The following is a 132,090-nucleotide window of genomic DNA, read 5'->3' as shown; positions in this document are numbered from 1 at the left end:
CTCAGTTTTTCAGAGTCCATCATCTCTCATGGTTCGTCTAGTCTTCAACATTCTTGGTTAAAAGATACAAAGGGGCAACTTGGTACTGTGACAGTTTTTGCCTCTGCTGATACCAAGCAAGATTCTCAGTCCTTTCAGCTGCTGGCATGCCAGTAAAATACACATGCATTTTCTCTGCATGTTATATATAATCCAGATATGTTATACACTCTTTTCGATAACTCTCAGAGTAATAAATGTGCAAGAGCTGTTCTCTGGTCAAACAGAGAAAGTCTAAATCCCCCAGAGGAAATCTGACAAGCATTGCGATCTATTCTGACATTGTCCATTAGTGTTTCTATTTCCTTCAGTTCTATGTGCCTTGGTCTTGCAATTGTTCTAGCCAAAGAGATGCAGAAGGGCAGGATTCAGATGCTGGCATACAATGGACAGAGTGATGCACTGCTTTTCTATTTTTTTTTTTTTTAATATAGAAGATTACTTTGTTTCCGTTTATGGCATACCAGGGAAGAGAAATTTGTGGTTTATCTATTTTAGTAGCAAACTGTATAAGATCAAGGTGCTAGGAAACCTCAGTGAGGGAGAACTAAGGGGTCAATCTCCTGCCTACATTCGCATGGGGCTTCTCGGACATATAGAAGGCACATGTGCCGTGAGCCCCGCTAGCCCACTTAGTGACGCCAACCTTGAACCAAAGCTTAACGTTCCTTGCACACCACTGTTTTGGGGCCAGCCTGCGTGCTATGTGAGCACGGCTGCTTTGGCACCACAGGGTGCGTCTCTCAGGTGGTCTTCACAGTACCAACCCGACTGACCCTCACTGTATGGTTTTAAATCCGCCGGCTCTTACCTCTGTGACTTTCTTTCGATCAACCGTGAAGTGATCGCAGGAGTTGATGAGACTTAAAAGAGCAACAGCATCACATTCCTTGGGGCTGGTCTTGTCTGCCAGTCCTCGGGGCATGAAGGCCTATGGTAGGGGACGCACAAGGGACACCTGAGTCTCCTCCAACCCTAGGAGCTAGAGGGGCAGGTGTTATTTGCTCACTTCCCAAATGATGACTGAAATTCTCTTACTGAGGTTTCGAGGTCGAGCCTTGTGAGTCCAAAACGTAAGTTCGGGAACCGGTGTCAGAGCTAAGCCTTGGCCAAGGGTGGTAACCGAAGGGCTGCTCTGCCTGTCCCCTCTGCTATCGGAAATACTTAAACACTCAACAGAACTGGTTTCTTGTCCTTTCCTAATGGTGTAGAAGCAGGCTGCATGGGTAGGAAGCACTGACGTTTCAGTGGCTGAGTTGTGGAGAAGATTTGAAATTTAAAAATAATAGTTACTTCCAAATGGGCACTTTAAAGATGACTGAAGCAAGGGACGCCTGGGTGGCTCAGTCGTTGAGCGTCTACCTTCGGCTCAGGTCATGATCCCAGGGTCCCGGGATGGAGCCCAACGTCGGGCTCCCTGCTCCACAGGGAGCCTGCTTCTCCCTCTGCCTCTGCTGCTCCCCCTGCTTGTGCATTCTCAAATAAATAAAATCTTTTTTATTTTTTATTTTTGTAAAACATTTATTTATTTATTTGTCAGAGAGAGAGAGAGAGAGAGCACAAGCAGGGGGAGCAGTAGAGGGAGAGGGAGAAGCAGGCTCTCCACTGAGCAGGGAGCCCCATGCGGGACTCGATCCCAGGACCCTGGGATCATGACCTGAGCCGAAGGCAGACGCTTAACGACTGAGCCACCCAGGCGTTCCAATAAATAAAATCTTTTTTAAAAAAATAAAGATGACTTGAGCAAGTTCGTGTGGTAGCATAAAGAGCCTGGGCTTTGCAGTGTGACACAGCTGGGTTCAAATCCCAGGTCTGCCACTTGCCAACTGTGTGACTCTGGGCAAGTTACTTACCCTCAGATTCCTCATCAGTAAGGAGGGGATAAGTGTCCTCATCCGCCTCGAAGGACATCGTGAGAATTAAATGAGTTAATGCAGGGGATGCACTTGCACGGTGCCTGGCACATGGTAAACCAATTAGGCCGTAAATGTTGGCAATTATTATGTTGATGGTGCAAGGCGAGCATGACCTCCCCAGGAGTTACAGATGAATCCTAGGGTTTGAGATGCTCGATATATCAGAAGGGCCTTGTTCTAGCATGATCTTGCCTTTTGTAGGATTTTAAGGCACGGACACCCAAAATGGTGTCACCGCAAGGCTTGGGTATATTTCTTTCCTGAAATAGTCCCAAATTTACACCTGAATGCAAAAACTTTACCAAGCTCAGAAGCTCACCAGTACATTCCTGCCAAGGGACTAGAAAAGATGACATATGAAGATTGCTTGCAGTAAGAATTCTAAAGAGACCTGTTCCCTTGAAAAGGAACACATCTCAGCAGGCAAGCAACCACAATGCTCCCTACAGTCCTGCTTGTAACGGTATTCCAAAAAGGGCTGTGGTCAGGGCTCACACACCCCAAGGAGAGTCAGGGCTACGTTCCTCACAGTGGTGGAATCCTCTGCTGGAGCCTCCCATAATTAAGAACTTTGGAGGGGTGCCTGGGTGGCTCAGTTGGTTGGGCGTCTGCCTTCGGCTCAGGTCATGATCTCAGGGTCCTCAGATCGAGTCCCATGTCGGGCTCCCTGCTCAGCGGGGAGCCTGCTTCTCCCTCTCCCTCTGCCCCGCCCCCTCGTGCTCTCTCGTGCACTCTCTCTCAAATAAATAAAATCTTAAAAAAAAAAGAACTTTGTATGCATGAATGGCCCATATCAGAAGGCACAGTAGCCAGTACCATCACTCTTTCCATGTCTTAACAGCCACTGACATGCTGAGCCTCTGAAAGTCTATGATGCATGCTATGATTTTTAAAAAAAATTTTATTTACTTATTTATTTAGAGAGAGCACACCAGCACGGGGAGGGGCAGAAGGAAAGGGAGAGAGAGAATTCCAAGCAGACTCAGCACTGAGCACAGAGCCCGACGTGGGGCTCAAACCCATGACCCCGAGATCATGACCTGAGCCAAAATCAAGAGTCGGAGGCCCAACCGATTGAGCCACCCAGGCGCCCATGGATGCTATGATGTTAACACAGAAGTTAACTCCTGTATCACAGCCAAACTAGTGCAACAAAACTGAAGGAAAAAAAAATTTACTTCAGCTCCTGCTGGGAGGATGATCCCAAAGTTAGAGGGGTCTTAGGTGCCTCAAAACCAGGCATAGTTTTTCTTTTCCATGGCAAGGTGTGTCCTGCACCTGGCCTTTTCTCACTAATATAGACCTGTTTTTTCCACATTCACATTTCATTCTCGCAATTATTCCCTTTCTTCCGAACTAGAAGCCGACAGGGAGGCTCTGCTGCCTCCTTGCCACCGAAAGGAGTTTCTTAAAATGGTATCACATGCCACTGTGTTCCAGATGTCAAACGCACAGCGGTGGGAAATGCGTGTTACTGCGTCCCATTACCCTCTCCTGTCTCTTCAGTGAGTAGATGAGGTTGCAGAAACAAACGGGTCGGATCACGCTGGGCCTTACTGGCCCTGGAAAGGAGTTTGGAGTTTATTCTAAGGACATCAGAGGGCACTTGGGTGGCTCAGTCCTTAAGCGTCTGCCTTCGGCTCAGGTGGTCCTGGGATCAAGCCCCACATCAGGCTCCCTGCTCTGTGGAAAGCCTGCTTCTCCCTCTCCCACTCCCCCTGCTTGTGTTCCCTCTCTCTTTGTGTCTCTGTCAAATAAATAAATAAAATCTTAAGAAAAAAAATTTTTTAAAAGGGACATCAGGAAGCCAGCCAAGGGTTTTATGCAAGGGAAGCTAATTTAAAACTAAATCTAATTCCCCCTTGAAGACCACACATCCTGCTGTGTGGAGAACTGACCAGAAGCAACCAGAGGCAACCAGAGCAGCGGCAGAGGTGGCCGGGTGGGAGGCTGTCGCCAGAGGCCAAGCAGGAGTCAGAGAGAACCCAGGCAGGAGTCAGAGAGAAGGAATCCAAAACTAGTTTGCAGGTGTAAACAAGGGGGCGGTGAGCGGGGAAAGATGAAGCGAGGGTGGTTGTAGGTTGTGGCTGCTGGGGCACGGCCGTGGGTTTGGGGAGTAGAGATGACGAATCCTGCTTGAAAAATAAACTCAGAAGTGCCCAGGCGGGAATAAGGAAAGGGGTGGAGCACGCAGCTGGAGAGGGGCACCTGGAGCTCAGAAGAGAGGGCAGGGCTGGAGGGACAAATTGGGGAGCCATCAGCATGAGTGTAGTATTTAACGGTGAATTCCAAGGGCCGGGGCAGTGTGGCCAGAGCAGAAGAGGGGGACAGAAGAGGCCTGAGAAAGGCCAGCCGAGGACGGGAAGGAGGCTGAGGAGGAGGAGCCCGTGTGGGGATAATGATGTCACAAAGCCACGGGTGTTTCAAGAAGAGGGGCCAGTCACGCCAAATGCCTGAGAGGAAGGAAGGGGAGGCTGGAGAACTGAAGGTCACGCATGCCCAACACAAAGACGCGGTGGGCTGGCAGGGGCAGAAGCCAGGCTGGAATGGGTTGAAGAGTCACCGGCAGCTGAGGAAGAGGGAGCAGGCATAAAACCCTTTCTGAGAAGCTCCACTGGGTATGGGTATGGGAGGCAGATACAGAAATGGGGAGAGAGCTGGAGGGAATGGCTCAAGGGAAGCTTTCCTTTCTGTTTAAATTTTATTTTCCAAATATTTATTCAAGGTTTTTTTTTTAAACGGCTTTATTGAGATATAATCTACATACCATATAATTCACCCCTTTGAAGCATACAGTTTTTTTTTGAGATTTTATTTGAGAGAGAGAGAGAGAGAGAGAGCGCGCGCACGTGCGCATGAGCAGGGGGAGGGGCAGAGGGAGAAGCAGACTCCCTGCTGAGCAGGGAGCCCCATGTGGGACTCGATCCCAGGACCCTGGGATTATGACCTGAGCCGGAGGCAGACGCTTAACTGACTGAGCCACCCAGGCGCCCCTGAAGCATACAGTTCTTTGGGACAAAGCGAATGGATCTTGAGGGCACTGTGTTCAGTGAAACAAGTCAAACAGAGAAAGACAAATACTGTATGATCTCACTTCTCTGTGGAATCTAAAACAAAATGAAACAAAACCCCAAGCTCATAGATACTAAGAATAGATCAGTGGTTGTGAGAGGTGGGGGGTGGGCAAAATGGGTGAAGGGGGTCGAAAGGTACAAACTTCCAATTATAAAATATGTAAGTCCTGGGGATGTAATGTACAGCACAGTGACTACAGTTAATAATACTGGATTGCATATTTGAAAGCTGCTGAAACAGATCTTAAAAATTCTCATCACAAGAAAAAAACCTTTTTATAACTATGTATAGTGATGTGGCATCATTTCTCAACATATACTCATATCAAACCTTTATGATGTACATCTAAAACTGATACAATGTTATATGTCAGTTATACCTCAATAAAAAAAAATGTACAGTTCAGTGGTTTTGAGTATATTCACAGGGTTGTGCCACCATCACCAGTCGATTTTAGAACATGTTCATCACCCCAAAAAGAAGCCCTCTACCTCCATTAGTTATTATCTCCCTCTTACCCCCAGGCCCTGGCAACCACTCATCTCTGTCTCTATAGATCTGCCCATTCTGGATATTTCATAGAAATGGAATCATATATGACTGGCTTCTTTCACTTAGCATAATGTTTTCAAGATTCATCCAATGTCCTAGCATGTATTAGTACTTCATTCCCTTTTTTTTTTTTTTTAAAGATTTTATTTGAGAGCGAGCATAGGCAGGGAGAGGGGCAGAGGGAGAAGCCAACTCCTGCTGAGCAGGGAGCCTGATATGGGGGCTTGATCCCAGGACCCTGAGATCATGACCTGAGACGAAGGCAGCCGCTTCACCGACTGAGCCACCCAAGTGCCCTTTTTTTTTTTTTTTTAAGATTTTTATTTATTTTAGAGGGGGGCAGAGGGAGAGGGATAGAGAATCCCAGGCAGACTCCCTGCTGGGCTCAGAGCCCCATGCAGGGCTCGATCCCAGCACTCTGAGACCACCACCTGAGCTGAAATCAAGAGTCAGATGCCCAACCGACTGAGCCACCCAGGCTCCCCAGTTCATTCCTTCTCATGGCTAAATGACATCTCATTGTATGGACAGGCCACATTTTGCTCATCCATTCATCGGCTGATGGACATTTATGTTTGCACCTTTTGGCTGTCATGAATAGTGCTGCTATGAACACTCATACAGCACAGGTTCTTGTGCGGATGTGTATTTTCATTTCATTGGGTATAAACCTAGAAGTGGAACTGCTAGGTCATATAGTAACCCTCTGTTTAATCTTGTCTTTAAAAAAAAAAAAACTGAATAAACCAAGGCGATATTAAAGCTACCTGTATGGTGATGGGAATAAGCCGCGAGGGAGACAGAGTGGATACCTGAGGCCTGAAAGTCTGTAGGCAGGTGGGAGGGGATATGGTCCGACCTACAAGTGGAGGGCCAAGGTGGTAAGAAGAGAGACACCCTTCCTCCTCTGTGGCAGAAGGAAGAAGATGGTGCACGTGGAGGTAAGTTCGCAGGTCTGGTAAAAAGATGAGGAAGCATGTATGTGGGGGCATGCATCAACTGCAGGGAAAATGCACAGTCAGCAGCTGGGAGTGAGGGTGGAGGAATCGGAGCTTGGCGAGGGAAAGACAGCAATAGCTGTCCCCAGGAACAGGAGCCCTCTACAGAGCCGCGGCCAGACCACTGGGGCACAGGATCAAGAACTAAAAGTGAAACCGGTCAGTTCCCTCGTGAGATTCGTCCCCTGAGCACAAGTAGGTGATGGTGTCATCAGGGCTGCCGTTGGGCTGTGCAAGTTCAGAGAAAGGAGGAAAAAAAGGAGGATGTGGTTGGAGAACATAAACACCAGGGTTGGACTAGAAGGTCTGTGGGTGACAGCAGCAAAAAGGGGCATGGGCAGGGGACATGGGCTTCAAGAGAATTCTAAGGGTATGAAAGCAGCAACGAAGACCAAACAGGTGAGGGACAGTCACAGTAAAGGGCAGAATTTTAAGTTTCTTTCTTTTGTAGGTAAAAGTAAGAGTTGGCAATTCTATGGTCGCAACAACAACAAAAATTGGGATGAGGGTGTAGATGCGGTGGGTTTATGGGTCCACGATAGCCACAAGTCTGTGGCCACTGATCAAGTCCAACTTCCTCATTTTTGAGGTTTAGGGAACAGAGGCTCGCCTAAGGTCACACAACAGCAGCAGAGCTGGGACTCTGATCCCTGCTTCCAAGGCACCAACCCTGTGCCTGTTGCTAATCAGCATGTAGACGGACTACGAAAGTTAATGTGTGTTAGGAGGTGACTTTGCCTTGCCCTACCCCTTAATGGGCTTCTGGAAGACATTAAAAAAAAAAAAAAAAAAAACCCCAAATGGCCCAGCTGGCAAGTCAGAGTGGCAAGATCTAAAAGCCTTCTATCTGGCTGCCCACTCCACCCGACCATCCCAAAGTTTTATTCCTTACCTGGCCACTTAAAGTCCTTTCTGTTTTAGCCCTAACTTCCCTTGGCTTCCTCTGCCATCCTGATGGCACCCTACAGCCAAAATGAGCTACTCAGGGAGCCTACACTCAAAAACGCCTTATGTGTTTCTCCCTCTGGGCCTGTGCTCACGATGCTCGCTCTACATCTTGGGTCAGCGTCTCTTGTTGAAATCTTTGCTACAGCTGTCCAAGCAGGGATAGCAAACTTAAATGCCTTGTTAGAAGAAAGGTAGACGCAAGCTTCTACTTCGCTAAGCTAGATCAGATCCAGACAGCAGCTCTGAACCGCCTGGACACTAGACCCTAGATCAAACACCCATTCCTCTCTTTCTATCTTTGCACCTGTTTCTGGGGCCCTGGGCTCCATGTGACCTGGTGGGTCACCTCCTACCCTCCTGAGCAGGTGCTTACCTTGGCCACCTCCCAGGCGTCGACGGGCCAGCGGCCCGGCCGGCAGTTTCCCCAGTGGACGTCTCCATTCCTGTTGGTGTGGTGTTTCAAAATCTCCCGTTTCCACTCTGCGCAAACCTGACACTGAGGCTGAAACTACAGGGGGCGGGGGTGAGAAGGGGCCCGGGAGGGAGGGGCGGCGTCTTGGGCAAGTGAGCCCGGGGCGTTGCGGTCCGCCCCGCCCCAGGAAGGGCTCGGGACCCTACGCTCGGGGACCGGGACGGGGGACGCGGGGGCCAGGGGCTCACCTGGCGGGCGCGCGGGTTACACCGAGAGCCGCTGCGGCAGGCGGCGCGGGGGCCCAGGCTGGGGGCGGCGGCGAGCAGGCCGCGGTGGAAGGCGAGCACCTCGCGGGCGACGAAGCCCTGCAGGCAGCCGCGCAGCAGCAGCAGGCAGTGGCCCGCCTTCACCCAGTTCTTGTACTCCGCGCAGTTGAGGCGCGCGGCCAGTTCTGACAGCACCATGTCCCGCTCGGGCCCGGGAGGGTACTGAACCACGGTCGAGGGTCGGGGCGAGCGGCAGTGCGCAAGCGCGGGCGTCTGGTCGGTGCCGCCGGCCCCGCCCGGAGCCCGCCCCTACGTGCCGGGCGAAGGGCAGGGCCAGAGCTCCCCGCGCGGCGCCCTGGATCCCGGGGCGGAGCCTTCCGGCTTCAAGGGTACGCCGGCCCCCCCCCCCCCCCGTGTGAGGTGACAGCGGATGTGTAATTCCTTTACCCCATGCTTGCCCAGAGAGCTTGTACCTGAAACTCTTAACGCCCTCTTGTCTCTTCCCCCAAACTGAGACCCTGCCAGCCCCCGATTCGACTCCCTCTCCTGATGTTTGTGCTCTTTTACTGTAAAAATACAGAAGATGCTCAACGCACTTTTTGAATTACGTTATGTTCCTTGCATTATACAATTCCATAAAGTTTATTTTGTCCCTAAGCCCAACAGATTGGCTGTAGCAAGTAAGGGCATTAGTGCAGTGTGACCGCTGGCTACCTGCAGCACGCATCTACCATGCGTCTGCAGTGCCAAGGTGACACAAAGCTCAAAAACATCCGCCATTGGGCCATCTAGCAGAAGCAAATAGGACGACGCATCCCCTGGATTCTGTGGAGGGCTGCACCGCCCGGAGCCGGATAAGGGCTTCTTCCACTATGGTACCGAAGAATCCAGCTTAGACGATTATTTAATACTCTCGGTTATAATTAGTGCTTCTTACATAAGGCAGTCTTAGTTAACTTCCAAGTTAAGTGCCATGAGGATCAGAAGGCAATGGACTGTCAACTCCGTATGACAAGAGGTCCTCTCAGTTTTAGTTGCGTTTTAGTGAGCTTCTTGAGCTTGGAAGTGTTAAAATTGTGTGTAGTCAAAGGGCTCTGGGGGAAGAGTCTAAACAAAACTTTTCCCTGACTTCGTGGTTAAGAGCAAAGTGGCACAAGTGTGTAGGAGCTCTAGCTCTGAATTTAAAAAGCCCCCTTTTAACTGTTTGATCTTAAGCAAACTTAATTTTGGTATCAGCAAAATACTTCATTTCTCTGGGCCTCAACTTACTCATCTGTAGGAGGAGGATAATAATACCTACCCCACTGAGTTGTTGTGAGGATAAAATACACACTGAAATACTTAGGACAGTGCCTGGCAATAGTAAGCTCTCAGTAAATATTAGCTATTATTTTTACATTGATCTAAACGCGCCCTTCCATCAATCAGTCATATTCCTGGGCAAGGTATCTGAACAAATCACTGGCCACTTGGAAGTCTCCTGGGGTTGTGCAGCAGCATGCTGGCTGACCTCTGCTGCTTTTTTCTTAATAACCTCAATACTAAATCCACCCTAAGTAAATTTCCAAATCATTTCCTTGGACATACTGTCCACTCCCATCAAACCAAATGAAAAAGGAACTCCCCCAAGAAATAATGAAATATACATTAACAGTTTTCCTTTCTGTCCCTTAAGTTTCCTGATAAGTTCTCTTAAAATTTTCTGTATATTGATTTTATACCAAGAACTTGGATAATAAATATTAAAGTAAAATATAATGGGTAGTTCTTTGTGGGAAAAATCATGAAAGAAAGGAACTTTTTTTAATGTAGAAATTGGATTCTGAATTTAGAGTAGCAAAATTTTACTTTTTGAAGTTACCGAATTAATAATGGTCCAAATGACTAACAAACGGTTAGTATCCTGTGGCTGAATGAGTTATTGTATTAACTGCAACACAGTTATTAGTGGTATTTAAATTCAAATCATGTATATTTTAGTTTCTGCTTGCACTAGCTCAGAGTTAACTTTCAAACATAAGGTTCAGCCCCTGCTATTAATAACTTGATATGTTCTATTGAATTTTTCGGTTTCTTCCTAATTCTGAAAGTACTTCTATACATTCTGAAATGGCATTTCAGCAAATGAAAAAAAGAAGTTGGCAAATCAGGACCAATTTCTTCTTTCAAGATCAAACTAATGCTAAACCAGACTACTATCCAAAACATCTCCATGCAAATTAACTAGAGAGAGTTGGTAGTTCTCTGAAACTTGTATAAATTTTATTACCGAAATTACTAAAATCACATTGAAAACACCTTAAAAGACCCCAACCACCTATCAGAAAAAAAATCACTATGGGCATCCAGTCCCTTTGATTGAACCTGGGTAACAAAAGAGGCAAAAGACATGGTTTATGCTGAAACCTAAGATTTGAATGCTAGTGTTTTCAAGCTTTAATAAAGTATATACCAATTCCAAGTACCAAACATATCAAAATTCATATTCATGGGTTTATTCTTAAGCATCGAAAGCAAATTCTGCTCACTGAATCCTATTTTGATTTGCACGAGGCATTCAGAGATAAGTTATAATCAGGAAAAAAGTAACCACTGAATGCATCGTGTTTTAAAAAATACAATTAACGTTTCAAAACCACACTTAAAAAGGAGAATACCCAAAAAGTTTACTCTTTTCATAAAATTTGAGACAGTATTATCCTGCAGATAAAAATACATTTCTTGTATATACATGTAGATTTCTACATGAAAGAAAGGACTCAGCTCCCGATAGAAAAGGGCTGACCCTTGATATAAAGACATGTTAGATTGCCAAACTGATGTGATTCCCATTGTAAGGAGAACCGAAAACCGAAGGATAAAGGTAAGTTAAAGGAAGGATAAAGTCCAGTCACCTGCTCCTGAACAGCGGTAGAGCTGGGCGAGAAGCAGGGGATAACAGTAGAAATAAGACACCAAAGAAAGGCAAAGAAGGCCTCGACTCTGACCAGAAGTGAATGGAGAATCAAGCGAAGTTGAGAATAGATATGACATAGCTGCAGTGAGATGCTTGAAATTAGAATTTGGTAGTTGATAGTTAACAGAAGCTCAAATCACCTTAAAGTGGACTTAGAGTGTCTACAGTTTACTGGAGAGCCAATATTCCAGTGACCAGATAACTCAGTACAGTATTATCATATAAAAAACTTTCCCAAATAACATTAGGTCACCAGAAGACCTTTGCTTTTGATCACATTCTCTGAAGCTTAAAAAAGTCCCTGACTCACTGGGAGAGACAGCACGGTGCTCCAAAAAGAAACTCTGCTGAGATGTGTCAGTTACCAGAAACTCCACTTGACCCTGGACGGGCACTGGATCTTGGATTCTTCAAAGTGAGGGCACTGTAACCAGGTTTCTTCCAAGCAAAACATTTTACCGTTTTGTTGACAATGAATTAAGGTGGGATTGTTTAGAACAACCCCAAGTGTGGTGGGGAAGGCAAGGGGGGAGAAGTTAAGCAAGATAAAGAAATGTCACAGAAATTTCATGCAAGGGTGGAACACTCAAGTTCTAGGTTTCCTAATTCATGCTGTATGCAGAAGTATCCTGTAAACTAAATTTGCCTAACAGAAAAGTTTCCATATCTTCAACAGATGAGAATGATTGCAGTATTTGGGATCCTTGATCAATATGAACTACTCATTGTCTCTTCTCAAAGACGGGTTCACCTTCTTTTTTACCCAAATCCTACACTAAAAGACAACTACGGTGCTAAACATTCACCACCAGTCAAGTTAGGAATGTTCGAAGAAAATAAATTAAACTTGAAACAAAGAAGATGTTTTTGGCCAAATTTCAGACATGTATCATTAGAAATTAATTATTGGCCCCACCAGGTGAAAGATGAAGGGAGGCCAGGAGAAGTCTATAGAGCTGATATACACACAAGTGAGTGTCACTGTTTTTTGTTTTTGTTTTTTTTTTAAACCTAGTTTTATTAAATATTGCTTCTTTGGGATGTGTTTATAACAACTCCCAGAACATTTCATGTAAGGATTCAAAGCGGGCATATTAAAATACAGCTTCAATATAAAGTTTATCACAGTTTTACAGTATTCAAAAATGACAGACCTGCCTTAAAAAACAAAACAAAAACCAAAAAAAGGACTATTACACCCAAAACATAAGAAAACAATTAAATAAACAAGTTTGGCATTTCCATAACTTTATAGTATAAAACAATATTAAATCTATTACTGGCAAGCGGACACCAATGTTTTCCTAGTTTGAAATGTGTCCCGTTTAAACACACTATACAAGTTCACTATACAAAAAAGACTGATGGTCTTTTTGATGAAAGAAGTGCACCCTGAAAATTTTTGCCAGTTTAGAATATTTAGCTCTTAAAGTCAAAAAGTCCTTTTTTAAACTGAAGGCTAAATTCAGATTTTTTTTTTTTTTTTTTTTTTTTTTTTTGCTGTTTTGTCTCATTTGTCAGCCTTCCTGGTTTAAAAACAATAGTGTCTATGGACGCCCACCAGGGGGCAGTGTAAGATTAGCCATTAAATCACGAACAGCTGCAAATATTGTGCATTCACCTGCAACAGAGAAAAATGGTCATTAGCTATTCGCAATACAGGAAAGATGCTGTCAACACACCGGTGGGGGTAGGGATAATTAAATCTAAAATCAGCAAGAACTTCAAGGGTCAAAATAAAAGACTAAACTTTAACTGCACAGGTTATAGGGGATTAAGCGTTGGTGTTAAGTGTCAAATACTTGGTTTTGTTTGCTTTTCTTCTCATGGGGAAATTCTGGGTAAGTCCCAGTTAGGTTTGAATTTAAGGAGATATGCCTTGAGTTTCTCCACTGAAACACTGGAGCATTGAATAAGCCTTTAAAGTTGGGTTTCAAGAGTACTGCCAGTTTATGTATTTTGAATCTAATGAAAAGATCTAGTTTAGATTTATGCATCCGTTACAACATCAATGATGTCCTTCTAATGTTGCTTTAAAAGCCAGACAAAAATGTCTATGATTGCACTGTCCAATAGAACCTTCTGTGCTGATGGAAATATTCTATATGTGCACTGTGGCTCCTGAGTACCTGTCATGTAGCTAGTGTGCCTGAGGAACCGAATTTTAGTTAATTTTAACTAGCTTGAATTTAAATAGCCACATGAGGCTAGTGACAGTTATACTGGGCAGTGCACTTCTATGACATATATCGGAGTTTTCTCAAATGTAAAGGAAATGATCAACTTCTCGAGTTCAACATGAATATCAATTAATAAAGAGAGTGACTTTTCTTAAAAGCACTTCACTGGGAGGGGAGGAAGTGATGGGTTCGGGGCGGGGGGCGGTGAAGTATGGCACACCGACAATCCAAAAACAAGACTTGTTTGGGGGTGGGGGCTAATGACTCATCCTTTCAATTTCCCCTTTGCTCAAAGAACCCAGAGACCCTGCCTCGTACTTCTTGTGAACATTACATAGACTTAAATATAATAAACCCAAACCAGCTGTAAATAATATAAATCAAAAGCTGGGTCCCTTTCCTGGTACGTGGCCTAATGCTACGGTGGCCGCGAACGAGAGAACGGGAGGCCTCGAGGGAAGAATGGCCTTCTGGCCAAGGGCGGGATGTGCAGTGACCCTGTGCAAGCTACTGCAAGCTTCCCTCCAACCGGTACAGAAAAAAAAAAAATGAAACCCCAGGTTTGCCCAGTCTAAGGTAGACATAAAAAAAAAAAAAAAAAGACTAAAAAAAGGAAAGAAAAAGAAAAACACTCCCAAAACATCCCAACAATTTCTCAAATAAAAGGAAAAGTTATATCCTCCTTTTTCCTTTTTAAAAACACATTTTGATTACTGACAGATAGAAAAACGTGTTTGATCCCAAGAGGATCAAAACATTCTTTCCTTTTAATTGTAAATTCCACAAGACATAATGATAATCATCTGCTTGTGAAGGAATGGTCTTATCATCAAAGTTCTACTGGACTGCTACTTTGAAAATTATTTTAGCTTTAAACTTCGATTCTGAAGGACCTATTTTTAGCTGAAAGAAGAGATAAGTCAAAGGATGAAAGCAGAAAACTGTAAGAAGTGGAAGAAGTCTTACAACAAAAGAAGCGTACCCTTCTCTACTGCCCGGTGCATTCCTTGTAAACTCTATGTGAGTGAAAACTTGCCTATGTATATACAATATGGAGAAATAAACAGTGAGAAATATAATTTCTCCCATGATTCCTGTTTCTAGTAAAATTTTAACACTGTGGTACCTAAAAAATGTTTCAGAGAACAACTTTCCCTCATTTAAAAACATAATTCTGTTATCATACTACTCTAAGCAGAAAGCTATAGAGGACTTCCTTAATAGTAGAAATAAGCAAATTTTAATTTAAATTTAATTTCCTTAAAATTAGCAACAAGCAAAATGGAAGAAAAGTTCTCTTTGCTGAGCTTTAGGTTTTGTGACAAAACATTCAAAACTGCCAGGAGTTGTGTGTTCCGTGTAGGCTACCACAGTATGGAAGGGACCTGGTTTACCTGCCAGAAACATTCAGAGTTCCTTGAAAATGTTGTTTGAGAGCTTCATTGTGCACTTGGTGAAAAGGTTCACTTGCACCCGCCTGACACTTATATAAGAAGCCCAAAAAGCAGTGATGCCATTTGTATCAGCTTTTATTCTTCACAAAACATTTAGAAGATACAGAACTTTGAATGATAATATTCTATTCATGATTGAACCATGAAATATGAGAAACCGACATGCATTTCAACTGGTGATGTACAGAGTGGCAGGTATCGATGGTAGGGCAGGAATTCACAGCCATGAAAAAGTCTATCATCCTAACCTACGGCTCTGTGGCAATGTGTGCTAGAAATACAAGCTTCTGGCATTAGCAACTGGGTCAGTCCCAATAGTAAATCACTAACAAAAATGAGGTCCAGGCAGCAGAGACATGGACAAAAATGAAGAACCAGTGAGAAAGGAAGAAAGCGACAGGCAGACATTAAGAGGGCCACAGCAATCAGCGCTCTGTTACTAGGACGGGGGGGGGGGGGAGCGGGGTAAGGAGGGAGCAGAGGGAAGAAGGAGGAATCTCTCAAAAGAACTTTTATAACATATACGCAATAAAATATTATCTACTGGTCATGTACCTTGTCGTGGTGGGTTCATCTCTGCAAACCTCTTCAGAATGTTGCTGACCATCATGGGAGCAGCAACAGAAGAGTTCTGCTGTCTGGGAATGTCTGCCTGTTGGGTTGTACCTGAAGCCATGTCATAAATGATTGGAACTATAATACTAACAGGTTCTTGGGGAGGGACCGATGTTTTCTGAGTTAGTTGAAGCTGAAGACACACAACACATACAAAGAGAATAAAAACGTAATAAGAAAATAAAACATTTGCCTACATTTATCAAAGGTACTATTATTTACTCTATCAGATTAAGATACCTCGGGCATAAGAAAACTAGAGATGACAAGAAAAGTGACAAACAACTGAACATTATGGTTAACGATGCAACCGTGCCACACAATTATCTAGTTCAATACATTTCTGTTATTACTAAAGGAACCGGGAGTACATCACGTCTAAACTGACAATTAAGGAATCTGAGCCTGTGTCTGGCAGTGACGGTTAACTCTGTAGTAATCCAAAAGTTGTTCTATTATCCTTGCATGCTTTTTCCTCAGGGGCCTTGTGCAAGCGTATGCATGCGCGCGCACACCCCCCGCCACGCGCACGCGCGCTGGGTGGTACTTACAAAAAATAGCATTTTGGATTTCAGCACCACAGCAGGTGTTCCTGGGGGTGCAATCGGCGGTGCGCTGGGAGGGATCGTCAGGCAAAACTGGACATTCCATTTTAGCTGTGTTGCCTGGTCAGGAAACTGTTCGTGAAATCATGATAAAGTCATATAAACATTTAAAATTACATTCTAGTAGAGGAGTAGATTCTGAAAGGTCAAAATCTTATTTTATACAATCTATTATTTTTTTCTAAGATTTTATTTATTTGTCAGAGAGAGACAGAGAGCACAAGCAGGAGGACTGGCAGGCAGAGGGAGAAGCAGGCTCCCTGCTGGGCGGGGAGCCCAAGGTGGGACTCGATCCCAGGACCCTGGGATCATGACGTGAGCTGAAGGCAGCTGCTTAACCAACTGAGCCACCCAGGTGTCCCTATACAATCCATTATTAACAGAACATAAAGATGACAGCCTGCATTATCTCAAAGAAAGTGCATACATGACGTTCCTACATGAAAAGTCCACTCCAGACCTATGTGACATGTTCCCCTTTCCTTCCCTCCCACTCCATTAATTCCCAAGGCCTATGGATTCTGCTTCCCTGCTGTCTCTGACATCTGTTCCCACCTCTCTATTTTCACAGATGCCACCAAGCTCCAGGATTCATGACTTCTCTTGTGGCCCCTAACAGTCTCTTCCAGTGGCTGCCTCTCCCGGTTCCTCCATCTACCACTGCCAGGAGAATGTCCTCGAGCACAGTTCTAATCGAGCTCACAAATGTTTAGTGATGTGCAGTGACACATGCTGTTCCCTTCCCTTACCCCGCCAGGACCAAGACCTGGCATTCAAGGCCCTTCTTAACTGGTGCCAACCTAGACTTCCCAGTCTCACTCCCAGCTCCTTCCCTAAAACATACTTGTCAAACTATGTTAATAATTTCAAACTGTATTCTCTGGTATTTTGTTTTGTTTTTAAAAGATGTATTTATTTAGTTTAGAGAAAGAGTGCACGTGAGCAGGGGGAAGGGCAGAGAGAGAATCCCGAAGCAGACTCCCTGTTGAGTGCAGAGCCCAACACAGGGCTCGATCCCAGGACCCTGAGATGGTGACCTGAGCCGAAATCAAGAGCCAGCCATTTAACCGACTGAGCCACCCAGGCGCCCCCCAACTGGTGCTTTTTTTTAGCCACATGAATACTTACTCCTTCAAAAACTCAAATGGATATCTTTTTACTATAAGTACTGTTTCCTCTAGGTTACCAGAGCAGAAAGAAGCCAATGTTGAGACTATTAGCAAAGGAACACTGCCGTCCCCGGTATTAACAGTAAAACACCGACTGGAAAAAGGAGTGAGGTATTTTGAATTACCCCAAACAATACTAAAAACATTTGAACCCAAGTCCTGTAAGCTTGGAAAAATATAATCAGCCACCACCTGGATTCCATACTGTATACTTTCACAGGAAAGAGGAGGAATTCACCTCCCCTGGGAGGACGGATTTTTTTGATAAATGACATTAGGGCAATTGGGGGGCATGTGAAAAAGCTAGATCCACACCTCACATTTGACACCAAGGTATATTTTAAGTGGATCAAAAATTTAAATAAGTAATTTAAAAAATGAATCCATAACAGTATTAAAAGAAGCCATGGGAGCATCATTTCAGTATCCAGGAGCAGGAAGAGTGAATTAAATGTATTTGCTTTTATAAGAGGTAAGCCACTGGTAACTCGGGTTGCCTGTAGGGGAGGGAAACTAGGCAGCTGGACAGGGATAGATGGGAAATTTCCCCCTGTATCACATCTTGATCTCAAGTCAAAAGATACAGGAGGACTGTGTTACCTATTCAAAGATAAATAAAATCTTAAAAAATAAGAGTGTAAGAGAAAAACGGAAGTACATAAATAGGTGAAAACCAATAAATACTGCTCCCACCAACTCCAACCTCTTCAGAGACCTTGCTATATACAGAAGTATGCATTTCACTGTAACTTACCAGCTCTAGCTTCATAATATGCACACAGTCCCTGAGGATGTGTGTAGGAGCTCCTAACAGCTTGGTGAAGGCTATTAAAGTATTGGCTTTAAACGGCGGTCCTGCAACCTACGGGGATGAATAAAGCAAGTTACTCCGCATTCTACTTTGACTCTTCTCTTTTGTTGACTGTATAGGCATACCTTGGAGATGGGAGTTCAGTTCCAGCCCACCGCAATGAAGCAAATATCGCATGAAGTTTTCTAGCTCCCCACTCCCCAGTACATATAAAAGTTATGTTTATTTACACCATACTGTAGTCTAGTAAGTGTGCAATGGTATTATGCCTAAAAAAATGTATCTATCTTAAAGAATACTTTATTGCTAAAAAATGCTAACCACCACCTGAGCTTTTAGTCACAATCATAGAGCACCGTCATAACGAAAAAGTTTGAAATATTGTGGGAAGTACCAAAATGTGACAAGGAGACATGAAGTGAGAAAATGCTGGTGGGAAAACGGCCCTGCCAGACTCGCTCCATGCATGGTTGCCACAAACCTTCAGTTTGTAAAAAAATACAGTATCTGTGAAGCAATAAAACGAGGCATGCCTGTATTAAAACTATGCAATAAGAAACACATACTCTTGTTTCAAAGAATTTCTCCAAAACTTGAAGTTCATCGGGTTTCCACTGTCCTGCATTTTCAGGTGTCACTTTTAGCTGAAGTGTTTGGTTGGTTTTGGGACTAAGGGCTACTCTGCATTTCAGGGCATCAGTTTTAAACATGATCACTCCAGGTTCGTTGGAATTTATCAGCTGCAGCTGTAAAACATGAAGGATGCACCAAGTTAGACAAGTAAGACAGAGGAAATGGAAATGTTGCTCAGAGAACTGTTTCAGAGGGAAAACCACTAAAAGGTGATACCCGTTCCCAAACAAAAATATCTAGGCACTGAGCACCATGAACTGCTAACATCCCAAAGAAGGAACTATACATTAGGTGCCTCTCAATGGAAGAAGAGAACACAACCTATGGAATATTCTCGTAAAGTAACAACAAACTTGAGCTGGAATTCGGTAGTTAGATCTGCAGGGTGGACCAATATTATAGAAATGTGAGGGTCACAAGAACATGTTAAATAATTCCAAAGGGACGCAATCAGCAAAATCCAGACTGTGAGAAACTCGACAAGACAACGGATATAGTTGCTTCAACAATAAAAGGGACTTAAAGGCTTGTCTGGGTTCTGCTTTAGACTGTAAAAACCGTGACAACTTGGGAAATCTGGACACCAACTAGCTATCTGATGATAAAGAAATTGTCTTCATGGATGAAACGATGTCTGGGATTTGCTGTCAAACCACCTGGGGAAGGAGCTATAGAATAAACATGACTGACAGGGAGGGGTTCACTGCTGGAAGGTAGGTGATGAGAACACAGAAGTTCATTATACCCTCTTATACTATTATACTCTCAACTTTTATATATGATTAAAATTTTCCACAAGAAGTTTTTAAAAAAGGGCACAGTAGAAGAAAAGAATAAAGAGTACCATTACAAAATGTTGGATCTGGATTGGGACCTTACACTGGCCCAGGGGTTGGTAAATTTTTCTGTAAAGTAATGGAGAATAAATATTTTAGGCTACACGGTCTCTGTCGCAACTACTCAATGATGCCATCGATGTTGAAAGCTGCCATCGACAATACATAAATTAATGGGTGTGACTACGTTCCAGTAAAACTTTATTCACAAACAAGTGGTGCGTAGGACTTGCCCTCCCCACCCCCCACTACAGGGCCAGTAGTTATTGACCTCTGCGCTCTATCGTAACATACTGATTATGCAGATGAACAAAATGAGGTTCAAAGAGCTGAAAACTTACATGGCTTGTAAGTGGCAGAGGGAGGGTAGATCACAGGTCTCATAATAATCATTTTATAAAATGCTAATTTATTCAACTTATGTTAAAACCTCTATTATTTTCAAATCTGAATATAAAGGTTGCAAAATAGCTTGGTGCCATCCATGGAGTAGATATTTCAAACATTCACCATTCTACCTCATTAACACATACATATATCAAGAGTTATAAATAACTAACAGGTACTGAATAATACCAAGACATTATGCTAAGGGCTTTATATGAAGTATCTCGAATTCCCACAATTGTTATGAGTTAGGTAAATACTATTATCTACCATTATCAAAAAGGTAAAGGGATTTGCCTAAGCTTGTACTAGCTGGTGGCATGGTCTGGGTACAAACCCACAGAGTCGGACTCTGGAGCTGGGGCTATCAACTCTGAACTATCTCCTGAGGGTATCACCACAGGACACAAGTCTTTTTCTGACTTTTTCTAAATCAGTTCAGTTGTTCATGAATTTAAAGAGTTTTCAACCTTGTGATCATAAATAATTTTATTTCAATGGAGAATCCGATTCAAAGTCAGCCTGCCTGCAAGGGGATTCCAGAAGGCCCATAGTTGCTTGTACGCTACTCTCTGCAAAGGCAGATCCTGGGAGCATTTGTCCCATGGCACTGTGGGGACCCTGTGGGACCTATCTCTGGGCCCCTTAGCCATAGCACAGCAAACCATAAAACGCAGGAACATGTTAACCTAAGAATGGAAAAGAAAACAGTGGAGTCCGTTTTTAATGCCAGAGCAGGGTGGAAAGCACAGTTCCAGCGAGCTAGTTAAAGGAAGTGAGGGAACATCATTTTAGTTCAGATGCTGTTCTGTGGGGCAACTTATCAGCACCCGCCTTCAACAACCACCACTGAGGAGTTCACTAGGTACCCATACCGTTTCTTGTTGAATAATTCTTTGAAGGTGCCGTCTCATGATGACCGATCCAAGGAATCTCTCAAGCGGAGAACAAAGATAACTACCTGCCAGGCCAGGCACAAGGCCTGGTGTTGGAGAGGGCAGCAGTAAAATGTTCAAGGCACTGTGAGTGAGGATGGTAGGTATGGAGGCTGCCCAGGAGCGCTGAGGTAGTTTACGAGGTGGAGGCATGTTTGTTGGCAAAGTTTGGGAACCTTTTGGGAAGGAAAACATGTCATTTCAGTATCAAATACACACGGTCCCACTGTCCTGTTTTGCTTTTATTATAAATCTTTGATACTCTAAAGCAATCCATACTGTTTTCGTTACTCCTTGTGGCATAACAATCATATGTTAGCTTCCTGTTAGCAAAATGGCCAGGGTTCTTCTCCCTGTAGCTAGGTTCCTTACAAAGTGACTTTGGAGCAAGCCCTTATAGAGGGACAAGTCTATTTCTCTTCCTGGGATCTGGGCTGGCCCTGTGACTTGCTGTGACTTAAAGAATGCAGTGGAAGGGACATGGTATCGGCTGCAAACTTAGGATTTCACTCACGTTCCTGAAACCCCATCCAGCCACCAGGTGATCAAGCCTGTGATCAAGTATGAGACCACATGGAGCAGAGGAAGCCACACCGGCTGGGGCCATTTTAGACCAGCCAGGCTCCAGCGCACACAGGAGCTGACCACAGACACATGAGTGAGCAAAGCAGAGCCTAGAAAAATCACCCAGCTTGGCTTAGCCCAAATCGCCGTCCTATAGAATGGTGAGCTAATAATAAGATTGCTCTTCTAAGTCATTAAACGTTACCTGGCAAAGCTAACTAACATATGTGCACAATTCTGTTCTGTGTTAATTTGTACAACTTTGTCAGTTAACTTTAGGCGTCCCTCAAGGTCTAGTTTTGCAGCTAAGTTAGTACACATAACAAAGGTACTGGGGCTCACCTCACAAGACTTCTGGAGGAGACATTTCCCTTTCTTACATTTTGCTTTAACTGTGCAAATTAACTATCGTTAACCAATTTACTAAATGGATTAAAGTTTAAGTTCTTAAGGATCCCCATTTAACAAGTAGGTCACAACTTCAAATGTGAGGATGGAAAAAAAAACAGGTCATCTGGAGGTTAGACTAAAACCAACACAAAAATGGTGATGACGCTCACTTGTTCCAGCTCGAGGGGAATGAGAAGCATCTGGAACTGGAGAATGTAGTGATGGATTGGCTGGTGACATTCCAGGCATGCGTGTTGCTGGTGAGGGGCCGGACACTTGAGGAGACCCTGGCCAGTTCCCGGCTCGTCCACTTGGTGACACCATAGTGTACGGAGAACTAGGGTCCAGGGTTCCTGTAAACAAGTGAACAGATAGTTTTCAAAACCTGTATTTTAATAACTGAAAAGTACTTGATAGTGCTGAAATGCCCGACACTTTACAAGGCGATCATTTTATTTTTCTTTTCGCTATTTCACTCAAGTATGATGCTTCTTCATATGGCACATCTGAATGTCTCTTTTGTATAGTTTACCTACTTTTTAACATGATACAAAATTAGAAAAATACAGAATGAGAAAGGATAAAATTTACCTTCACACAAGCTTCAACATGTGCAATGTGTTAACAATCTACTTTACACTATGCAACAACCTACTATTTTCAAAACCCATTTGCAAACGTCTTTGAAAATGTTAAGCAAAAAAATCTCAAAGCTCACTTCAGGGCAGAAATCTTGTATTTTTCAAGTAACCCTGACAAATTATGTTTTTCATTCTACTCAAGGTTGAGGAGAGGGAAATTTTCCCTCTTCTTTCTTTAGTAAAGGCTACACTGACTGAGAAATGAACCAAGAATCAAGTTTTGAAAGCAGCAGCTTCCAGGGGCGCCTGGGTGGCTAATTCGTTAAGTGTCTGCCTTCAGCTCAAGTCATGATCCCAGGGTCCTGGGATCGAGCCCTACATCAGGCTCCCTGCTCTGCGGGAAGTCTGCTTCTCCCTCTCCCACTCACCCTGCTTGTGTTCCTTCTCTCACTGTGTCTATGTCAAACAAATAAAATCTTAAAAAAAAAAAAAAAGCAGCAACTTCCTGAACAATTTGATATTTAAATGTCATTCCACAGTTACCCTTAACGTATTATTTATACGCCTCTGTAACCAAAGGATACTGAGAAAATATTTTTACCATATATCAGAGAGTAAATGATCCTAACTTAAAAGTCTTATAAATTGGTAAGAAAAAACACAGGAACACATAGGCAGGCATAAAATAAGAAATACCAAAGACCCATGAGAGAAAAAAGGTTTAACTTCATTAATAATCAAAGAAATGCACATTAAACAAAAAGATACCATTTTTCACCTATCAAAATGACCAAGTTTTCTGAAAGTCGTAATACCCTATGTTGGCAATGATGCAGGAAAACAGACATTCTTGTTCGATGCTAGAGGAAATTGGTACAGCCTTTCAGGTGAGCAATTTGCAATATGTTTCGAAAGCTTTAGAATTTCTCAAACCCTTTGAGACAGCAATTCCATGTCTAGGAACTTACCTAAGGGAATAATCATGTGAGCAGAGATGATACCATCTTCAGTTGTTAAAACAAAAAAAATGGAAACATTCTAAACATATAATAGAAGGGCAGTTAAATTATGTTATGTCAAGACAAGGGAATACTATGAAGCCATTTAGTATGACGATGTAGAGTTTTTACTGATAGAAATGTCCCTACAAATATTAATAATAGACAAAACCACAGACGCTACACAGCTGTAAAAACTGAGGAAGTCCTTTATGCTGTGATTTGGCACGGCATTCAGGAAAAATAGATGAAAAAAGTAAGGCACTGAAGTATGTGTAAAAGGAGTGAGAACACTTACAGGCATCTGCTTGTGTATGCAGACAACATCTCTGCAAGGACACATAAGAAATTAACAAGACTGAATGCCTCTGGGAAGAGGAATTGGGTGGTTGGTGGCATCAAAACACTCCCCTGGCTATCTCTTCTATTCTTCAGTTGAACCAATTCAAAATAAAATTTTTGAGTTAAAAAGCTAAAAAATTCAAGTCTCAAAACTACATATGGTACAGTCCCAATTGTGGGGGGAGGTGTTTGAGAGGAGAGACAAGCAGACAGGTGGAGAGCAACAGAGAGGCGAGCAGGCAGGCGAGCAGGGCGTGCGTGATGGGAAGAGCAAGGCAGAAGCGAGGGGGGAGGGGGAGAGAGTCCAAAGCAGACGGACTAACTGGTAGATCTCTGCGTGGTGGGATGAGGACAAATTCATTTTCTTTGGCGAGTTCCCCAATGAACAAAGTGCTAATTTTGCAATACGAAAAGAATTTATTTACCAGAAAACTACTTCCACATCAAATTCTTATGCTATCGCGGTTTCCATGTATGGACTCACCATGTGGACTAGCAAAACTGGCCCCTGGTCCTATTGAGATTCCATGCGAGGATGGGGGAGGAGTTGGAACAAATGACGCTGGTGAAGGGGCCCTCAGAGCCCCACTGGGGGAGCTGGCAGCATGCAGATTTCCTAATAAAGGAAAATAATTACAGATGATCTTGCAGGACACATAGCATGTCCTGGCCAAGAACCTCAAGTTAAGACTCTCTCTACAGATTAAATAAGTAGTAAAGCTCCCTTAAATAGCACAGAGAAAATCTGAAATGATTTTGTTACTGAAAAAGAGAGAGAGATCAATTCCATGGGGCCCAACTTCTAGCTCTTATATTGACCTGAGTTTAAAAAAAAAAAAAAATCCAGTGTACTTTTGTGTTCGCTCATTCACTCTTTCAGCAAGTGGGCATGAATGTTAATTTCATGCCAAGCAATGCTGTAGGCACTGGGGATGCAGCAGTTGACAAGAGACAAAAATTCCTGCCCTTGCGGAGGTTTCTATTCTAGTAGAATGAGAAAGACAACAAATGTATGTCAGGTAGTGATAAGTGCTATGGAGAAAACCAGGGCAAGGAAAGGGGGCAATATCATGTAATGGCAGAGGTGGGTGCCATTCTTTCTGTAAGGCAACCCCAGAAGACCGCTCTAAGAAGGGGGCATATGGGTAAGTGAAGGGTAAGGCATGAAGATACCCAGGGGGTAAGAGATTCCAGGCCAAAAGAAGAGCTAATGCAAAGGCCCCAAAGGCAGCAGCAAAAATAACGGGAAGGGGGCCAGTGTGGCTGGATCAGTGGGAGCCACGGGGAAGTGGGAGGCAATGAGGAGAGAGAGGTGGCGGTGGGGATCCAGATCACATGGGGACTCAGAGGCCACTCTAAGGACTTAGGGTTTACCCTGAATGAGATGGGAAACCACTGCAAAGTTTGGAGTGAAGGAGTCATAAACTAGCCTGTGTTCTGGAAGGATCACCCTAACCATTGTGTAAAAAACAGACTATAGGGCAAGGGCAGGGAAACCAGTTAGAGGCAACAGTAATAATCCAAGTGAGAGATGGTTAATGGCTTGGGTGAGGGTGGAGGCTGAGGAGGGTTAGAGTCTGGATAAATTCTCAGTACAGAGTGGACAGTATCTGGGACTGACTGAAGTGGGTGTGAAAGAAAGAGGAGTCCAGCAGGACTCTAACAGCTCTGGCCAAGCGGCAGGCAGGAAGGGGCTGCCGTTTCCGGAGTTGGGGTGGCAGGGGGCAGGGTGCGGGGGGGGCAGGTGTTAGGAGTTGAGTCTCAGCCATTGTCTACCCATCTAACAAGGGCATGCCGACTAGACATCTGGAAAACACAGGACTCGAGTTCAGGGGAGAGGTCTAGATGGCAGATATTAAAAAACGGAGAGCAGTGAGCTTAAAGATGGGATTTAGCCACAGGACTAGTTTCAATTGAGGATCAGGAAAGGGGGAACCATGCTCCCCAAACTATGAATAAATGCGACACAGAGACACTTGCTACATTACCATCACTATCCTCAGTATTCACATGTTTCAAATTCTCTACTACCATCTAAGAGAATTTCATATTCTCTACATTCTATACCTAATGCAGTGCCTTACATGCAGTATGTTCATCAACTCGATAAACCTTTGAGTGTCATGTTTAGATATTCAGCTGTGGGTTTGCTGTGGGGATTAAATGGATAAAGTGCTCAGAACACGGCTTGGCACACAGCAAGCACTATATACCTGTCTGCTACTATAATTATTTCAAAATCAGTATTTCTACTTCCTTCTACATAAAACCTCACTCATATCCTAGAGACACATGCCCCTTGGGTTCTCGGCCCACATCTCCTGTTTTGCTCCTTGCTCCCTAAGCAGCTCCTTCTCAGGCTCCTACACCTGGGAAGCAGCTGCTGGTACTCCGCAGGGGCTGAGCTCACCCACCCAGCCCAGCCTTCAGTGACCTTCAGTGACATGACAATAACTTCCAAATCTTCATCTGTGGTTCCACCATCTCTGCTGAGCAGGTAAGGGGTCATGTACTCAAGGAATCTGATACCCATCTTCCTTGCTAGACGATACGCTTGAGAGCAGGACTGGTATCTGGCTTGCTGCTGCATCCCCAGCGCCATGGAGCATCTGGCCCCGGGCAAGAACTTAAGCAATACCAGCAAATTGTTCATTAAAAGTAAAAATTAGGCATCCTCAAGCAATTTTATAGTGCACTTCATGGGGCTGCCTACAGAGTCATTTTGTTTGGACAAGCAGGCTCTGCACTGGCCCACTCTGCGGGGCAGAGCACCTTTTATATATACCAGGGCTCGGCAAACTTGTTTTGTAAGGGGTCGTCCTAGCAGAAGAGCAGTCCCTGACACTGCATGAATGGGTGTGGCTGGGTTCCCCCAAAACTACAGAAACAGGTGATGGGCAGGATCGTGTTGTGATCAGCTCTCCTTGGAGCTGTGCCACGAGCCTGGCTCTGGGTGACAAAACCTCCACTTAATTCAAACCTTTCAACGTGTTCCCGAGTCATGAACGCAGCTTTCACAACCCTGCCATAAGGAACGAATGGCAGATACCTAGCCACAGATAAAGGAGTGGTCTCTGAAGGAAGGGCTACATGTGTGGTGCTTGGGTGTGTCCGTGTATGTTCCGGATGTCAGAGTTGAATACAACAAAAGAGTAAGTAATATCTTACCTGGAGACTGTGTGTGCATCATAGAGGGAGACTGATTAACTGTGCTGTGGTAAGATGTAGGGGGTGAAGTAAGGGGATAAGCACCTGACGATCCCGGCTGTTTGGGAAATGGCTGAAAAGAAAAAAAGTACATGTTGGTCAAACGGGCCACGCGCGTATAGTATATAGTACGTACAGCTGAAGAGTTAACCTTTACACAGTTCACTGGTTACCAACAGGAAACACAAGATGCGAAAATGTGCAAAATACACATCAGTAACACAAGTTTTTAAAGACTCCCCGACTTTCAAAATGTTTAAAAAACAGCAAGAACTCACTCCTGACCTTGTAATACCATTGCTTTTAACCCTCAAGATGTTTTTTGCTTATTTTATCTACCATATCACTGATTTATCTGTATTGTTTCTCTCCCATTTCCCGGATTCTAAGATTCTCTCCCCACCCCTTTAATATTTCTGAAGTCAAGGTGTATCTTTCGATTCCTGGCATGGCACAGTTTAACTGGCAATTCATAAAAAGTAGTGCATCTTACACTTGGCAGAGTTTTTAAAGGCAACGAAATACAGTCGTTTAACCTGACCTCTCCTCACCTTTACCTTCATCTCCAGCAATGAAAAACCTAGGACAATGAAATCCTTCCTAGTTTTTCAGTTGAGGTACAAATCACATATAGTAAAGGACACAAATCTTAGAAAATGTCCAGTCTGATGAATTTTCAGAAATGTCACCACCACAGAGATCGAGACCCTGAAGAACACTACCAGTGCCCCTCAGCCACCTTCCAAGGCTTTATCACTTCCCCAAAGGTAAGCACTATTCGGATCTCTGTCACTCAAGCTTGATTTTGCCAGTTTTCATATTTCATATAAATACTGCATGTACTTCTGAGTGTCTGGCTTCTTTTGTTCAACATCACGTCAGTGAGATTCACCATGTAGTAGTTTGTTTTTTCATTTCTATAAAGTATTCTATTGTATACTGAATAGACCCAGTTTATTCACTCATTCTGTTGCTCGATACTTGGGTTAGTTTACACTTTTTACATAAATAACGTTCCTATGAACATTCTTGTGTTTTTTGGATGCAGTTCTGTTGTACATATACCTAAGAGTAGAATTATTAAATCACAGGTATGCCTAATGTTCAGATTTAGTGCTCTGGAATACTGCTAAACACCACTGCATGGTTGTTATACCGTTTTACGCACCCTCCAGTAGTAAATGAGTTTCAGTTGCCGCTAATACCAAATGTTGCCAAGAATGAGCAATTTTCTTCTTAAAGCCCTTTTTGTGGGTTTTGAGTATTATCTCATTGTGGTTTTAAGTTGTATTTCTGTGATGCCACATGATGTTGAACACCCTTTCTGTGCTTACCAGCCGTTTGGATATCATCCTCTTTCGTGATCCACATGGCTAATCATCTCACATCACTTTAAATGCACGAGTCTGAGGTTAATGCTACTTCTGGTACTGTTTACTTGCCATCACTAGAAGCCTCCTTCTCTCCCTGTCACTATTTTTTCATATGGACTTCTCGGACACCTTGGGCCCACCAAGGACCTCCTTGCCTTTCAACAAAGACACTCAGACACCTGAAGAACCCATTAAGTGACGCGAACGTGATACCATTTGGAATTTCAGCAAGACATCACCTGTTGCTGGGGTGGTGGCTGGAGCTGTGAGATTAAAGAATCCATCATATCTCCTCCTATGGGAGAAGGGGGATTATCGTCCTCGTTTACAGACCTTCTTCGAGCATCCTGATTGCTATCAACAAACATATTCAGGAATGTCTATGGATAGAAACAGGTAGAATTCAGATTATTTTACTTAACTTTAGTAAGATATTTTTAATCATTTAGACTATTTTAAGAAAAACAAATATACTATACCCATCTCTAAAATAGAAGTTTGGTACACAGCCACTATTATGAGGACAACCTGGAAGATATATGGATAATTTTGAAGGGGGGGAAACTGAGGAAACTGGTTAACTGCAACAACAGAAACAAAATCTAAGTTAAAAATCCTGTCCATTAAGAAGTATTGTGCAAGTACAAAGTTGAAGAGAGAAGTACACCCTGGTACTCCTCACACCAGGTCAAAGTATTTTCTTATTAACTTCTGAACCAGAAATGCAGGAAACAAAAGGAAAGTTGTATGTTGGCCATCTAAGTAATTTCAGTGACTTGGGAAATTTCCTATTGGGTGAGAGTCGTCATTTTGTAAGCTAGAAAATACGACAGAGGAAAACTGAATGCAGAAACTAAGCCATCTTTCCTCTTTTTATCTTACATGACTGAAATCTTAAACCACCAAGAGTGGGACAATCTCGTTTTATGGGATAGGTCATCAAAAATTAAGCAAGGCTACCAGAGTTTGTGTCTCAAGCATTCTCTTCCTTTTAATACTCTCCACCTTCCCCATCCTCAAAAACAGAGATCAAAAGCTTACCAGGATCACTAGAAAGCTTTTAAAAGTACACTGCCTGATTTCTAATAAAAGATGATGGATTCACAACACACATTTTATCCTTCCCCAATACCCCACTGAAACTCCTAAAAAAATTTTTTTAAAGCAATAAGTTACAAATACAGAAAGAATGGGAGAAGAAAAAAATAGCAATGAATTCTGGAGGCTGCGGAGCAGATGGCTGAGTGGTAAGTGAACTATCCAATGTGAGGAAGTTGTATCCTAAAGCTAGCACTGGGGAAAGCCAAGAAGCAAAGCTATTTCCGTCCAGATCCTCAAGACACGTAGGAACTGGCAGCACTAGACACCTCTGGAAGTGGGGATGAAAGTGGGATTAAAAATAGGACTGGTCAAAAGTCTCTTTAAGAGACACTGAAAGCCTCCCAGAGCCTCTGTCACTCTCACTGAGTGAGGTTGACTTCTACCACTCTGGTGGAGGGTCTTTGACTAGGGGGACTCTAGCATTGATCGAGAGGAATGCCGTATTAAAAATGAAGATTATGGGGCACCTGGCTGGTTCAGTCAGAAGAGCATGCGACTCTTGATCTCGGGGTTGTGAGCTCGAGCCCCACGTTGGGTGCAGAGATTACTTTAAAAAAAAAAAAAAGAAGAAGATTAAAGTTTACATACTGAATGGTGAAAATAGTAGTTTCCTTCTCTTATTTGATTTGCCAAAAATTGGGGGCCAGATGCACACCATCTATGCAGAGACTTGAATACTCCTCTCTTGGTACTTTACCAGCCCAACAAAAAGACCTAAATCTACTGACACTGGGAGTTACCCAAAGAAATGGCCCGAGCAGATCATCCTGCAATGAAGACCACAGTCAGCAAGTCTCACCTTCTAGTAAGAGCTGCGAGTTAAGAATCACTAACATGAAAGAGATCAAAACAAAAAAAAAAGCAAGGTGCGTGAAATGGAGATTATGTAGGAAGAAAAAAGGGGTAAGAGAAGACAGCCATATACAACAAAGATGTCATAAAATGAACACTTAGAAACAAAAGAGAGCTCCTGGAAATTTTTTTAAAGATGGCAAAAAAAATTATCAAAAATACAAAGACTGAAAGGAAAAAAATGAGGAAATCTCCCAGATACAAAGAGATAAAAACAGAAAAGATAAGAAAATCAGAGGATAAGTCCAGGATACCAAGCCTCAGAACAGTAGTGGTACCAGAAAGAGCTGAGAGAGAAAACAAAGAATCAAGAAATAACACAAGGCAATTCCCAGAGCCAAAGGATGTAGTTTCCAGCGTGAAAGAACCTACGAACCTACTTAGTTACATAAGGTTCAAGAACTAGAATGAGATTAAACAACTCAACGGTCACAGTGGAAGTTAGAAGACAATGGAGCAATGTCTTCAAAACTCTTACAGAAAACGACTGTAATCTTGAATTCTACACCTAGCCATTCTCTCAATTAGATGAGGTAAACTAAAGATGGTTTTAGGCACACAAAAGTCTCAAAATAATCTCCCACATACCTTCTCCCAGGAAACTACATAGAGGTATGCTACCAAAACAATGGAGTAAACCAAGAAAAAGACCTGCAGTCCACGCCACAGGGCATGCCACGCGAGAGAGAAGCCAAGGACTCTCCCTCTTCCCATCCTTCTACAGATTCCTAAATCAACACAAGACAAAGGGCATGGGGCACTGCCATTCCAGATTGGAGGTCAGACGGTTGTAGAAGAGATTTCTTCAAGATGAAACCAGTGAGGTTTCTGAGATGTGAACGCACAGAGGGGAGATTTTATATACATAGGGGAGATACTTTAAGGTTGAGTTAGTGGTAAGTATACAAAAAGTTAATCAAAAAAAGTAAATTAACTCCCAGAAAAACAAAATGTTGAACAAGAAAGGAAAAATAATTATAGTAAGCTTGGTGTACAGTGTTTACATATTTATAATAATGAGAATACCGAAAAATCATCTGATCAAAATTGCTGCCTAACCATACTGTAAGGATAGCAGGAAAGGTATACTAGGAGCAGCCTGGGAGGATGAAGAGGCATATAAGAATTAAAAAAGAATTAAACCCTCATCTTCCATTGTGAGGATCAGATAATGCCCTCAACTAAGAAGTCCACAAACAGCAATGTAAGCATGTTATTTAGAGATAAAGATGTAAATACCAAGAGAATCACCACCTAAGAGTTGAAAACAGAGCAGGAAAAGGGCAAGACTGGGTTGCAAGCAACTAATTTTCAAAACAAGCCTTTGGAACTATTTGACTCTAAACTATAAGCACATACAATTGAGCTATTATACAAGAATCTGCAGGGATTGTGGCCCAGGACCCTACATTTTAAAAAAACTTCATGGCTGAACTGATGAATCAAACTTTCTCAATAATCGATGAGAAAGACATTGTTGAAGTTCCTTAAAGTTCCAACTAGTAAACAGGACTCTCTTCGGTATCATTCACCATATGCATTACAAGGAAAGGAGATTTCATCATCTCATACACATAGGCACAGCGCTTTATTAAGAACTTCCTGTTCCTTTGGAAGGACGCTGCGGAGGTGATAAACTAACACAGCTGCTTATTAAACAGAAATTTGTTGCTTTTCCCCATTATTTCCCCCTTTTAAAGGAACTGTTTTAGAGACATTTATGTTTATTTATGCTAGAATACTAAAGTTGGTTACCTTTAGTCCGGGTGCAGGATAAAAACCTTCCACTAACTTGCTATTATCAAAAAGACTATAGGCACCATCCCGAATCGCCACCACGCCTCGGCTCCGGCAGTAAATGTCGATGCAGTACATGTTCCTAAAGGCCAGTCTGATGTGGGTGGACGACTGCGGCAGGATGGAGAAGCACTGGTAAGCAGTGTTGGTCCTCTGGGTCAAGCCCAACATCGGCACAGTGGGGAGTTTGTTGATGGCATTTAACGGAGCCTGAGTATCAAAGAGTACCTAAAAGGAACACACACAGTGAGAGCCAGCCGGTTTCCGTACAAATGCTGAAGTCTCAGAATCTTCCATGTCTAACAGTCATAAATGAGCCAAGGTCTTCCTGGCATATTCCATGTACCTTTCCCTTGAAGAGAATGCAAACTACATCACTGCATCCACTTTGAATCAAAGAAAATTCTCCAAGAAGACTGCGAGACATAAAACACAAAACATGCACCCTTGTCACTGAAGACAAGCCCACATGATTTTTAATTTTACATGAGACACTAACACTGATGGAGTCATATTTTTACACAGAAAATAAACTTAATTACCTGTAATAACTGAACCACATTTGGTGTTTTGTTGAACATTTCCTGAAGCTGATGGAGAATGGTATTGTGACAGTTACTGCAACCTGAGTTTGGGCCAACAGTGCCCAAAGAAATGTGAAATTTTTGATGTATGGAATTCCACTGGATGCTAATCTAAATCAAAGAGATTACATGTTTCAGAAACTGAGAAAGTAACAGATTCAAGTAGAAGAAAAAACAATGTTTAAACAGTAAGGCAAAATGCCAAAGATCAACATGAGGTCTTTTTGGAAAGCCAGTCAGAAGACTGGACTCTATAAACTCCAGAAGTGCTGTTACTATGGCCTGGTACATTCGTGAAGTAGGTGTGTATTAGCCCATTTCCACCAAATAAAACAGAAAGAGAAGGTGCTAAAGAAAAAATCTGGATTAAACTTTATTTGAAAATGATCATTGGTGTTTCTTATTTTTCATTTTTATCTAGGACTGAAGAAAAGTCATCCTCTATATGAGCATTGTCATAAAGGGAAAGGAAGCCACTTCTAACACAGATGCTTTCAGTTTATAGATTTTAAACACTCAATTTCTGATATTACTTGACGTCGAAGAGTCCAGAAAGAAGCCAGCTGGCTGAATTTTTATACTAAATGTCTAGGACTTTACATATGGAGTGGGAAGAAAATGAGGAAACAGAGATTACGGGGAGTGCCTTCAAGACTGGGACAGGATCAAACAATGTTCATAATCACATGACCAAAAGCATAAACGTACAGTATTGTTCAAAACCATTCATAATCTTCATTATAGTAATCATGTTGCTAACCAGATTTGAAATCGGTAAAGAAAAAAAAAATACAAACACCAAAAGTACATTACCTGGTCCAAAACTCATCAAGATTATATACCCCATCAAAGAGGGCATAATTTTCGCTTTCAATTTTAAAGAGTTAAGCACTCTAGTATACTAGTCTACTATATATCATCAAAGTATTTAAAATTTACCATTTTAACCCTAATTTTTACTTGAGTCCTCAATTAGTTCAAGGCAGTTTTCATAACTTCCAAATTCTTCATTTTTAAAGGATTTATGAGAGGAATTTCAGTTTTAATTAGTTCATAGACTTACTGAGCTTCCCTTGGTGGTTCCATAACACAAGATAAGTTTTCGGTAATTATAAACACGGACTTCTGAGAAAATATTTAGATGAGCAGGTATGTCTAAAGAGAAAGGAAGCAAAAAGGAGATTAAGATGATACATGCAAAACTTTAAAACACATATTTGGAGAAGAGGGCATCTGGGCAGTATCATATGCCTAGCTGGAAAGATCTCTAGATACATAATTTTGTTAAAAAAAATTAAAAATAAAAAAAGGAAAGCGATGGCATAGGCAGTGGGCTTCCATGTCCATTTCTACAGAAGGGGTCCAGGGCAGGGGCGGAGTACTGAAGCCGTACAGCACAGCAGTGGGGCGGTTCCAATTCCAGCTCTACCCTTTCTTTACTAGCTGTGCGACCTTCAGCAAGTTCTGCAGTCTCTGCGACTTGTTTTCTTCATTTGTGAAATGAGGAATAAGTCAACTACTTCACAGGGTGACTGTGAGGATTAAATGGGTTAACACAAGCAAATTGTTACACTGTATGGTGCATAACAGACTCTCAATAAATACTCCCTGTTATTATAATATGGTAGAGCTCGGAGTAAAAAACTCCTGTATACATAAGAAACTTAACAGTGGTTGTCTCTGGGCAGAAGCCTGAGGTAGAAGGCAAACTTATTTTTCATTAGATATTCTTTTGAAAAAAATTTTTTTTTACAATGTCTTACTTCTTCAGTTTAGAAAAGAGGGATACCCCCCCAAAAGGAAGATTATCACATGTACCTGGTAGAGAACGTGCAAATTCCAACACACACTCATATAATCGTGCAATGCTATTCCAGTCATTAAGGAACATTTCAACCACTTTTCTACCACCAACGGGTTCAGACAACAGGTTTTCATATGTCAGATAAACATGCCGCGATGGCCCTACAGGATTAAAAAAGAGGATTAATAGCTGTGAATACTAAAAAGAAAACCCCCAAATTACGCAAAGACAGAGTGTGTGAAGCAGCTCACCTTGCTCTCTAGTCGAAGTGCCATTAAGTGGACAATTCGCAAACACTAACTCCGCCACCCACGTGCGGTTATTTCTACCTTGCAATCGGAACGTGCAATCGAGAAGAGAGCGGTCCAGAGCCTTCTGGGTTTCCTCATTCACACCCTTACAGGGAGGGATTCTGGCAATGAAAGAGCATATGAAGTGTACTTTGCATCACAGAAAGACAAGAGCACAATCTACACAACAACATTCGGGGTATCTCGTTAGCGCTTCAGTTCAAGCTCCACACTAGGCGCCTTCTGCAAAAGAAGGAAGCGATTCATAGCAACTCATGGCAATTCACAGCACTGAACCCACTTCTACTCACATCAACGCAGATTAGGACCTCTTGCTTTAACTAAGTGTGTGTGTCTGAGTGTTTTAACGAAGTGTGTCTGTCTTCATCCTTATTCCTATCATTAGAAACACTATGATTCTTCAGAGTGAAAATCAAAGATACTGGCTTTCTATGAAATCTACCTAGAACATCCTCAAGGAAAAGCTAAGGTGTAAAACCACCCTTGAGAACAGAATGATACAGTGGAAAGAACACAGGCTTTGGATCAGGGACCTGCATTCTAATTCTGACCCCAGCCACATTAACCTCTCTGAATTTCAGTTTCCCAACTACACAATGGAGATAATTACCTTATGGGTCACTGATTTTGAAACATGACACACCGTACGTAAAGTGTTCATGGCAGCTGATATAATAGGTATTTGTGTATGTTAGCTCCCTTTGTGGTAAAACCAAGTCTCATTGATGCCAAGATAAAATGCCAGGTTTGTTATCTCTCCTCCCTTCTCCAGTAAAGGTAACACTCATGTGATAAAGCTTTGCATGTATCAACTCATTTAACATATTTTCACTTAAATATGTCACATATAGGAGAGGAATGTATTAGCTTTGGTGTCGTAAAATACCTACCTATCCATTTTCCTCTTGCAGCTTTATGGACTATCTTGTCATAAAACATTATAAAGTAATACATGTTCAATGTTTTTTTCAGTAACAGATGAAATAATGAGACAATATATTTTTTAATTACACATTATCCTTTAACTCCTAGGGATGGTGGGTTAATTCTCAGACTTGGTATAATGATTATTTATATCTAAGTCTAACAGAAATTGGAAATATGGAATCTTGATTTAGGCCTCTTATTCAGAAACACCTAGAATAGGGTTTCTCAACATCAGCGATACTGACATTTGAGGCTGGATAATTCTTTGTTGTGTAGCCTTGGCCTCTCCCTACCAGATGCCAGTAGTATCTCCCACTCCCTCTTCTCAGTTAATGATCACCAAAAATACCTCCAAACATTGCCCAATGTCCCCCTGGAGGGCAAAATCGCCCTGGGGTTAAGGACCACTTGCCTAGAATAAAAAATTTAAGAGGGCAAAAGAGAGACAGAGATTGCAGATGATAAAAAAAATTTGTAGGGGAGAAAACAGCTACACAGGTTGCATAAAAAGAAAATCAACATAGTACCAAAATTTTGTCAATTAATTAAAAATTCCACCACAGCTCCTCTTAGATGTATAGTGTTTTTTGTTTTTTTTTCCCCCAACATTTCAAAAGTTAATCTTTGGGGCGCCTGGGTGGCTCAGTCAGTTAAGCATCTGCCTTCGGCTCAGGTCATGATCCCGGGGTCCTGGGATGAGCCCGGAGTAGGGCTCCCTGCTCAGCCAGGAGTCTGTTTTCCCTCTGCCCCTCCCCCTGCTCCTGTGCTCGCTCTCTATCAAATAAATAAAATCTTTTTTTAAAAGTTTATCTTTCATACTACATAATTTTTATCACTCACAACCAGAAAGATTTTGTCCAATATTATTTGGGGTAAATTACAGAAATCACATACATCGCATACAGCCTTGTCAATTCCGTAGGTATACTGAAGACTTTTGCTTATCCTTATCCCTGAAAACATAACCCCAACCCATAGGAGTTATAAAGCAGCCAATTCAGATCAAGTTTTAAATCTTGGTTTAAAAAAAATACAAATGCAGTACATTATCTTCCTTTCACATAAACAGGTGTTTCGTGAAATCCATCTGGTTAGAAAATGAACTCATAGAAGCCAGCATGTCTTCAAGTAAAGAGTAAGACTCCTTTCAGTTTATGTTCTGAGGGGCAGCATGACCCCTAACAGTGCATTCTATGTCACCTTCTTCATCTGCCACACACAAGTAATTGGCTCAGCTTCAAGGAACCTGTAAACTATTTACTTGCTTTTAAGGGTTACAAATGTAACAGAATAAACTACAATTGTAACTTTAATCCTCCCCCATGTGAGGAGGAAAACAGTTCCCCAAAAGGAAACTTTTGAAACAAAACTGTTACAAACTCAAGATACGGCAAAATACTAGTAGAGTCACCAAAAAATGAAGAACTGAGGAAGATGTTTCCTGGACAATGGCTTAACCTTATCTGAAAATTTCTACCAATCCAAAAAAGGTTTTTGATCTAAACAGCTACTCCTGACTGATGTCTCTCCTGCAATTCTGAGTATGGAAGAATGTAGGAACTGGGCTCTGGTCTTCCAGGGTAGATGTGTGTTAGCACTGCTCCTTTTGGGTCGCTGGCTGTCCAATCATGTGCTCTATGTCAGTTTCATTCTGAGGGGTTTTACGGACCTAAAACCCTGCAGTGTACGAGGGGGAGATCACTGAATGTGCTTTTAAGTAAAAGAAGTGCAATTATGCCCACAAGGAAAGTGAAGAGGGTTTCATAAAGGTTGCACGTGCAAATGCAGAAGGACTGAGTCACACAACTGATAGAAACTGAATCACACACCTTGCAAAAATGAACTGTGCCTATGCATTATTTGCATAGGTTACAAGAGGGAAAGAAACACAATGGACAAGATGAATAAAGCTTGTGGGTGTGGCTAGCAAACCAGCACATTACACTGCCCAGTAGTGTAATGTTAGCCTGGGAGAAGGTGGGAAGTTTGCTCAAGAGCTCAAACGGAGGCAACTGTGAGCATGCTGCTCTTGAGACCTGAGTAAGACCTGAGTCATTTGTGCTGTCGGATCAAGGCTCTTTGGAATCTACACAGGGCAACAGGCCCGTGAACCATAGCAATCTAAGGTATTTACCATGACACTGTCACAGATACTTCAAGGAGGCCTGTTCAACGGAGTCTCAAAAAGATAAGCTGAACAAGAACAGAACATATTTTTAACAAAGAGGAGAAAAATGTGCTCAATTTTAAAGCTTTGATGTATCAACTCATACTCCCATTAATATGTCTAGGAATAAAGGCTTAAGACTTTCTGAAGATTAAATGCATTAGAGCAATTATATACTAAGTAGACTTATGTTAGATTTTAATTTAGTAAAATCATGTTTAGACATTTATTGTTTACTGTTTCCTTCTTCATTTCTATACCCTATCCCCATAATCCTCATAACGGACAGAAGGTACTAGACAAACTCATTATCTTAAATTATCCACTTCTCTGTATTTTTTCCTTTTGAGTTTTAAATAAAGAAAATAATGGCCAGGATATAATAAAGACTTTTTAAAAATTATTATTAAATGAAGCTTAAAAAATAGGAAATGCTTCCTTCCTAGGTAGGACTATATTATGGGTTCTCTCGAATTCAAGAAGGAAGGGGACTGAAATTTCTTCATAAAAATGCTGAGAACAAGATATTTTAAGACTCCTGCAAAACATGAAAAATATAACTAAGAGAACAGAACACAAATGTTAACATTATCTATTTATCTGCAGTTGCCAAGAAGAGTGAAAAGATTAAAAAAAAAAAACACAAAAAAAACCCCAAGCCCCTATACTTTAGGCAGAAGTAACTGAAAACCAAAAGCCATTAGAAGTGTCACATTTTCCCACTGATGTGCATTACAAGGCCAGCTCTCTCTCCTGAGAACTTTTTGTACCGATGGTGTTCAGAGAGCCGGCAAGGGAAGCTACCCTAGTTCTTCCACTCGGTCTCAGGGGAGTACCCTGACACACGGTAGAGTGCGTGCTGTGGGCTAGCTCTTCCCATCTTCCACAGAAACTACCGGATTCCCAAGTAACAAAAATTAGAGCTCCACTGGCAGAGCTGCCATGTCTTGGTAGTCGGAGGAATTCGATAAATAAAAACTGCTTCTGTGATTTGTAGTAGTAAGCAATGTCTAAGAAACAATACAAATGCCCACCCTACCCCGCCCCCCCAAAACTGTTTTCTGCACCAGAAAGGTTGCTCTCGTAAATGGCACGCTAGTTTTGCCAAGTCCATCCTGGTCGCCTTCATAGCACACGCACCATATTGGCTTTCCTTCTAAGCATCCTTTGGCCCCTGGTCCTCGATCCATTTAGAGCCAAGCCCTCTGCCCATCTCCCTCTGTATACTCTTTCCCGGTGATCTATTTACTATCCCAGCTCAATTACGATCACCTTGGTGATGGCTCATTTACTTCTCCTGCCCAGCCCTGTCACCAGAGCTTGCGATCCAGCCCTGCCTGGCCAAAGGGATGCGTAGGCACCTCAAAGCTAGCGAGACCCCTTCAAACTCACATCTTCGGTGTCCCTTATCTCAGAAAACACCACCATCACCCATCACGTGCCCAAGATAAAACCAACAGGCACCTGTGCCATCTTCTCTTTCTTACCTTCAACACCAGTCTCCTCACCAACCCCTGGATATTCCATCCCCTAAGTCCTTGTGGAACCTTCCCAGGTCGAAGCTTACCAACTCCGGTGTGAACCATTTCAGCAACCGGTTTCACCACTCAGTCTTGGTCCCCCTCCAACTGATTCTCAATATGGCTTTCAGGATGAGCTCTCAAAAACACCTAGCTAATGACGCCAGTTTCTGCTTCAAATCATCTGATGGCTTCTTACTGCCATTAGGATCAAGTCTACATTCCTTAAGGACACTTACAAAGCCCTCCAGGAGGGCGCCTGAGCGGCTCAGTCGGTTAAAACGCGACTGCCTTCGGCTCAGGTCATGATGCTGGAGTCCCGGGATCAAGTCCCGCATCGGGCTCCCCGCTCGGCGGGGAGTCTGCTTCTCCCTCTGACCCTCCCCCCTCTCATGTGCTCTCTCTCTCTCTCATTCTCACTCTCTCAAAATAAATAAGAAAATCTTTAAAAAAAAAAAAAAAAAAAGCCCTCCAGGATCTGATCCCTTCCCACTTACAGCTCAGCTCCAGTCTCGTCTCTCTCAACTCCTGCCACTCTGACCTCCTTTCAGTTCCCAGGTACAGAGCTTTTTTTCTCTTGCCCCAAGCAACAGAAAGAGAAAGAAGAGAAAAACTGCCTCCACCTTAGCAGCTATTCCTTCTGGTCAGCACTCCCTGCCCCACCCCCGCAAATCTCCCTTTCCTCTGGCTAATTCTCACCTCTCCTTCAGTCCAAATATAACTGGTACTTCCTCAGGGCTACCCTTTCTGGCTTCAGAACTAGCTCAGATCCTCCTGTTATATGAACCCACAGCATCCTGAAGGGCCCTAGCAGAATTCAACCTGATAAACAGTAACACTGAGCAAACATCCATTACATGAATGAAAAGAAATGTAGAGGAAAGACATCCTAAGATACCAAGTGGTGCTGGATCTCCACTCAGCAGGTGAAAAGGAAGCCTCCCCCAGACCACAGTAATTCTGTGCAGAAATCTGTGACATCCGCAGGTGCCAAACTCTGCTTTATGCTGCGTCACGGGAGAGGAGTAGCTCTAGCAGTGTGGCTCTAATGTGCAGCACCGAGGCAGACAGAGGACAGGGACTTACTTCAGTAAGCGAATTGCGTGGCTGAAGCCATCGCCTTCCATTTGCACTCCTTGATGGGGAATCTCCAGGTTGGACAACTGGTAAGAGAAAAGCAGGAAGATCAGACCACCAACTCTACAAAGGAAACTACCTTTTCTAAGTACTAGTGTCTATTCTCGTGGCACCTGTTTCAGGGCCACTCTGTTCCAAAGGAACAACATGTCAGACATGCACACTGAGTTCCATCATCTTATTTCCTGCGCAACTATATTAAATCCTGTGAAACCCAAAGATGACCCAGAGCTTCTAGTTAAAAACAAAACAAAACAAAACAAAACAAAACAAAACAAAACAAAAACACCCCCGGGTGGCAAATCTTCAGAATTCTGGAGACTAATCTACTCCGGCAGTGAGCCAAAAGTCATCCAGAATCAATCCTGGTGGTTCCAAATGATGCAAGTGTAAAATAAGCCTGGTTTTCTTATGTTTGTCTTAATTATGTCTGTTCAAAACAAAGTCTGAGTCATAGTCACATCCCACTTTTAATCACAAACAATAGTTTTTAGCATATAACTTTTCTGGAATACTTTTTTTAAAAGATCTTATTTATTTATTTATTTGAGAGAAAGAGAGTGAGCGAGAGAACGCACAAGAAGGGGGGAGAGGGAGAAGCAGGCTCCCCGCTGAGAGGGGAGCCTGACCTGGGGCTCGATCCCAGCTGAAGGCAGACACTTAACTGACTGAGCCACCCAGGTGCCCCTCTGGAATACATTTTTATTTTTAACAATTAAACTACTTACTGTTGTGAAACCCAAGAAGAAAAGATTTCCAATTTATGCATTTACCCAATGAGATAGCTTTCCCAACTGGAGGATTCAGAAAGTGAGTTAAAAAGATGAAGGGAGGGAGAGTGCCTGAGACCCCGTAAGTGAAACTGCAGGTTATGTAGGTATGCCAAAAAGTCATCTGATGATCTACCAAAGAGAAGCTTGTCTTTGGCACATATTCACAGGTCTTCTATGGCAGGCTATTTATTTATACACACCTTGTTCCAGAAAGGATTTAAAGCAGCACTAATTATTTGACTGAGCCCTGTTCTTTCGGCCTGGGACGGGCAGAGGTTTAAGAAAAATAGCTGCTAACCAAATAGGCCATAGGAGTTCAGATTCAAGGAAGAGGACTCAAAAACACCGTCTCTGTCCTATGGATCAGAGATATAAACATCCCTGGTAAGATTAGATTGTTATTCACATCTCAGTATAAAGTACTTTAGGCAGATAATGTGTTTGCTTTTGTCTTCAACATGGCTTTTTCATTGAGATAAGAAAAAGTAGGCTGTTTAAGAGCCTGAGGGGGTTTCAACAGAGTACTACTATACAATGTTCTTACATGTCCTATGTGTGCAACAGGTATAGGAGCACAGGGAAGGGGGGCAGAGAGGACTATGTCTACAGGTGTTAGTCTATGTGGGCACTACAGAGACAAGTTTTTGCAAGTTTTGTAGGTGGTGAGGGTAGAGGGCAGGCAGGGAGAGAGACATCACATTGCCCCCAGGTACCAGGTAGCCTCCCTTCCCACTACAAAGGTAGTAAATGAATGACATGCATGTCATCAATCCACAGGGCACAATAAAAAAAGCCCAAGAACACAGTCAACTAGATAGGAAGCATGGACACTGTCTGTACAGTTTAGGAGCAATGGCCAGTACCCAGGCAAGAAGACATTCATCAAGCTCACAGTTCTAGGAGCTAGGACATCAAGGTCATGAGTATCTATTTTAGATGCCTGTTTCTGGGCCTCAATTTCTCTGGGCTATTCCCTTCTTCATAGTTTTATACCTCACCCTCTTGCTTCAGACCTTGAAACCCTACAAAGCAGGGGTCAGCATACAACAGCTCATGGGCCAAATGCAGCCCAATGACTGTTTTTGTAAATAAAGTGTGACTGAAACATAGCCACAACTCATCTGTTTAAACATCAACCATGGCTGATTCATACTACAAAAGCAGATCTGTGTAGCTATAATAAGAGACCATATGACTCACAATACCTAAAATACTTACTATCTGGCCCTTTACAGAAGTTTGGCGATTCCTGCTCTAAGCCATGAAAGTGTTCAACAAGTCTTCCCAAGACTATCATCATCAGTTTCACTGAAATAATCCACTTCCACATTCCCAGGTCTCTTTACTTTTTTTTTTTTGTATCCTCAATTGTTTTATTCATAAACACCAAAAAAAATATTTTTTTTAGTTTTACTGTGGCAAAAGTCTCCACTTCATTCCCAATAATTTACAAAGGGGAGGAGTCTTACAAAAAGTAAAACTTTAAAATAGAGGGAAATAATTAAGGTTTTGGTGTATCCCTTTTAAAGGGATGCCAATCCTTGGCTGGAGTCCTTTTTGGAAATATAAAAATGCAGATTCTGTTACTGCCCTTTACTCTCATGTTTGGGGATAATGCTGGATACCACAACTGTGTATTCTTGAAAGACACTAATTCTATGTAAGTCTATTCCTTAGTCCACATGACAAGAGTAAAAATCGGGTTTAATATTCTTTCTGACCTGTTTCTCAGAAAGGAACCCGGTTTTATTGGTGTTTAAGCAATATGTATAGCTTCACCAACTCAAAAATAAGCCACCCCTTTATCAACTAATCACCTCTAAGAGATAATGTTCCTACTAAGAGGTATGCAAGTAAGATGTTAATACTCAAAAATTGTCCTTTTTTTACATTAGGAAGAATTTACTTTCCATTTCCATAAAGGGAAGAACGCTCACAATTTGGAATCAGAAAAATGAAATAATATAAGTCATGTTTTACAAGTACACCATGAGATGCTATAATTTCAACCCCATCCCTCCCAAAATGAACAAGATCACAGCTATTCCGGTTCTCCTAATGGAATCCACGTAGCTTTAGCAAGGCATTTTAAAAATTACTTTTATATAGAGTACTCAAAACTGTTTCAAAAAATTACCTCCAACCGAAGTCCTACGAATGGCATATTTGTATCACACATAGCAACAAAATGAGCTAGAACTTTATTGAAGGCACACATTTCTCCTGATCGTTTGGTTTTCTTGGGTTCTACTGGACATGGATCATCAGACAACTAGAATTGGGGTAAAAAAGTACAGGTGATGCAATTAGTTAAGGCAGTTAAACTACTATAGCTCAAGGTTAACAAAAACAAATGTTATGCATTCAACAAGTATTTATTGAGCAAATATTTCAACCTAAATGCTGGAAATTTATGTAAGTATTGTGTATTTAGCAAGCTCTCTTGTGGAAATGGTGTAAAATTAATTATTAATTAAGAGAGAGGCATTTTCAAGAAAATGTAGAAAACTGTTACTTAAACCTGATTGCCCACCAATCTCTTACAAACCGGATCTAATTCTTTTCCCATGTTAAAAATGGTTAAAGAACAGGAGAGAGTTAATACACACCAATCCTGTACTCACTTCTATATGTGATCCTACCTTGCGCTTGGGACCGGTCCTAGGCTGTTTGCCAGGTTTGGTGCGAAAAACCAAGTCCTGGATGTTTTCCTTGAACTGCTGCAGCAGGAGAGCCATGAGAGGGGTGTCCTCACGTTCCGCAGCATTCACAGACATGAAGTAGTACTTGTACGACAGCTGCGTGGGTTTATTGGGAACCTCCAACATCTCCACAACCTAAGAAGGCCCAAGTCAGAAATGAGACTCAGAGAAATAATTAATGAGTGTTGCATATTTTCCACCTTATAGCAAGTAGGGTTCAGAATTGTAACTCTAACAGATGGTCTTTCTTCTTTAAACGAGGACAAATTAATCATGATTCTCAACAAAAAAAGCATTCCTGTTATATACTTTGTTCTCTAAAAAATAGATCAGACTAATGAATAAAAGCAAAAACCACCATAAACTATAGTAAATGGGACATTTAGACTATTATAGCATTAAGTGTTCTGGATATTCATATCTTAGCTTAAAACATTGTATGCTTAAGTAAAGCAGATCTGCTAGATTTTCTAGAATGGTATCTATCTATTTCAAATTGCCTTGTTTTCCTTAACCATTAAAACATCCTAAGGGTGCCTGGCTGGCTCAGTTGGTGGTGCATGCAACTCGATCTTGTGGTTGTGAGTTCAAGCCCCACACTGGGTGTAGAGATTACTCAAAAATAAAATCTTAAAGAAAAACAAAAGCTCCTAAGAATTCCACTGTTAGAGCCGAGAAAAATGACAAATAACTCTCACAATTGGAAGCATATAAAAATAAACCCTGATAGATATGGTCATTGTGAGGATGACACCACCACCACCAACAGCCAACACTGATATAGAGAGTACTAGACGCCACATACTGTCCCAAGTACCTGACAGATGTTAATGCATTCAGACCTCCTAATAACTCTGTAAAGAAGGGATTACTGCCTTCATTTTTCTGATGAAGAAACTGAGGCACGAAATACTTAGGTTACTTGCCCAAGGTCTCAAGAGCTGAGAAGCGATGGACTCATGCTTTGATTCCACTTTGGCTCCAGAGACCTTGCTCTTACCCACTCTACCAGTTTACTGTTTTCAAGTTCTACCTAAAATTTAAGAAAAGTCCCCTAAATACTTTAAGGGGAGAAATAAATGCCATTGGACCACTGCTCTGACCAACATATGCTTTCCTGCCTCTCTTCCTGCCTCCTTTCTCTCCCTTACCCCACCCCCTCCCCACACACTCTCTTCAGGAAATTCTTAGGCTAACACCTAATAACACACTGATGCACGAGGAAATGGAAGAATTAAAAGGAAAATGGATGCTTCACCAGAGAAAATATAGAGATGGCAAAAAAAAGAAAAACACATGAAAAGATATTCAATATCATCAGTCATTAGGGCAGCATAAATTAAGACTACAAAAAAACACACACCATTATACATCTATCAGAATGGCTAAAATTTACTTATTTTGTAAAAGATTTTTACTTTTTATTTTTTAAGTAATCTCTACACCCAATGTGGGGCTCGAACTTACAACCCTGAGATCAAGAGTCGCAGCCAAGTACCCCCTGAATGGCTAAACTTTAAAAAATTATAATACCAAGTGCTGACAAGAATGCAGAACATCTAGCGCTCTCTTGTATTGCCATCAGTAATGCAAAATGGCCCAGCCACTTAGGAAAACAGTTTGGCAAAAGCTAAACATACACTGACATTATAACCTAACCTAACAATCCTACTCCTGGTTACTTATCCCAAAGAAGTGAAAACCTAAGTTCACTAAAAAAAAACAAAAACAAAAACAAAAAACCATATGCAAATGCTTAACAGCAGCTTTATTCATAATTGCACCAAACTGGAAATAACCCAGATGTCCTACCACCAGAGACTGGTTAAACAAACTGTAGTATATCCATACCATGACTACTGCTCTAATTACAAGAATGAACTATAATACACATCACAATATGGATGAAAATCAAAGGCATTATGCTGAGTGAAAGAAACTAGACTGATGGGAAAACCTATATAGACAGAAAACAGGTCAGTGGTCACCAACTGAGAGTGGGGGGAGGGTCCAATTATAGAGGAGCAGCATGAGGGCATTTTGGGGGTGATGGATCTGTTCTGTGTTTTGCTGAGAGGCGGATTACAATAGTGTGTGCATTTATTACAACTCAGACACAGTCTATAATATGTAAATTATATCTTAATAAAGCTGACAAAAGTAAAATGGCAGACATTTAAAGGGACCAATCCTTTCCTCTGTTCTTAATGTCCACAGTAGTTTTTCCCATTTCTATGAATGTATCACTCCTAAGTGAGAAATAAGAAGGATGAAGAGTAACATAGATTCAGTTTTGGTCTAAGCCACGAGCAACAAATTATTGCTTTATAATAAATCATTAGTCATTGAAACTAACATCTGGTTTCTGTTGATACTAAATAAGGTCAGAAATAATAAAGCCATTTTGTCTGTGGCTGGGTATAAGGATCTTTGTGTGTTCATTGGTTTGATTATTATACATGTATTGAGTATCATTTTATATGTAGACCAGGCAGCTCACCAAGGACAGAGACAACAATCCTTTGTCATGTACCAAATCTAGTTCAACAGCTGGGGTTTTAAAATTCAGAAAAAAAGTGAAGTTCATATCAATGACAAACCTATTGCTCCATATAAATAACGCTAACCTAAGATGTGTCAGGCTAGACAGGGTACATGTTTTTTAAGATAGTATCTTTTAAAAATACAGCTCAAAACCCTAAAAAAATTCACTCCTATTACCTTCACCAACAAGCTTGAATTAAGTTTCTCAAATATCTCAGATTCTTAGCCAAAAATATCTATGTGGTATATACAGAAATTTCTACAAGGAGGGAAATATATTTAGGGTGAGTTCATATTTCAAATTCTTACAACTTTTAACCAATTCAAAGATCTCAAAGAAACTAACTCGATAACACCGAGAAATCTAGAGTGAAAAAAGAATAAGAAAGGATCTTACTGTGCACTGAAAGGTACATGCAATCAATAAAAACGCAATTAATAAAAATCTATATATATGCCTTCAGTCAATTAAGGATGAGAATATAAAGCTACTTCAGCCAGCTGTATTTAAAAGGATGCATTATGCAAGTTAACATTTGATTAAAACCAAGCAAGTTTATCTGATACCAAAACATCTCCACACCTTCACAGTAGTTGCTTTCAATGCTTTCCCTCCCATATAGAGGAGATGCTTCATCCCAAGCAGAAACTAGGCCTCACTACAGGCAAGATCTGAGGGTGAGAGGGATGGAGACATACCTTATATTCCCCAACCCTGCCTGATCACTGTATCATTTCTTAGATATGATTTTCCTCTCTCCCCCATCCCTACCTCCTAGGTTGAGAATCACTAAAGTCAAATATCCAATAAAATATCTTTGCAATTAAATTAAGCAATAAATCATGTGAAATACTAATAGAATTACTGAACTTGATCACCCAAATCCCCCCTTTGCATACTTACAATGTAGTACTGAGGAAGACGGGTAAGTTTAATGAACAGCTTATTCTTAGAAAGGTTTCCAATAGGATGGGTTGAGTAATTGGACAGCTGCAATGTTTCACTGCTTATTGTAGGCAGATGCTTTATAGATTGCTTGCAACGCTGTTGTCCAAGCCAAAACCTTAATTGAAAGGAGATAACGCACATCACAAAATCGTAAGTTCTTCTGATTAACTGTGTGCAACTGATTAGTAAACTGATTACTGAAGACCACTAAAAAATAACAATCTGAAATTTAACTGACCTAGTAAAAAGACACATAACCATAATGATGAATCATTTCTCCAAGTTTTGCATTGATCTGTTAGTTCTAGTTCTGTTTAAGGAGTTGAAACTACAATGTGAATGATTTTGTTTAGTCATAAGGTAGAATTAACTAGTATTAAGGCTGGGACACTGTAGCAGTGTATTAAAGAAAATGATGAATTTCCTATGGTTTATTAAGACAGCAATAACTAACCTCAACATCTTTTATAAAATGCCTGAAGTGTTTATAAAAGAAAATAGAACAATAAACAGGTATAAATGTACCTAATTTTTCTAATATCACTAGAGATATATAGTCCCAGTTTTTATACTGTGTATGTGTGAAGTGATGGTTATATCTAGCAGGTGCCAATAAGTATTAATTACCTTTTTTCCCTCCTCTCTCTCGGTTAAGCCACCAGATTTTAGTTTGATGCTTTTTATAATATTCCTCTCACTTCTTTTATCTGATTAGCTATCATTGAGGCTAGACACTGTGTGTGTGTGTGTGTGTGTGTGTGTGTGTGTGTGTGTGTGTGTGTGTGTAAAATATATGGAAAAAGTACTGTACTAGTCACATGCAGCAAAACCATGTCATAAAATGACTGGTCCATAAACTCTCACTGGTTCACAATGAAATAACTACAGAGTATAAGAATACAAATTTAGAAACTTTCCACAGCAACGTAACAATTACAACAACATCTAAGCTCATGATCAGTAGGCTGGCCTTGCTGAACAGCAGGTGTAGACCAGTTCAGGTGCTGCTGCACTTGTGTAGTGAGCTGCACGTGGTACAAACTCTGTACTAGTCACGTGCAGTAAAACCACGTGACTAGTACAGAGTTTGTACGTGCAGTAAAACCATGTCATAACATACAACACTTTAAGGGTAGTTTGTCAACTATTACCCAAAAATATATAAAGTCTAGAAAGCAGTTTTTTTCACTGAAAAACAACTTAAATTTATCTGCAACTTCACAGGATCAACTGCTAGAACTGGCTACAAATGAAGAAATGAAGATAAATTTTGAAAATGCAACAATACTTGCTATGTTTTAGATAAAAGTTAAAAATGAATGTTCTGAACTTGCCAAAACTGCTTTCAAATCTCTATTTCCATTCCCATCAACATGTGAGACTTTGTGAGACTGGGATCTCTACTATGTATGTTTTTGAAGAAAAATAGAAACAGTTAAGATATATATTATTTCCTGTGATTAGCATCATCATCAACCCAATCTAGACTAGTTCCAACAAGCAAAAAACAAGCCCATTTGTCACGTTAAAAATTCTAAATACAAGATAATATCAATACAAATTCTAAATATATATGTGTATTTATATAAATTTTAAATACAAGATACTCTTTTCAATGTGCACACAGAATTGTCATTTTACTCTTAACTTTTTTTTTATTTCATGTAACAAAAAATCTGAACATAAGAGTGAATTTTCTGTATTAACTATGTACACTTCCAATGAAAAATGTGTATAGATTTTTTTCTTCATTTTTATACTGTTCTGATTATGTTTACTGAGATGTAATTTTCTGTTGGTTCTTACAATAAAAAACTGGGGCCTATATTTTGCACGTTTTTTCGTTTCTTTTTTTTAGAATTTGTTTTCATTGCACGTTATAAGAAATCACATGAACAGATGCTCAACATCATCAGTCATTAGAAAAATATAAATGAAAACAATGCAATACCTCATTACACTCACTAGGATGGTTACAGTAAAAAACAGTAACAAGTGTTGGCAAGAATGCAGGGAAACGGAAACCCTCAAATACTGCTGATGCGATTTTAAAAAGGCACAGCTACTCTGGAAACTAGTTTGGCAGTTTCTTTAAAAAGTTAAACATAAATTTACTGTGTGACTCAGCAATTCCATTCCTAGTGGAATGAAAATGCATGTCTACACATAGACATAATGAATATTCAGAACAGCATTATTCATAATAGCCAAAAAGCGAAACAACCCAGGGGCGCCTGGGTGGCTCAATCAGTTAAGTGGCCGACTCTTGATTTAGGCTCAAATCATGATCTCAGGATCATGAGATCGAGCCCCACATCAGGCTCCTGCTCAGCGGGGAGTCTGCTTGAAATTCTCTCTCCCTCTGCCCCTCCCCCTGCTTGTGTGCACCCTCTCTCTAAAATAAATAAAGCTTAAAAAAAAAAACAAAAAACAAAGTGGAACAACCCAAGTGTCCATCAAACTATGAATGGATCAACAAAATGTGGTACAAAGCCATATAGTGGAATATTATCCAGTCATAAAAAGGAATTAAGCTTTGATACCTGCTACGAAATGGATGAAAACCTCAAAACATTAAGCTAAGTGAAAGAAGCAAGTCACAAATCACCACATACTTTATGATCCTACTTATATGAAATGTCCAGAAAAAAAAAATCTGTAAGAACAGAAAGTAGATTCATAGTTGCCTGGGGCTCAGGCTGAGAATGGGGGTTAACATTGTAAATGAATACTTTTTTGAGGTGATGAAAACGTTCCAAATGTCCTAAAATTGGATTGTGATTATGGCTGCAAAGCTCAGTAAATTTACAAGTCCTTAAAATGGGTGAATTCTGGGCGCCTGGGTGGCTCAGTTGGTTAAGCAACTGCCTTCGGCTCAGGTCATGATCCCAGAGTCCTGGGATCGAGTCCCGCATCGGGCTCCCTGCTCAGCGGGGAGTCTGCTTCTCCCTCTGGCCCTCCCCCCCTCATGCTGTTTCTCTCTGTCTCTCTCAAATAAATAAATAAAATCTTTAAAAAAAAAAAAAAATGGGTGAATTCTATGGTACAGAAATTATACTTCAATAAAGTCATTTCAAAAACATTAATGTCCCATGATAGATTAGCAATCAACTGGTCATTCACCAAAGATCATTTGAGAAGCACTATTGTAAGTGATAACCAGGGGACCTTTCTTAGAAATTATGTGTTTAAGTACAGAGACACATTTGATAAGTTTAAGGCTTTGGGGACCTAGCTTTCTGGTTTTATGTTATATTTCTGCTAGCTAGACTGCCAGATAACCTTGAGTCATGCAAGATGTGAGTTATTAAGCATTTAAGTATTTAAACCTTATTTGTTTAGCCAAATGCACAAAAATATGCTAAATCACTAAAAATTCTGGAATGTGTTATCCAGAATAACGATTATCATTTTTCATATACAATTAAACTAAGCAGCTATTCAAAAGGAGGCTCATAAAACACTATCTACTGGCATTAAAAATCTTATCTTGTTAATGAAAACATTACTTGATTATAGTGAAGTCTTCAAATATTTATACAACTCAAACTGGCAACGAGAAGGGGTAAGGCTAGATCACAAAATCAACAGATCTCTCTGAACAGTCTAGCCCCCTCCCCCCTTCTCCATTTGCCAGTTTGGGTTTTGATTCCTGAAATTTATTTTTATCCCTTGGAAGTCTGTTTTATTAATTTTAAAAGAGAGTTTGTTAGAGTTGCCATAATGGTACCTCTGTGTACCAGGATGGTAATGAAACCTCATAGAATTATCTTTAGCTCCATTTTCAGTGTTCTTTAACAGTATGAGGCACTCAAAGGATTTTGAAGCAGTATTGAATGACAGTACTAGAGAAGCAGAAACAACTATTCTGGAAGTGTCAGCTGGTAGATTCATACCATGAAGATTATCCGGGGTAAGAATAAGACTCTACTGCAGGGAACACTAGATTCAATAAAATTCATTGTAAGCGATTTGTACAGTGCTTTTACAGGAGGAAATGTGGCAAGGAATGAAAAGTAGGAGTGCCATGCCCTTCATACCTGTATTTGCTCTGGAAGGGAACTGGGTACAAAACACTGCCATCTTGGCCCTATTCCAAGAGAATTTCGATTCCAAGTACCAAAAGGTGCTCAAGTTTCATGTCATAAACATTAAGGACAGTGACCGATCAAGAGTAATGATGGAGAAGAAAATATATCGTATCAAAGTAACTTTCCATTTTTAGTCTTGAGCTAAATAAGCAAGCTTACTTCAGTTGTTGAATCCAAGGGATAATTCGTTTCATATCATCGTTCACAGACTTCTCCATGTCATCCAGCGTGGCCTGGTCTATAGAATATAGCACTTCATTAATTCACTGCTTACATGAGGCATAAAATATTTAGGCAGCCCAAAACTTACATGAAAATTACTGTTTTAGGCAGAAAGTAATGTTATTTTTGAGTCAGAGAAAAACCAAACTAAACGTATCATTAGGCATAAATTAACTCAATTTGTTTACCCTCGTTATAGGTAAGACAACTAATTAATAGCAAATGTACACTAGCAGGAAGAACAAGTAACAAATATGGGAATTAATTCTTTGCCTACATTTTAATTCCCAAAGCTCTTGTTGTAGTTAATTTTTTCACTTACATGTATTTCAAATTCCTAGTATCACTAAACTTAGAACCTTAAAAATGCAAAAACTATAAAACTCCATTAAAATGTTTATTTATTGGGGCGCCTGGGTGGCTCTGTTGTTACGCATCTGCCTTCAGCTCAGGTCGTGATCCCAGGGTCCTGGGATCGAGCCCCACATCGGGCTTCCTGCTCAGCAGGAAGCCTGCTTCTCCCTCTCACACTCTCCTTACTTGTGGTTCCCTCTCTTGCTGTCTCTCTCTAATAAATAAAATCTTTAAAAAATAAAAAATAAAATGTTTATTAAACACAAATGATTTCTGGCATAAGCAAGAGCTTTTGGCTTAAGTTCAGCTTGTTAAATGTCACTTAGAATTTTTACTGACACCAAAAAATGTTGTAATAGCATGTTGCACAAAAAGCAAAATATAAAATGATTTCAACTAAAGAAAAAAGTATGGAGAAAATTAGAATACCATTGCTATGGAAATTTGTATGTTGAAGCCATAAACTCCTAATATGATGGTATTCAGAGGTGGGACCTTTGGGAGATAATTAGGTTTAGACGAGGTCATGAGGGTAGGACTGAGGTCATGATGTGATTGGTGTCTTAAAAGAAGAGACACTGGAGAGCTTGCTTGCTCTCCTTCCTGCCACGTGATGACAGAGAGAAGGCCTACATCTCCAAGCCAGGAACAGAGCCCTCACCAGAACCCAACCATGCTGGCAACCTGATCTTAGACTTCCAAACTCCGAAACTGTGACAAAGTAAAACTCTACTGTTTCAGCAAACCTCTCTGTGGTTCTTTGTTATGGTAGCCTGAACTGAGCCAAGCATATATCCTCTAAAATAAGAATGACTGCCAACAGGTAACTATTTTTTGTTTCTCTCATTTTACATGTTCATCTTCCTTATTTACGAGTATGTATTATGTAAATAGTCAAGAAAACACCTTAAATAAAAAAATTTTTTGAAGAACTAACAATTGCCTTGTGCTTTGGAACCATAGTTAAAAGGTAATTCCTAAGTGTGCCACTTATCATTTAGCCAACATAAATGCAACATGATTCAAAGTAATGAGACCAGCCTTCTATGAACAATTCAGAGACAAATTTATCTTCATACAGTATAACCAGAAAACCTTTTATTTTCATTGATCTAGCTTAATATTAATTTCAAGCAGTAAATGTGCTAGTATGTACAAGAACACTGTTCCATTAGCAATACAAAAACACTAAGTGCCAAGTGGTTCATCATTTTAGACCACCAACTTGGTAACAGATCATGTTAGAAATCCAACGTTAATGTCTACTGTGTTTAGGCTAGGGGAAAAAAAAAAAAACAAAAAACCCTCTTCTCCAGGATTCTGTAACCTAAGTTAACATTTAGATGTTTACACTGTCATAAATTTGTTCTTCAGCCACGAGTGACATCAGAATCCCCTGTAGTTGTTTCCATGTCACCCAACTATGAATGGTAGTATTGTTAATCTAAGAAACATCAGCCATCAACGTTATTACTTTTACAAAAAGAGAAACAACATGAATGCACTTCATGTTGGGAGGTTTAATTTTTGATACAAGAAAATCCAAAGGAGACTTAAAATTGGCCTCAAGGAACAGACGTCAGCCAGAGTTATCCCTTCCACATGGACTTTCTGTACTGCTAAACCACCCCCTCCAATACCAGAGGTAATGGCAGAAAAATTTGTTTGCTTTTGTTAAAGCATTCTTCTTTTACGCTGAGTGACTGTATCATTGAGTCACTTACCAAGTCCATAAAGCATCAATTGAAACATTCCAGAATGCAAGTCTACAAAAATGTGCAGACACTCTGAGTTACCGCAGGGCTCCAGGATGGGAACAACAAGAGCTGGAAGTGCAGTCTCTATGGAAGCTGAACGGTTAAGAAGGAAAAAATTATATTTCTATCTGAATATTTTACAGAAAAAAAATATTTCTCAGTGAGTAGAAACATATGAACTATCAAACAATCCTGAATGTTAAAGGAAAAACAGGAATTTGCAAAACTGGAATAGTACTATTATGTAAATTAGTAGCTCAAAAGGAAGAATGTATTCCTCGAGGTGACTTGAAACAAACAGACCCCTCTCGAAATACTACAGCAAAAAAAATCCCCAGATTCCTTAAAAAAGGTTAAAAGAGCTAGTGAAAACATGAACTTCATCAGTAAGCTGAATTCTAGTTTTACTTCCATTCAGTAATTACTAAGTAGTTAGTTTTTAAGTATTTTTTGATACGTGGGAAGAAAATTGGTAAATAGAATAAATTTCATCTATGGCCTCAATATTTTCAATGCTATTCTTCATAAACAGAGGATTTCTGGCAATTAGGGCCTGTGTGTTAAAAGAAAAAAAAAAAAAGACCTAAAAACCATTACACATTACTGCTTATATAGGAAAAAAATTTTTCCCAGTTATTTATGCAACCTCATTTTTAAGTCACAGATGAAATAAGAACACAAGCAACTGTTAAACACCAATTCCCAAAGCTGCCAATATACTTGTTCTAGAGCTTCATAGTATTTCCACCAGGCCCAATTAACTCTTCCCTTAATCCCACAAACTGGCATAACAAAACCCAGTAAAGGAGCAAAGCACTGAAAGCGCAGCCCGTGCCTGTCAGATTGAGGAGTTATCAAAGGAATACACTCTTCTAGTTACCACGTTCCTCTAACACTACAGCACAGAAGAAAAGGCAGGCAGTGAGGAGAGTGGTAATGTAGGCCCAGCCTTTCACCAGGTGACTTCTCTGTGCTACTCTGTTAAACAAGAACAATAACATCTTCCTGTCCATGCCATGGGTCCTTAGGAGGAAGAAATGACAAGTTTGTGAAGGTGCTTTAAAAAGCAAAGTGCTCAACAACGTACATTATCCTTTATGAATCAAAGAAACAAACCGAAACCTCTTATTAGGAATTTGCACAATAATTAAAATGGGTGAAGTTACTGTTGGTGCTATCTGTACAAAGAAATTATCAAACAAGTAAATAAAGCCAAAAAATAGCAGGAGACATATTTAATCAGATGAAAACAAATTTCTTTCAAGTAGATCTACCACATATTTGTAAAGAAATGTTTAACAATACAGAGCCAGCAGAACTATCACCTAAAACAAACACAAAAGAACAAAAAGGTATAGAAATTTCTTTTACGATATTTTATAATTCAGAGCAGTGTGAGAAATTAGTTCAGATTATGTTTTGCTGAATTTACTGTTAATATAATAAACAGTGCTTATAGATTTGAAGCAAGACTGCTGATTTTTAACATATCTGTACTGTTATAATTCCTAATGGATTAGAAATGTATTCTTTAAAGCAAAACCATTTTTATTTTCTTTTATTTTAAATTCAATTAGTTAACATAGAACGTATTATTAGTTTCAGAGGCAGAGTTCAGTGATTCATCAGTCTTATATAATACCCAGTGCTCATCACCATCACATGCCCTCCTTAATGCCCATCACCCAGTTACCCCATGCCCCCCACCCCCTCCCCTCCAGCAACCCTGTTTGTTTCCTATGATTAACAGTCTCTTACAGTTTGTCTCCCTCTCTGATTTTGTCTTGTTTTATTTTTCCCCTCCCTTCCCCTCTGATCCTCTGTTTTGTTTCTTAAATTCCACATGAGTGAGATCATATGATCATTGTCTTTCTCTAGCAAAACCATTTTTAAAGTGGAGAAATGATGTAAAGCTCATTCTGACAATTGGGGTAACAATTGTAATTTCAATCTAATTATCAAAATTGAGTGTTCCTGAAAAGACAGGGCAGAGAATACAGAAAGCACAGTCCAAAAGATAAAAAATACTTTGGTGTGTATCCCTTCTAACTGCCAATGTCCATATTTTTCTTTACGGAAAATAAAATCTATAAGGCCCTAAGCATTTAAAGGCAACTGGTTTGAAGGTATCCAAACAAGGCAAAACTTACCAATAAAATATAGAAGAATTAAAAGTTGTGCAAGCTGACAGGATGGTACACTACTTCTTCCTGCAGCAGGAAAGTATATATAAATCTCTTTTATTTCTCCCTATCTATGTACTGAGGACCAGATGAGGAATGGACCGATACACAGTAATATAAAGTGTGAAGATTAAAGAAAGGCAACTAAGCCCGCTTCCGAACTGCCCCCGCTACCCTGATTCTGGCACTGCCGCATCGCAACAGGAGGGAGACTCCCCTGGCTTTCAAGAGACAGGAATGCTGCAAACGGGGCTACCTGACACGTGACTTTACGTGCCCTGCACTGCCTTTTTTGACCTTCTCTCCAAAGTTCTGCCTACTCTGCTTCGAGACATTCCCACCCCCATGAAACCACACACTGCCATCTAGACTGTCCAAAACCTGCTGTCTGTCCATTCCCCCAGCCCTCCCTTGAAATGCTCCCTTGTCCAAGCTACTCATTTCCTGGGCTTATGACAGTGAGGAGTGGGAAGAAAAGCCAGGTGATTAAGGGTAACTGCCCTAAAGGATTCCAAGAACAGTCCTTGGTCCCAGTAAAGGATGTGACTAAAGCATGTTTTCCCATCACAAAAGGGATCAAGTAAGACTGCATGAAGAATACAAATGCACGAACACGAGTTTAAAAACAAGTTAAAGCATATGCTGTAAAACGGTGGGTCCGCAGGCCCTTTCCTAAAGCAGTCCTCATTTCCAGAACTGTTCTGATTAAAGCAGGTCTGAGGAGCCCAACGCCACACGCAAGCACCCTCTCCTTCCTCCAAAACACAGTACAGTCTCCAAAGCACCCTTCTCTCACACCCAGGACTCTACAGACACGTAGAACATGAAAACCACTGCTGGAGCACACTCCCACTAAAGGTAAGAGATCTAGGAAGAACCTGGACTAACATCCTTGAGTTACAGAAGAGAATGGGGCCCAAAGAGTGTTACTTGTTCAAGAGCATGTAGCTCAACTCAGACCTTCTGGCTGCCCAACCAGTGAGATCTCTACAAAATGGCGCTGAAGAAAAATCTTTTGCAACTTATATTAACAAGACAAAAAACTACTCTTATGTAAATACTTGGTTAGTCTATTTCTCAAAGTAATTTAAATATCCCCTGGGCAATCACAAAGAGTTTTTTACTTACTACTAATAAATAAGCCTTGTTTGTGGAGGATACTAAAATAAACCAGAGCCTATCAAAAGAACACAAACTCTGATTTTCCGCAATGCCAACAAATTTTATCATTTTACTATTTTGAAAAGTTAGAAGTTAGAAAAAATTAAGATTGCAAAAATCCTTAACAGTCTTCTTTACAAGGGTGCCAAGACAATTAAATGGGAAAATTGTTTTTTTTTCAGCAAATGTTCCTGAAACAACTGCATATCCCCAAACAAAAGAAAACAGCTGGACCCCCTACTTCACACCACATACAAACGTTAACTCAGAAAGTAATCTAAATTTAAGAGCTAAAACTATGAAACTGAAGAGAGATGAAAAGATGTTCAAGAATCATTAGGCAAATGCAAATCAAAACCACAGCGGATACATCAGTTCATACCCACCAGGGCAGCTAGAAACCAAAAGACAGTAACTGTTATTGGTAAGTATGCAAAGAAACTGGAAACCTCACAACACACTGCTGGTGATGGGATTATAAGGTGGTGTTAAACATGTAAAAAGATAAAACACAGTTACCAAAAGACCCAGCCCTTCCACTACTAGGTACATGGCCAAGAGAAATGAAAACAGGTCCACACAAACACCTCTACAAGAATGTTCAAAGCAGTGTTATTCATCATAGGAAAAAAAAAGTGGAAGTGATGTGGAAAATAAAGGCAGAAGGAAATGTAGATAAAATTAAATGTCCCTATAACCTACAGCCCAATGACAAACACTTGAGGCAGGCAGAGTATAATGCTCCTCCAGGAAGCTCCCAACTGTCTTAATGTTAATGCCTTGCTAGAGGGAAAAACAACCTTGGTTTGACAACAGCTAGGCCTCAGGTTTCCCCAGTCTTCTTTTAGCATATGAAAATCCTTTTGAAACTTCCCTTATCTTTACTTCCCCCCCACCCCAAAGTATATCATCTGTTGCTTCTCACAATCCCAGGGCAGCTGCTCCTCCTGCCCACGGGTCCTGTCCCGGTGCTTTAATAAAACCACCATTTTGCACCGAAGACGTCTTAAGAGTTCTTTCTTGGCCATTGGCTCTGGACCCCACCAAACACACCAACATCTAAAAACTACGTCATTTGGTGCCCAACGTGGGGCTTCAAAGGTCTTTTCATCTGGACTCCGCTGGACTCCGAGCTTTGGTGCACACTTGGTGAGTACTTTGCTCTCCCTTTACTCTCATTTCAGTGGCTCTTCAAGGAGTACACTCTTACTGGAACCCTTTCATGTCGATTGCCCAAGCTCCAATCCTCTAGCCCGTGGCTACTCTACAGGGAGGAGAAAGCCTGCCTTTTGGCTGAAAGTTAGTACAATGGCCGGAATGGTAACAAAACCCAGAAACTTGACGCCCTCTCTTTATTCCTGTCCTCAAAGTTGTCTGTCTTGGACACAGAACAGCCACCTAAGTGACTAGCATGGCTACCAATCTTAAGACTCCCACGTGAGGTTTCCTCCTCACTGGTCAAATGTGATCCCTTTCCACATCCTTGGTCTTGCCTTTTCTGGCCACAAGACCTCCACTGGGATCCGGCTGAAACCAGTACCCGATTGAATTAAAACCCCACCTGGGACTGGTTTCCTAGGGAAATTTGGCTGTAAAGACTACATGTGTTGGAATGTCACTTAGATCATCATGGATTTCTATTCTTTACTGTTTTCTGTCAATGTCCTCTAACTACTTAAGTTACAAAATTGGGTACTTTCCTCTTGTAAAACTTTTCTACTATCTTCCATGGGTTAAAAAGGGCGGGTTCTTTGTGGCCTTCATGGCGAGGCAAGCCTAGGTGCGGTCTGACCTTCATGGCGGGGCCTTCAGGGCAAGCCAAGGCGCAGCGTGACCTTTGTGCCAAGCCAAGCCAAGGCACGGTGTGGCCTTCACTGCAAGGTAAGCCAAGGCGCAGTGTGGCCTTCACAGTGGGTCCTTCAGCAAGGCAAGCCAAGGCACGATAGGCCTTCAAAGTAAGGTAAACTGGGTCCATACGCTCGCACCCATTGTAGTGTAGAATGTGATGGGGAAGGCATGCCTCCCTCCTACAAGGCCTTTATGGCAGGCAGTGATCACAGCGATTTTGTTCGAGACGCCCCGTGTTGCTTTGACATCAGGAACCTCTGACATATCCTGCACGTGGGACCCCACCTGGGAGTCGGGGGTAGGGGGGTTTTTTGGTAACGGACCATTTCTCTTCAGTCCCCAAGGACTCTCCCTTGGAATGTCTTTTAACCCACTGGAAACCATTCGGATTGCAAAATTTAAGAAAGGTACCACATGGCCTCAGTAGGATCTTATCAGTCAGCTCTCTTCTGCAAGGAACAGCAAACAGATGGAGGTACCCTAAGTCCATCCAGGCCTTCAGGGCTCTAAATTAGGACCCAAACCTAAGGGCCTCTTGCAGAGCGTGTTTGGTCGTAATCAGACCACTAAACTCCCTCCTGATATATGAATGATAATTATCTACATAGGCCTCTTCCCAATAAACTCAGGTTACTGGAGGAAACACAGGCCATTCCTTGCAAAGGGGACTCTCTCACTATTCCTCCTAATAGACCCAGGCTACTCTAGCACTACATGGGGGTTTTTCCCTCATTTCCCAGGTTAATGGATATAATTGGAACCAATGTGCTCTGCTTAGTCTACCATGGGATGGGGACTTTAAGGAATGTTTCCAAGGAGCTGCCGAGACTACCTATGTTTTGGGGAAATTCCCTGTCTTCTCCGGCCTACCATGGGCTGCCCAATTCCTTTTGTCGGTGGGAAAACAGCATCTGCTCCTCTGTTGGAGTTGATAAGCTCTAGAGTTGGGAACCCTCTTTTCTGCCTTCTGGCAGCCCCTTGCCTCTTCTGCCTCGCTCTCCTCCTGTTTCTGCATCACCTTGAGTGTGGCCTGCATAACTGGCTTCTAGACCATTCTTCGTACCTCCTCCTCCTTCCCTCACTATCAAGGAGCGAAGAAGAGCATCCCCTGGACTTAACACCACCCACTTGAGATTTCCCCACCAGTGTCCCAAACCTAAGGGCCTCTTGCAGAATGTGTTTGGTCGTAATCAGACCAGTAAACTCCTCCTGATATACTGACAATGGGGAACAAACTGACTTTTGAAAAGAGAATCCAGGTGGAATATAATTCAGTTATTTAAACCAACTTAAGTTTGTTGGTTTAAGGTAGACCTTTCTTTAAAGTTAACAGCATTAAAGGTGAAACTTTTATTCTATCAAGATTTACTGAAGGTCAAATAAGCTCGTGTTATCTGTTGCAATTTATTAGCAAAAAGATGACTTAAAATGATGGTTAACTGTCTCAAGCTTTCATGGGTAATTGTTAAAATAGCTTTCCAAGTCTTTGATAACCAGAAACTTTAAAGTTTTGCTTAGATAAGTGGGACTGAGTTCATTAGCCATCTAGATCTTTTCCAAATAGGATAAAGTGCTAAAGCACTGATTACTGGATGTCAGTTTATGCTTCTGACTTCTTACTGCAGAGAAACTAAGGATATTTGGGTCTGTCAGTAAACATGTTCTGTGCTTAACTGATTCATAAACTTGCATCTAAAGAGTTTTGGTGTAGCAGTTCACAATTTGTTACTACTTAGCTTTCACTAGAGACTAAGGTTTCTAAGAGTTAAAATTTTGCTAAATGTATTTAAGACTGATGGAAATAAGGGAAGCAACTCTGAATGAAAAAGTTGTGGGTCTGTTGTAGGGAAATCTTTGGAAAGGAATTTTACATGTGGTCAAGACGGACTAAGATTAAAATGAAGGGACTTTTAAAAAGATTTTATTTATTTATTTGAGAGAGAGAGAGAGAGAGAGTCAGCACAAGCGGGGGGGGAGGGGCAGAGGGAAAGAGAGAGAGACGTAGACTCCCCACTGGGCAGGAGCCCTGATACTGGGCTCATTCCAGGACACTGAGATTATGACCTGAGCTGAAGGCAGACACTTAACCGACCGAGCCACCCAGGCATCCCTAAAATGAAGGGATTTTTAAAAGTACATGGGCATAAGATTGAAATTTGCTTTTCTCTCTCTTCAAAAGACGAAGTTTTCTTGAATTAACTGGTGTGCTGTTGGTAAGAAAATGTAAACAAAGGTTTTTTTCTCTTTTGTCTGCCCAGAAAACCTGTTTCTATGTTTTGCCTTTATCAGGTCTTTGATCACTTAGTTAAAACTTCTCAATCTTAAAGCAGTTAAGTTTTGCTAACTCCATTCAACTCCAAAATGGAAGCAAAATTGAGCCACCCTGGCGCTCCACTTTGAGTTTTTTTTTTTTTTAACGAACTTCCCAAGATTTAAATTGGAAATAAAGTCTCTTTGACTCGTTAGGCCTTTTTATTGGTATGTTATTCTGGAAGCACTGTTAAATAATAAGCCTTAGGTTACATTTGGGTAAATGCTATAACCATTTAGAGATAATATGCAGTTCTAAAGTTTTAATATGTTCTTGTATGAGGCCATTACTTAATATTCTGATTACTGAACAGAAATAACCAAATTTCCTTGCCAGCTATGGTTGTAACCTCTTATCAGATCTTTAACCATGTCCATTTTTGAGTCTTTTCATTTATAGTTATTGTTCTTACTCTCTTGCAAAACGTGTTTCATCTTCAAGGAGAATCATAAAAAGGGCTTTTGATAAATACAGATTTTTTTCTACCTTTAAGATCATAAAATTGAAATGGTTAAGACCTTCCAGAACTAACTAAACTGAGGATGATTATAGTTTGACTCTTGTTTTAAACTTTGCAGGTTCTTTAATATTTGTACTTCCAGACTAAGGAAACTTTCTCTTAAGATATCTATGACATGGAAAAATAAGATAAATATTCCTCTGAACAAACGGAAGCCTTTTACTTTTCTATCTGAACCCTCTGAAATTCAAAAGGTCTCCAAAAAGTATTCTCTCTTCCATGGCAGTTACAGTCATTTGCCTAAGTTCAGTAAGAATAAGTGTTCTCCTTGTAACAGGACACCACTGGTAACAGTGGTTATTTTACCAAGGCTTTGACTGGGATGTCATATTTAAGAGGGACCGGCATTGACTCAGATATGACCATACAGCTTTAAGGAACTAAGGTTGACTTTATGAATCATGGAGCCAATAGAGCCCCTTGGAACTGTTGGCCTGATAGCTTGCTTACAGAGTTCCCAGCAGCCTTACCAGGTGAGTAAAGAATATCACTTCCTGGCAGGTGCAGGAACCTCTGGATACTTTGAGGATCTCAAAAAGAGGAATTTGCCCAAATCTACAGGTATTGCAGGCATGTCTGGCAAGCACTTGGCTTGGCTTCTGGCCTCGGGAGGCTACTAAAAGTTAAACCTAGAGATTCCTTTTAAAAAGTTCCAGCAAAGCAAACTGTAAAAGATCTCTTTGATCACTCACTACTCTTGTTGAGCTTATGTAAATCATTAGGCCAAGTTTGTTAAAACTGGACTTGTTTTACAAACAAAATAGTCCTGATATGGCTATCTCTGATTAAAAATGAAAATATTTCAATAACACATTTTTGTAGATACTAGATTTTAAGCATTGAGAATCAAGAAAATTGGATTACTCTTTTACCAGCAGGGCTTCTCCGAATGAGGACTGCCCCAAAACAACCAACAGGGTTAAATCCTTCTGAGTTACTATATGAAAAACCTTTTCTCACCGTAAACCTATCAAAAGATGGAGACTATAATGCTTTGTTAAATTATTCTCTTGAGGCTGGGTTATATTATATTCATAAACCTCTAAATGAATATGCAAACCATGTCCTCCCTAAACCTCATCTGACAGTCACTAGCAACCTACCCCATATAAACCTTGGAGGCAGGGTTTATTTAAAGGACTGGAAGTCTAATACAGCAGGGGATTTAACTCCAAAATGGAAGGGCCCCTACCAGGTCATATTATGTACTCCCACTGCAGTTAAATTAGAGGGGCACTCTTCATGGACTCACATATCTAGAATAAAACCTGTATTTCCTTCACAGGAAACCAATGAGCAAACTCTAGCATGCCTTTTTATTCCTGTGAACCTGTGACGACCTCAAATTTCTTTTCAAACAATAAAGGACTGGAGGAAAATTTTAGTTAACTATCGAAAGTCCCTTTATTCAGAGTTCTCATTCTCATTATAATATTAACCTTCTTTTGTTGTCTCTTCCGGTGTCTCCCTGCCTGGTGCCAAGACTCCTTCACTGCCGTAACTTCTAGCTGACAGGATGACCCTTTCTACTCAAGGAGATTCGTATATGTTGTCTACCTTGGACTGGCTGCCTTTGCCTTTGTAACTCCTATATATAAATTCCCCAAGTGACCAATGTTGACCCATAGGTAGGGACATCTCTACACCCCTATCCAGCAGAGAGAAGTTACAGAAGATGAGACCTTCCACCCTCAGCAACCTTAAAGATTTAAGGGTCAAAACTGTTCAGGGGGGAATGATGTGAGAAACAAAGACAGAAGGAAATGTAGATAAAATTAGATGTCCTTATAACCTGCAGCCCACTAAAAAATACTTGAGGCAGGCAGAGTATAAGATCCCAACTGTCTTAATGTTAATGCCTTGCTAGAGGGAAAAACAACCTTGGTTTGACAACAGCTAGGCCTCAGGTTTCCCCAGTCTTCTTTTAGCATATGAAAATCCTTTTGAAACTTCCCTTATCTTTACTTCCCCCCACCCCAAAGTATATCATCTGTTGCTTCTCACAATCCCAGGGCAGCCTCTCCTTCTGCCCACGGGTCCTCTCCCCATGCTTTAATAAAACCACCATTTTGCACTGAAGACGTCTTAAGAATTCTTTCTTGGCCATTGGCCTTGGACCCCACCAAACACACCAACATCCAAAAACTACATCAGATGCCACCCCATCAATGATGAATGGAGAAGCAAAACGTGGTGTATCTGTACAATGGATTATTGGACAATAAAAATGAAGTATTGAAGCATGCTTTAACATGCACAAACCTTAAAAACGTTATGCTAACAACAATATCCAGAAGACCACACATTATATGATTTCATTTATCTGAAATGTCCAGGACAGGCAATTCTAAAGAGACAAAGTAGATTAGTAGTTGCCAGGGGCTGAAGGGAGGGATGAATGGGGAGTGACTGCTAATGGATACAAAGTTTCTTTGGGGGATGATTAAAATGTTCTAAAATTAGATTGTGGAGCTAGTTGTACAACTCTTCAGTATATTAAAAACCACCGAATGAGTGAATTGTATGTGAATTTTATCTCAAAACTATTACAAAAAAGGAAGAAAACGGAGGGGGGGGGTATGTGTGCTTTCTAACCCCAATGAAAGTTTTGTATACTTTACAATCAGAAATTTTAGGTCTGTATTGAACATCCTTGCTTGAGGGATTAAAATGGAGGTGGGTGGGGGATGAGGACTTCCACTGCATCTTATAATTAAATTAAAATTACCAAAACCTGATAAATCTGTTAAGCCCCGATGGGGCTAGTGGGCATGTCCCTGCAAACAAGATTTAAGGCCAACACTTGCAGTTTTGTTAAGTTAAGCTGCCCTTCCCCTTAGTCTAGTTTGTTTTCAGACCCTCTTGTACACCTCTTTTCTTTCACTTTCTTCGAATGACTGTTGTATTCTAAATACAAATGTATTTGCCTGTCTTTCCTTCAGGCGTATTTTTACCTAATTCGTCAAAGTGGTACAGAAGAAGCTGCTTTTTAAAGTATAATGGACTAGGCTGGGCTCTGTGGCGATGAAAGGCAGTCCCTTTGCCACCAGAACTATTAAAGACATCATAATATTTATGGCACTTCCCCTACATCAGCTCACTTAATTAAAGGCTGTTCACTGTGAGCATGAGGTAATCACAACCAAAAACAAGTGGGGTAGTGAGAGTGAATATGCTCATGATACTGTGAAACTATTTCTAGAATGAAAGCACTGGCTTTCTAAGTGATTGTCCCCCAAAGCTCTAAACATACTAAGTAAGGAAACTCAGAAGATTTTTGCACTATGTGTGTTTATATTTCTTATCTGAATCCTGCTAATGTATTAACAATTAAAAAAAAATCTTTAAAAAGACAAGGGATAAATTCTGCTTCCCTCAAAAAGACGTATTTTATAAATAAGTATCTGCAAAGCTGCCTTATTCTTAGAAGACCTAAAAAAAATAAGATTCATAGTAAGATGTTAAAATAACTTCCATTTCAATAGGAAAAAGGCTTTAAGGAGATTCAATATGCATACATTTCAAAAATAAGGCCAAGCTAAAAAAGTAAGAAGAAAATAGAAAAATTAGGACAAGCTTGGTAGAGCACAAATTAAAATGCAGAAATGCCCAACGTCCACAACAAAACCAGGAAAAAAAGTCAGATTAAGAAAGATGCTTCATAAAAGTGGATACTAACAAACAAAAGAAAGGCAGAAACGCCAGTTTAAAAGAACCTACAGTTTTCATTGGCATTGAAGCCTCGCAGAATGGCCTTCAGTTCTTGGAGTTTCTGATGAGCTCGTGCATGGACACTGTCAATCAGGAGCTTTTCTATTGATAAGTGATCAATCTGCATAAATGAAAACAACAGAATCGTATGTGCACTTTAAACATATTTACTTTAAAAGTCTGAGAGCAGATTATTGTTTCAAGACAGTTCCTTTTAGAATCACACTGATTTTTTAACCAGTAAAAGAAAGCAAGCTTAAAGTTAAAAAGAAATATACAGTAGTATGTGGTACTGGTAGCTTAAAGACCACAGCTAACATTCTGGCAAGTATGTATCAAGACAGTATATGTATTGGTTATCAGTGATTAAATGGCAGAACTTCAGAATAAAATGGTGATCTGACCTAAGTTAAAAAATTTGAAAGAACATTTAAAAAAATTATGTATATAACATTTGTTATTAAAAAATGCAAAAGCATAACATTTGTCTAAAACAAGTTTCATAAAGGGTTTTAGGAAAAACTGGGTATTTTAAAGAATTTGTGTTAAAAGTTTTAAGTATAAATATTGTTATATTCATTTAACCGAAACAGTATTAAAATATATTGAGATCTTTTACCTTCATGGCCCTTTCTACTAATTTGGAATCAGAAGCTGGCAAAGGAGGATCATGAAAAATCTGTAAAGGCTTAGAGACATCATTTTCATCGATTTTAATTGTAACTTTGTGAACAGATGCCGTCCCTGTTTTTCTCCCAAGAACCTGTTGACTAAAGAGAAAAAAAGAAATATTTTCTTTTTAAAAAACATTTATTTATTTGAGAGGGAGCACAGGCGGGAGAACAGAGGGAAGAGGGAGAGTGAATCCTAAGCAGACTCTGCACTGAGCACAGAGCCCAACACGGGGCTTGACCTCATGACCCTGAGATCACAACCTAGCCAAAACCAAGAGGTGGACACTCAACTGACTGTGCCACCCAGGCACCCCAAGAAAAAAAGAAATATTAATAAAATTTTTTCCCCAAACAGCCTGTTAACTTTTGGAATAAAACAGAAACAATCTATTGTGTACCTTAGCCAGAGCCTAGAACATGAGAGGCCCACAGACTATTCTATAATCCAACACAGTATTTATGTCCTTTAAAAAAAAAAAAAGACCCAGAATTTAACAACAAAACACATGCACACAGACAACAAAAAAAAAATCCCAAAACAAAACAACCTGTGTTCTAAGAGGTGTCTACTAATCTGATTCCTTCACAGAAAATGGGAATCAAACAAAGTTCCAGGGAATCAAGGACTGTAAACAGCCTGATACTGATTTTCCCCAAAACCCTCCCCCAAAAAAGATCTTAAAAGGCACAATTCAAAATGGAAAACTGTGATAAGCAAGCATGTTTTAAAACATACCCAACAATTTTAATGGTCTTTCAGCAATCTGGTATGAGCCCAGGGTAATCTAACTTTTTAAGAAAGCTAATCTTAGTACAAATAAAGGTCTACGTATTTAAAACATGCCACGTTCCAAGAAAGGGGTCAGTTATAGATGTCCTATGTGGTTTATATGATACCAGGGACCTTACTATATAAAATCATGTTGCTAAGAGGTACACAGCTATTGGTGTATAGTAAATCAGATGCATGAGAGAAAAAAAGGAAGAAAAAGACAGAGTATTAACAGTCACAGCATGAACTCACCAGAATCAACTTCACTTACTTCCAAACTGAGAGGGAGAGGCACTTTCCAGCATGGTACCTTTCCACCTGCACAAGGTCTCCCCACCGCTCTCGGATTAACATTAGAGTTTGGGAATGTAGCACTTCTAACTGAAGCGATAAGCAGAAAGAATCTGATGGGTCTCGTTAAGCAAACTTAATAAATCACTACAACAGCCAATGAAGTACAAGCAAACTTCATTTAACGAAAGCTTTATTTCCCCAAAAGCTGGCTATGAAAGAAATTTCTGGAATTATATTTCTCCAGTGACATATACTAAAAAGTGTTATGATTTGTGGCACAATTTTAGAAGTTTTATGTTTAATTTTGAACCAACATAAACAAACCGTAAGGTCCAGGTTGCCCGCTAATTCATCAGTTTAGAGAATATGCGTAGACCAAATAGCACTGTTTTTTTCCTCCAGGTTGTACTATTTCTAATTCATTTTTATTTTTACCTACAGAGTGAACAGTAAAATTTAAAATTTGGTTTATTACAGATGTGTAATTATTCTTCACACTGACCTGTTCCCCAGCCCTGTTTCTACCCCCAAAAAGGAAGGGGGACTTTAGTCTGCTACAGTTCAGGATGAGGGGGCAAATGGAAATGTGGGGAAGCGAGAGACACACAAATTCCTTACAAATATATGTCTCAAATTTCAAAAGGATACGTAGGCAGTTATACATGTCCTGAAGAGGTTTTTCATCAGCAAAGAGTCTAGACTGCACCAGCTGATGGATAAAGTTGATTTGCATACTATGAACCAAGGCTCGCCCATCTTCCATTGGCAGGAGAAAAGAAGGTGGTTAATCAGAAAAGTGTACAGATCATATTATACTACCAACTAAGGAAGAGTATACTAACATAATTAAAAAAAAAAAGAAAAAAGAAAAAAGAACTGAAGTTATCTATCGAAACCAGAGAACATTATACTTGAGAAATACTAAAGCCTCTACGGATAGGTAGGTAGGTATGATCATCCTAACATCTGCCTCAAACGACAGGATAAACTGCTGAACATTTATTATTCTGCAAGAATGTTTCAATAATATAGAAACACCAAGCATCTGAATTACTATTTATGATTTAAATCTGTATTTATGATTTACCTCCTGTTTCCTTATCCTCAACTAGAATTTCTAGCTTGAGAAGACGCCATGGAACATCTGGATCATCTCCCATCACAGTCAAGGTGGCTTCAAATTCTCCCTCAACTCGAAACTTCACCCGGCCATTTGCTTTTAGAAGAAAAACATGATTACTTGCTAGAAAATAAGCAGCTTCCTGCTAACCTAGAACGTTCAGTCTAACTTAGAAATTTTAAATAGCTTGAGAGTTCTTTCCTAAGTGTCCAAAGAATTCAGTAGTTCCTGCATAAGCAATAGCCAAAGGCAGTTAACACTTCTAACATCAACTAACAATTTTCTCTTGAGGCGTAACTCGGGGGCTTCTTCTCTCCTCCAGTCCTAGGTGATCTCCCTGCTCCCAGCTTCACATACTAGCATTTTATCTCCAGGTACTAAAATTTTATCCCCAGGTACTAAAGAGAAAAATGATCGGGATGACAAGTCACATATTTGAACACCACCTGAATTGCAGGCCAAAACCTCAAAATAGTATTTCTTCGAACGAAACCCCAAAAGCTGTTTAAAAAAAATTCTAACAAGTCAAGTCTTTAAAAAAAACTAAATAAACTTCAGGTACATACCAACTGTAAGATTTGCTAACTGAGGAGGAAGATCTGTGGTCACAAGCCGATGTCTAAGAATCTGATTGAGCTGGTGAAGTGTGGCTTGTTTCTCAATCTTGGTAATTGGGTCTGGAGGAATAATTTTATCCTACAAAAAAAATTAAGTGATTTTAAAATAATGTTACAAAGAGACACAATCTTTACCTGTGCCTGTCTTAACATAGTATTTTTGTACTTTGCCCAAGAGAATCTCAACACTCATTTCTGCAGTCTACATCCAATAATAGTGACATGACCATTACTATCAGGCTTTAGAATGCCAATGATTCCACCAGTCACCCAGCTAAGTCAGTAATACAACACGATCTTCTTCATGCTCTATTTATGAGACCAAGTTCATGTCACTAGATGACTTCCACCACTTCTTAAAAGTATAAAATATAATAGCACCAAGTCAGTAAACAACTACCACAATAGTACTTAAAAAAAACAACCAACCTTCCAAAAAGCAACTAGCATGTAATATTTTCACATCTGAAATAGATGTAAGTTAATGTGCACATGTTTAACCACACACAGACACACACACACAGATTCATCCATTTTGATAGTTATTCACATTCTGGCCCTCAATTTATTTCAAAAAACCACAATTTTAGTTATAGAAAAACAAGTGAATTACATGAAATAATTGTTTTAAAAATAGAGAATAGTTGTTTTGTTGGGCTCCTTAATAACACAATAGACTTCATTGCCAAACTCTTCCAACTTTTAAGAAGGGGAATGTTGAGCAATGCACTTACCCTAATGCAGGTGGGCAGTCGTGGGTAAGACCCAGTAGTCAGTACATCAATGGCATACGGGATGGCAAAACTAGGCAGGCGTGCATGGACTAGGGCATCTCTAGCTAACGAGGCTAGGCGATCAGCAGTATCCACAAACAGGATGGCTTGCTGATCTAAAAAGCTTGAAATCATCTTTAAAGCAAAGGGTAAATATATTAAGCTTCATTGATAACAAGCTGCTTTGCACTTCAAATATCATTTATTCATTCCAAAGTAAACTTTGAGGGAATTAATAGTTTTCCACATTTTGAAACATTTCTTCAAGAAATTTCCCAGTAATGTGAAGAAATATTTAATACATTTGCATTCGGCATTAAAAACAGTAACTTTCTATCACTTTAAGTAAAAGGTTTTCCAATTTGTTTCTCCATCCTTAACATTACCAGTACATTATCAGAAGTTAGGAAAAATAAATAGAATAAAATGCTTTTTACTCTCCTAGACTTCTGGAGTTGGCTGGTAACAAAGTAGTTAAAAGCATGGACTCCTAGACCCAGACTGCCTTAGTCTCAATTTTAACTCTGCAACTTACTATCCCAATAACCTTAGGCAAGTCACTTAACCTCTCTGGGCCTCAGTTTTTTCAACTGTGAAATGGAGATAATGATTTCCAACCTCGTAAGGTTGTTCTGAGGATTAAGAGCTAATGCATATAGGGTTGCCTAGGTGGCTTAGTCAGTTACAGCGTCCAACTCTTGGTTTCGGCTTAGGTCATGATCTCCTGGGTCATGGGATGGAGCCCCGCATTGGACTCTGTGCTCAGCAGGGAATCTGCTTGAGATTCTCTTCCTCTGCTCCTCCCCCTACTTGAGTGCTCGCTCTCTCTCAAATAAATAAATCAATCTTTTTTTTAAAGTTATTACAAAACCTTCAGAACACATAAAATACTCCATAAATGTTGCCTGTTGTATGAAATCTAGGCCAACTTCATGTCAGAAATCCTTTCCATCAGTTCTCTATTGAATGCATTTCATAAGGGTACCTGAACTAGCAGAGCTCATCACGGAGCTGAAAACTACTTCCTTGAAACTTTTATCTTCCATTTTGGAGAAGTAATGTCTCTTATGTCCTTCAAATAGGGGAAGCCCATCCTATCTCCAAGCTAAACATCCCAAGTCACTTCATTTAGTCTTTATCTCCAAATTTCTCACTCACCACCCTTGTTCTGCTGCTTTGGAAATACTCCGATTTATCAGTGGTAAACTTAAAACATGGTATCCAGAATTAATACCACATCACACCTACAGTTAATACCGGTACATAATGCCCTACATTTTCTCAGTATTTCCATACTCATTTTTATTGTCTGATCTTCACAACTCTAGGAAATAGACAAAACCAGATAATGACTATCACCTTAGATATGAGAAAACTGAGACTTAGGTTAAGACACCTGCCCAAAGAAAGCCAACAATCAGAGTAATTGGAACCAAAAAATGTTTCTTCTCTTAGACTGCCCAGAAGTGCTACCTTGCATGACTACTAAAATGGATTTCTATCAATGACAACAACATTAACTTATTAGCAGCAATGACAGTGCTAACACACAGCAAGCTGGGAGTCCACTAAAAGGCCTTGATATTTTGTACATGAATCTCTATCAGGCAAGGCCCTTTTTCCATCCTGAAACTAAAGCAGAACTATAAGCTGTCTGATTCTAACACATTAAAACCATTTGGATCCTACTTCTCTTAACCTTTTTTTTTTTTTAAGATTTAAATAAATCTTAAAATCCTTATTTTAGAGAGAGAGAAAGAGAGAGAGAGAGAGAGCACGAGCAGGAGGGACAGAGGAAGAGAGAGAGAGAATCTCAAGCAGAACCCACACCGAGCATGGAGCCTGATGCAGGCTCCATCCCATGACCCTAAGATCACTACCCGAGCCAAAACCAAGAGTCAGATGCTCAACTGACTGCGCCCCTACTTCTCTCAACTTCTGAGCTGGTTTTTACTCAGATTTAGATCATCCCAAGTCTCCAATCCAGGACACTGTAAAAATGCCTATCAGACCAAAGCCAAGGCCAAAGAATACCAAAGACCTCCCTCTGGGAACACCTGCATCAACCCTAGTGGGGTATTACAGTTCATCCAGCCCACATTGCTCCACCTTAATCGTGGGTAATTAATGAAACATTCTCAACACCACTTTGGCTCAATTCAAAATACACTAGCTTCAGTTATACTCCTTTGACTTAGAAATCTAATGAATAAACATAAAATTTTAGTTTTGAGTAACTTAGTTTTTAGTAAAACTATACAGGTCCCTAATGATCATCACATTCCTTTTTTTTTTTTTTAAGCACTCACGTGCCAGCTGTTAATATGGTTAATATTCTCCTTTCAAATTTAACTGAGCACTTCATAAACATTTCTCTAAGAAAAATACATAAATGGCCAAAAGCACATGAAAACATATTTGACATCACTGGTCCGCAGAGAAATGCAAATCAAAACCACAATGAGATACCAGCTTCACACCTAATAGGATGGCCACAATGAGATACCAGCTTCACACCTAATAGGATGGCTAGAATCAAAATGTCAGACAATAACAAGTATTGGCATGGAAAAACTGGAACCCTCAAACATTGATGGTGGTAATGTAAAATGGTACAGCCATTTTGGGAGACAGTCTGGCAGTTCCTCAAGTGATTAAACATAGTCACCATATGACCCAACCATTCAATTCCTAGGCATATACCCAAGAGAAATGAAAACATATGTCCATACAGAAACTTGTACATGAATATTTACAGCGACATTATTCATAACAGCCAAAAACTAGAAGCAACCTAAATGTCCACAAACTGATGATAAACAAAATATAGTAGATCCATACAATTCAACTATAAAAGAAACAAAGTACTAACTACTACATGCTACATGAATGAACCTTGAAAACGTTATGCTAAGTGAAATAAGCCAGTTACAAAAGACCCCATATTACGATTCCATTTATATGAAATGTTCAGAGTAGGCAAATCTACTGACAACAGACTAATGCTTCCTTAGGGCTGCGGGGGGGGGGGGGCACTTGGAGGTGACAGCAAAAGGCTACATATTTTCTTTTTGAGATGATGACAATGTTCTAAAATTGACTGATGGTTGCACATATCTAAATATACTAAAAACCACTGAAATGTATACTTTAAATGGGTGGATTGTATGGTATATGAATTATATCTCAATAAAGCTGTTTTTTAAAAAGCTCCAGGAATATGAGAGATATTTTTTTCTTAGATAAAACCTGATCGAGACTGTTTTATCATTAGAGTTATAAACTGTATTTACACATTATATAGTTACACACTTAATATGTCTGGTATGGCTAAAGATCATTATCTATTAAGAACCTCAAATGAGACTAGGTAAATAATCATTAGGTTGAGAACAGAAGAATCAAAACATGAATAATCCTCTAATTCTCTAGTTGATGGACTTAATGCCTGACATAAACACATCTGTGGTATCTACATTCACAAAACAAAAATACCAAAACTTTACGTAAGTACAATATGAGACTTTATTCAGAATGTGACTTATCTGAACAGCCAATTCAAAAAACTAATAAAAGAATGCTGAACTATGAATTAATGAAAGATGAATTACAATACGGCTCAATATCAAAACCAAGAGTTTTGGATTTTCCTTGACATTATGTTACTGAAGCACAACTCAGTAGTATTAAACAGATAACTGAAATATCCATGATATAATTAGGGATTTAACACCAGGTTTGAAAGACTGAACACTTGGATTTGATATACTTCAGTGACACCTAACTTTCATTGCAAGTTTGAACATTTTTAAGAAAAGATTACCCCAAGTTAAGTAATTATTGAAAAGAAACCCTAGGCTTTTCAGAAATATTATACCATGCTTCTTCATTTCAACCAAAATAGATTTACTACCTTTGGTGTCCAAATTTCCAGAAAAACGAATTATAAAACTTTCTGATAAATAAGGTTGGTATAAGTCTGTTTATTAATATTTATAATCACAACTATCCTTTAAATGATGCTTTTCAGTGGACAAAAGACCTTCTGAATACAAACTTTAATTTCCCTATCATACCAACAGACAACAGATGAATCAAAGAACATTTTCCCCTATGAGAAAAACAGTATATGGGGTACAAAATATTCTCCCACTAAATAAACCTGTGATCGAGGTTGTATTTCAGAAGGATGACAGCTTACTCCTATGGACAAAAGATACGTGGCTGGAATTTATCTTGGTAGAATTCTTCTAGCATTGTCACTAGCTTAGTTGGTAGAGCTGGAATTGAGTATCAACCTCAGTGAAAATTGGGTTTTATTTTTAACTTAAAAAAATTATTATTCTAGAATTTACAATTCTCAACTTCTTCACAACCCCTTTTCTCCTTTCACTTTAGCAACTTTCACCTAGGCTCTGTGTCTAATGATGAGGAACCTAGTAGAACCAAGGACAGTGAATGCAGTGGCTACAATGGAGGGGAGAGGTCAGGAAATCACATGTGGAAACACAAATGTGTCCTAGATTCCTTTCTGATGTGGGATTTTATGGAAGAGGCAAACCCTGATAGACTTGCAAATATAAAAGTACTATAAAAATATTTTCAACTTAGCTTGTCAGGGTGCTAAAAAGAAATTTATTACAGTACCTCTATACTGACCAGGTGGCTGCTCATTTTAATTTGTAAACTTTAAGAGAATTTGAAAAGAACGCAAATAAAACTGAACCAATGTAAAGCTGTTTTTCTGCCTTCACTGATAAAAACAAAAAAATTTTTAATGTTATTACATAATTGAATGAAAAAAAAGTATGAGCATCAGTGTCAAGCTTAGAGAATCTACCTACTTTCCAAATATAACTGACAGTGGCTAGAAGGTTACTTGCCTTGTAGAGCTGACCTCAAAGTGAATAAATGCTCTCATTGTTTTAGGACTTTATTCACTTTATGATTACTCTACCCTTTCCAATATGAATAAAGGGTACTCTACTCTCTTTCCACTCTCCTCACAGGAAGTGACCGAAGTAAAACAGAAGGGAGTAATCATGTGCCTCGTTTGTTAACACGGCGCCATCCTCCCCAAGTTATGAGCTCATAACTTGGGTTTCTTTTCTTTTGGTTAGGGGGCGGGGGAGGCAGATTTTAGCATCTCTGGTACACTTCACTACATGTCCCTCCTCTGAATTCAAGAGTGATTTAACAGACAAAGCCTATGAGCTTCTTGGGGGCAGGGGCTGTGCCTTTCTTAAATCTCATCTGCCATATCCTATGCCCTGTGCTCACTAAAGGGTTTGGAGAATCAGTAGATGAATAACAAACAGATAAATGCTGTTATCAGCTCTGTGACCTTGAAGAAGCCATTTAGCTCCTAAGAACCTTATTCCCTCATCTGTAAAACAAGAAAATACCAACTTTGCCATGCTCAAGAGGGTTTTCAAGAATCAACAGGCAAAATTCAAGGAAGTACTTTGCACACTCTAAGGAAGCGTACAAATGTAAAGCTATTTCCCCCCTATAGTTTAAGTCTCATATTTAATGTCTTCTAGAGTAACAATGTCTCCAGATACGACCTACTCTCTTTTCCTGCTCGGGTGATCAAATACTAAGTTTCTACAGAAATATATTACACATTTTTCTTTAAGATTTCACTTATTTATTCGAGAGAGAAAGCAAGAAAAAGCATGGGGGGGGGCAGGGAGGGAGGCAGAAGGAGAAGCAGGCTCCCCGCTGAGCAGGGAGCCCTGAGGTGGAGCTTGATTCCAGGACCCCAGGATCATGACCTGAGCCAAAGGCAGACGCTTAACCAACCAACTGAGCCACCCAGGTGCCCCTACACATTTTCATACAGAAATAGGATTACTCAAGTACTGTCTCTCAAAACAAATCAATAGATATAAATTAAAGCTAAAATTAGAAGCTATGTCTATTATAAACTGACATCCCAAAAAGTTATTTTATATAAAATAAAATCAAAAGTTTAACTCACCGCACATTTTTCCACCTTGCCAGCATTATTAGCCCATTTTACTAAAGCTAATAGTCGAACAAAGAGTTGACGTGTCCGGCTAGCAAACTGCACTATTTCTATTTTCCTATAAGATAAAACAATTCTTAATGAACCAACATATTTGAAAAGAGTATTTCACAATTTATTTCATCTGGGCTAAAATATGAATCAATCTTTGTTTACAACCATTACAATAAAATGAACCACCTAAGGTACTTACCTAAATATGAATTATTGTCACATTTTGTATACTGCATGCATTTTTATTTTCTACTTCCAAATAATAAATCCAAAAAAATGTTTTAGCAATAAACCACCATCACATTTTAAAAATTAATTTTGTGTGACAATAAAAGTTGTTTACTGAACTATACCCAATTCACAGATATAAAAGCACAACATAAAAGTTAACTAGGTCACAGAGAGGAACAAATTAAGAGTCAGGAATTTCATAATTAAGACTATGAGTTATGAATTTGCAACCTTTTTGTTACGAGAAAGGAACTGAAACAGATCTTTACCAAAGCTTGAAAGTGTCTCACTTCTACAAAAGCAAGGGCCCATTTCCCATCTTGCAAGAGTGTGATTTAAACACCTGAATAATCAAAGAACTATGCAACACTTTACCAAACTAATTTCAGTGACAAACTTAGATATTAAATCATCTAAACAAAGTTAAAGTAAGCTGAGCACTAAAAATAAAAGCTAGATGGTCTGTCCATATCTATTTTTATGCTATATCCACTACGATGCTTTTTCTCTCAATACTCATCAGTATTTTCATCATCCCATAAAGCCTTAAAAGCTTTGTCAGTATGTTAGCTAGACCTCTCAATTTCCTGACAGCTATAAAATTGAAAATCACTTTCATAGTTTACCCTAAGATACTGAAAAATATATTCGACAGGCCAGGACTGATGACAGGACCCAGCAGGACATCAACCTCCCTCCAAGTGGACTCTGACCTATATTAATCTCAGTACAGCTGTTCAATGGCCTACAGATCCAACCCACATCTCTGTATCTCACCAATAGCAACACCATGAGGCAATGCACCAAAATAAAAGCTTTTGTATAATCCTGATAAAAGTATAATCCTGACTGAGGACTACAGAGTCTAACTCCTAGCGAGAGCATGTGTGCGTAGCCCACAAAAAAACCTGAAAAGGCTTCCTTAAGATTCAGCCAGCAGTATGATTATTGGTAGAACAAAGAGAAGAAGCAAGGGCACAGATACAATTAAGACTCCTTGCCAGTGTCTGTGAAGGATCTTAAGAGAGGTAACAAGCAGAGCATCACAGGCAAGACTGGAGCACAGCAGAAATAGGAAATATACATTAAGACCTGGCACCATCTCAGTGCTGGGAGCCCCAGTACTCAAACTCCAACTCAGCAATGACTTAACAGAGCACGTGAGCTCTCTGCTCTTCTCCTAGAGCAAATATATCTGTCTATTATTAACTTGGTTCCCCAAATGATCTCCTGTACTGGAAAGCAAACACCCACCTTTGTAAACTATTGTAACAGGACTTTTTTGACACCATGCAATCTCAAGTGATCAGCAGCATGAGTCAGTTTTTCAAGGCCCAGTTTCCCTTCCCACCCCAGAGCGGACAGAAGAAATCCGGATTTACATTTCCTTCCTTTAAAACTGACCAGCCAAACCATAACAAAAGTATGCTTCAACGGTCTCTCCCATCTCTACCTTTTTGATCCAATTCCATCAGAAAGATAGCTGGTGGGGGGGGTGGGGAGCAGAGTCACTAATAAATCTTCCCTAGTGACTTGGTATTTAGGAAAAAAAAAAAATTAACCAAGGAGCATAAGAGTGCCAGAGACACAGTCAAGTAGCCTATACTGTGGCCAGAACTTAAACCTCCATCACAGGATTACTTTGAAACCTTAATTTATCTTGTTCCTTTGGCCTATGAAACAGTGGTGTTTAGTTATGTCTTAAGCCCCAAACTCCAACTCAATCAAAATTCAACTATGAAACGGCAATAGCAGTATGCAAATGTCGATTCTCTAAAGACATCTAATAGCATCTTCATAGCAAACGGTAAATCAACAGCCAACTTAAGTCAGTCTGTTCCTCAGCTTCTTCTATTAAGTTCTATACCTTCTAGATCTTCCTCTCCCCCTCGGGGACTTAACAAAGTTTTCAGAACACAAGGTCCAGAGCTGGTCTACACCAATTGTCAAGGATGAGGAAATCACATTTCCCAGGGTTCCCTAAACAAATGGTGTAAAACATCACCCTAGGTTCTCTGGACCTAGGTTTCCAATCCACAGCCCTACCCTTCATACACATACACATACACACACACACACACACACACACACACACACTCTTTCTCTCTCTTTCTCACATACACTCTCATAGATATACCAACACAGACACAGATTTAAGGTTTTTTTCATACTCACCTTTCCACATCAGATTTCCTTGGCAGTCTAAGAGAAAAAAGAAAAACAAAAGAAATTGACTAAATATACACATACCTCATCAAACTATGATAACGGTCTTTATTTTGATTCTATTACACACCTTAGTGTTTCAGAAAAACTAGATAAATAGCCACTACAGGCTTATGTGGCTACCTACTCTTTTTTACGAGTTTCTAGCGATATGGCTATAAGGGGAAAAACCAACAAAGAACATTCCTCCCCATTCAAGATGGTCTAAAATGTACTGCATGAACCTCAAACATTTAAAAAGTTCAAGTCGTACATTAAACACACTACTATATCATAGTTAGAGAAAATATTCTTTTAAAACGAAAATAGACACGGATGCAGAATACTAGCTGCTAGCCTCCTTGTATCCAATGGAACCTTGCTTCCAAGAAATAATCTCTCCATGTTTTGTCAGGATGGGCAAAAACTGGAAGCTAAGCACACAAAAGGACTAGTGTCAGCCAATGGTTTTATGGTAATTATGATGTTGCATGGTGGTTAGATGTAAATGATTACTTTTAAGCTCTAGTAAGGTTTTGATTTCTTTTTTGCTAGTTCTCCAGTACAACAGCCAACAACCAATGTCACTATTTTCCCTGGTAAATTATACCATTTAACACTCTCACGTCCACTGATGCTTACAAAGGTCCTGATCTGCCTCCTGAATCACCACATTCTAGAAACCTCTATCCCATGGCTCAAGATTCAAAGGCCTGAGCAACTCTAAAGCCTCCTCTACATCTAATCCCTTCTTGAAGAACACACACTGAGCCACTTAGATTCTCTTCTCCCACCCACAGGCCACAGGTGCAGAAAAAATAAAACCAGAGTTCGAGGTACAAGGAGAGGAAACTATCAAAATGAGCTCTGGCTTGTAGTTAACAGTAATTCTGAGAGTAGACAGTGAGATAGAAGTTGAAGTTATGATCCAGGTGATAAAGGAAACTAGGTACAAGCTGGAAGGGCCAGTAGGATCAGATGAAGCAGAAATTAAGGCCTTAGAAGACTGCAAGGAAAAACAACTACTGGCAAGTTCCTCTACATGTGAAAGCTCCCGAGAACACTCCCTTTGAGAAGCCACAACCCTCGTCCTCAAGGGAAGGAGAGAATGAGAACCATGAATGCAGGTGTGTGCATAAGAGACAGACAGAAACAAAAGAGAGCCTCTGGGGGTAGAAAGAACAGGAAACATTATTCCAGCTCTTCCCACCTGCCCCAGAGATCCTAAAAGGATCATGTCAGAGGCGGAATCATTTCGGGGACAAAGATTAGGCTTTGTTGTCTGCATCCCTTTCCTCCCAATTCCTCCTAATCTATTTAAAACTCCTTTATGGATAACAAATCCACCATTAGGGGCAAAAGCCCTAAAATGCAAATTTTTGGAAGTCACACTTTCTTTTTTTTTTTAAGATTTTATTTATTTATTTGACAGAGAGAGACATAGCGAGAACAGGAACACAAGCAGGAGGAGTGGGAGAGGGAGAAGCAGGCTTCCCGCGGAGCAGGGAGCCCGATGTGGGGCTCGATCCCAGGACCCTGGGATCATGACCTGAGCCGAAGGCAGACGCTTAACGACTGAGCCACCCAGGCGCCCCACAGACACTTATTTACACTGAAGTGTAATAAGTTTACGTGACTGAGATCCTAGCATTTTCTAATTTTAATTAAAACAGGTTTAAAAAAAAAAAAAAGAGTAGAACCTAATTCCCTAAGAAGTCAAGGCAGAGTATAAACTCTCAGATGAGAGCATGCATGTTGGGGAGGAGGTGGGGGTAGACAAGCAGAAGGGGGGGGAAACAAATCTGTGGCCAAAAACAAACCACTGAAATTGTCAAGGCGGTCCTTTTTACTTTCAATAGTTCACAAACATCAAATATGGCAGAAATAAGACTATAAAGTAAACCTAGAACACTAGTTTTACATCAATACATTGATTCTGACAGTTCCCACCTGGAACAAGGAAAAATACATGATTTAGGAACTCCAAGGTAAGCTCCTAAACTAATTTGGCTAGCACAAATCAAAAGAGAAAAGAGTTATTTTATATACCCAAGTATGACGAGCAGGAATGTATTTTCCCATTAAATACTCCATGGTCTACAATGGCAATTCTAAAAATTCATTTGTTAATGTATTAAGTCAATAAATACTTAGTTAATCCCCAACTATGTGCCAAACTATGTTCTAGGCCCAGGGAACATAGCAAACAAATAAAAATTCCCATCCTCATGGAGCTTCCAGTGGGGAGGAGGTAGACAATAAATTATTGGTACCCAGTAGCGATAAGAAAAAAACAAAGCAGTGAGTAAAGAATAGACAGCAGGGGCAGAGTGCTTTTCATGGGTGGTCACAGAAAGTCTTTCTGGTAAGTTCTATCTGAACAAAGACCTAAAGGAAATAGGAAAGCAAACCACACAGATTTCTGGGGGGAAAACAAAGGCCCTAAGGTGGGAGTGTACCTGGCACTATCAAAAAACATCAAGAAGGGTAGTGTGGCCGAAACAGAATAAGCAAAGAGGAGAGTATTAGGAAATGAGGATAAAGAGGGAAGGGGGAGAAGGCACAGACCACACACATGTCCTGGTTTGCCCAAGATAGTCCTGGTTCATGCCTGTTGTGCCAAAATTTTTTTAAGATTTATTTATTTTAGAAAGAGAGAGAGCACAGGCAGGAGGGGCGGAGGGAGAGAAAGAATCTCAAGCAGACTCCTCACTGAGGATGGAGCTCGATCTCATGACCCTGAGATCACGACCTAAGCTAAAACCAACAGTCAGATGCTTAACTGACTGTGCCACCCAGGTGCGCCCAGCATTATTATTAAGAACACCATCTTTCATGCTCAAAAGTGTCCTGATCTGGACCATAAGTTTTATGGTCATTCCAAATACAGGTGACTATAAAACCTTTTTACCATAAGTGAGATGGAGAACCACTGCAGAGTTGGGGGCAGAGAAGTTTTAAAAGGATCGTCCTGGCTATTTTATGGATGACAAAAACTGTAAAGGGGCAAGGGCAGCAGTTAGAGATATCAACTGGCAGACTACTGCAGTTAACATGGGAGAAGAATTCACACTTGATGGAAATGTTGAAAAGTGGTCAGACTCTGAAGTCAGAGATGACAAGACTTGCTGATGTACTGGGTATGGGACTGGAAGAAAGGAATTACTCCAAATTTGTGGCCTAAGCCACAACAGGAAGAATGGAGATACTCTTTAGTGAGACAAAAGAGGTTTGGGGCGGGGGGGGGGGGGATATATCAAGTGGAATTGATTGAAATGCCCATTAGGTATTTAAATGTAGGCATCTGGATATAGAGTCTGGAGTTCAGTGGAGAGGTCTCTGCTGGAGACACAAGTATGGGAATCATCATCATATAAAGGGTGCAGGATTAAAACTATACACTTACTCTACTGCAATAGACATTTCTTTGTAACTAAGTTGTAAAATAGGAAGAACACAATATAATTCAAAAATTTCTAGAAATCCTCTATGAAAGAACAAATTATACAATCACTGATAGCAGTTTTCAGCATTTTTCTATAGCTATACATTGGGTAGGTGATCTTTACATATATGAAATTTTTTCATAGACACTTAAATTTTCATGAAATCCAAGAGTAATTGGTTCAGAGAAGTATATTACTAGAATAACACCTAATCATGACAGCTATTTAAGTTTCTCGTTAGATGGGAAAGGCTTTTTTCTGTTCCATTCAACAAAGTACCATATGTCAAAATTGAGTGAGAATGATGTTTTACAGGAGTAAGTGGAACCTATTCTAATTCTTTCAGTCATCCGCGAACAAATATTTTAAGTCTCTGGTAAGAAATTACTATGCCACTTTAAGCCTAATATCTACATATTAATGCATACAATTGAAAACACTGATCTGCAGTGTAACAAGATAAAAGATAAAAACTAAATTAAGTAAAAACTTAAAATTCTTACTTTTTCTGAACCTGGATTTAAAATGTATAACAGTAATTAAGGTATATATACCCCCAAATTTTATAGTGCCTTTTCTTCACACACTGAAAATTAGTGTATTCTGATCCTATTTTGAAGGGATTAACAACCTAATCATATCCCAAGGCATTTCATTGGTAACTTGATTTATAAACTCCCTACATACTCCAAGAGACAATAACAGAAGACCAGTTACAATAAATCTTTTACTTACACTAAATGCGTTAAAACTTCAAACACTCTCAAACATTTCAGGAAAAAACAAACCAACCTTGGAATCCAAAATTTTGGATTATTTTATACACAATAGATCCCCTGAGTTCAAACTGTCAGAAACAATTACAACCTAAATTTAAAATGTACCGTCAAGACGCTGTAAAACAGATTTCCTGTCTTTGGGAATTCGAATATTATGTATTCCTAAACCCTAACCTTGGGCTTTCGGCTAAAAAGCTTCCAACCAAGAAATCAATCGGGTTCTGCTGGCAACTCGAGCAAAAACCCCAAAGATGGGATTTTCAGTGAGTCTAACATACATAATTAACAAGTCTCCGTTGCTCCATCTCCAGAAAGACCCCAAACGCAAAGCTTTTCCTCCACGTCCACTGAGCCCCAAGAGTTCAGAAATTCTAGACTAAGTAGCCCAGAGGAAAGGAAAAAACAGCAGCCCCGTGGGGAGGTGCTAGCCTCTCTAAGCCGGTTGGGCGGGAAGCGAGGGGGGGTGCTGGGGAGCAGGCATGGGTTTCGCGGCACTTACAGGTCCGTCAACACCATGAGCTCGGAGTAGGCCCGGTGCAGAAGAAATTCGATGAGGGTACTCAGCCGGTAGCCTGGACTGGCCGCGGCTGCAGCGGCCGCCGCCACGGCGGCTCCGGGAGGAGGAGGCGCCGGGGCTGACGCGGGACCACCGCTGGCCCCGCCACCGCCTCCAGGCGGGACCAGCTGGTGGTTCTCCAGCTGCACTGGAGCCATGGCGGCGCAGGGCCGGGCTTGGCGCAGCGGCACAAGATGAAGCCCTCGAGTCTCCCAGGCGCTCGGTCACCGCGCCTAAGTGGGCGCGGGCAGAGTCGCCGCCGCCTACCGCCAGGCCGCCTCCGAACAGGAAGCCGTGCGCCGGCCGCGGAGCCCCGCCCCCATGTAGCGACGAGCCCGCCGGCCCCAGCGACTGGAGCGAGGGGCGGGGGGGAGGCGGGGGGAGGCGGGGAGGGCGGGGGGAGGCGGGGAGGGCGGGGAAGCGGGACGGCCTCCGCAGAGAAGCTGCGCCTCCGCAACTGATCAGAGGCCGCTTCGGCAAGCAGCCGCAGCGTCCATGTTGACGGCCCAAAGCGGAAGTCGTTAGGCAGAACGGAAGGGGAACCTGCAGGGGGACTTCCGACAGCAACCTGTGCTTTTTCTCCGGCTGTCCGTCGCCGTGACGCTTGGGGGCGCGTGGGAGTGAGGCGGGGCCGGCGCGCGGGCCGGGAAAGCGGAAGCGGGGGCCGCGCGTCGCCGGAAGCGGGTGTGGGGGCGGAGCCGGCGACGTCACCGCGAACGTCAGTAGTTGCCCCGCCCTTGCCGTCGCCGCCCTCCGGTGCTTAAAAGTCTCCAATTTACACTGAGGTATTTATCAGCGCTCCCCAGTGGGGCGCAAACGCTGCTGGGGAGTCTCCCTCCTAAGATGTTCGTGAGTTGTGGTTCTGGAATCGCAAAGAAATTGTAGCGGCTATTGCCGCTCTTGTGGCTTCTCAGATCTTTGCTCCTCCCACAGTCTGCTCATGCGCTTTTCGTGGGATAGACAACGTTTCCGTCAGTTTTTTTTTTTTTTTCTTAAGTGTGGGAAAAGATGTGAGAAAATTTGTTGGGGGGTAGGAGCAGGGCTGCTGGCAGAATAACTTCACTTTAATGGAGTTGGACATATGCTGCTCTCGTTACCGACCCCCAAAGCGGGAGTTCTACCACAGAAACAGCCCTTAAATCCTCTACCGCTGGCTCTCACTCGGTTCTTGTCCCTGCTCCTGCAGTAGACGCCCTGCCCTCCCAGGGTTTTCAGTTCTTTTTCTATGCCCTACCTCCAGTTTTCCCCTTCTAAAAAACACGTTTAGTATTTTGCTTCCTGCTTTAAAATGGTGATTCTCAACCCAGTCTGCACGTTGGAATCGCGGGGCGTCGGGGGGCGGGGCTTTAAAAAATACTTAGGCTAAGCTCATAGATTCGACTTTAAGTGGTCTGATGTGAGATCTGGGTTCGAGGTTTTTGAAATCTTCCTTATGTGCAGCTAAGGTAGAAATCCACTGTTAAAAAGCGTCAATTGCTGCGACCCTTTTATGAAACATCCTTTTGCAGATTTCATATCTGTACTCTTAGGTGTAGGAGATGCCCTTGTTCTTTAAGCTTAAAATACTCTTACTGTCCACTTGTGTGATTCTCAGTCATTCTTGAAGGCCATTCACCTGTAACCTTTGGAGTATAGTCGCTTGCTCCCTCTTTTGTGGCCTTCAAACACATTTACACGCGGTTATCATCATGGTACTCATCAAAATGCCTTAGGAGTACTTACACCCCTTACAGGTGCAGTTGCTGGAGGTCCCAGACTATTATTCCTCCCTATGCAAGTTACCTCAGGGAACAAACATTTTTATGTTAGCTAGAATGGTACCATTTCTTTTGCAGTTGTTTTGATTTGTTTTATTGAAGTTCCCCCCCCAACCTTTCTGAAAACTATTGACTGGAGTTAAAAAAAAAAAGCCGGTGGTCACAAACACAGGAAAGGTAGGTGGTCCTACAAGATGGTCTTTAAGGTCTTTTCTAACTCTCAGATTCTGATTCTGTGTGATGTTGATAGGATTTTAACTCTGCCTTATTGCATATATTAAACACAGTTATACACCATGTGTTGTGGTATACATTCTATTTGGCAATAAGGTTCTACCTAGAGACAGTACAACCAACTTGCAAATAAAAGAGAAAAATTAATTGGATGAGGTGGTTTTAGAATAGAGAAGACTTCACCCACATCCATCAGATTAGATTCTATTGAAATTTCTGTGTTTCAATAGATACCTTTAAAAATTGAAAAGTACTTGTTAAAAAGATAGTCCAAAGGAAAACAGGGCAAAGATCAAGGAATAGAACTGTGAGAGGTGCTATGCTTGAATTGTTGGCAATAAGGGAAGTAATATAAATGGAAGCTCCTCAAAGAGGTGATAGCCCACCTCCCAACCTGATAGTGTAGCCACTAGACAAATACAGGAAGTGCTAGTGAAGAAATGAACGGGGAAGGAGAAAAAATATTAGCATGTTTGACAGAGTTACTAAAGGAATGACTCATCTGAATCACTTTGGGAATCGTGTAATTTATAATTTTAAAGCCTACAGTACAATGTTTGGCACTGTAGTGTATATACATAATTCTTTCACATTTTTCAATTGTTCCTCTATTTAGTCATCACCAGATTCTGCCACACGTCAGATAGTTTAAGAACTAGCAGCATGATATTTCCTTGGCTCTTCAGTTGACCCAAACACTTGGCATCTTTCATGAAGTCAATCCGATTTTAATAAAAGAAATTGATTGCAAAATATGGAGAAATAAGAGAACATTTCCTTTTAAGCCCTCTTGGTGGAAAAATGAAATTGTGATAAATATAGTTTCATTTTGAAGCATACAGCTGCCCCTCAGACACAAATGAATGGGAAAGAGATTAATTTTTTCTTTCTTTTTATGAGATTCTGCAGCCAGTTCCTCCAAAACAGAGATCAAAAGCAATAACTGCATTCATTCAAGAGATGCTCCGTTCATGGTAAAGTTGAGGAAAGGAACTCACAATACTGTGTGGTCTGACCACCCTAGAAAAAATGAGAAAACTTTAATTGTTTTGCCTGTAAAAGAAAACCCAAACTTCTTACTGTGGTCTCTAAAGCCATTAACAGAGTGACCCTTGCCTGCTTCTCTACCACTATCTCCTGCCACTCTTTCCTTCACTTACTATACCTGTAACCTCACTGGGTCTAATATGTGCTGTTTTCTACGGTGTTAGGGCTTGTCCACTGTTCCAAATATGGGAAGCAATTGTTTCCCAGCTCTTCACATGGCTAGCTTCTCATCCTTCCAGTATCAGCATAAATGAGAAAATCCTCAGGGAGGCCTCCCCTGACTATATGATATTAGGAATGTACAAGGAATTTCATTGCCCTATTGTTGAAGCCAAACCATGTGAATGATCTTAACTGTCTCAGTAGAAGAATGGCTAAGTAAATTACTGTATTTCTTTTTTTTTTTTTAAGATTTGTTGATTTTAGAGAGGGAGAGCACATGCACTCGTTAGCACACCCTTGAGCAGGGGAAGGGGCAGAGGAAGAGGGAGAGAGAGAATCCTCAAGCGACTCCCCGCTGAGTGTGGAGCCGAAGCAGGACTCAATGGCAGGACCCTGAGATCTGAAATCAGGAGTTGGCTGCTTAACCTGCTGAGCCACTCAGGTGCCCCAAATTACTGTATTTCTATGTAACTGTTCAAATGAAGGAATTAGACCTACATGTACCAATGTGGATACATCTCAAAAACAAAACTGAAAGAAAACACCAATCTTTTTTGATACCATTTCTGTCCATTTTTATTTTTTAATTTTAGGGTTTTTTTAAGATTTTATTTATTTATTTGAGAGAGAGAGAGAGAGAGCGAGAGCAGGAACACAAGCAGGGGGAGTGGGAGAGGGAGGAGCAGGCTTCCGGCCGAGCAGGGAGCCCGATGCGGGACTTGATCCCAGGACCCTGGGATCCTGACCTGAGCTGAAGACAGACGCTTAACGACTGAGCCACCCAGGCGCCCCTGTTTTTTTATTTTTTAAATTTTAATTTAAATTCCAGTATGGTTAACATACACTATTATATTATTTTCAGGTGTACAGTATAGTGATTCAACAATTTTATACATTTTATACGAGCCCATTGTGATAAGTGCACTCCTTACTCCTCGTCACTTATTTTATCCATTCCCCCTGCCCAGCCACCTCTCCTCTGGTAACCATCAGTTTGTTCTCTATACTTGAGAGTCTATTTCTTGCTTTGTCTCTCTCTTTCTCTCTTTTTTTCCTTCGCTCATTTGTTTTGTTTCTTCTGTCCATTTTGAAGCACACGAAATAACACTATAATTTCATATATTGTAGTCAAAGTAAAAAATGTAAATGAGGATGACAGCACTTTCAGAGTGGTAGTTACCAGGAGGGATGAGGGATGAGGTGGTGCATTATTGGTTATTAGCTATTTGTTATATTTAATGGGTTTACTGAAGAAATACCTAAAGGAAATGTGACAATATTAGTATCTATTAAATCTGGGTAGGGAGAGATGATTGTTAATATATTCTGTACTTTTCAGTATGTTTGAAGATTTCATAATTTGTTAAAGTTTAAATTAAAGTGTTTCTATTAGTATAATTTACACAAGCTGCCATAACAAACCCCCAAATCTCAGTGACTTAACACAGTAAGAGTTTATTTCTCATGCTCACAAAGTTCAGGAAAGATGTACCTGATGGAGAAGCCCATACTACCCTAAGCTCTAAGTAATAACCCAGAGATTCAGGCTCCTTCTACCTTGGGAAGTCATCACTCTAACTGGGAGATATTTTTATGTCCACCCAAATTCCATTAGCCAGAATTAGTCAGATGGCCCTTTTAAAGGCTAGGAGCTGGATCCATCTATGTTGTTTTAAATGGCAAAACCTTATTCTTTTTTATGCCTAGGTGATATTCCACTGTATATATACCATATCTTATTTATCCATTCATCTATCAATGAACACTTAGGTTACTTCCATAACTTGGTTATTATAAATAATGCTGCAGTGAGGGCCAGGGAGTGAGGGATGGGTGAAATAGGTGAAGGGGATTAAGAGGTACAAATTTCCAGTTATGAGTGGCAGAGATGAAAAGTACAGCATAGGGAATGTAGTCAATAATAATATAATGTTATATGGAGACAGATGTTGACTACACTTACCGTGGAGAGCATAGCTTAATATATAAAATTGTTAAATCACTATGTTGTGCCCCTGAAATTAATATAACACGGTATATCAACTATACTTCAATAATAAATTCTTTTTTTAAGATTTTATTATTTATTTTAGAGAGACTGGGGAGAGGAGCAGAGGGAGAGGGACAAGCAGATTCTGCGCTGAGCGCAGAGACAGATGCAGGGCTTGATCGCAGGACCCCGAGACCATGACCTGAACTGAAACCAACAGTCACTCAACCAACTGAGCCACCCAGGCGCCCCAATAATAAATTCTTTTTATTTTTTATTTATTTATTTTTAAGATTTTATTTATTTATTTGACAGAGAGACACAGCGAGAAAGGGAACATAAGCAGGGGGAGTGGGAGAGGGAGAAGCAGGCTTCCTGCTGAGCAGGGAGCCCAACATGGGGCTCGATCCCAGGACCCTTGGATCTTGACCCGAGCCGAAGGCAGACGTTTAACGACTGAGCCACCCAGGCACCCCAATAAATTCTTTTTAAAATAAAGGCTAGGGAGCTGGGAAATAACAGTCTTCTTGTGTGCCTAGGTAGAAAATGAAATGGTTTGGTGAATAAATAGCATCGTTTATACCAGAAGATTAGAGTAGTCTTCTCTGTCTCTCTCTTTTTTTCTTTCCCCCTTAGAACACAGCCTCTGGAATCAGACCACTTACTTAGGTTAAAATCCTAGCTTGACCACTTACCATCTGAATGCTCTCCAGCAAGTTATTTCAATTCTTGGGTCTCAATTTCCTCATCTGTAATAATAGTATTTACCTTAGAGGATGATTGTGAAGAATTAATGAGTTAACATTTGCAAACAGTAAGTGATCTATAAATATTAACTATTACCATCATCATCACTTAGGAGTAATAATTCTTGCATTTGTTTTTTCACCTAATAACCTCTGAACTTACTGTCTTTTCCTATACTCATGTAGCTCTCTCTCTCTGATAGCCCCAGCACCTAGCATAGTGTGCCTAGGTATCTGGCTTTAATGAATGAATGGCACAGGTATATTCCTTCATCTATACATTGTAGTTCTATTTATATTGCGTTTCTTTATTTGGTATTAAGATTGATTTACATATATTTACATGGGAAATGAAGTGTCTAGGATTTCTATGAAAACACTCTGGGAAAAAAAGTGGGTGGAAGTAGATGAAATACGATTGGTGACATGTTGAGAATTATTAAAGTTGACGATGGATACATGGAAGTTCCTTATCCTCTGTTCCTTCTCTTCTGTAGGTGTGAGAATATGCATAGTAAAAAGTTTTGAAAAATTGAAAATGTGGAGTCGACTAAAGTTCCAGATCTTTTTCTTTCCTAATCAACAGCTTTTAAAAAATATATATATAATATATAATAAATTAAATATATATTTAAGGGGTGCCCGGGTGGCTCAGTCGGTTAAGCGTCTGTCTTCGGCTCAGGTCATGATCCCGGGGTCCTGGGATCGAGTCCCACATCAGGCTCCCCGCTCAGCAGGCAGTCTGTTTCTCCTTCTTCCTCTGCAGCTCCCCCTACTTGTGCTCCCTCTCTCTCAAATAAATAAAATCTTTAAAAATATATATGTATATATAATATATAATATATGTAATAAATATAATTAATATGTAATATATGTAATAAATTAAATATGTATTTAATCTTTTGGATTTTTTAAAAACTTTGAGAGAGAGACAGAGAGCATAAGCGGGGTTAGGGGCAGAGGGAGAGAGACAAGCAGACTCCCTGCTGAGCAGGGAGCCAGATATGGGGCTTGATCCCTGGACCCTGAGACTGTGACCTCATCCTAAGTCAGACTCTTAACTGACTGAGCTACCCAGGCACCCCATCTTTCAGATTTTTAAAACATTTGTGTAATTTATAGAGTGTTTAACATTAAAAAAAACTACCAGGAAACCTAAAATTATACCTGCTTGTAAAAGACATGAAAGTGTCAAATATTTTAACAACTTTGGGGCGCCTGGGTGGCTCAGTTGGTTAAGCGACTGCCTTCGGCTCAGGTCATGATCCTGGGGTCCCGGGATCGAGTCCCACGTCGGGCTCCCTGCTCAGCAGGGAGTCTGCTTCTCCCTCTAACCCTCTTCCCTCTCGTGCTCTGTATCTCTCATTCTCTCTCTCAAATAAATAAAATCTTAAAAAAAAAGAGAGAGAGAAAACCTTTTAAAAAAAATATTTTAACAACTTTGGTTTCAGACCTTGAAATACTGTTTGCAAGGAGCTCTAAAAACAAACAAAAACTTATCCGAATGTATAATCTTAAAATTTTCTAGCTGTGCTAAAATTCAGTATCTTTTTTTTCACCTTACAGTTACTTTTTAAAAAAATTTTGTGGTGAGAACATTTAAGATCTACTCTCTTAGCAACTTTCAAATACACAACACATGTTAACTATGGTCACCATGCTGTATACTAGATCCCCAGAACTTACTCATTTTATAACTGGAGGTTTATAACATTTGACTAACATCTCCCTGTGTCCCCCACCCCCAGCCCCTGGCAACCACCAGTCTACTCTTTGTTTCTATGAGTTTGGCTTTTTTGGATTCCCACATGTAACTGCGACTGTACGGTATGATCTTTGTCTTTCTGTGTCTGACTTACTTTACTTAGCCTATTGCCATCAAAGTTTTATCCAAATGGCAGGGTTTCCTTCTTTTTTATGGCTGAATAATATTCCTCTGTGTGTGTGTGTGTGTGTGTGTGTGTGTGTGTGTGTGTGTGTGTAGATAGATAAATAGATACCACATTTTTTTAATCCATTCATTCATCAACACTTAGTTTGTTTCCATGTCTTGGCTATTGTGAATAATGCCACAGTGAACATGGGGGTACAGATACCTCTGTAAAATTCATTATCTTTTAAATAAGTGATTTCTAATGGGTGAATAAAGGAAAAAGAAATGGAAGAAGGAACCCATTTAGAATATAGTTATATTCTTCATTAAGAGATAAAAATCTGGGGCGCCTGGGTGGCTCAGTCGTTAAGCGCCTACCTTTGGCTCAGGTCATGATCCCAGGGCACTGGAATCGAGCCCCACATCTGGCTCCCTGCTCCGCGGGAACTCTGCTTCTGCTTCTCCCTTTGCCCCTGCTTGTGTTCCCTCTCTTGCTGTCTCTCTCTCTGTCAAATAAATAAATAAAATCTTTTTAAAAAGAGAGAGATAAAAATCTTATCTTGCCTTCTTTTATCTTTGTTAGGGAAGAACCCCACCCTCTGGATTGTTAGGAGTAAACCTGCCATCCATTGGTGCTAAAAGTAGACCGTATGATCAGAGTGAGCCTCAGCGCAGCAGACAGCAGTTGCACCACCACGATAGCTCTGGTTCTTATGCCCCCAAGTCCCGTGGCATGATGTGATGGGCCCAGATGGAGACCCTGTGCTCAGTGAGCTGCATCATAACTGAGAAACCCTGGGGCCCACTTCAATGCCTTAACTCTTAGCAGTCAGATTGAAACAAGATTGCACTGGTGAATGCATGAGGAGAGAGCTGAGATGTCAGGCCCAGCCGAGCAGTCCTGCTTTTTTGTTAGGGTACCAGGCAGAGCTCAATAGCCCTGCCATCCTGAGGGTGTCTGGCACAGCAGAATAGTTCCAATGTGGCCAAGCCCAGATGAGTTCATAGCACAGGGATGAAATGACAAACCCAGCAGCAGGGTCATAGTGTCACTTGCAGCTGCTGCTTGACTCGCATGAACCATGTGACTGTTTTGTGATGCTGCAGTGCTGGATGAAGGCGACAGAGAAAGCATTCCATGTTCCCACTCCTTCCCCCCCAACACACACACACACACCTTGTAGGGATGAAGGTATCCCATCATCAGGTATCAGGGTTATTGTTCCCTTTCCATGGCCACCTAGTTCATTTGGTCTAAGTCAGTAGCCACTACGTCTCTCTTCACTCAGCTAACTCCCACCTCCACCCAGACCTTCTTCCATTTCAGATGGGCACCATGGTAGGACTTGGTGGGACCGTGATGTCCCCTGTCATCAAGCAGGCCACTGGAGGGATACTCTAGGGCTCATGAATGTCACCAACTGATTGTTCTCCTCACGGTCAGTGCTCTTCCACCCCCAACAACTGAAACCAAGTTGTAGCAGAAGCAAAGACTGTAGTCACCTTACCCCTGTGGTCTGACTGCCACCTTAAGATGAAACCAGCCAGGCTTCCCAGGCACTAGGACCAGAGGAGAAAAAAGGAGAGGAGGGACTAGAGATTGTCAGGATGGAATCATACATACGGAGTACCCAGTCTCCCGTTGCTCCCATCCTTTCAGTCCTGACCTTCTCTACTCAGCTGTTCCAAAGGATGTTCCCTTGGAAGCCTGATAGGCCATATGGCTGCATTCAGTCTCTCCTGGGTGTGGACCCTTTCTACAAGTGTCCACATGGGCTACATAGATGTCCTGTTGGGCTGTAGCAATGGCTTTTCTGAGTTCACAGTCCCACAGAGGGGTGTCTTTGCTATACCAGTCATTTGTCATCCGGGTGCCTGACCTGAGAGTTAGGGCATTAGCCACAGCCCAAGAGTCAGGAAAAATATAATGTGGGTGGTCCTCAGCAGTACTGCCTAGGGCAAGAGTGATGGCTTTCAGTTTGGCCCATTGTAGTGAACCAATCCTTAGCACGTGTTTGGGGCTGGACAGCTGCTGCCGCCCAGGACACACAGTTAGCTTTTAGTTTGGCTGAGCCATCAGTAAGCCAAGCCCAAGCATCCTCAAGGACACTCTGGAAGTGGCTACGTAGCTGGAGGCTGCCCCTATGAGTGATCTGGGGGGGGGGGGGCTACCATGGCCCCTAAAGCTGTGGCCACAATATCTTCATGTGAGGAGGACACACCTGTGGGACTAGGTGTGCCATTTTCATTAAATAAGAAAAGACTGTTGTGCCTTTCTGACTCTGTTAGCATTGAGTAGAGCCAACCTAAGATGAGAATATCTAGGTGCAGTGTAACCTGGAGGTACTGGGTGAGATGCTCAGTCTTTCCAAGTGCCTGCCCAATAGCAGACCCGTAGCTGTTTTGCAAATGGAATGTCGTGGGTAGGTGTCAGGGTGGCAGCAAGTCCAGAACCCCCTGGGATGCCTCCAAGCAGAAGCAGTCTCCCTTTGCCAAAGGTGTACAACAAGCGTCCAAAAACTTAGACTCAGATGGTTACAGTTAATTCCCTTCCTCATATTCATTTCCAATTTTGGCCAGGTGAATGCATGGCTGTGAACGAGCACTGGTAATCGAGTGAGTCATAAAAATTTTTATCCTGCTTCCTTGCCCTCCCTTCACCTCACTGTGCCCTCATTAGAGATTAAGGCCTGTGGTCTGCCCTGAGAGTGGAGAAACCCTCAACCCCATCCTCAGTCCCCTTTCTCCTTAAAGGCAGTTAAATCAGAATACATAGTTGACAGTCAAGCAGTAAAGGTGCCGAAGGAGGAATTTGTTGTAAGGCAGCCATTTGGCTTCTTAGTTCTTCCAGTAGAGAGAATGATTTCTGTGGAGGAATCTGGTTTCATAGAGGCACTCCCCATTCCAGCTGGGTGGACAGCTCACTGTCTGCTGCCCCTCCCCCCATGGCTCGATATCCGGACCAAATTTCTTTGGTCCTCACCCTGTCGATCTCCTCTGTGGGTAGCCCCTGCTTGAACAGCCATATCCACATTGCCTTATGGGTCCCTTTGGAGGGAGTTTGATATTCCCTTCCTAGTTTTGTCTTGCATTGCAGAGTCTTTGCCTTGTTTGGGTTGCCCATCTTTATCCCAGGCATTTTTTGGCTCAGTGTCATCACCGCCTACCACTGAGGGCCTCCAAGTACTAAAAGCAAAGATAGTGGAGTCTTCCACCCAGCGTGGGGGGTGGGGCAGACCACAACATCCTTTCAGCCATTCTCTGAAGTGAAGGGCTCATCATGGGGGCTTTCATTCTGTCCATTTTGTAGTCAGTCTGGAGCACTGACAGCACTCAGGCTCAGACATACCGGCCAGGTCTTCAGCAGCTCTCCACTCATTAGCCAAAGCGGTCCCAGGTGTCCTCACCACAATGGCTCAACAAAAACTGATTTTTGTTGGACTACAGGTTTGTCCCTGGTGATCTTAGGCTGATTAGGCTAGGATAATTTGGGGTTTCTACCAAGGTATGGTCAGGACCCTCACTGCTCTGGACCAGGACCCTTCACTCGGTAAAATGTGCATGTCTGCAGCCCCTTGCATCTCCCCTACTTGAGGCATTTCTATCCCAATAGTATGGATTTTGCACTGAATCTGGACTCTGATGATCTCTTTGGCCCTTTGGTGTCAGATTTGTTATCCCATCCTGGGATTTTAGAGTTCCGATCAGACTTTGGTGTCCTCTGATGACATATGTCTTTTTTTTTAAAAAAAGATTTTATTTATTTATTTGAGAGAGAGAGAGCACAAGCAGGGGGTTGGGGGAGAGGCGGAAGGAGAGGGAGAAGCAGACTCCCCGATGAGCAGGGAGCCCCACGTGGGGCTTGATCCCAGGACCCTGGAATCACAACCCAAGCCGAAGGCAGATGCTTAACCAGGTGAACCACCCAGGCACCCCTGAAATAAGTCTTTTGATACTATCCTCTGTGTTCTTTGTGTCTGTCATCTTGTATGTTGTTTGAGAACTTGTGAGAAATTGGCCTTGGGAGAGATCTTTGTAAATATTCTGCCCTCCAGGAAGCTGCTGATTTTTCCAGTGAGCAGTTGAGGTGACTTAACATTATTAGAGTTAAGGGCCCAAGTCATTTGTGAGTGATATTTTTATGTTTAACTGAGCGTCAGGTAATTTCTCAGGGAGTTGTTTGCTAATAAACATACTAACTTCTGGCATAACTTCCCTGAGGATAATTTGGAATTGTAGCGCCCACCTTAGGTAACTTTGACATAAATAAGATTGTTCATCTGAGAGGTGCTTTAGAACAAAAGGAAAAAAACTCACGAGACTATCCTGTCTGAAAAAGAGAAATCACATTATTTTTCCATACACTGAGTATTAGCAAGTACTGACTATTCAGCGATATGACTTGATAAAATTATCAAGGCCCCAAGTTACTGGTTAAAACACCTCTAATGACTCTTGTGGGAAGGTGTATATAACCGTATATCAAAATGGGTGTTTAGCTTTTACAGTGCTAACTTCATTCTGAAACTGGCTCCTTCTCTACTTTTACAGTTTTTTTCTCTGCCTCACTTGGGAAATTTTAAAGATAATAAAAATTATTTTGTCATTAGGTGCATATTCTAGGAATATCTAATACAGATAGTCATAAATGTCTATGAGGAAGAAAGAAAAAAGATAATAAACTCTGTTTCTTTCACTTTAAAAAACATGAAAAGTAAATAGTGGCCTTTTTTACTATAGTCACAGGTAAGAAGAATGTCTTCTCTTGGTTTTAATCTGTAAAATTAATGCAAGTCAGTGTTCTAGTTTATGCAACTAAGGCCAAACTTCTCATTATTTAAATTTCCTAAATTTCCTATATTGGTCTTATGGAACAAATACATTTTCATTGCACAAAATATTAAAGATTACAAAATAAAAAATGGTGTTTCACCAGATTACAGTTTAACAGACATCTTATATCCAGAACTTTAGTTAATATCTGGTTAGGTTTTAAATGTTAGATTGAATTCATTGACAAATAATCTTTGGATACTTGGACAATTTCTAAGTACAAAAATATATAAAACTTTGGTCACTAAATGTAGTTTCAATTTACTCTCATTCTTGTAAGTTATAAAACTGTTGTGAGTTAATGGAACATTCCAGTGCTTTAGATGATGTCCTTATTTTTCCCCATTAAAATTTATTAATATAATCTAAAAAGTGTATGCAGGGAAAATTAGCTAGAGGTTCTTGATTTCCTGTCTATTAGTTTTCTCTGAGTCTGGAGAAAACAAAAGTTGACTGTGTAGATTAAAGGAGATAATGAAAATAATTATACTATATACAATATAATAATTACATAAAATATGAATATGCATGCAGGAAAATAGATATGATTTGTTTGTTACTTAAGGAAATTGCTAGTTTATTAAAATAGTGATTTCAATGTAATACATATTTTAAGGGGGCGCCTGGGTGGCTCAGTTGGTTAAGTGTCCAACTCTTGATTTCAGCTCAGGTCATGATCTCAGGGTCATGAAATTGAGCCCCATGTTGGGCTCCGTGCTCAGCTCGGAGTCTGCTTGAAATTCTCTCTCCCTCTCCCTCTGCCCCTCCTCCCACTTGCTCTAAATAAATAATAAAGTCTTAAAAAATACATTTTAATATGTTAACACTAATTATTTCTTAAAATTAAAGCCTTTAATTTTATTGTCTATTTACATTGCTATATATTTACATTCAAACCCATTCATATGAAGGTATATTAAGGAGTGATGTCACTGAACATTGCAGAGTTAGAGAACTCCAGGGCTGCATCCTTCCGCAGAAGCAACTAATGAGCTGACAAAAACTATCAGAATCAACTTTTGCAAAACTCTAGAATCTAGTCAAACAATTACAATAACCAGAGGAAGGCTTGGTGAAGACAAGAGCTGCTGAGTTATGGAAAGAGAGCACAGTGCATTTTAAATTGCCCACTTATGGTCTCCCATGCCCTGGATTGGCAGCACCCATGAGGACAGCCGCTCATACTCTGGGTGCAGGTTGCTAGTGCCTAAGAGAGCAATATGGACCTTATTCTCAATTGTGGTTGTGGGTTTAGACTTGTCTGGTGGCTCTCTAAAGGACCTGCACAACGTTTACCTTTGTTTCTGGCAACTTGGAGCATTCCTGGACCACCGGCAGCTTCCTGAGCAGCTTTTGCCCAAAGCATTTAGACGCCTACGGATTGGCTGTAGCAGCCTGGGGGCAAGGGACAACAGTCAGGATGACAAATAGACCATAAAGCCTAGTAAGGAAGAGATCAGGAAAGAAGATACATGGGGAAATATGGACTTTTAGAAGCTCCCACATATACTTGGGAATCAAGAAGGCCACATGTATGCCCAGGACCGGATACATGCTCAGAAGAACCTCAAAAGACCCTAAGCTTTTGCCTCCAGCTGGACTACAGGCTCCAGGAAAGCAGGATGTGAAGGCTAAGGCAGGGTTGCAAATGATCCTGGCTAACCATTGGAGAAGTGCTCCCATATTGAGCCAATCCATGAAGACTGGGAGAGTAGTTTATTTTTTTCTTTTTCCTTTCTTCTTCCCCTTTTCCTTGTTCTCCTTCTCTTCTTCCTCCTTCCCTTCTCTTCCTCTTTCTTCTCTTCTGGTATTTAAGGAAACTGTCAAAACACTAACTGATCACAAAGCTAACAGAACAGAGGCTTAGGTAGCCACATGTGACAAAGAATACAGACTTTACAAAAATAGTTTAGAAAAGTCACTGAATAAGCAACAGTGTAGATCAATGAATTAGAGCTGAGAATTCAGAAATAAACCTGTGTATCTATGGCTGACGGGGTTTTTGACAAGAGTGCCAAGGCCATTCAATGAGGAAGGAATTGTCTCTTCAACAAATGGTGCCAGACAACTGGATATCCACATGCAAAAGAATGCAATTGGACCCTTACCTTATACTGTGTACAGAAATTAACTCAAAAATGGATCAAAGACCTACATGTAAAAGCTAAAACTATAAAAACCTTAGAAGAAAACATAGGGATAAAAATTTCATTACCTAAGATTTGGCAGCGGACTCTTAAATTATACCAAAAGCACAAGCAATGAAAGAAAAAGGAGATACAGTGGACTGCATCAGAATTAGAAACTTTCCCACATCAAAGGACACTATCAGGAAAGTGAAAATACAGGGGCACCTGGGTGGCTCAGTCAGTTAAGCGTCCGACTCTTGATTCAGCTCAGGTCATAATCTCAGGATTGTAAGATCGAGCCCCGTGTCGGGCTCCGTGCTGAGCATGGAGCTTGCTTAAGAGTCTGTCTCGCCCTCACTCTCTGCCCCTCTCCCACTCAAGCTTGCACTCTATCTCTAAAAAAAATAAATTTTTAGGGATGCCTGGGTGGCTCAGTCGTTAAGCGTCTGCCTTTGGCTCAGGTCATGATCCCAGGGTCCTAGAATCGAGCTCCACATCGGGCTCCCTACTCAGCGGGAAGCCTGCTTCTCCCTCTCCCACACCCCCTGCTTGTGTTCCTTCTCTTTCTGTGTCTCTCTCTGTCAAATAAATAAATAAAATCTTAAAAAAAAAAAAACAAAACAAAATAGCAAGTTGGTGAGGATGTGGAGCATTGGGGCCCCACAGTGCGTCCATGGTGGCAATGTAAATTGGCACAGCTCCTGTGGAAAACAGTTTGGTTGGTCTTCAGAAAAAGCTAAGCTAACTATTGCCATATGACCCAGCAATTCCACTCTTATGTAAATATCCAAAAAGAATTGAAAGTGGGTATATAATTACTTGTACACAGATGTTCAGAGCAGCACTATTCCCAATAACTGAAAGATGAAAACAACCCAAATGTCCATTGACCAAGAATAGAAAAAATTAGGTTTTTTTTTTTTTTTTTTTTGTAAAACAACCAACTAATTCTCTGCTGAGATAACAGAGGGTTTCTATTATGACTTATTTAAAAATCGTAGAACATATTTTGTTAAACCCAAAATATTCTTTTTACTTTTTGTACTTTTATCAAACTCTTAAATAATTTTGAAAAAAGTTTTTTTTTAAGTTTAAATTCCTAAAAACAGCCACTGTTAATTATTACTGTGGTTTAAAAATATATATAACTGAATTTTCCATTTAAAAATTATGATTGCACAGTTAACAGGAAGTAATATTTCTCCCAAGGACATGCTATAGGTATAAAATGTCATAATAACCACCTTCTTTGGGTGACTACTGCTGTCATACTCACTGAGAAACTTTATTCTCTAAAATCACAAACTATGAGAAACTTGGCTTTTTCAAAATATATCTTTAAAAATACAACATCCCGTTCTTGCCTGGAGAATTTAAGTCACTTTGATCTAGAGAAACAGCTGCAATTATCACCGTAATTGCAGAGCTTCAGGGAGGGGTTCTGGATTCAACATTGTACATATATCCTAACTTGGTAGATTCTGAGGAATCCAGGGGTTTACATTGCAGCTTAGAGCTGATGTTGGTCCCTTTACACATAGCCTTGCTTTGAGCCTACGGCTTCATTTAAATTTCACCTAAACTCCACCCTCCCCCCAAATCCTATAATGCCTCTGTCTTATCCTTCATTTGATAAAATGTCTCATGGTTCCTCTGATGTGATCTCCCTCATTGCAGTGGGTTGATTAACCTGATTTTGTTACACTATAGGTTTGTTTTTGGTAGTCTGATGGGGGCTAACAGAGTAAAACTCCTACTTCCACAGATGTCAAAAAAGTAGGCAACAAGATTCAGTAAATCACAATGAGACATTTTATTCCAGCACAGCAAATGGTAGGAGCATCAGCATAGCAGTGCCAGTTCCTGTGTGCCCAAGTCTCCCGATGCGACATGAGAGGCTACGTGCATAGTGGATTGTGCCACGGCTGAGGAACTCATCAAGAACTCGGCATGTTTTGTAGCAAGCATCAAACAAGCCTGTTCCCCGTTCCAGGGAGCAAACCATCACACCTTAGTCATCTTTTGGTCACCCTGACTAACCTAACTGTATATGGGACTCTATAGAAACTAGTCAGTATCAGGGGATGGCCTTAGTGTGGAACACTTAGCAAGGCAATGTAAGGATGCTTGAGACCTGTGGTGACTACCTCTCCCATAAAACAATGGAAATATTTGTATAGAATTCACTTTTACTAGGCGCCTAGGTGGCTCAGGTGGTTAAGTGTCTGACTCTTGATTTCGGCTCAGATCAGGATCTCAGGGTCCTGGAATCGAGTCCCACCTCAGGCTCTGCACTCACTGGGGAGTCTGCTTGAGGATTCTTTCTCTCTCTCCCCCTGCCCCTTCCCCCCACTTGCACACTCTTTCTCTCTCTCTCTCTCTCTCAAATAAATCTTTTTCATACAAGGATTCGTTTTTACTTCAAAAAACTGTAGCCCATTATTTCTAGAAATTTTTGAACAAGAGAGAATGAGCCAAAAGGGAAAGAAACTCTGAATTCTAAGCCAAAAGCAAACTTTAGAGAGAAAATGATGCTCCTCAAGAAAATGTGAATTATAACTTTGGTTTTTATTTGATACTTACAAAGGATGCCAGAATTAGTTCCTCTGATGTTATCAAAAGATTGTTGAATTAGTTACTATCAAGAGATAGGTAGTGGTATAGCAACATTCACTAAACCAAAGGCACAAAATAAGATTGCCAAATATTATGAGATTGTTGATTCTTCAGTAATTTCATTTATATGTGTTTTCTTAATTTTTCAGTTTTATCTTTTTGCTGACTCAAACAACCAGAAATGTATGTGTTGTATGTTTAGTATATATTTTGTATGTATAGACGATATTGAACCCAAACAATCTGATTTTGAAGGCCATCAAGATATAAAAATACAGGGCGCCTGGGTGGCTCAGATGGTTAAGCGTCTGCCTTCGGCTCAGGTCATGATCCCAGGGTCCTGGGATCGAGTCCCGCATCAGGCTCCCTGCTCCTTGGGAGCCTGCTTCTCCCTCTGCCTCTCTCTCTCTCTCTCTGTCTCTCATGAATAAATAAATAAAATCTTTAAAAAATATATAAAAATATATGTGGATAAATCTATACCTTGAAATCTGATACCAGGTTAAGCCTTTATCATCCTCTGGAATCATTGCGTGACAGTTTTTTCACTGCAGAAAAGTTAGACTACATTGCAGCAAAGTAACAGTTCTGTCATGCTGAATTTCCATACTGGTCAATTATTTCCTCTTTATGTATGTTGCATTCAATTATTCTGATATTGTAGGTCATTATTTAATGCCAGAGTATTTTCTCTTTGACAGCAGAACACTTTTGCAGATAGAACAAGTAATAAATAGATTTAAGGGACCATGCAGAAACCTGTATTGATGAATAGTGCCACTGAACAGTAAACCCATCTGTCTCTGGTATGTAGTTGTCACAGCCCATTTACAGACTTACCCAGATCTGGTCTGACCTCAGCCAAATACTAGACTAGGTTTCAAAATCGTTAGGACTGTGGGCACTGACTTGAGAAAAACAGAATAAATAAAACTCTGCTTGAGTAGAAACTAGTTCTACTTTATTTTTAAAATTCTCAAAGCCAGAATATCTTCCATCATATCAGCTAGGAATGATTCTGGCTGCAAGAACAATGTGGCCAGCAATGGACAGGAGTTCATTTTTTCTCACATAACAAGGTGTCTGGAGATTTGTGGCTGCTGGGAAATTTTTTTTAAGATTTTATTTATTATTTTAGAGAGACAGGGTGTGGGGCGAGGAGCAGAGGGAGAGGGACAAGCAGACTCCACATTGAGTGCAGAGCTGGACATGGGGCCTGATCCCACGACCCTAAGATCATAAGATCATGACCTGAGCTGAAACCAAGAGTTGGATGCTTAACCAACTGAGCCACCCGGGTGCCCCAAGAACTGGTTTAATGTCTTAACTATATCAGGATTCTCTGCTCCATAAGTTCATGATCAAAAGATGGTTGCTGCAACTCCAGACATGGCATGAAGTAGAGAAAAAGAGATGGTCCCAGGATATTTGTCCTCCTTTTCATTATAAAGCAAAACTCTGGGGGTGCCTGGGTGGCTCAGTCGGTTAGGTGGCCCATTCTTGATTTCAGCTCAGGTCATGATCTCAGGGTCCTGGGATCAAGCCCCACCTTGGGCTCTGCACTCATCGGGGAGTCTGCTTGAGGATTCTCTCTCTGCTTCTCCCCCTGCGCTCTCTCTCTCTCTCTGTCAAATAAATAAATAAATCTTAAAAAAAAAAATAAAGCCAGACTCTCCCAGTAGCCCTCCAGTAGATTTCTGCTTGTTATTCATTAGTCAGGCTGTGAGGCATGGCCACTCTTGGCTGCAAGGGAGACTGGGAAACCAAGGCTTTTTGTAGCCTCTAGAATGGACACAAGGAGGGTACAAAAGCAGATGGATACAGACATGGGGTTACCCCATCAACACATGTGATACGCATGTAACTTCTATGCTATTCAGTTCTATTCCATGGGACACGGGGTAGCAAAATTAAGGAGGAAATCAAAGAAGTTCTGTCTGCTTGGAGTTCATAATCTCATTTCATTTATTTTCCCAAAATGCAAATCGAAGCCACTGTTCAAGCTTTATTTACTAATATTTCCTTCAGTGTACTGTATGGTCTGACCCAATTTAATTTCCTGCCTCCATGCATTTGCTTGCAACGTTAGCTCAGCCTGAATAGACCTCTTCCCATTTCTACATATTAAACATCTTACTTGTTCTTCAAAACCTAGCTCAAATATTATTTCTCCCATGAAGTGTTTCCTAATATCCCCAACTCGAAATTATCCGGGGGCTCCAAAGACACGTTCTTATTGCCTAAAATAACAATGGCTTGAGTTCTTTACATAGACTATCTCAATCTTCACCACCACTCAGTGAGGTAGGTACTATTGTTATTCTCATTCCATGGTTGTTGAAACTGGAGCTTAGGAAGATGAAGTAATCTCATCATTTATAAGTGCTAGTGTGAAGATTCAACCCCAGTTCTATCTGATGCCCAAATCCATTCTTTTAAAACCATGCCATACTGCTTTCTCTATTTACCCACTAGCTGCAAGAGGGTAAATTAAGGTAAGAACAGAGTCTTATTCACCTCTAACTAGGCTCCCCTCCTTTCCTCATTCACTGCCTTGGAATTCAGAGGTGCTTACAAAGTTATTAAATAAATAAAGCTGAAGACTCTGCCAATATGGCAGCAAAGTAGTACATAAGGAGATTTGAAACCAGATGGCCTGGGTTCAAATCTTGGCTTATTTGAGCAAGTTATATATCTACCTTGTACCACAATTTTCTTACCAGTAAAATAGTAATAATGACCCTTTCTCCATCTTAGAGAGTTATTTTTATTAGGCTTAAATGTGATAATACATATAAAGTACTTAACAGTGTTGGCACAAAGTAATCGCCCAATAAATGTTAGCTATTACTTATTTTTCCAAAAGCCCATTATCAAATTGAGATTAAAGATGCTAAGAATAGAGGGACCATTTTCAGATGGCCCTAACAGAACATAATGTAAATGTAGTGCTACAAATAATTTACTGAGTAGTTCTGTTTGTTTCATTCCTGTTACATTATTTAAATGTATTTTTTATAAACATGAACCATCAATAAATACCTATACGTTTTTCTCTAACCCTCCCCCAACAAAACAAGAACCTTAACATGCAGTCAGTTTCCTGTGCTACCTGTGCTCCTCACACATAGAAATCACCTGGGAATTTAGTTGGACTGTTGATTTTTTTTTTTTTGCAGTATGCAGCAATATTGACATAGATTTGTTTTCTTTTTTCTTAATTTTTGACTCATTTTTATGTTGACAAAGTACATTTTCAAAGAATTCTTTCAAAAATAGTTTGCATGTCTAGACACTGAGGAATTTTGCTATTGTCAGGGTCTGAAAAAACAATTTAGAGGTGCTAAACAAATGTTTCATTTAGCTCTCAAGGTTGAATGCTACTGAGGGTTGGTATAAAATTCTAGGATCAAAATGTTTTCCCTCAGAACTTTCAAGATACTGTCTTATAGCATCCATGGTTGCCACTTTTTTTCTCATTTCTGTATAGGTTTCTGTATAGGTAACCAGTTAATTTTTCTCTGAATGCTTTTAGGATTTTCTTTAAATTATAAGACCTCAGTTTTCACCATAATGTATATAGGTGGGGGATTTTGTAAAAAAAATCCATATGTGTGCTTGTGTATTTAGTGGCCGAAAGACTGATATCTTGAACTCTGATATCTCTTTCATGATTTCTGTATTCCTTTCACTATCTCTGTGGGGTTTTGGGTTTTTTTTGTTTGTTTTTTTGTTTGTTTTTTTTTAAGTAGGCTCCACACCAAGCATGGAGCCCAACATGAGACTTGAACTCGACAACCCTGAGATCAAGACCTGAGCTGAGATCAAGAGTCAGATGCTTAACTGACTGAGCCACCCAGGTGCCCCTCACTATCTCTGTTTTACTATGAATCACAATCATGTGAATGTTTAAACTATTTTTTAAAGATTTTATTTATTTATTTGACAGAGAGAGAGAGAGAGCACAAGTAGTCAGAGTGAGAGGGAGAGGGAGAAGCAGGATCCCCACTGAGCAGAGTCTGATGCGGGGCTCGATCCCAGGACGCTGGGATCACGACCAGAGCTGAAAGCAGACACCCAACCGACTGAGCCACCCAGGCACCCCAAATATTTAAACTTCTGAATCTATTTTCCATGTCTCTTGATATATCTTTTCATTTTTTAGCCCCTGTGCATTGTATTCTGAAAAATTTGTCTAGCTCAATCTTCATCTGTGTTTAAGGCTGAAATTAAGCTGGTTTACATTGTTAGGGCATACTTTTCCAAGGCGGATATTCTCATTTTTTGATAATTGTGTCATACTAGTCAGTAAATATTTTTAATATCATTCCTAGGTGTGTTTGTTATTCTTTTTAGCCCCTCCCTTGAATTTTTTATTTCAATGATCATATATTTCATTTCTAAAAGCTCTAGTTATATCTTTTCTCTCATACTTTTGTCTAAAATATCTCTGGGATATTATACTTAATTTTAAAGTCTTCTTTAGTTTGCTGTGTTAGCTGTTTTTTCCATTTGGGAAGTTGGCTTTCTTTCATGGTTGTTCTTGGCTTTGTGCTTGTATTTCTTTCAGATGTTCTATTATTCTGTCCATGGATTTTGTTCCATGTAATGAATTTGGCATTGTTAGCAGTGAGGGGTTCTAGATAGGTTTCAGATATCTGAATTAATCTGTAACATAATACTTTCAGTACTAAATCATACAAGTATTTTTGCATAAATATTATTATGGCTATATAATTCCCTGCCACATAGGATTAAGGCCTCCTTTACGAGTAGGCAATGCTATATGGGAAGTTTTGAAGGGAGGGAGTCTCCTTGAAAAATCAAAATTCCAAGAATATGCCTCTTCTGGGTTTCAAGTCCAAATTTATACTACCCACCTGGTTTGGTAATCCCAAACTATACAACTAATGTAAAAAATTAGTCCCAGTCCAGTGATACCTCCTGAGGAACTTCATGTACCAATTATCAGTTTATTGCTCTTAAGCTTTAAATCTACCCTTCTTTGCCCTGTTTTGTGATGCCGGACCTTGTAAACATTTCTCCTTGGCCAGATAGTATAATGTTAGGCTTTGTCAGGTGAGGGTGCTGGAGGAACAGTGTAGAGCATAGCAGAGGCAGGAGCTTTTCTTTCTGGTCTGGGGCATTTTCTTTTCCTGAATCTATCATGCAACTACCAGTGGTGTGCAAGAGACCAAGTGGTGCCTACCATTCAGCAATTTACACCAGATTCCAAGCAGGCGGCACCCTTGCTAGCAGTGTACAGGAGACCCAGTTGCACCCCCCTGCCCAGTGGATTTCCCCGGCACCCCAACAGGCAACTCTCTGCTTGCCAGCCCTAGCTCACTAGCCCCAGGTCTCCAGCACCCTGGTGAGCAGCTCCCTGTTTGCCAGTCTGGGCCTGCCAGGTGTGGGCCAGCTCTGACCTGCTATACCTCAGAGGACTTCTCTACCATCCAGTGGGCTGCAACCCACCCTCTGTGCCAAGGTCTGAGTCCCAGCCTGAGGGTGGTGGAAGGGGCAGTGTTGAATTTCAAGTCCTCGGATCTGCTCCCTCAACTCTAGAGATAATGGCTGCTCTCTGCAATGCTATTCCTGTGTACTTCAGAGTTCTCTTTTATCCTTTTAGTAATCACCTCTAACTCATTAATAATTCTTTGGGTTTTTTTTAAAGATTTATTTACTTATTTGAGAGACAGAGATTTGGGTGCAGGGCAAAGGGAGTGGGAGAGAGAGAAATTCAAGCAGACCCCGCACTGAGCACAGAGCCTGATGTGGAGTTCCATCTCACGACCCGGAGATCATGACCTGAACAGGAACCAAGAGTCGGACACTTAACCGACTGTGCCCACATCAGCCTCCGTGCTCACTGCGGCGTCTGCTTGAGATTCTCTCTCCCTCTCCCTCTGCCCCTCCCACTTGCTCACATGTGCAATCTCTTTTCCTCTCTCTCTAAAATAAATAAATCTTTCCAAAATAAAAGGGAGAAAGGAGGGGGAGATTTATAGAGAGAGATACACAGAAGGAAGAAGATCGTGTGACAATGGAGGCAGAGATTGAAGTCATGCATCTGTAAGCCAAGGAACATTAAGAATCGCGGGGAGACTCCAGAAGCTAGGGAGAGGCAAGGAAGGAGTCTTCTTTGTCTATGGTCTTCAGAGAGAGCATGGCTCTGCCAACACCTTGATTTGGAGTTCTGGCCTTCAAACCCATGAGAAAATAAATTTCTGTTGTTTAAGCTGACAAGTGTGTGGTAATTTGTTATGGCAACTCTAGGAAACTGATACACTGTCAAATTATTTTCTAGAGTGGCCACACCAGGTTACATTCTCACCGCTAGTGCATGAGAGATCCAGCTTCTCTACATCCTCACCAGTATTTGGTATCATCAATATATTTTTTTTTTTGCTGTTCTAATAAGTTTGTAGTGATCGCTCCTTGTGGTTTAGATTTGTATTTCTCTAATGACAAATGAAGTTAAACATCTTTTCAGGTACTTATTCACCATCCACATCTCTTCCTGGGTGAAATGTTTGTTCATGTCTTTTGCTCATTTTACAATTGGATTCTTTTCTGTTAAGTTGTGAGAGTTCTTTACTTATTCTACAAAGAAAGCTTTTGCTGAAAATGTACTTTGCAAATATTTTTTTTAAGTTCATAGCAGTTTTTTTTTCTTTAAAGATTTTATTTATTCATTTGAGACACAGAGATAGAGAGAGAGAGCATGAGCAGGGAGAGAGGCAGAGGGAGAGGGAGAAGCAGGCTCTCCGCCGAGCCAGGAGCCCGATGTGGGGCGCGATCCCAGGACTCTGGGATCATGACCCAAGCCAAAGGCAGACACTTAACCATCTGAGCCACCCAGGTGCCCCTGTGCTTTGCAAATATTTTGACCACACTGTAGCTTGTCTTTTCATCCTCTTAGTAAAGTATTTCATAGCATAAAAGTTTTTAATTCTGAAGTCTCATCTATTATGGTTTCTTTTACGAATAGTGCTTTTATTGTCATTTTAGAGAACTCTTCACCTAATTCTGAGTCCCGAAGATGTTCTCCTGTTTTCTACTAAAAGTTTGACAGTTCTATACTTTACATTTAAATTCATAATTCATTTAGAATTAACTTTTGTATTAAAAGAGTATAACTTTTCTATGGTATGATGTTTAGGTCAAGGCTTACTTTTTCTTCTTTTTCCCCCTGTATGGATGCCTAGTTGTTCCAGCACAATTTGTTGAAAAAGCTGTCCTACTTTCATTGAATTGCTTTTGGACCTTTGTCAAAAATCAACTGGCCATTTCAACAAATGCTGGGAAAACTGGATATGCACGTGCAAAAGAATGAATTTGGATTGATACCTCACGCCATATACAAAAATTAATTCAAAATATATCAAAGACTGCCTTCTCACCAGTGGTTCAGCAAAGTACAAAAATTTAAAGCATTCCTTTCTTTAAATTTGTAATTCCTTACTATGGACTAGCTCAGAATGTCACTTCTGTTTTAAATAACAGAATTGATAACTGAGAAAGGAAACATAATTTGGATCATAAAATTATTGCTTTAATAAAAATTCCTTAAACAGTACCAAAAAAGAGTAAGACCTAAGTGTAAGAGTTCCCTATTTTTCAGATTGTGTAATTTCTCTTGATTTGTCTTTGAGTTCTCTGATTCTTTCCTGTCTTCTCCAATATACTGTTGAACCTATCCAATGAGCTTTTTTATTTCAGTAATTAGACTTTCCAGTTCTATAATTTTTTTGTTTTTTTTAAACTTTTTTGCTGAAAATTTCTATTTCATTTATGTCAAGAGTGTTCATAATTGCTCATTGAAGCATTTTTAGGATTGATGCCTTAAAATCCTTGTCAGATAATTCCAATATCTGAGTCATCTGTGTTGGCATCTGATGCAGTTGTCCTGGGTTTTGGTATAATGAGTCATCTTTGTATCATGGATATTTTGGGTATTATATTGTGAAACTCTTGATCCCACTTAATCATTTTAAGCAGGCTGTACTGGTTAGGTGTAGGGAACAAGTCCAGCTTTTCATCCATTTATAAAATTGGTTTGTTTTCTTATCAATGAGTTGTAAGTTCTTTGTATATTCTGGATGTACAAGTCCTTTATGTGACTTGCAATGTGATATGGATATGTGATTTGCAATTATCTTCTCCCAGTCTATGGCTTTTCTTCGCATTTTCTTAGGGTGTTTACTGGTGTTTCTTAGTGGTGTTTTGAGCTTAGAAGTTCAAAAGTTTTGAATCTTGATGACACTGGATTTATTAATTTGTTCTTTTATGAGTCATACTTTTGGGGTCATATCTAAGAAATCTTTTCCTAACTAAGGTGCTTAAGATTTTCACCTGTTTTCTATTACAGGTTTTATAATGTTAGCTTTTACACTTTGTTCTCTGATTCATTTTGAGTTAATGTAGGAGTGTAGTATGCACATGGATATCCAATTTTCCCAGCCCCATTTATAGAAAAGGCTATCCTTGGGGCGCCTGGGTGGCTCAGTTGGTTAAGCGACTGCCTTCGGCTCAGGTCATGATCCTGGAGTCCCGGGATCGAGTCCCGCATCGGCTCCCTGCTCAGCGGGGAGTCTGCTTCTCCCTCTGACCCTCTTCCCTCTCATGCTCTCTATCTCTCATTCTCTCTCTCTCAAATAAATAAAATCTTTTAATAAAAAAAAAAAAAGAAAAAAAAAAAAGAAAAGGCTATCCTTTCCTTGGCACCTTTGTCAAAAATCAATTGACCATAAATGTAAAAGTTTATTTCTAGATTCTCAGATCTTTTCCTTTGATCTATTAGGTCTGTCTTTGTGCCAGCATCATACTATATTGATAACTACAGTTTATAATAAGTTTTGAAATTGGGACGTGAAAGTCCTCCAACTTTGTTTTTCATTTTTAAAATTTGGAAGGGGGGGTGTATTCTAGGTCTGTTCCATTTAATTTTAGGATTAGTATTAAGTAAAAAACTGTGAAGGGTCTGAGATTTTACCCTACTTTCAAACTAAGTTTGTCACAGTTTCGCATGCATATGCTGACAGAAGACGTCAGGGACACAGATGGTATATTACAGCATCCACAGTAGCATCTTGCATCATTTCTTCATGCAGCAGCTCCCCACAGGGCAACACAAATGAGGGTCAGATGTTTACCTGCATATGCAGTGGGTTTTGCTGCAGGAACGGACCCCCAAAATTATGAGACTCTAAGCTCACATAAGGTTTGCTGGCACATCTACCCATTCTCTTTTGGGAGAGAGAATAACCTCATCTTTACTCTGGAATATAAGGAAATCTTCTCTGGGGAGGGGAGGGAAAGGTCTCTGGATTTATTATCTTGGAATGTAAGCAAATGTCTTTAGGGAGATATATCTCTCAATCTCTAGCTTCCAAGGTCTTTGCTGTTCAAACATGTTCTTTGCTCAGAAGACCTACACTATGCAGAACTGTAGAATATCCATGGAGAATTGTCTCCCAACAGCCAGCTTATCAATTTCCACAAACACACAAAAAAAATGTTGAAATTTGGTAGGGATTGTTTTCATCTATAGACCAATTTGGGGATATTACAGGATGTCTCTCCATTTATTTAAATCTTCTTTAATTTCCCTCATCAGTGTTTTTAAATTTTCAGTATACTTGTTTTGTACTTATTTTGTTAAATTTATTCCTAAGTATTTTTATTCTTTTTAATTGTATCATGAATGGAATTATTTTCTTAATTTCATTTGAATTGTTTATTGCTTATAAATAGTAATATAATTGATTTTCATAAACTTATTTTGCATCCTGGGATTTTGCTGAACTTATTTATTAAATCTAATAGTTTTTTGTTTGTGAGTTCCTTACAATTCCTTACTCTGGATGCTGTATATACCATCTGTGTCTCTGACATATACAGGAGCATGTCATTTGCAATAAAGACAGTTCTTCTTCTTCCTTTACAATCTGGATGGCTTTTATTTTTCTTGCCTGATTGCACTGGCCAGAACCTTCAGTACAGTGTTGAAGTGGCAACAGTGAAGTGCCAAGAGTGGGCATCCTTGCTTTGTTCCCAATCTTAAGAGGTAGCATCCAGTCTTTTATCAGTAAGTATCATGTAGCAGGGTTTTTGTACATGTCTTTATCAGGTTGAGGATTTCCCCATCTATTCTAGGTTTCTTGAGAATTTGTATTCTGAATGTCAAATGCTTACGTGGCTTCTGTTCTTTATTTTATTTTGCTGTTCATTTTCTTTTTTTTTTAAGATTTTATTTATTTATTTGACAGAGAGATGGAGAGAGAGCACAAGTAGGCAGAGCAGCAGGCAGAGGGAGAGGGAGAAGCAGGCCCCCCACTGAGCAGGGAGCCCAGTGAGGGACTCGATCCCAGGACCCTGGGATCATGACCTGAGCTGAAGGCAGATGCTTAACCCACTGAGCCACCCAGTTGCCCTTGCTGTTCATTTTCAAGTGGATTAATTTTCCTGAACTTTTAGAAGGGAGATAGGGATTTTGTGAATTTATGACTAGGGCTCTCTCCTGTTGTTTTTGTGAAGTGTCAAAAACTATGGTGGCTTAATTTCTGGGATTTCTAGACTCTGTTCCCCTATTATTTTTTTTTCTGACCTGTTCTTTCCTTTGTCTCTATTCTCACTATCCTGTTCAATTTAGATTCACCAGCAGATCTCCTCAGTGTGGATATTTATCCTTAAAGGATGCTTTAGCTGATTAGTTCTAAGAGTTCATGTGTGTTAGCCAGACTGTTTTAGCCCTCTTAGACCTTACTGCAGACCCATGGTACTCACCTGCCATTGGAATAGTAAACCCTTTACAGTTTTAGCTCTTGTCCTCATGTTAGCTCTATGAGCATTCAGTGAGTACCTGTTCATTATTTTTTTGTTCTCAAGTCAGTGAGAGGCCCTGTTGCTTCCCTGTGCTTCCTTCTGCATATAAGATAATACTGTAGGTATTGTAGTTGTCACTAGTTTGTCCCCACTTGCTCATATTTTGTTTTCTGGGTGGGATAATTTATCATCTTGTTTTGTTGCACAAATAATTCCCATTTAAAAAGAAAGCTAGCAACTAAATAACTTGAACATGAAAATGGCAAACCAAAGAACAAAAGTGAAATATGTGAACTCCTGGGACCAGGACTATGACAGGTGTGTGTGTGTGTGTGTGTGTGTGTGTGTGTGTGTGTGTGTGTGTGATAATCCCTTTTGTTGGACCACATCTTCTGTGCACCAGGTGGCAGAGATAATTGGGAATGGACAAGAAGTAAACAACTAAAAAAAGTGACAGCCTTCACCTCTACTGCTTCAACTTACTAATTTCTTTAAAAAAAAATTCAATGAAAATTAAGTTACCTTAGGGAGCCTGGAGTTATATTTTATGCAGGTAAAATGAGCAGAGAAGAAAGGTGATTAATGAACTGGTGCTTTGGTATTGCAACAGATGTTATTTGAATCCTTCAAACAAAGACTTTAGAGGTTTTTTTTTTATCATGGTGGGATAATGAGGCTTATTATTATAGTATTTTCTCTGTTCAAGGAGGGAGACCTTGAAAATGGATTTTACTCCCATGTGCCATCAGTAGACAAGTAAAATAAACAAATACTCATGACCTAAGTACAAATGATTACTCAGTAGGTTGAAGTCCAACAAATTTGAAAGCAGGAAAAGTAATCTAGAGGCTCTATCTAGGTAAATACTTTTAAACCAAATAACTGTGCCTTTGATTGCACCATAAGATGTTTTATAAAGAGGCAAATATATAGATTCAAGTTTTAAAATAAATATTTTTAAATCTGGCATGCTCTGTGATTAGAATTCTCAGTGACTAAAACAGGGAATTGCCATTTTTAAAAAGTAAAATGTTGGACTTTGGATATTTCAAACCCACCTCCACACACACTATTCTTATCCCAAGAATTTTATTTCAGCCATTGTGTAACATTTTAAATTTCTCCACAAATAACTTTATACTTTTAAATTACCCAGATGCTTAAAATCATGCATTTTAAACCTTAAAAAATTCCTAGTATGCCCAAGTGTGGAAATGTAATTCCAGTTCATTAGCTGAGAGTAACTTCTTAAGAATTACAAATGATCAGGGGCGCCTGGGTGGCTCAGTCATTAAGCTCTGCCTTCGGCTCAGGTCATGATCCCAGGGTCCTGGGATTGAGCCCCACATCGGGCTCCCTGCTCCGTGGGAAGCCTGCTTCTCCCTCTCCCACAACCCCTGCTTGTGTTCCCTGTCTCGCTATGTCTCTCTGCCAAATAAATAAAATCTTTAAAAAAAAAAAAGAATTACAAATAATCAAAAAAGGAAAGATTAACAAAAGGCATTTATCTTGAATATTGAGCCTTCCTAGTAAAAAGTAGGGGATATACCTCTCTAGTCATTATATTTTATTTAGGAGCCATAGAAGAAAACACATACTTTCAAAATATTTTAAATGTGCATACATTTGAAAGCAAATCTCAATTTTTAAATCAATCTAGTTCCAAATATTTTTCTGACTACCTAGTATATTCCCATTAAATGCCATAATGACTGGTTATGCTTTAAAATTATAAGAAGAATAAAGGTTTTACTCTGGGAAATTAAAAATACTTTGCAGAGTGATGATGTCCAAAGAATTTGAAAAGCCAAATTAAAATTAATGGGCAAGTGCCTCATTAAACATCATCAAGTAATTCTGATTTTTGAAGAACACAGATGCTAGTTCCAGAAGCCTCTCCTGCTTCCTTCTTCATCCTACCAATGCAGTTTGTACACGTTGTCAATGGAGAGAGCTTTATAGTAAGCACAGCTTGATGATAAAACTGTATGTCTAATAATACATGTATCTAAGAAATGTTTTTTTTTCAATTAAGCCTGTTCAAAATTAAGATAATACTGAAAAAAAGATCAAGGTAAAAGACAGAAGGTTTTCCTGTATATCAACCAGTCTCCTAAATTTTTTAGGGCAAGGAGTGGGGGAAGAAGATGAATGACATAAGAAGGGAAAGAGATCACAAAGAAATTGCTAGAAGAAAGAATAATACATACCTAAGAAAAAAACTAACAAAATCCTGGCTCATTAAGATCTGCAGTCTGAAGAAGAAGGAGGAGCCTTTATTCACAGTTCCTGTATATGCATTGAATGGGGATCTGACAGACAAAATTATCTTTTATTATTTATTTATTTTTTTAAAGATTTTATTTATTTATTTGAGAGAGAGAGAATGAGAGATAGAGAGCACGAGAGGGAAGAGGGTCAGAGGGAGAAGCAGACTCCCCGCCGAGCAGGGAGCCTGATGTGGGACTCGATCCCGGGACTCCAGGATCATGACCTGGGCCGAAAGCAGTTGCTTAACCAACTGAGCCACCCAGGCTCCCTATCTTTTATTATTTAGAGTTATACCTATTGATACAGTGAAAATATGATTGAAGGATGTGGAAGAAATAGGTTGTAGAAAATATTTGCCCAGCGACCAGCACTATAGACCTTAAAGCATAATAGTCAACCAACAGTTCTTTGTTGAAACACACTCAATTAGAGACGACAACATAATTCATTTAAAATACTTGTTGAGGACCTACGGTGTGCCAGAGTTGGTTCTAGACACTGGCACTGAAGAGAAAACAAAACAGATAAAAATTCATACCTTCATAAGATTATATTGTGATGGGAAAAACAGATAAAGACAGGGTAAATAAGTAAACTTATAGAATATAGATATTAAAAGAGCTGTATCAATAGTGCTAAGTGCTATGGAGAAGAAAATAAAGCCAGGAAGGGGGAAAAGATGTCTTGCTCAAGAGTGATGGTCGTGGTGGTGTGGAGATGAATAAGAAGGTGACATTAAGTAATATCCAAAGGAAGTGAGACTATCTGGGGAAAGAGCATTCTAGGTAGAGGGAAGAAGAAATGCCAAAACTTTGAGATGGGAGCTTGTCTGATGCATTGAGTGAATTATAAGAAGGCCAATGTGGCTGGAGCAGAGTAAAGGGAAGAAAAATGAGTTGAGGTCACCTCATATAGTTACAAAAATTTTCTTTACCTTATGAGAACTTTTAGGATCTACTCTCTTGGCGACTTTCTTATTTATTTATTTATTTATTCATTCATTCATTCATTCATTCATGAGAGGGAGAGAGAGCATGCGCACACAAGCATGGGGGTGGAGGGGTGGGGAGGGACAGAAGAAGAGAGAGTCCCCAGCAGGGTCGATCTCACGATCCTGAGATCACGACCTGAGCCAAAAGCAAGAGTTGGATACTCAACCAACTGTGCCACCCAGGCACCCCATACGGTCTTAGCAATTTTCAAATATGCAATACTGTATTATTAACAATAGTCACCATGTTGTATATTATATCCCCAGAGCTTATTTATCTCATAAATGGTAAGTTTGTACCTTTTGACCACCATCACCCAATTCTCTCATCACCTAACCCCCGCTTCTGGCAACCACAAATCTGACCTCTGTTTCCATGAGTTCGGTTTTTTTAGGCTCTGCATGTAAGTCAGATCATACAGTATACACAGAACTGACTTCCGTGGTATGACCAAATGAATAAGTGATGCATGTTAACTAAACTTACTGTGGTAATTATTTAGCAACACTGGTATCCCCCGCATTTCAAACATTCACATTATACCACTTCACTTTTACAAAAAACCTACATCATTACCTATTTTTGCTAATCAAAAGATACCTGAAGAAGATTTTTGCTTTTATGACAAAAGGTGAAAAGCGAAAATAGCATTTGGTGTTTGTTTTGCAGAGAGCCATTAAAGAGGTGGTGGGCACCTTGGGGCACCTGGATGGCAGAGTTGGTTGAGCTCTTGACTCTTGGATTCCTCTCGGGTCCTGATCTCAGTCAGGGTCATGGGATCGAGCCCCATGTCGGGCTCCACACTCAGAGCAGAGTCAGCTTGAGTTTCTCTCTCCCTCCCCCTCTGCCCTTCCCGCTCATGCTCTCTCTTTCTGTCTCTCTCAATAAAATAAAATAAATCTTTAAAATAAAAGAGCGTGTACCCCAAGAGCAGTGAGAACAGCCCCACCAAGCTGCTTCTGTCAGAACTACATTAGGCATCTCAGCATCTAGCCACCAGAACTTTCAACAGCATCTATGAGGATTTGTGCTTCATCTTGATGTATTTTGTGCATCTCATTAGCAAGATGTGTCCTAAGGTATCAGACAAGCCTAAGAGGGGTGAGTTTGGTGGAGCTGAGAACACTCAAAACTTTTTCCAGAAAAATTAATGGCAATTGCTTTGCTTTATGCCCTTTCAGCTTATGAAGTTTCATAGGAACACCCTACTTTTGGATAGCAGAGGAAACCTGTACATACATATATCAGATCGTTCTGTTGCACACTTTAAACTTATATACTGTTGCATGTCAATTATATCTCAAACTGGGAAAAAATAATGACAACACCAAGTGCTGGCGAGGATGTGGAGAATCTGAATCTCTTATACATTGCTGATGGAATGTCAAATGGTATAGCTACTCTGGAAAACAATTTGGCATTTCCTTTAAAAACTAGACATACACTTAACATATGGCCCAGCAATCACACTCTAAGGCATTCATCCCAGAGGAATAAAAATTATGTCCACATCAAAACCTATACATGATTGTTCTAGCAGTTTTATTTATAGTAACCTAAAATTGGAAACAGCCCAGATGTCTTTCACAGGTGAATGGTTAAACAACTGGTACATCTGTGCCTCGGAATACAACTCAGCAATAAAAAGAAGTAACTATTGGTGCTTGCAACAGCTTGGATGAATTCCAAGGGCACTACACTGAGTGAACAAAAGCCCCCCCCCTTTTTTTTACAAAAGCCATTTTTAAGAGGTCACATATTGTATGATTCTATTCACATAACATTCTCTTTTTTCTTTTTTTTAAGATTTGATTTATTTATTTATGTATGTATGTATGTATGTATGTATTTATTTGAGAAAGAGAGCGCACAAGCAAGGGGAGTGAGAGAGGGAGAAGCAGACTCCCCACTGAGCAGGGAGCCTGATGCGGGGATCAATCCCAGTACCCTGGGATCATGACCTGAGCTGACTGAGCCACCCAGACACCCCTCATATAACATTCTCTGGTGACAAAATTATAGAGATGGAGAACAAGTTAGTGGTTGCCAGAGGTTAGAGTTTGTGGCGTGAGGGGGGAAGAGGAGGATGTGACTATTAAGGGGTAGCAATTTTTTAAATTTTTTATTTAAATTCAATTTAGTTAACATATAGTATATTATTAATTTCAGGGGTACAATTCAGTGATTCATCAGTTGAATATAATACCCAGTGCTCATCACAAGTGCCCTCCTTAATACCCATCACCCAGTTACCCCATCCCCCTCCCCTTCTCCCCTCCAGCAACCCTGTTTGTTTCCTAGAGTTAAGAGTCTCTTATGGTTTGCCTCCCTCTCTGTTTTCATCTCATTTTATTTTTCCTTCCCTTCCCCTATGTTCATCTGTTTTGTTTCTTAAATTCCACATATGAGTGAAATCATATGGTATTTGTCTTTCTCTCACTGACTTATTTCGCTTAGCATAATATCCTCTAGTTCCATCCATGTCATTGCAAGTGGCAAGATTTCATTCTTTTTGATGGCTGAGTAATATTCCATTTCATATATATACCACATCTTCTTTATCCATTCATCTGTTGATGGACGTCTGGGCTCTTTCCATAGTTTGATTATTGTGGACATTGCTACTGTAAACATTGGGGTGCATGTGCACCTTCTGATCACTATGTTTGTATCCTTTGAATAAATACCTAGTAGTGCCATTGCTAAGTCATAGGGTAGTTCTATTTTTAACTTTTTGAGGAAACCTCATACTGTTTTCCAGAGTATTACTTGATAAATATACTTTGAAGGACTGCCTAGATGAAAGATTTCATACTATTTTTCAAAGGGATCACCAGGCCAGCAATTCTTGGATTAGGTCGTATAATTTCCGAAAATATCACTGACCCCGAGGTACACAACCTACCACCATGAGAATCACTACTAAAGATGAAATATTTTTATTTTCTTAAAGACTATTTTTAGGGAAGCATTAAAAACTTATTCATTTGGCCAGACCACAGAAGTCAGTTCTCTGGATTTTTTTAAATACAATATGCTGAGTCTTCTTTCTGACAGTAAGCAAGGCCTATGGAAAAGTGCTGCTATGGTACAGTGACCCTACGGAGCATCCAAGTTAATCTCAGATTCTCGTCTCCAGTTTAGAAAAGTTAAGAAAGGGCATATTCTCCATAACACAAGTTATCATTTCTGGCGCTTTACAAAGGCAACTTATTAGAGAACAATTCAGCTTGAATTGCTGTTTGCAGGCTGAAACTCACATACTGCTTTGAGCTTCAGTGTTCATTGCTCGGCTAATAAACTGGACATTGTTGTAAGTGCTAAATACATTTATTTCTCTGTAGTAGAGAATAATCAACACGTGCCTTTCCTGTCCTCAAAGAAACAGTTGTCATCATCATAACCTAATAAATTACAATTGAATTCAGTATCATATTCAAACAAGGGTGCCATTTTAACTGAGGGAATTACTACAGTAAACAATTTTATAAATAGAATAAGTAGAAACCATCTTTAAAAAGATTTCTTGATCTCTATATCTTAGAGAAAAGGCAATCTTTGATCTCTCGTGACAGATGAACAGACCTGATAGGTTACTGGGGTCTTTTTTTCTTAATTAGCATACAATATTACTGACATTTTTATGTGCATACACTTCTGTGAGTTCTAACACATCTATAGACTTGTGTAACCACCAGTACAGTTAGGATGCAGATCAGTTACATCACACACCACATCCTGGACTCCCTTGTGCTATCTCATTGTAGTAGGGGTCAGCAAACTGCACCCGAGTCAAATCTGTGCCATGCCCTGTTTTCTTAGGACCCAGAAGCTAAGAATAGTTTTTTTTATATTTTCAAGTGTTATAAAAAGAACAGAAGCAACAAACAAAGAAGAATATGAAACAGACCATATGCAGGCCACAAAGCCTAAAATATTTACCATCTGACCCTCTGTAGAAAATATTTGCTGAGGGGCACCTGGGTGGCTCAGTTGTTACGGGTCTGGCTTTGGCTCGGGTCATGATCCCATGGTCCTGGGATGGAGCCCCGCGTCAGGCTCCCTGCTCAGTGGGGAGCCTCCTTCCTCTCCCTCTGCCCCTGCTTATGTTCCATCTCTAGCTGTCTCTCTCTCTCTGTCAAATAAATGAATAACATTTTTTAAAAAAGGAAGAAAATAGTTGCTGACCTTCCGCTCTGTAGCCACATCCATGCCCCACCCCTACCCCTTAGAAACCACTTATCTTTCTTGTCACTATAGTTTGTCTTTTAGAAAATGTCATACAAATGGCATCATAAAGTATGCAGCCTTTTGAGACTTTGGAGTACAATGCCTTTGAAATTCATCCATATTGTTGCATTTAGCAATAGTTCTTAACATTTTATTGCTGAGTGGAATTCCATTGTATGGACATACCACTATTTGTTTATTCAGTCACCTGTTGAGGGACATTTCTGTTGTTTCTAGTTTTTTGGCATTTATAAACAGAGGTGCTATGAACATTCATGTACAGATTTTTGGGTGAATGTAAATTTTCATTTCTTTAGGGTAAATACCTAAAAGTAAGATTGCTGGGTCATATGGCAAACATATGTTTAACCTCATAAAAAGTAACCTGCCAAAGAGTTTTTCACAGTGGCTGTATCAGTTTGCATTCCAACCAATAGTGTATTCTCGAGAGTTCTAGTTCCTCTGCATCCTTGCCAGCACTTGATTTTTGTCAGTATTTTTTGTTGTTGCTATTCTAATGGATATGTAGTGATGTTTCCTTGTGGTTTTATTGCAAAATTTTTTTTTCTTGGGGCGCCTGGGTGGCTCAGTCAGTTAAGCATCTGCCTTCGGCTCAGGTCATGATCTCAGGGTCTTGGGATTGAGCCCTACATCGGGCTTTCTGCTCAGCAGGGAGTCTGCTTCTGTCTCTCTCTCTCTCCCTCTACCCCTCCCCCCGTCCCACTAGCACTCTCTTTCTCACTCTCAAATAAATAAAATCTTTAAAAAAATTTTTTTTTCTTAGAGAGCACAAGCAAGGGAAGGGGCAGAGGTAGAGAGAAAGAATCTTAAGCAGGCTCCATGCCCACTGTGGAGCCCAATGCAGGGCTTGATCCCATGACCCGGAGATCATGACCTGAGCCAAAATCAAGAGTCGGCGCTTAACCAAATGAGCCACCCAGGTGTCCCTCCTTGTGGTTTTAATTTGCATTTCCCTAATGGCTAATGATGTTGAACATCTTTTCACATGTTTATTTGCCATTTGTTTATTTTCTTTGGTGAAATGTTTGTTCAGGTCTTTTGCCATTAAAAAACCTCTTTTATTGTGAAATAACTTTACATTTCACAGGAAGTTGCAAAGATACTATAGAGATGTCACATGTCCCCTTCACTGGCTTTCCTCAATGGTTACATCTAGCATAACTATAGTATGATGCCAAACCAGGAATTGAGATTGGTATAATGTGTGTGTATAGTTCTATGCCATATTGTCGTGTGTGTAGATTTGTGTAACCACCACACTTGGCAAGACGCAGAACTGTTCCATTGACACAAATACCTCCCTTGCGCTCCCTTTATCCTCATGGCCACACACCTCCCTGCAGCCAACTCCAACCCCTGGCGACCAACAATTTGTTTTCCATCTCTATACTTTTGGCACATTGAGAATGCTGTATAGGTGGAATCACATGTATGTAACAGTTTGAGATTGGCTTTTTTTCTCTCAGCCTACCTTTCAAATCTATCCACGTTGTTGCATACATCAGTAATGTATTGATTTTTTTTAAAGATTTTATTTATTTATTTAAGAGAGAGAGAATGAGAGATAGAGAGCACGAGAGGGAAGAGGGTCAGAGGAAGAAGCAGACTCCCCACTGAGCAGGGAGCCCGATGAGGGACTCGATCCTGGGACTCCAGGATCATGACCTGAGCCGAAGGCAGTCGCTTAACCAACTGAGCCACCCAGGATTTTTATTGCTGAGTAATTATTCTGTGGTATAAATGTACCACAGTATGTGTAACCATTCAACTATTGAGGGACGTTTTGGTTGTTTCAAGTTTTTGGCTATGGCAAATAACGTTGCTATGATCATTTGTGTTGGGCATAAATGTTCATATCTCTGGGATAAATGCCCAGGAGTATGATCACTGGGTTGTATTTTAAGGCTTTTGCTGGGCTGTTGATTTTCTTATTATGTAGTTCTAAGAGTTCTGTATATATACTGGGTACAAGTCCTTTTTTTTAATGAATCATATTTTTGCTGTCATGTCTAAGAAGTCTTTGCCTAGGGGCACCTGGGTGGCTCAGTTGGTTAAGCATCTGCCTTTGGCTCGGGTCATGATATAGGGGTCCTGAGATCAAGCCCTGTGTTGGGCTCCCTGCTCAGTGGGGAGTCTGCTTCTCCCTCTCCCTCTGCTCCTCCTCCTATTTGTGCTCTCTCTCTCAAATAAATAAATAAAATCTTTTTTAAAAAGTCTTTGCCTAACCACTGACAGTGATGATTTTCTCCTATTTTTATACGGTTTACAGTTTTATGTTTTACATTTATTTTTTTTAAAGATTTTATTTATTTAGGCAGGGGCAGAGGAAGAGAGAGAAGCAGACTCCTCAGCTGAGCAGGGAGCCTGACGCAGGGCTCGATCCCAGGACCCTGGGGTCGTATCCTGAGTTGAAGGCAGATGTGTAACCAACTGAGCCACCCAGGTGCTCCTATGTTTTACATTTAGATATGGGATCCATTTTGAATTAATTTGTGGATAAGGTATGAGGCATAGATCCAGGTTCTTTTTTTTTTTTTTTTTTTTTTTTGCAAATAGATGTCCAATTGTTTTAATACCACTTGTTGAATAGTCTCTTCTTTGTCCAGTGAATTGCCAAATGTGGTATATCGTACAATGAATGTTATTTGGCAATAAAAAAAGAAATGAAATACTGATACAAGCTACAATATGAATGAACCCTGAAAACATTATACTAAGTGAAAGAAGCCAGTCACAGAAGACCACATACTGTATTCATTCCATTTATATGGAATGTCCAGAAAAGGCAAATTCATAGAGATAGAAAATACATTAGTGGTCACCTAGGGGTAGTGGGTTCAGAAGGAAATGAGTGACTGCTAATGAGCACAGGGTTTCTTTTTGAGGTAATAAAGATGTTCTAAAATTGATTCTGGTGACAGTTGCAAAACTTTGTTAATTTTACTAAAAACCATTGAATTGTATCCTTCAAATGAATTAATTGTATGGCATGTGAATTATATTACAATAAACCTGTCATAAACATTTTTTAAAGAAGGAACAATGAGAAATGAAGCAATGACAGTATAGCAACAAGCAAAAATTAAGGATAATTGAGAAAGTGGTAAGTAGTTTCAGATAATTTTAGAGCAGGACAATAGTATTAGTAAAGGTTGCTCAGAAATCAAGAGTACATTTATGAAGTGTTCAATGAGTTTTGAACATAAATTTCTTTAAAATGACCCAATTCTGTAATGCATACAGTGATGTTACGTAAGAGTATAAATTGATATACCCTTTATGGAAAGCAGTTTGTCAATGTTTATCAAAAATTTTGGGGGTGCCTGGGTGGCTCAGATAGTTGAGCATCCAACTCTTGATTTCAGCTCAGGTCATGATCTCAGGGCTGTTGGATCGAGCCCCGAGTCAGGCTCCATGCTCAGTGGAGCGTTGGCTTGAGATTCTCTCACTCTCTCCCTCACCGTCTTCCCCTTGCCCAGCTTGCGCTCTCTCGCTTTCTCTCTCTCTCTAAAATAAATAAATAGATCTTTTAAAAAAAAAGTTTTTTAAAAAACCCCTGAGACTCTTTTACCCAGTAATTCCACTTTGAGGAATTTATTATCCTAAGAAAGTAACTTAAAATGCATTCAAAGATTTGGGAACAAAGATAATAACAAAAGCTTGGAGATAATCAAAGAGAACATAGCTGAGTATAACTATGCAATGAATATTGAACAGTCATTGAAAAATCCTGTATCGAACACCTTTATTGAGGTGTAATTGATATATGAGAAACTGCATATGTCTTCAGTATACAATTTAATAGCTTTTGATGTATATATACCTATTAAACTATCACCACAATCAACATAATGAACATATTCATCATACCCAGAAGTCTTCTCATCCCCCTTCCTCTTGTTCCTTACCAACCACCATCACCCACCAGGCAACCACTGATCTGTTTTCTGTCACTATAGATTAGTTTTTATTTTTAAAAATTACATATAAATGAAATTATACTACTGTGTATTCTTTTTGTCTCTGTTATTTCACTCAGAATAATTATTTTTTAGATTCATCCATAGTGTTGTGTATATCAACAGTTTATTCCATTTTAATGATGGGTAGTATTCCATTGTATAGATGTATCAAAATTAACTTATTCATTCACCTATTGAAGGATATTTGAGTGGGTTTCTAGTTTTGGACTATTACATAAAGCTGTTATGGAAATTCATGTACAAGTCAATGTATGGACATATGCTCTTATTTCTCCTGGATAAATACCTAGAAGTGGAATAGGTGGGGCCCTTGGGTGGCTCTGTCGTTGAGCGTCTGCCTTCGGCTCAGGTCGTGATCCCAGAGTCCTGGGATCGAGCCCCTCATCGGGCTCCCTGCTCAGCGGGAAGCCTGCTTCTCCCTCTCCCACGCCCCCCGCTTGTGTTCCTGCTCTTGCTATCTCTCTCTCTGTCAAATAAATAAAATCTTAAAAAAAAAAAATAGAAGTGGAATAGGTGGGTCATATGGTAGATGTATGTGTGTTCAACTTTGAACTTTTAAGTTGTTTTCCAAAGTGACTGTGCATTTTACATTCCAATCTACAGTCATGCAAGTTACAGTTCCTTCACATTCTTACCAACTTCTGGTATGGTGAGTCTTCTTAATTTTAGCCATTTAAAAAGGTGGGAGGTGGTATTTCATTTGTGGTTTTAATTTTCATTTCCCAGATAACTAGTGATTTTGACCATTTTTTCAGTGTTTATTTTCCATCTGTATATCTTCTTTGGTAAAGTATCTATAAAAATCTTTTGTTCACTTTATTGGGTTCTTTGTTATCTTATTATCTTATTGAGCTTTGAGAGTTCTTTATCTATTCTCAGTACAAGCCCTTTATCAGATATATGATACATGTATATCAGATATATTTTTCTCTATATATAGCTTATTTTTTCATTCTCTTAACATTATCTTTTGAAAAGGAGAGGTTTTAAATTTTGATAAATTCCATTTATCATTTTTTTTCATGGATAAGGCTTTTGGTGCTGTTTCAAGGAAATCTTTTTGTAACTCCAGGCCACAGTTTTTCTCTTGTGCTTTGTTCTAGAAGTTATATAATTTTTACATTTAGGTCATTGATCTATTTTGAATCCATTTTTGTTTATGGTGTAAGGTATGATCCCAAATACATTTTATTTTGCATATAGATAGCCAGTTATTCCAGCACAATTTGTTGAAAAGACTATGCTTACTCCACTGAATTGTCTTTGTATCTTTGTCAAAAATCAGTTGTTCATATATATAGATTTAATTCATTCTATTGCTCTAATTATCTATCATGACATCAATCCCACACTGTCTTGATTACTATAGCTTTATACTAAGTTTTTGAAGTTAGTTTTAATCTAACTTGTTCCTCTTTTTCAAAGTGATTTTGACTAGCCTAGGTCCTTTGCACTTCTATATGAAATTTAGAATCATCTTGTCAGTTTCTACCAAAAGCCTGCTGGTATTGGTGATTGCATATAATATATAGATCAATTTGGTGAGAATTGACATATTAAGTCTTATGACCCATGAATATAGAATGTCTGTCCATTGATTTCAGTCTTGTTTAATTTCTTTGAGCGGTAGTTTGTAGTTTTTAGTATACAGAGTTTTCACATCTTTTGTTGTTAAAATGTATTGATAAGTTTTTAATATTTTTAATATATTGTTGGATTCAGCTTGGTAAAAGTTTGTTTAGATTTTACATTGATGTTCATGAGGAATACTGACCTTTAATTTTTTTCTTCTGGCAATGTCCTTGCCAGGTTTTAGTATCAAGGCAATGACGGCCTTAAAGAATAAGTTGGGGGGCACCTGGGTGGCTTAGTTGGTTAAGCATCTGCCGTCGGCTCAGGTCATGATCTCAGGGTTCTGGGATTGAGCCCCCGACCGCTCCCTGCTCAGCGGGAAGCCTGCTTCTCCCTCTCCCTCTGCCCTCCCCCTGCTCGTGCTCTCTCTCTTGTGCACGCTCTCTCTCTCTCTCAAATAAATAAATAAAATCTTTTTAAAAAGAAGAATAACTTGGGAATTATTCCCTCCTTTTCAGAGTTACAAAGAATATTGGTGTTATTTCTTCCTTAAATATTTCATAGAATTCACCAGTGAAGACGTGTAGGTCGGGTATTTTCTTTATAGGAAAGCTTTTAACTAAAGATTCCATTTATTTAATGTAGGACATCTTAAGTTTTCTGTTTTGATATTGGTCATTTGTGGGGTTTTTTTTTTCTGGATCAGTTTAGTTAAAGGTTAATCAATTTTATTCTCAAAGTAGCATCTTTGGGTTTCATTTATTTTCTCTGTCATTTTTCTGTTACCTATTTCACTGATTTCTGCTCTGATCTTTATTATTTCCCTTCTTCTGCTTAGTGTGAACTTAATTTGCTCTTCCTTTTCTAGTTTCTTAAAGTGGAAGCTGAGGTAATTGATTTGAGGTGTTCTTTTCCAGTGTAAGTATTTAATGCTATAGAATTTCGCCTACATACTGCTTTAGTGACATCCCACAATTCTGATATGTTCTGTTTTCATATTCATTCCATTCAAAATACTTTCTAATTTCTCTTTGGATTTTTTCTTTGATTTCCTTTTTGTCTTTCATTTTATTCTTTTGATTTTGTTATATATATGTGTTATTTAGTTTTCAAATGTTTATGGATTTTTCAAATATATTTCTGTTGTTGATTTTTAATTTAATTCCATTGTCCTTAGAAAAGTTTCTTTTTTTTATTGGTCAAAATACTTTATTTATAATTCAAATCTTGGGGAAGTTTGTTAAAAACCCTCAGAAAGTTGTAAAACACATGCCTAAATAGGATTATGGATCCTTATAAAACTTAAAACTTATTTAACCAAGGTGCCAATAAGAGATTCCAAAGGCAAATATGTAGGGTTGTATAGTTGTTAGTAAAATTTAGCTCTGTTAATATTGAAAAGTTTTAACTTTAAATAATCAAAGACCTGATAAAGACAAAATATAAGTTTTGGTTTTCTGGGCAGACAAAAGAGAAAAAAAAAACTTTTTTTACATTTCCTTATCAAGAGCAGATCAACAATCCAAAAAAACCTTGTCTTTTTAACAGAGAGAAAATCAAATTTTTTTTTTTTAAAGATTTTGTTTATTTGAGAGAGAGAATGAGATAGAGAGCATGAGAGGGGGGAGGGTCAAAGGGAGAAGCAGACTCCCCACTGAGCAGGGAGCCCGATGCGGGACTCGATCCCGGGACTCCAGGATCATGACCTGAGCCGAAGGCAGTCGTTTAACCAACTGAGCCACCCAGGCGCCCGAGAAAATCAAATTTTAATATTATACCAGTATACTTTTAAAAACCATGCATTTTAACCTTAGTCCTGACCACACATAAAATTCCTTTCCAAAGACTTCCCTTCATAAACCTTCTATAACCTTTTAATATTCAGATTTTGACCTAAGCCTTTTTTTTTTCAGTCTTAATTATGGTTAGAATTTCAACTCTGAAACCTTAGTCTCCAGTGAAAACTACTAAGTTGTAACCAATTGTGAACTGTCTGTTACACCAGAATTCTTTAGATCCAAAATTTATAAGTACATTTTAGAAATTAAAAAAACATGTTTTTTTCTTAGTACAGTCTAGAAAACAGTTTCTATATGACATATATCCTTTTAAACTTATTGAGACTCATTTTGTGGCGTATAATATGGTCGCTCTTGGTAAATGTTCCATACTCAATTGAGAAGAATGTGTATTCTGCTGTTGTTGCATGGCATGTTCTATAAATGTCACTTAGATCAATTGATTGGCTGTGTTGTTCAAGTCTTCTATAGCTGTACTGATTTTCTTTCTGCTTGCTCTTTCAATTATTTAGAGGGAGCATTGAAATCAACTATAATTGTGGATTTGTCTATTTCTTCCTACAGTTCTTTCAGATTTTGCCTCATATATTTTGAAGCTCTGTGATTAGATGTATAAGCATTTTGGATTATGTCCTCCTGATGAATTGACTTCTTTATCAGTTTAAAATGATCTTTCATATTCCTAGTAATATTTTGTGCTCTGAAATCTACTTTGATATTAATATAGCTGCTCAAGCTTTTTTTTTTTTGCCTAGTGTTAGCATGATAATCTTTTTCCATCCTTTTAATTAGTTGTGTCTTTATATTTAAAGTACATTTTTATTTTATTTATTATTATCTTTAGAGAGAGAGAGAGACAGTGGGGTGGGGCCATGGGGAGGGGCAGAGGGAGAGAAAATCTTAAGCAGTCTCCATGCCCACCATAGAGCCCAATGTGGGGCTCGATCTCATGACCCTGAGATCATGACCTGAGCCAAAATCAAGAGTCGGATGCTTAACTGACTGAGCCACCCAGGTGCCCCTATTTGAAGTACACTATTAAACTCATACCCTTATCAGAAACAAATTTACCACCTAGAAATACAGTGACTATGTACAGTTCCTTTTGTCTATAGCCTTATAGTTTTCAGTCAAAACATCATTTTCCCAAGTTAGGTCAGCTTTTTAAAAAAATTGCATACATTAGAATCCACTCTTTGTAATATATAGTTTTATGGATTCTATACAGTTCACAGGTAGTAATATATCCATCACTCCAACACCATACAAAACAATTTATTCACCCTAAAAGTTCTCTTGTGCATCCCCTTTATAGTCAACCACGTGGGTCTTCTTAACTCCTGGCAATCACTAATTGTTTTGTTCCTATAGTTTTGCCGTTTCCAAGTGTCATATGAATGGAATCATACAATGTATCCAATATGTAGCTTTTGTTTTCTGCCTTCTTTCACTAAGTAGAATGCACTTAAGATTCATCCATGTTGATGAATGAATCAGTAGCTCATTTCTTTTTACTGCTGCATAGGATTTCATTATATGGATGCACCAGAGTTTGTTTATTCTTTCCCCTGATAAAAGACATCTTCCTTGCTTCCAGTTGTTAGCCAATATGTATAAAGCTGCTATAAACATTTGTGTACAGGATATCATATGGATATAATTTTTCATATCACTTTACATTACAGTGGTGTTAAACAAGTAAATGGTTGGTGGATGGTATGTTCAAGGTTCTCACTGTGAGAGAAAAGTTACAGGTAAACAAGAAAAGAAAGCAAGGATAAACCCTGTGATACTGGATTAGAATCAGAGACATAAAGTATGAACTTACATTTAGCTTAATATAGATAGAAAAAAAGAATTATAGATATGTGTGTACATGTGGGTTAGTATCCATCCATATATTACTTAGCTCTATCCATTGAGAGGGCCTAGAAGCAATGACACCCAATAGCAACAAGCACAGTCAGGACCCAGATTTTGGTTTCTAGTCTCCAATAAAAGGAACCAGGGATTGTTAGAGGAACAGCTGATTTTAGGACCAAGGAGAGCATCTTGTAGTATCAGAAAATAAAAAAGTGCTCCAAAAACCCCCCAAAGATGAGGGCATGTCAAAGTGACAACCAACCTGAAAGAGCTACCACTGACCAAAGTGGGAACAAATTGAGTGTTTTTTATTATTTAATTTTATCTCCTTTTCCCCTGTATTAGTTATAACTCTTTGTTGTATTGTTTTGGTAGTTGCTTTTGGGTTTAGGTATACATTTGTAATTTGACACAGTCAACTTTCTAGTACTGTTATACCACTTCATGCATAGTTTAAGACCCCTACAATAGTATATTTACATTTCTCCCCTCCTGGACTTTATGTTGTTGTTGTTCTGCATTTTGCTTTTACATATATTATAAGCCCTATACTACATTGTTAATTATTTCTGTTTATATAGTCAAATGTCTTTTCAATATATTTAAAGAATAAGAAAAATATTAGACATTTACCCATGTAGTTACTATTTCCAGTGCTCTTCCTTCCTTTGCATAGATCTGTATTTCCTTTTAGTAGCATTTTCCTTTGGCCTAAAGAATTCCCTTTAACATTTCTTATAATGATGCTCTGCTGGCAATGAATTCTTTTGCCTTTTGTTAAGTCTGAAAAAGTCTTGTTTTATCTTTGTTTTTGAAATACTTTTTTTTCTAGGTATAGAATCTTACATTGACTTTTTCTTTCAGTACTTTATTTTTATTTATTTTTTTAAAGATTTTTATTTATTTATTTGAGAGAGAGAGACACAGGCAGAGAGGGAACACAAGCAGGGGGAGTGGGAGAGGGAGAAGCAGGCTTTCTGCTGAGCAGGAGCCCAATGCGGGGCTCGATCCCAGGACCCTGGGATCATGACCTGAGCCGAAGGCAGATGCTTAACAACTGAGCCACTCAGGCGCCCCTCTTTTAGTACTTTAAAGACGTTCCATTGTTGTCTTCCTTGCATTGTTTCTGATGATAAATATGCTGTAATATGTTTGTGCCCTAGGGCATTCAGTTAGGAAAGTAAGATCACAAACAGGGTGGAACTCCATGGGCACAGGTCAAGCTATTGTCCACAGGGAAGCCTCAGCCCTGCTTTTAAGGCTTTCCAACTCCTATTATCATTATTCAGTACTTCAAGCAAGTGCTAAAGGTTAAGCCTACAAAAGGTTGTGTTCCTAACAGCATAAAGAGAAGATATCCATATACCCTTGAATGGTGGCAGCAGAAGTGAGCAGTGACAGAATTAGGGGCCTCTTATGTGAGAGTTCCCTTCCTTTGCCCTACCATTAATTCAACTCTTTTATTCAGTACATCATTTGACTATCCCTCTTCCTTAGTCAGAATTTTAACAACTATGTATTTCAAGTGAGAGATGGTTGTTTTAGATAATTGGGTGATGATGAAAAGAAACCAGAAAAATTAACTTAGAAAGTGCCAGGGCCCAATTGAAAAAACAAGCCAATATAATAAGTATCTACACTTGTACTTACAAATGAGTAAGTACTCACAGTACTCTTGATTTTTTGTTGTTGAGATCTTTCTTTACAGATACTGGTGGCCAAATGACTAAGTTTTGGCTAATGAGGTAGAGACAAAAGTTTTGGGTGAGATTTTGAGAAAGCTCTTTTAAAAGGGGCTTGACTCACCTAGAAAGTAGCCTTCAGCCCCTTTTCTGTCTTCCTCTTTACCACAGCCTGGAATGCAGACACAATGGCCAGAGTTGCAGTGGCTACCTTGCAACCATGAGGCAAACTTTAGGGTAGAAGTTGTGTGCTAAGAAGGGCAAAGCAGCAAGGTAGAAGAATCTTGGGACTTGGATGAGTTCATGGACTTGTCAAGCCACCACTCAATTACTTACCTCTGCCTGCAAAAAAGACAAATAACCTCCCAATCTATTTAAACCACCCTTTATTGAATGTTTGTTATTAGCATCTGAATAAAATTCAGAAATGATGCACTCACATCCATGTGGTGGGCACCATCTTCTGCCCAGTATCCTTCAGATGAGACTAGTGTGAACCTGACATGGAATACTTTGAACCACTAAGTTAGGGTTGTGTCTCAGTCAGTCTTTGCCTCCACTTCCAAAAATAGTGCCTGATAAATGGTAGATGCTCAGTAAAAACTGGTTGGCCAATCAGAGGCCTGGCTTAGTCTGGATCTATTATTCTTAGGCCCCTGTCTCCAATTTGGTCAGGCTGACCATGTTTTATAGCCATTGTGGTTCCTGCTTGGAAACAGCAAACAAACCTTGCTTCATTTTCTAGGTAGTGGAGTCCAAAACAATCACAAGGGTATTTAAAATAGTAAAGGGCCATTGAAAACAGGAAATCAGGACAGTTCCTAAAATGAAAAAACAAGGTAGATGATGATGGAGATACAAGAAGAGAGTCCAGGCCTGTGTTAATCTTTCTTTTCCAATCCAGCTGTCTGTGGTACATTTTGTGCCTCTTGTTCATCTCTCCTGCCCTTAAGAGTATAAATGCTCATCTGTTTAAACATTTGTAAAACTATCATTTAAAATAAAGTGAGCTAAAAATAAATTTAAAAATATGTAAGATAAAGTGACCTACATAAATAAGTAATTGTGATGGATGAATAAATAAAGAGTAAAAGAATGAGGAAGGAGTGAATACACACGCATGGTCTTAGGCAACACACATAAAGAATCAACAGTAGCATTCAGTGAGGTCACTAGGACCGGAAAAGCATGAGGGAAGAGAGAGGAGTCAGATACAGAATATGCCCAGAAAGGGTTCACATAAATATTATAGGGCAGAAGCCTTACAAACTAGATGAACATTTTTCTCTTACTTTCAAAAATGCATTTCAAAGTGACTGGAATTGCTGGCGGGCGCCTGGGTGGCTCAGTCAGTTAAGGGTCTTCCTTCTGCTCAGGTCGTGATCCCAGGGTCTTGGGATGGAGCCCCACGTCAGGCTCCCTGTGCAGCAGGGAGTCTCCTCCCTCTCCCTCTGCTCTCCCCCCGCTCGTGCTCGCTCTCAAATAAATAAATAAAGTCTTAAAAAAATACAAGTGATTGGAATTTCTAGCATCTAGCTCTTTTCCATCCTCTGGGAACTAATGGTCTTATCACTACGATAAACCTACAGCCAAGGAAAATAAAATTCAGTCAGTCCTCCAAACAAGAAGGGCCTGGCAACTCTGTCTGTAGGAGAGATGACATGAAGCACTGAAGCTATAGAATGTTTGAATTTCTCATACACCTTTTTCTTCTGACACAAGGTCAAGAGCTTATGACTCTAACATTATTCCATAGGTATTTGGTTCCTAATGTGAAGAATATGTAGCATATGATAGAATATTCTGAGGCAGCAGGGTGGACTCATAGGAATAGAGCCATGATAGGTCTTAGATTTAAACTTTTTATCCTTACTCTACTTCTAACTTTGCCCATCCCAACTTTGTCTCTTGCATTTTATCTTTGACTCAACGTATTTTTTAATTTTATTTTTTTCCATGTTATTTTCATTTCCTAACTTTTTTTATTTTGAAAACAATGCTACAGAAAAGTTATAAAACTAGTATAATGAACACCCACATACCCTTTACCTAGATTCACTAGTTATTAACATTTTGCAAATTTGTTTTCTATTTAAATGTTTCTGTGTAAGCGCTTATACCCACATGTGTGTACACACACACTTTTTTGTGAAAGATCCAAGAGATTTAAATGTAAGTTTCAAACTTCTTGACATTTTCCTCATACATACTTAAAGCATATTTTTCTTAAGAAAAATAACTATAATACATTTGTCACACTCAAAAAAATTACCACACTCAGGAAATTTAACGTTGATATGTTACTATTATCTAATATGCATTCCATACTAATATTTCTTCAGTTGGACTAATAACCACATTGTCTTTTATACTTTTTTTTTTGAAAAATCCAAGATCCAATTA

At 40.0% G+C, this 132,090-nt stretch overlaps 2 protein-coding genes across 4 annotated transcripts in view; both read right to left on the bottom strand.

Annotated features, from left to right (window-relative positions):
• Positions 1-8,481, bottom strand: part of CUNHXorf38 (chromosome unknown CXorf38 homolog) — a 23,259-nt gene extending 14,778 nt beyond the window's left edge. Inside the window, exons 1-3 of one of the 2 annotated variants that reach the window (XM_025857401.2) lie at positions 8,189-8,481; positions 7,902-8,036; positions 851-970 (exon numbers count right to left, since the gene is read on the bottom strand). In XM_025857401.2, coding sequence (XP_025713186.1) covers positions 851-970; positions 7,902-8,036; positions 8,189-8,404 — 471 coding nt within the window. In that variant the 5' untranslated portion in view covers positions 8,405-8,481. Of the gene's footprint in view, positions 1-850; positions 971-1,077; positions 1,199-7,901; positions 8,037-8,188 lie in introns of those variants that run through there. The other variant, XM_073901919.1, reaches the window with a different exon arrangement.
• Positions 8,482-10,599: 2,118 nt separating this feature from the next.
• On the bottom strand, positions 10,600-83,569 carry MED14 (mediator complex subunit 14). Of its 2 annotated transcripts, XM_025857399.2 has the most exons (31): positions 83,004-83,569; positions 78,250-78,276; positions 75,802-75,907; positions 69,780-69,953; positions 68,995-69,124; positions 68,396-68,524; positions 67,957-68,064; positions 67,286-67,418; positions 66,188-66,338; positions 65,578-65,689; positions 53,802-53,927; positions 51,661-51,739; positions 47,366-47,525; positions 43,858-44,052; positions 43,353-43,487; positions 40,392-40,468; positions 34,632-34,792; positions 34,395-34,541; positions 33,640-33,731; positions 32,535-32,687; positions 31,951-32,220; positions 28,482-28,622; positions 26,831-26,942; positions 24,147-24,278; positions 21,912-22,094; positions 20,728-20,963; positions 18,563-18,742; positions 17,940-18,047; positions 15,963-16,088; positions 15,352-15,544; positions 10,600-12,783 (listed from the first exon to the last, which is right to left on the bottom strand). In XM_025857399.2, exons 1-31 carry the CDS (start codon positions 83,216-83,218, stop codon positions 12,710-12,712), a joined length of 4,365 nt encoding a protein of 1,454 aa, XP_025713184.1. In that variant the 5' UTR covers positions 83,219-83,569; the 3' UTR covers positions 10,600-12,709. The 2 variants fall into 2 exon arrangements, with proteins under 2 accessions (XP_025713184.1, XP_025713185.1); XM_025857400.2 differs by lacking the exon at positions 24,147-24,278.
• Between the last annotated feature and the right edge of the window lie 48,521 nt (positions 83,570-132,090).

Source organism: Callorhinus ursinus, unplaced genomic scaffold (genome assembly GCF_003265705.2).
Source record: "Callorhinus ursinus isolate GAN/ISIS: 27379988/994484 unplaced genomic scaffold, GSC_fseal_2.0 scaffold16, whole genome shotgun sequence".
NCBI classification, from domain to species: Eukaryota; Metazoa; Chordata; class Mammalia; order Carnivora; family Otariidae; genus Callorhinus; species Callorhinus ursinus.
This window is presented reverse-complemented; position numbering and strand designations above follow the sequence as displayed.

Excerpts from the sequence above, each read along its gene's own strand:
- MED14 (XM_025857399.2), bottom strand. The coding sequence starts at position 83,218 with ATGGCTCCAGTGCAGCTGGAGAACCACCAGCTGGTCCCGCCTGGAGGC. Across the intron at positions 51,740-53,801 it reads ATTGATGCTTTATGGACTTG|ACCAGGCCACGCTGGATGAC; the intron begins GTAAGTGACTCA and ends TATATTCTATAG. Across the intron at positions 26,943-28,481 it reads AGCCACCACCCCAGCAACAG|CCATTTCCCAAACAGCCGGG; the intron begins GTGATGTCTTGC and ends TTTTCTTTTCAG.